Source organism: Amblyomma maculatum, chromosome 1, assembly GCF_055883805.1.
Source record: "Amblyomma maculatum isolate TAMU_Amacu chromosome 1, ASM5588380v1, whole genome shotgun sequence".
In the NCBI taxonomy this organism is placed as follows: Eukaryota; Metazoa; Arthropoda; class Arachnida; order Ixodida; family Ixodidae; genus Amblyomma; species Amblyomma maculatum.
Window position 1 is genome coordinate 67,890,308 of NC_139344.1, and position 144,179 is coordinate 68,034,486.

Consider the following 144,179-nt stretch of genomic DNA (forward strand, 5'->3'; position numbering starts at 1 on the left):
CCATTAATGCTTAACGTCAATAGTAATAGCATGGGATTCATGCCAGGGATAAACGAGGAATGAAGGAGTGTCGGCCGCAACAACTGTTTATATTCACAAACACCCAAGCTGCAACAAAGGGACATGGAGATGACAGGTAGAATGAATGCATGTAATTCTGACAAAGTAAAAAGGAAGATGCATTATTTACAATTCGCGTTTTTCGCAGAACAGGAGGCGCACCACAAGGTTTTCAAACAGCATTAACAGCTACGGCATACTTATTTGGAGAGACATAAAGTCACTGCTTTATGAAACATATCGTAACATATTGTTGAATTGCTGTAACCGCTGAACGAGGGCACCGAGAGAGCTGAATCAGGAACGCGGGCAACAGGAACGGGCGGGCACTTCAACGTCCTCTACTTCGTCCCCTTTCGCTCCTTCTTCTTCTAGCTCTAATGCGCGTGTCAATATGACCAGATTTGTCACCGCAGCATATATTTATGTACACGCATTTTGCCGCTTATTTCCTTTCCTTGTTCCAGCACATCACAGCAGCAATTAGCAATGAAGTTTCAGGTGTTTCGCCCGTTCTCGTTTTTCTGCCTTTTTTTTTAATTAACCCCTTTCACATAGAGGTGCAGTATGTGACTAAATAAAACCTTATTACTTCTTCAGATGGGCCTTCTGCGTGAACGGGGCAACCAACTTCTTTATGCAGTCTATTTCTAACCACTTCCAAAATATCAAGAATACTTTCAGTTGGGGCCGATTCCTGTTGTTACGGGTATATCGGACAGACTTTTTTGTTTTCTTGGGCCCATGAGTTACAGCACCAGTGGGTTTCCTCTTTCTTTGTTGTCTTTCTTTCGGTATCTTTTTTGAAAGATAGGCCGGCAGATTCGACAATAGCGTCGGTGTGGCATCGGGGGATAATGCTGGCTTCCCACGATCCCATGAGGGATGCGGACTTCTTCTCCGTTCACAATATGAACATAGCCCCGTAGAACGAAACGAGGTTCGACATGAAGCTACACAGCTCTTATCCAGCCGCTTGTCCGAGTGACGGAGGTTGATCTCCCACTGCTTCCTTAGGGCGTCATAGAAAACTCTGGGAGTGTTTAAAGATACGGTATGTGTTGTTTTTTTAACTGCTCTTTCACATGGAGTTAATAGGATTTTGAAAAACATCGCTACAAGCGTCCTCTGCATGCCACAGGAGAATTTGCCTAGCAGTGTCTTTAGAACAGCCGGTTTGCCTTTTTTAGACAATCTTTTTAAACAAATTGTAGAACTAAAATATTTTTGGAGCAGTGCATACAGGCACATAAACACGAAACTGGTACCGATGTTTCTCGTTATCTTAAACCGAGAGTCCGCATTCATTACGGTAAAGCAACAAGACGCTATTATGTTCCAGCCATCTTCAACGAACTACCGGACGACGTATTTTCTTTGACCACCCCCAAAACATTGAGAGTCAAGCGTTAGAGAACATATAATATGTACTGATGTTATCAGTGCATTTTTGATGTTGTGCCAAATGTTTCTTTTTTTTTTTTTTTGCCTCTGATGGAGTTCTGATGTGGCGCGAAGATTGCAGCGGCTGCCGGTTGTCGCCGCACAAGCCCGCTTGTGGCTTCGGCGCTTCCGTATGTGTATGTTGTTCTAACTATCCTAAATAAAGATTGCTATTATTATTATTATTAGCAGTTTGTCCCAGTGAAGTAACCGGTTAGTACAGGCCACTTGTCCGCTTACCCCATCATGTGCGAAAGAAAAGCACGAAGAGTTCTGATCTCCAGGCAGAACACGCATACACCGACGCACATGGTGTAGTCAACACTCACTTTCGACGGGAGGTTAAACAAGAGCCTGAACTGGCCTTTACTGAACAAACCCTTGAATTGACCTCTGATAAGCGCTAAAAAACATGCGCACAGCAGAGCAATAACGAAACCACAAATGCACACAACACAGTGACAAATTGAACCGGCTGACAGCGACGGGCGGAGCAAAATCCTACCGTGAAGTCTACCGTGACGCCACCTAGTGCCGGCGCCGCGAAGCAGACGCCTGTCGACGTACGCGGGGCCTCCGCTCCCCGTAGAGCCGCCGCGGAGTGAGCACACTACCCAATATTCTAGTTCACTGTAACCCGGCTCTGCCAGTCGCGTCGAAAACGGAACCTATCCAATCCGGCAGACAAGTTTTGGCGCCATTACAGTGAACTAGAATACTGGGTAGTGTGCTCACTCCGCGGCGGCTCTACGGGGAGCGGAGGCCCCGCGTACGTCGACAGGCGTCTGCTTCGCGGCGCCGGCACTAGGTGGCGTCACGGTAGACTTCACGGTAGGATTTTGCTCCGCCCGTCGCTGTCAGCCGGTTCAATTTGTCACTGTGTTGTGTGCATTTGTGGTTTCGTTATTGCTCTGCTGTGCGCATGTTTTTTAGCGCTTATCAGAGGTCAATTCAAGGGTTTGTTCAGTAAAGGCCAGTTCAGGCTCTTGTTTAACCTCCCGTCGAAAGTGAGTGTTGACTACACCATGTGCGTCGGTGTATGCGTGTTCTGCCTGGAGATCAGAACTCTTCGTGCTTTTCTTTCGCACATGATGGGGTAAGCGGACAAGTGGCCTGTACTAACCGGTTACTTCACTGGGACAAACTGCTAATAATAATAATAATAGCAATCTTTATTTAGGATAGTTAGAACAACATACACATACGGAAGCGCCGAAGCCACAAGCGGGCTTGTGCGGCGACAACCGGCAGCCGCTGCAATCTTCGCGCCACATCAGAACTCCATCAGAGGCAAAAAAAAAAAAGAAACATTTGGCACAACATCAAAAATGCACTGATAACATCAGTACATACTATATGTTCTCTAACGCTTGACTCTCAATGTTTTGGGGGTGGTCAAAGAAAATACGTCGTCCGGTAGTTCGTTGAAGATAGCTGGAACATAATAGCGTCTTGTTGCTTTACCGTAATGAATGCGGACTCTCGGTTTAAGATAACGAGAAACATCGGTACCAGTTTCGTGTTTATGTGCCTGTATGCACTGCTCCAAAAATATTTTAGTTCTACAATTTGTTTAAAAAGATTGTCTAAAAAAGGCAAACCGGCTGTTCTAAAGACACTGCTAGGCAAATTCTCCTGTGGCATGCAGAGGACGCTTGTAGCGATGTTTTTCAAAATCCTATTAACTCCATGTGAAAGAGCAGTTAAAAAAACAACACATACCGTATCTTTAAACACTCCCAGAGTTTTCTATGACGCCCTAAGGAAGCAGTGGGAGATCAACCTCCGTCACTCGGACAAGCGGCTGGATAAGAGCTGTGTAGCTTCATGTCGAACCTCGTTTCGTTCTACGGGGTTATGTTCATATTGTGAACGGAGAAGAAGTCCGCATCCCTCATGGGATCGTGGGAAGCCAGCATTATCCCCCGATGCCACACCGACGCTATTGTCGAATCTGCCGGCCTATCTTTCAAAAAAGATACCGAAAGAAAGACAACAAAGAAAGAGGAAACCCACTGGTGCTGTAACTCATGGGCCCAAGAAAACAAAAAAGTCTGTCCGATATACCCGTAACAACAGGAATCGGCCCCAACTGAAAGTATTCTTGATATTTTGGAAGTGGTTAGAAATAGACTGCATAAAGAAGTTGGTTGCCCCGTTCACGCAGAAGGCCCATCTGAAGAAGTAATAAGGTTTTATTTAGTCACATACTGCACCTCCCCAGACGGCCACTGACGTCCGACGGACAACCGAACTCGGCCGCAACTCGGCGGCCGATTTCGGACGTCCGACGGAATTCCGGCGTACGTACGAAAGCGGATGGTCGAATCCGTTCGCCCAGCGGACAGCCGCCGTACGTCCGCCACTGGATTTGCTTTTACACAGCTATGATATAGTTTGTAGTCGTCGTGCTCGTCTGAACTGCGTATAAATCAGTAATGCCGTCAAGTCTGCATTATATGATGCCAGAGCGAATCGATGCGATAGAAAGCGTTTCCATTAAACAGTTTTTTTATTTTCCCCATGTTTCATCGTTGAATTCTTCCATCAAAAATTTTTGATTAAAAGTTAAATGACCATTAAACATGTTTCTATCATGATGCTTCGGTGAAATTTTAATCAGTGGCTGAATAGACGCAGCAAGCAGCAAGCTCAAGAAGAACGAAACCGAACCTATCCTCAAAAAAATCTGAAATGAGCCAATCCAATCCATCTGACAAGTTGAAGTTTAGTCATGGAAGATGGCTTCACGTTTCCGTGTTCTGCATTTTCTGCGCAGTTACAAATACCTACGGCTGTAATGCACTGCTAGCATTGTTTTTGCTGTGGCTTGGTGCGGCTGGCACACTTTGTTCACCCGCTGATTCCAAAGTAAGTATTTCACCGAACTTTTGTTTCTTTAGTTGAACTTTTCGATGCACCGATAGTGGTGAGCTTTTGCGTAAGGAAACAGCTCCAGCCGAACGGTCGAGTGTTTTAGGCGAGACTGACAGGATGGCTCCGCGCCGACTAACTAAAGTGCAGCCTCAAGTCTGAGGGCCATCTTTTCGGCATTACTGGACGCTGCGCCAGTAAGCAGCGCAACTTCCCTGTCTCTGATAAAGGAGTGCCTGCCCGAGCTTTAAAGGAGTTAATTTGTTAACCATGCGCAACGTGCTGAGTTGTAAAAACTATACGAGAAAACTTTCGCACTCCTCGAGCCTATCGTGCGACATGCCTACACTTGTGAAAACGTCGAGAGTTTTTTTTAATGGACAGCCGCTGATCTTACTCTCTCGAGCTTTACGGCAACTACAGTTTCTAGAAGGAACGGCTGTAGCTACTAAATAACTAAATGTTTAGTACTCTCCTTCAGCTTTGACAAACGGACAACACCTTGCGCATGTTGGTTATGCATGTGGGACCGAACCGCGCAGAACAACCGGACAAGGAGAGGAGAGAAAAAAAAAAAAGAAAAAAGTCAGCACTTGTCTTTTTCTTGACCCGTTGTTCTGCGCTGTTCTGGCACGAATTTGACATACCGCCGCCGCGATACAGTTGGGCTGTGAGCTCAGGCCATGCAAGCCGCGGGCTCAAAAAAAAAAAAAAAAAAAAGAGTTGAGCAAAAGTGAGATGAAAACAAAATTGTTGTTGCTTTGTCCTTACAGATATTCAAAGGCTCCTCAGAACTTCACTATTATTGACAGCGAGATAATGCCAAAGCTACACTAGAGCCATGCAGCACCTTATAGTGCATGATACTGAGCTTATGTCTCGCACTGAAAGCTCTTACCATGTTCTTAGATTATCATATTAAAGTAGGTTTAAACCCATGCTTGTTAATACAGTGATAGCCATAAATTGAATCTAGGGCATCATGCTCACATACAAGGCTTCTGATAACCGCTGGTCATATGATGTGGGCTATAGCAGAAACCTGTACATGGTCATCTTACAAGCATTTGTGCAATTGAAGCTTTTAATGTGTTGTAAAAGATTTTGTGTTCTGTTTCTGTATGGGAATGCTTTCCTTATTGAAGACTAACATTTGGCTTGCTACAGCAAAACCTCTACCTAGTCATCCTAAAAACAGCACCGCAGTTGGTGCTTTTAGTGTATTGTAAAAGTATTTGTGTTCTGCTTCTGTATGGGAATGCTTTTCTCGTTGAAGACTAGCATGAGGCTTCCAAAAATTTTTCAGATGCCATTTGCTGTAGCCGATTTCGTAGGCCAACAGGAAGCAGCACTTTGAACATGGAAAACTGTCATCCACGGGGGAAAAACAGCAACATCCCTTTGCATTCTCATTTCTTTGGTATGGCTAAAAGTGAGTATTGTATCATTATCTATATTATTAATATTGAATCATGATTGTCAGTGTTGAAGTTGTTTGAGTGTGATGATTTTAAACACATAGGACATCCCTTCGACATTAAGGTTTTAGCTTGTTTACATGTAGGATGTAGAACTGGTTTCAACAAACTTAATGCAGCAAATTCTTTTTACATTGTCCACCATGTTACTTTTTGTCATTGGACACAGTCGTCCACTCTTAGCTTGAATGGGAATGTGTGGCATGCAGTTTGCAAAATAGCAATGCATCCGTCACAGCCATGCATCAAGGCTAAGTGGCTTGTGCGTAGAGGGATCACCCGCTCCAGCTTCACGTCATCTGCCTCTTTGCTCTGGTGTGCAGACATGCATTGAGGCAAAGTGGTTTATGTGTAGAGAAACCAGGAGCTTCTTTGTTACATCTGGCTGTTTGTTACGGTGTGCAGATGCGCATTGAGGCAAAATGGCTGATGTGTAGAGGGACCAGGAGCTGCTGCTTAACGTCCTTCGCCTCTTTACTACAGTGCACAGCCGTGCATTGATGCTAAGTGGCTTGTGCATGGAGGGCCCAGGAGCTGCAGCTTTACGTCTGCCTCTTCGCTCAGGTACGCAGGTGCGTATTGAGGCAAAATGGCTTATGCATAGAGGGACCAGGAGCAGCTGTGTGGCGTAGTGTGTATATTTGCTATGGTGCGTATCGAAGTACAATGGGGGGCTCATATGTAAACGTACCATGAGCTGCTGCGTCATGTTGTCTGCCTCTTTACTATGGTGCGCAGGCATGCATCAAGGCAAAGTGGCTTATGCATAGAAGGACCAGGAGCTGTTGCTTCACATCTGCTATGATGCGCAGCTGCGTATTGTGGGTGGTGGTGGAAAACATTGCCATCAGATACAAATACAGGAGGTTACTAGCTGACCCTGAGGGGGCCTGTCCTGACAAAAACAAGGGGTCCCTAGTTTGGGACCCCAGTGGTGGTAGAGGGACTAGAGGCTGGTACTTCACGCTGTCTGCCTCTTCGCTACGGTGTGCAGCTGCGATGGATGCAGTGGCATCTCAAAAAGTGCATGCCACGCACTCGCATGTTCAGCCTGAGTGGACGACTGTGTACCTGCTATAGCTTTGTTATTCATAGAATAAACCTAGGCCAAGTTGGATAAATTATAGCTCACCTCATATGTGGTCAGCAAAGAAAAGCCACTCCAGAAAATCTGATGCATTTACTGTCATAGGGTTCTTATTCATATACATGCTACTGACAAGTCAGATTCTTCACCCTCAGAAATGCCAGAAAAATAACCAAGGGTGCGTCTGCAATAGTCTAGCTTGCTCTTTCTCTGCAGACTTGAGTCAGATGTGTGTTCCATTGCTGTGGGTGGGACAGGTGTGAATCTTTGATTTTAAGCTTGCAACAAGTATGTTATTGTAGTTTAAAGGCAGAACGGTACTAATAATCGTAGCCCCCCGTGGCCTTTATCCCCTTTTAATAGTGTTTCTGGACACTGAATTATTAGTTTACTCTGCACTGTTTTTGTCTAGTTAATGTGCGGAGATGTACATATATTTATATGACTTGGAGTTGTCGACTTTGTACTTAGAAACATTGTAGCGTTATCTGATGTGTTGCTTTCATTTCTTTAATGATTTCTGTAAGGGATCAGTGGGTATGCTAGGCACCATTATTAGTCTGCTCTTTTTGGGTCACCTGTTCAATGCCCAGCTGCGGCCGTCTCCCACTTGCCCTCGGACAGGAGGCGGAGAGACGCGCACAGAGAGGCAGCTACAGCAGCTACAGTGCTTAACGGAAACGTAGGCAGAGAGGGAAAGAAGTCCCCTCTTCCGAGGACTTTGCTGTCGCACTCGAAGACGCGGGGACAGGCAGTTTGTTCTCGTTGCTGTGTCATGTAGGGGGCTCATTTTTATTTAAGGAGCTTTACGAACAGTATACAACTAAGGGGTCCTTAGTACTAAGCGTACTAAGGGATCCTTAGTACGCTGACTGGACCCATTACCCGGAGGCAGCACAGCTTTGAAACGAGCACGTCTTTTGGAAGAACTGCTTATCGTTCAAAGAAAAAACACTGTCAGGTTGAAGGGTGTAAGGCCCTCTTCCTTGTTGGGGAGCCCATAAAAGTGACAATTATTCAGTGCAGGCGCGCTGAGTGGGGTCTCGTTGAGGATTCCAACCCTGGATGTCAACAATGGTGGGAGATAGCGGCGTTGAAAAAGGGCAAGTGTGTAACAGTGACGGTGTGATGTGGGTTGGCTCTTCTGATGTGGTCCGCAATGGTGCTGACTCGGACGCCAATAGTTGCAATAATTGCCCTGTAAAAGGAGCCGCCAAGGATGCAAGCTTTGGGCAATGGTTGCGCATGTGGGACACCGTTTTGATGGGTTCTAATTATTTATTTTCTTTTTTTTTTCCTAGGGGAGAGAGTTTGGCATGTGACCTAGTGAGCCAATCATTTCGAGGTCCATTCTCTAAATTCCGTTGTGAAACGAATTTGTTGTCCCTTTTGCATTGCTTGTATTAGGGAGAGGGTGAAGAACTTATGAAAGTGGAAAGACATGCCAAAATGTTTGTTAGCCAGTCATATGTGAGTTCGTTGTCATCGGGGAGAAGAAATGTGGGCGGAGTCCTGAAGTTAATGAAACGGCCCCGCGGCCTGGAGAACTCGTTCTGAGCTAGATTTTGATCTCTTTACTCTTCGGCATATATCATGGTCATTGTTTCACCTGTTGTAAATACGTACATTCATGTATAAAATTTTCAGTTCATCTTCCTCTCCGTGTGCAAGTTGTTGTGGCCAGATGCAGTAAATTCACTATTTTCATTTCTATATAACGTGCCTTTCTGAAGATGGTGAGCTCTTTTGTCCAATCCTGTAAGAAAGCTGCAAAGCGCTCCCAAGTCTTCCACAAAACTGTGTGATATCTTTAATACTAACTGCGGCTTGGTGTCACTCAAGACATGTAATTAAGGTAGATTTCTTCCCCCCCCCCCCCCCTCTTTTTGTTTGTTCAAATGAGGATCAGCGGACACTAACTCTTGCTTTTGTAATACCCTAGGCCCCGCCTTAAGGTAGTACTCCAATGTCAATACCATTTTTATAGCTATGGCTGTCCAACAGCACTAATGTCTTTTATACACTTCTTTTACTAATCTCTTACCCAAGTGGTAGCTTATACTGCGGGGGCGAAAGTCTGGACAGTATGTCTGTAGATTTTGGACTAGAATCGCGATGTAAACGAATTGTGACCTTATTTCTCTTGCACACATGAAAGACCTAACGTTCAACTTTCACATCGACAAGTATGGTCCGAGTTTCCTGGTCGATGTGAAAGTTATGTGCTTTGATTGCAGTTTGTGTAGTCCACACACTTGTCCCCGATATTACATAGGGGCAAATTAGGCGCCTTTACAGGGACAGTTTCTTTGGCGCCCACTACCTTCCCCATAAAAAAGCTACAGTGTTTCTTGTGAACAGCTGGCTGCATTTATAAATACTATTATTTTTTTTGTAATTTGTTGTGCGTAGTTGAGAAATCCATGACATACATGCACAGCTGGTTGCCAGAATTATGCAACCATATTTCAGTAACTAACATCCATGCTGCATGCTGCCGGTAATACATCAGGAGCTTGTGGTTGTCAGCTTTTTGTTTCGTGTAACTATAAGCCTTGCTATTGTAATGTCACATATAGCGCTGTGGGTAAACAAATAACTTTACTTTTAACTCTTGTAGAAGCATGAACACTGCGCAATCACTGCGGCGGGCTATGCTTCCACATTGGGCTTTAGCCACATGTCAAATGTCTATCTTTATTCTGCTGCAGCAGCTTGCATGTTATCAGATAAGTTACTTCGTCGTAGCTGCTCTAAGGAGACGCTTTCTAGACACTTGTAGCCTAGATGTTGATGTCGATATACCCCCGACACGCCCAGGGAATGTCTTCAGTAGAGGGTACATGGAAACCAGCGAAATGTGCAGTTTACAGAACAAAAAGGTAACAATTTTAAATGATGTTATTATTGATCACTTCTTTTCAGAGCAGGAACAATGACTTTAGAAATCTGCCTGTTAAACCGCTCAAAATGCAGGTTTCTGCCGCCAATGCGTACCTGTGTAATACTGCAATGCTCTGGCTGTGCTTTATGTTCATATACAGCATCCTTTATGCTTAGTTTCTCTGCATGTGCACTCCATGTCTTGGGCATTGCTGAGGGCGCATAGCAGCAAGCATAACATGCCATGTTTGTTCAGAGTGGCATGTTCAAAGAGACGACATAAAAACATTAAAATACTGAATGCCAGGTTCTGTTCAAACTACGTTTGTATCTTTTGTTATTCTGCATGGGTTTTGCTGCAGTTATATGACCTTTCTATATAGTATGTGACAGTTCTGAATGGAGATGCATGCGTACAGTGCCATCTGGAAAAAGCAATTGAGAGAAACTGGCAGTTGCCCTTGGAGATGTGTAATCAAAGTTCAGCACAGATAACTTGAATTTCATTTTCCCTTCTATTGCAGGAGGAGCCCAGCCTGCTCTTTCCATCTTAGGCCTGAAAGACTAGCAACAGCTGATCGAGCAAATGCACAGGATAGTAACTGCTCCTGGAATCCCGGCCTGCGGAGGCCGCCCACACAGAACTCGATCATCTCGCTAATTCCGAAATATTAGGTTTCAATAAATACCTTTTCCGCCACCACCTCCCCAAGGGAAGAGCTGTCACGGCCAAGGATAATTTAAAAAAATGATTCAAGTAGATTCTTAATACTCCAGTTGGCCTGCATTTTACCATGCCATTCCTTAACATCGATATTTTTTTAGTGTAGACTATTTATGCATGCAGTTTTTGCAATAAAGCCAAAAAAATGCTTTTTTACAACCTCTTATGCTGGTATGCCTATGCACTTCGCATGTTTTCAGGAATGGTGCATTTGTGTAAAGCTCAGCTAGCATATGTGCCTCTTTGATGGAAGTTTTAATTGCGCACTACTGTTCAGTGCTTTGTGTGTGAAAGTAAAGCAGACAACAGGAAACTTGAACCTGTTGCATATTCTATTGTCTGCTTTACTCTCACGACAAAGGCATTGAGCACTAGTATGTGACTGAAATTTCCATGGCACATGCTTGCTGAGCTTTACACGAATGTTATTGGCAAGTTTTTACACGAATAGCGGGCCCTGCAAGCATGTTCCGGGAAACGTCCGAATGTCCGCCTCCGGCTGCCCGTCGGACGTCCGTGCGACGCGATCCGGATCCACGAACGATAGTCCGACGGACGTCCGCTCTACGTATATCGAACATAACCGGACTTCCGTCGGATGTCCGAACGTCCGAGAACGGACGTCCGTCGGTCGACCGTCGGACGTCTATGGCCGTCTGGGTCTATGTGAAAGGGGTTAATTAAAAAAAAAGGCAGAAAAACGAGAACGGGCGAAACACCTGAAACTTCATTGCTAATTGCTGCTGTGATGTGCTGGAACAAGGAAAGGAAATAAGCGGCAAAATGCGTGAACATAAATATATGCTGCGGTGACAAATCTGGTCATATTGACACGCGCATTAGAGCTAGAAGAAGAAGGAGCGAAAGGGGACGAAGTAGAGGACGTTGAAGTGCCCGCCCGTTCCTGTTGCCCGCGTTCCTGATTCAGCTCTCTCGGTGCCCTCGTTCAGCGGTTACAGCAATTCAACAATATGTTACGATATGTTTCATAAAGCAGTGACTTTATGTCTCTCCAAATAAGTATGCCGTAGCTGTTAATGCTGTTTGAAAACCTTGTGGTGCGCCTCCTGTTCTGCGAAAAACGCGAATTGTAAATAATGCATCTTCCTTTTTACTTTGTCAGAATTACATGCATTCATTCTACGAAGTGTCTAAAGGTACGTCCGACGTATCCATTCGATTCTCGTAAAGATACGGCGGACGTCGATATACAGGCTCATGGCTATATGCACGTCGAACGCGGCCACATTCCGCTTGCTACGCGTGAATGGATCTCATCCTCTATGATATCAGCTAGCCGCGACTGTCGATGAGGTGCTACGAAGAGTGCATCCGTTCTAACATAGATCACGGTCTTCACTTAGGGTTGTGTACGGCAAACATCGCTGTCAAGCACATAGCCGCAGGCGATATGCTACGTACTGCACCAGCTCCACCAGCTGGCATCGAGATACGCACATTCACGAGCAGCTTTCGCTTCGCACTAAACTATCACCTCGATCTGCCCGTAATGCGAGCGAGCTATTCCTAGCATTTACGCTGTCTTAGGTCCTGCATCGACCTCCGAAGATCTAGCGCCGGCACAACACACACACACCTCGCCGTGCAACTGAACATTCGGCAGTCCAAAGTATGTAGGTATGTATGTGAAATGGCATTATGCTCGTTCCTCACATGCAGACCGAGGAAACAGGATGTTTTTAGCTAAATTCTTCGTTTAAATTCTACCTCAGAGCCGTGACAGAAGACATGCCGAATCTACTAGAGGCCTGCACATCGACTCGTCGAGGCGAAGACCTACTGCACCGCACCGCAAGAGTGCACAACCGGAAAGCCGGAAGCGTGAATGATCCGAATTCCATGTGAACAGCAATGTTCTTTGGTATATTGGGGAAGACTAGACTAAAGTGCTTAGGCTGCATCTTTTTCTTGTCGTTGAAGTTTGCGTACATGTAGTTTAAACCCCCGCATGCTCGAGGTTAGCGTGACCCGACTGAACGGCCGCGCAGCTTTGAAACGATCGGGATCGATATGCATGCATCGCCGGACTTAGGTACGCGGTAGAAAATGTGCGCTGCACATTTCGTTGCAGAAGCTGACTCTTGGAATTTTGCAGAGTGTGCCATGCAAGTGATCGTTGCTACAACCACGCATCCATGTTCCCACGGCTGGCCTACCCCGAGGCGCATAAATGTTCAACCGTGGGCGTATCAATGATCGAAGAGAGGACAGATTTTCACAATATTGGGCGTGAAATCGATAGCTACCAGTGCTCAGTGTTAGATAAATTCTGCCTTGATCATGCGCAATTCAGTGTTTCAGGTGTGGTCAGTAGCTATATAAGTTTGAACAGTTCGCCTTTCAAGTCAGCGGCGCCAGCGATGGATCGGCGGAGCGATTTTCCACGCTACACCGCTGTCTTGCTAGAAAGCCTACCTAGGCGGCGTTTGACATTCACCTGCTTTTTGTTGGCCCCGTAATTGAAAGCAACGCCTTCAGAAACGCGTTAAATGTTCAAAAATGTATTCTCTTCAACAGTTTCACTCCAAGCTGTCAAAGCAGGCGGACGTTGATAAAACAGTTGAGCACTCCAGTCTTTAGAAATCTGTACAATCACCTTCAGTTTGTAAAATTATTGGAATAGGTCACTTTCCGATCGCTACGACATAGACCCTCATGACAGCGCTGTCACGTGAATAAGGACCACACCAGGCCGAAAGCTTGTCTCATATAACATAGCTAACCAAGGTATACCTTACAGCATTGTGTTGATTTTTATGGTGCATAAGCCACTAATGCTGCCATGCACCAAGAACAAGGTTTAATGTATTTATTTTGTGTGTAATGACATATGTTCTTTAGGATGTAGCTTGTTTAGGAACATTTTAGGAAACCAAAAATGCAGGAAATTTGCACGTCTCTCCTAGGATCATGCTGGGATGGAAAGGGATCTGTTGCAAATTGTAAAAAAATGTTTCCTCTTTTCTCGACTCTGGCGCACGTGTAAGATATGGTTTATTGTTAGTTCATCTCCACACTCCTTGCATATTGGTTTGTCCTCTTTCATAAATATGAAGCTGTGTGTGAGGTTTGGGTATGTGTTTTGTGAAGATGACCTAAAATGTCCTCCATATTGTGTTTTTGATTACTGCATGATTTCCATTCCTTAATGACAGGTTTGACAAGTATAGTTTGTAGTTTATTTCAATGTTTCAAAAATCCTGCCATTTCACTCTCACTTTTCTTTGTACAAGCTTCTTGGTATCTTCATGCAGCATATTCACCCTCTGTAATTTAGCATTGCGTCAAGGTAACCTGGTTATTTCTTTTCATCACCTTTCAAGACTACTGTCCCGATTTCATAAAGTTTCTGACGACAGGAACTCCTTGGAAGTCATAGAAATAAATGAGATCCACAATCATGAGCTATCTAGGGTATGCATATACATGTCCATCGCTCAGTGGAATGGCGTCAGTATGCTGTTAGAACAGGTCTTGAGATAACAACAACCATTGTCTGAGGTGGTCCTTTAATGGGCATTGAAATGCTATGTAACTACAGGTACTGATAGAACTCTTGACCATGTTATGTGATGATGCGATCCTTGCATGAATATAGGTATACATTTCAGAATCTGCAGTGCACCACTTGACCATTTGCCACCAGTTTGTGCGAAAATGTATTTTTCATGCATGTTAACCAGTATTTAACAGATGACCCCTGTGCACAAGCCAAAAGTGCCACGAGCCAAATGTCACGAGGCCACACGACATGGCAGGAGCTGTTAAGCCAAGCTTACAAAGTTATATTTGAAATATTTCAGCTTCAACGTTTCAGCTCCAATTAAGAAAGGTTGAGGCTTACAGAGGTCTATGCCAGGTTGTCTATCACCTAACAGGGCAGCCTACGACCGTATGCTAATGAGTATATCTGAGATAACAGAGACATGAATTAAGGAATTAGTAATAATGTTTGTAGCAAAGGGCATGTAAATTAACGAGAATCCACAGTAGGATCTGCAGACAAGAACCATTAACGCTGGCACACCATACCCTTACAGGTGGAGATTAGGCATCTCCCTAATTTTTTGTCTGCTCAAAGCTTGTCATTTCCTTCGTTCTTCCAGATGAGGAAGATGTGAAAATGATAGCATCCAAAGTGCCAGAGACCATCGTTAACAAGGATGCTGATCCCAACAGCGTAAAAAGGAATTTCAGAAAAGATGGGTGACTAGTAATGCTGGCAACAGTTGAAACTAAGTGGAAAGGCATGAAATTGAAATGCAACATATGCAGAGATATGTTGCGAGACGACCAGTCTGTGGTGTGCGACATCTGTCTCCGTTAGTTTCATCAAGTGATTGGCCAAAGCAGATGGGGCTTGTGGTTTTGTGATAAGTGCAGTGTAGTAGCATAGATACAACCTTGCCCATTAATAATTCGAGTGAAGTAAGTGCATTGTTTTGTTTTGTTCATGGTTTCCATGAAAACATTATGAGAAATTTTTTCCTAGAGAATGTTTGCTGAAATGTGAATATAATGTGCAATAAAACTAGTGTTTTCTTGCTGTTTACTTTTCCTTGTATACATTAGTTCTGTGAAGAAAACCACAGGCTAGAAAGAAATGTAATGGCATAAATTTTGATACTTGGCCCCGTTGTGCTGGCTCAGTAGTTAGAGTGCTTGGCTGCTGAACCCAAAGATGCAGATTTGGTTCCAGCCACAGCAGGGGCATTTCAATAGAGGCGAAACAATAGGCCGTCATGCACCGTGAGGTGTCAGTGCATGTAAAAGGACCCCGGATGGTCGAAATTATACCGGAGCCCTCAACTATTGTGTTCCTCATAGCCGTAGTTATTTTGGTATGTTAAACCAGATATATATCACATCATACTCTGAGTAAGATGCTATTCATGGTCAGTTAATCATACACTAAATGATCAATTTTTTTCTGCATGGTACAGCAGCTGTTGTACAATTTTACTTTAGCCTTCATGAAGAATATCACACTGGCTCCACATGGCCTTCTGTTGACCCTTGATATGCGTCACAATCACACACCCGAGTATGTATTTGTCTAAAGGCACCTATGCATGCAAGGAGGGGACCGTTACTTTCCACTTATCAGAACTGAATTGCATGATCCACATCATTTCTGTAATTCAACTACTTGCTATCTGAACTGTCCAGCATTGATGCAAGTTTCAAAGAACTGCAATTAGCAAATTAATCTAAGCAGCAAACCATGCCAAGAACTGCTTCGGTTTCATCTTTAGCAACTGTTTGGGAACTAAAATTAGCCAAATGTTGCAAAACATAGATGAGAGGTTACAAAATCTAAAAAACAATGCAGCCTACCTGTGGCATGTAGGGTTTCACATCCTAAAGTGACATATGTAGCTATGAAGAATACCGTAGTGGAGAGCTCCAGACTAATTTGACTGCCCGGGCTTTGTACTTTGCATTGACATCTTGCAGAAAACAGAAGCATTTGCTAAAATGGCGAGAATTGGGCCTAGTTGGTTATTCATGTTGGTTTCACCGTGCTAACACATTGAACGACAGAAAAGACCAGTCGCGCTCCGTGGTGTTTGTCTTTTCTGTCGTTCAATGTGTTAGCGCAAACCAACAAGAAGCATTTGCATTTCACCTGCACCAAAGTGCGACTGCCATCACTGGTATTAAACATCACGACCTTGGGGCAAGTAGCGGAACGTGCCACTAAGATGTCGCAGCGTCTACGTGCATGCTATACACGTCAACCTTTCTAGCATTAAAGCTGTCACATGCATGGCAGATATTCATGTTCAGCTTTGGACTGACAAGTTTAAAAGTGTACTATTTGTGTTTGTCTAGCATGAAAAACAAAGGAAACTAAGGAAAAACGAAAAAAAAAATGAACATAATATGTTGAAAAAGCACTAGTCATTAACACATAAAGCATATTCGTTCCTTTATTAATGATAAAGTGACCTTCAACAATAGTACAAAGCCTGAACATTTAGAAAGGTGCTGTGCCAGGCAGCTATTTTACAGAAACCTGAACCATTTCACCTGTAGTAATGCGCATCCCGGCGGTGTGGGCTGGGACTTATTTTTCGGTCCACTCCAACATGCGAAAACTGCATCATGTGCATTCCCATTTTCCGAGTTTTGAGCTCTGTAGTACAGGCTAACAAATTGTCGATGACTTATTTTCGTCTGATTGTTGCACAGCGCGTGTAAATAAATTACCACTGCACCTAATAAACACTGACATGCACGTGCAACATCGCCGATCATAAACGGACACACTGATGTCCGTCCGGACATCGGCGCATTCATCACAGCACTCTTCGTAGTCTCACACAGCAGTCTAGTAGGACGTAATCCGTAATCACAGCATCTCACGGTAAGCACAAACCACACCTCCAGTTGTACAACAAACACGAATGACGCGATGCTTGGGCTAGAGACACGCCGGCGGTGCCCAGCTTTTTCAGCGCCGCTTGTACTACGTAGAACTTGCAGCACCAAACCTCAATGCGAGCAGAAAGCGATGCGTTACGTGACGCATCTCATCACAGATGGAAGTGAGGAAACTTTGAAGAATCAAAACTACATAATTACTTAGCGACCGTCGAAGACGTTAATCCACATAATAACGAGGACCAAATGAGCGGGCGTGCGGGCCGCGGGCTGGCCGTCAACACCGCGATTACATGCGCTTGCGCTCTGGTCGTGCTTGCCACCCTGCCGCGGTCCAACTCACGTAAACCTATCATCATGCCATCACGTAGTATATCACCCATTCTAGGCACTATTCTTGCCACTGTACTATTCTTTGTAATTTCACATTTCACGCATGCAGTATGTAGTACATACTTCTTGCACCTCGCACGTACACACCTCATACCAACTCCGATTTGGCTACATATGGCTACCATGTTGTTGCTACAACCACATCTGGGGATCTCGGATCCGTCCGGCTTTCCCGACGGATCCCAAGGCCCATATCGGAGAAAAATGCGTTGGGTCCGTCGGAAGATCCCTACCGATCGGGTCCGTCCGCCGTACCTCTGAAAAATATTTCCCGGATCCGTCGGACGGATCCCGAAGAAAAACGCACCGGGTCCGTCGGACGTACCTTTAAGACCATTGATCGGGTCCGTCGGACGTACCTTTAGCCACAGCCTTCATTCTACCTGTCATCTCCATGTCCCTTTGTTGCAGCTTGGGTGTTTGTGAATATAAACAGTTGTTGCGGCCGACACTCCTTCATTCCTCGTTTATCCCTGGCATGAATCCCATGCTATTACTATTGACGTTAAGCATTAATGGAAAGAGCTGTATAACCCCCGAATATGCAGTGCATTATGACTTCTTTCCAGTGAAACAATGCAGGCACGAGTCACATACACTACGTGAACGTCCCAACGAGCCAAGCTCATTGATTAACGTTGTTTGAACATGTGCACAGCGCAGATGTAAAGTTCAATTCAAGGTCCGCTTAGCCATTTCAGCAAAACTCACGCAAATGTCGCGGTAATAGTTCAATTTGTCGGCGCGGCTACTGCGACGCCGGCCGAGCGCGGCACTGGCTTTTACCCGTGGAGCGCGCGCGCTTCGAGGCACCTACCGTGGAGACGCGCGCAGCGCCACCGCGCACCGCCGCTCCCCGTCGACACCGGCGGGGACACCTCGAGCGGCGCCTGTGAGCACACTACCCAATATTCTAGTTCACTGTAGCGCCATTTGTGGTGGCTGTGGTGGGTTTGTCGTTGTTCCGTGGTGCTTCTTTGGAATTTCGTTTTCCGAGCTCATTTTGTGCTGTTTGTTTATTGTGCGGTTATTTGACTGTGCTATTAAAGCTATGTGCCACTTATGCGCTAGTCGAGACCTTCTTTTGACTCTGAAGCTTTCGTTAAGAGCCAAAGTGTCGTTCTGCAACTGACTTCGCCGGGACACTGGTGCTTTGTTGCTTTGGATGACAGGAGCGGCTGGTCGCTCCCGAATGTAAGTAGGCTGTGGCTAAAGGTATGTCGGACGGACCCGATCAATGGTCTTAAAGGTGCGTCCGACGGACCCGGTGCGTTTTCCTTCGGGATACGTCGGACGGATCCGGGAAGTATTTTTCAGAGGTAGGGCGGACGGACCCGATCTGTTCACATCTAAAGTACACGATGCGTATTTCCCCGGGATATCAGCAAGGTGTAGCAAGGTAGATATCGCGCCTTGGGATACGTCGGGGAAGCCGGACGGATCCGAGATCCCCGGATGTGTGGTTGTAGTTGTAGCAACAACTTGGTAGCAATTATAGTGAACTAGAATACTATAGTAGCGATAGCCACATGTAGCCAAATCAAATTTGGTACGAGGTGTGCGAGGCGCAAGAAGTATGTACTGCATACGTGAAATGTGAAATTACGTATAATAGTACAGTGGCAAAAATAGTGCCTGGAATGGCATTTTGGCACCAGCATTTTGGTTCATGGCCCCTTTTCCCAAGCATTTCACCCCAGAAGAGCCGAGCACCAGGCCGAGGGAAATCTTGTACCCCCCATTGGAAACCGGTGGGTACCCGGCGGCACTGGGGATCGAACCCCGTACCTCCCGAATGCGAGGCGGATGCTCTACCACAAGATGATGGCATGGCATGATAATAGGTTTACGTGAGTTGGACCGCGGCAGTGTGGCAAGCACGACCAGAGCGCAAGCGCATGTAATCGCGACGGTGTTAACGGCCGGCCCGCACGCTCGCACATTTGGTCCTCGTTATCATGTAGATTAACGTCTACGACGGTCGTTATGTAGTTATGTAGTTTCGATTATTCAAAGTTTTCTCACTTCCGTAACGCATCGCTTTCTGCTCGTATTGAAGTTTGACGCTGCAAGTTCTACATACATACAAGCGGCGCTGAAAAAGCTGGGTACCGCCGGCGTGTCTCCAGCCCAAGCATCGTGTCATTCGTCTTTGTTGTACAACTGGAGGTGTGGTTTGTGCTTACCATGAGATGCTGTGATGTCCGGATTACGTCCCACGAGAGTGCTGTGTGAGACTACGAGAGTGCTGTGATAAGTGCGCCGATGTCCGGACGGAGATCAGTGTGTCCGTTTATGATCGGCGATGTTCCACGTGCATGTCAGTGTTTATTAGGTGCAGTAGTAAGTCCAAAAACGTCGCGTAAAGAGAGCGTCGCGGGAATTTATTCACACGCGCTGTGCAACAGTCAGACGAAAATAAGTCATCGACAATTTGTTGTCAGATTGCACTACAGAGCCCAAAAACTCGTAAAATGGGAATGCACATGATACAGTTTTCGCATGTTGGAGTGGACAGAAAAATAAGTGCCCAGCCCACACCGCCGAGATGTGCATTACTACAGGTGAAATGGTTCAGGCTTCTGTCAAATAGCTACCTGGCACAGGACCTTCCTAAATGTTCAGGGTAAATGTTGGAGGCCACTTTATCATTAATAAATGAATGAATATGCTTTATGTGTTATTGACTAGTGCTTTTTCAATATAGTATGTTCATTTTTGTTTTTCCTTAGTTTCTTTTGTTCTTCATGCTAGACAAACACAAATGGTACACTTTTAAACTTGTCAGTCCAAAGCTGAACATGAATATCTGCCATGCATGTGACAGCTTTAATGCTGTAAAGGTTGACGGGTATAGTATGTATGTACACACTGCGACATCTCAGCGGCGCGTTTGACTACTTGCCCTAAGCACCAAGGTCGTGATGTTTAATGGCAGTCTCACTTTGGTGCAGGTGAAATGTAAATGCATCTGTTTCCTGCGCGATGTCAACGCAAGGTACAAAGCCCAGGCAGTCAAATTAGTCTGAAGCTCTCCACTACAGTATTCTTCATAGCTACATATGTCACTTTAGGATGTGAAACCCAACAAGCCACAGGTAGGATGTGTTGTTTTTTAGATTTTGTAACTTCTCATCTATGCTGTGAAACATTTGGAATTTTAGTTCTCAAACAGTTGTTGAAACCGAAGCAGTTCTTGACATGGTTTCCTTCTTGGATTAATTTGCTAATTGCAGTTCTTTGGAACTTGCATTAATGATGGAGAGTTCAAATAGCAGGCAGTGGCATGATGTGGATCACGTATTTCAGTTCTGACAAATAGAAAGCAACGGTCCCCTCAATGCATGCACAGGTGCCCTTAGACAAATACATACTCAGGTGTGTGCTTGTGACACATATCAAGGGTCGACAGAAGGCCATGTGGAGCCAGTGTGATATTCTTCATGAGGGCTAAAATAAAATTGTACAACAGCAACTGTGCCATGCAGAAAAAAATTGGTTATTTTGTGTATGATTAACTGACCATGAATAGCATCTTACTCAGAGTATGATGTGATATACAACATCTGGTTTAGCATCCCAGAACAACTATGGCTGTGAGGAACACAATAGTTGAGAGTTCCGGTTAATTTCGACCACCTGAGGTTCTTTTACATGCATTGACACTGTGCGGTGCATGACAGCCTATTGTTTTGTCTCTATTGAAATGCCCCTGCTGTGGCTGGAATAAAATCTGCATCCATAGGTTGAGCAGCCAAGCACTCAACTACTGAGCCAGCACAACGGGGTCAAGTAACAAAATGCATGTCATTACATTTCCTTCTAATCTGTGGTTTCCTACACAGGACTAATGTTTACAAGGAAAAGTAAATAGCAAGAAAACGCTAGTTTTATTGCACATTATATTCACATTTCAGCAAACATTCTCTGGGAAGAAATTTCTCATAATGTTTGCATGGAAACCATGAACATCTTACAAAGACAAAACAATGCAATTACTGCACTCCAATTGTTAATGGGCAAGGTTGCATCAATGCTACTACACTGCACTTATCACAAAACCACAAACCCCATCTGCTTTGGCCAATCACTTGATGAAGCTAACGGAGACCGATGTTGCACACCACAGACTGGTCGTCTCGCAACATATCTCTTCATACGTTGCATTTCAATTTCATGCATTTCCACTTAGCTTCAACTGTTGCCAGCATTCCATCTTTTCTGAAATTTCGTTTTATGCTGTTGGGATCAGCATCTTTTGTTAACGATGGTCTCTGGCATTCTCGTTGCTATCATTTTCACATCTTCCTCACCTGGAAGAACAAAGAAAATAGCAAGCGAGCAGACAAAAAATTAGAAAGACTCCTAATCTCCACATGTAAGGGTATGATGCGCCAGCATTAACGGCTCTTGTCTTGAGATCCCATTGTGGATTCTCGTTAATTTACATGCCCTTTGCTACAAACTTAATTACTAATTCCTTAATTCATGTCTGTTATCTCAGACATACTCATTAGCATATGGCCGTAGGCTGCCCTGTTATGTGGAAGACAATCTGGCATAGACCTCTGTAAGCCTTGCGTTAACTTAACTGCACAAACATGCCTCCATGGCCTAGGAGTAACCTTTCTTACTCGGAGCTGAAACGTCCTGGAACATATTTCAAATATAAGTTTGTAAGCTTGAGTTAACAGCTCCTGCCATGTCGTGTGGCTTCGTGACATTTGGCTTGTGGCACTTTTGGCTTGCGCACAGGCCCATCTGTTAATCATACTGGTTAACATGCATGAAAAATACATATATTCACACAAACTGGTGGCAAATGGTCAAGTGGTGCACTGCAGATTCTGAAATGTATACCTATATGCATGCAAGGGGGGCATTATCACATAACATGATCAAGAGTTCTGTCAGTACCTGCATTTAATGGCACTTCAATGCCCATTAAAGGGCCACCTCAGACAATGGTTGTTGTTACCACAAGACTAGTTCTAACAGCATGCTGACACCATTCCAATGAGCGATGGACATGTATACGCATACCTTAGATAGCTCATGATTGTGGATCTCATTTATTTCTATGACTTCCAAGGAGTTCCTGTTGTCAGAAACCCTACACTTAATGAAATTGGGACAGCTGTCTTGAAAGGATGAAAAGAAATAACCAGGTTACCTTGCCATAATGCTAAATTACAGAGGGTTAATATGCTTAATATGCTGCATGAAGATACCAAGAAGCTTTTACAAAGAAAATTGAGAGTGAAATGGCAGGATTTTTGAAACATTGAAATAAACAACAAAGTACACTTTGTCAAACCTGTCATCGAAGAATGGAAATCATGCAGTCATCAAAAACACAACATGGAGGATATTTTAGGTCATCTTCACAAAAGACACACCCACACCTGACACACAGCTTCATACTTATGAAAAGGACAAATCAATATGCAAGGAGTGTGGAGATGAATAATAAACCATATCTTACTTACGCGTGTGCCAGACTCGAGAAAATAAGAGGAAAACATTTTATACAATTTTGCAACAGATCCCTTTCCATCCCAGCATGACCCTAGGAGAGACGTGCAAATCCCTTGCATTTTTGGTTTCCTAAAATGTTCCTAAACAAGCTACACCCTAAAGAACATTTTAGTCATTACACACAAAATAAATACATTAAACCTTGTTCCTGGTGCATGGCAGCATTAGTCGCTTATGCACCATAAAAATCAACACAATTCGCTAATAAGGTTTCGGTCTGGTGTGGTCCTTATCCATGTGACAGTGCTGTCATGAGGGTTTATGTCCCATTGATCAAAAAGTGACCTATTCCAATAATTTTAAAAACTGAAGGCGATCCTACAGATCTCTAAAGATGCGCGGGTGTTTGGTTTCAACTGGAGTGCTCAACTGTTTTATCAACGTCCGCCTGTTTTGACAGCCTGGAGTGAAACTGCTAAAGAGAATACAGTTTTGAACATATAAAGCTTTTCTGAAGGCGTTGCTTTCAATTAAGGGGCCACCCACAAAAAGCAGCTGAATGTCAAACGCTGCTTAGGTAGGCTTTCTAGCAAGACAGCGGTGTAGCATGGAAAATCACTCGCCGGTCCATCGCTGGTGCCGCTGACTTGAAAGGCAAACTGTTCAAACTTATAGCTACTGACCACACCTGAAACACTGAATTGTGCATGGTGAAGGCAGAATTTCTTTAACACTGAGTACTGGTAGCTATCGATTTCGTGCCCAATATTATGAAAATCCGTCCTCTCTTCGATCATACGTACATGGTTAAACATTTATGCGCCTCGTGGGTAAGCCAGTTGTGGGAACATGGATGCGTGGTTGTAGCAACAATCACTTGCATGGCACACTCTGCCAAATTCCAAGAGTCAGCTTCTGCAACGAAATGTGCAGAGCACATTTTCTACCGCGTACCTAAGTCCGGCGATGCATGCATATCTCCCGCTCTTTTCAAAGCTACGGCCGTTCATTCGGGTCACGCTAACCTCGAGTATGCATGGGTTTAAACTACATGTGCACAAAATTCAACGATAAGAAAAAGATGCAGGCTGAGCACTTGTGTAGTCTTCCCCTAAATACCAAACAACATTGCTGTTCATAGGGAATACGGATCATTCGTGCTTCTGGCTTTCCGGTTGTGCACTCATGTATTGCGGTGCAGCCCGTCTTCGCCTCGACGAGTCGACGTGCAGCTTGCCGCAGTAGCAGCGTAGGCATCTATCGGCATGTCCTTTACCACGGCTTTGAGGTAGAATTTAAACGAAGAATTTAACTAGAAACATCCTCTTTCCTTCGTCTGCATGTGAGGAACGAGCATAATGCCTTTTCACATACAGCATATATATATACTTTGTACGGCGGAATGTTCTGCACGGTGAGGTGTTTGTGTTGTGCCGGCGCTCAATCTTTGGAAATCGATGCAGGACCTAAGACAGCGTAAATGCTAGGAATAGCTCGCTTGCATTACGGGCACATCGAGGTGATAGTTTACTGCAAAGCGAAAGCTGCTCGTGAATGTGCATATCTCGTTACCAGCTGGTGGAGCTGGTGCAGTGCGTCACATTGCCTGCAGCTATGTGCGTGACAAGCGATGCTTTCCGTACACAATCCTGAGTGACGAGCGTGATCTATGTTAGAATGGATGAACTCTTCATAGCACCTCATCGGGAGTCACGGCTAACTGATATCATAGCGTAGCAAGCGGAATGCGAACATGACGTGCATATAGGTTGTATTCACTGCCGGCTGCCACGCGGGGGACAATGGGAAAAATGAAGCCTTCCCGTTTCCGGTCCGCCATAGCCTTGGTCATCGTCGTTTGTTGAGGTTTCGTTTGGGTAGTTCGGAAGATCCAAGGCGCTGTGAGCTCTGTAATTTGCTACAATAATGGCCAATTGCGCTGTCTACGGAGCCGGCAATAGGTCTTGTAGGTGTAAAAACTCCGAGGACAGCACAGCTGTCGACATTTTGGAGTAGACGCTTGCTGTGGTGGGTCTTGCACTGTTGCTTCTGCTGTGTCGTTTTGATAAGCATTGCCGTGCTGACTGTCTCGCTGGATGTGATATAAATGCGGTTGTGTGTGCAAGTGATCGTGCTTACTCAATGACAACTTCATAAACATGCTACTTTCAACCCTTGGAGAAGAACCTTTCGGACTGCTGCCCTTCTGCTCCCAGTACGTGTATGCTGCGTAACTGCAAGCGCGCTAAAGCTCTAGAGGAAAGCGAGGAATACTTTCAAGCCGTTGCACGTTACTAATTAGCTCTTGCAAGCTTTTCCCTGTGACTCTGAATACCAGACCAGGCGCTGATCAGACATACCGCTGCGCTCACTACAAGCGTTGGGCTAAGATTATCGGGATACAGAACAGTGAAACGCCAATTCATGCCTGCTTTGCGGCTGTACTAGTCAGTCCCTCAAAGCCCGCTTTTCTCCGGCGTTTTAGTAGAATACATGTTACGCTGTACGTGCTTAGGCGCCAGGGTGTGGCTGGAATGCTCTCCGCTACAAAATATAAAAGCAACAGGAAAGTGTCGTTTGTGCATGAATCCGGAGGCAAACTATGAAAATGCTGCTTGCGGATGGAAGCAAAGCGATGGAAATCGCTGACTTAAGGGCCACGTTTATATGCTAGAATATTCTAGCTCACTATAGTCACGCAATGCCAGATCGCGATTAGTGCTTCACGATTTTGTCCGCCGTGTGACTCCACCACACGTCAACTTTGGTATGCGGCGACCGAGCAGCGTCGCTCACGTGACCAAAAAAATGGCGGACGGCGCTCGTGCGATGACGTCATGTGAAATGAACCTATAGCCATGAGCTTGTATATCGACGTCCGCCATATCTTTACGAGAATCGAATGGGTACGTCGGACGTACCCTTAGACTCTTCGATGTAAGTAACAGTGCGTGAACATTGCTTTTCGGATGGTATTGCTGGATGGATGAAGTGCTCTAACACAGTTGCAACCTACTGCGCACTTTGTTCGCTCTGGCATGAAGTTATGAGTGTGAGGCGATATCTGTCACTAGACATGCCTGTACCACAAAGCTCCGGAAACGAGTGCCACGTGCCACCATACTGTACCACCGTACTCGTGCCTCTCTCTCGAGGCCAGTGTTGCCAAATGTCGGTGAGCAAAAGTAGATAGATGGCAGCTTGAAAGTAGCTAAATGTAGCAAAAAAATCCAGCAAGGAGCTAAAAGTAGCTAGATTTTTTTCCAAAAATTTTTATTTTATATTTTGTATATATAACATATATATTGGCAGCTGCATTATCGTAAACATTAAACACAGCCATCAAGACATGGTTTCCGGCAGGCAACTATGCATATAACAAGTGCTAACGAATGATAAATGCGCTCAGGTTTTGATTCCGATAATTTAGGCAGGCATAGTTTCCGCAAAGGGTCAAGGCTTGTGCGCTAAGAAAAGACGAGCTGCGAATGCATCACTTCTCTGTAAACATGTAAAGAATGGACTTTTATTATACTTTTTGCACGTATACAGAGGCCTATGAACGGATAGTTATGAAAGGTTTAATGACTGTGCCTCTCGGCCTAATTCATTCACTCGGCGCTGACTGTGCGTGATCCACAGAGAGAGCCGAACCAGACAGTCGATGCCAGACGCCTTATGCGGAATGCCGACATATGCATACACACATGCACAATAGTGTACCTCGAACACGAATTCAGTGCTCATCGGAGCCCCCGCACTGCGCGATAGGCGACACCAGTCAGAAGCTGCGCCACCACATCGCCTCTCTTTACTTTGCGAGCTATTTTTTTTGCCCCACTGAGGCAAGGGCGGCGAGGCATACCAATACCGCCCAGAGCTCCTCAATACTACCAGTTGTGAAACTATCCATAGAGCCCATGCATCAAAAAATGGCGGTTTTGATAGGTCAAATTTCGGATGTTTACGAATGGTGGTGGCACCCGCGGCCATTAAAGGAAACTGCGTGTAAATTCCAAACTTTCCGATTGTTGATAAATTCACAATCATTATGGAAAATAAAATTAGTAAAAAGACTTGCAGCGGTAAAAATGATTAAGATAACAGCCAAATAGTTAATCAAGATGGAAAATAGGAGAGAAAAACTTGATTTTTAAAGGGCAGTGGCAGCAATAGCAAAAATCTTGTATTGAGCACTAGATGGCGCAACAATTCATAGACACCCAAAAAATGCACACAAAATTCGGTCACTTTTTGAAGCGGTGTTTCACAACTGGTATGATCCAAAAGCTCTGACACCGCCTGAGTGGCGCTGGGCATACCCATTCTTTGTCTGGTTTGCATCTTGTTTAAAAACATCTTGATGGTGCTATGTTCCTGACGTCAGTTCCATGAGTTCCATCATGCGTTGCGTCTGTGGGAACTGTTTTTTTTTCACACCAGAAGAGTGATTTTTCCAAAATGTAGCCAGATTTAATCTAGATTTCGTCACAATAGCTAATTAGTAGATATATTTTGAAGAAAGGAGCTAAAACAGCTACTCGTAGCTAAACTAAGCTTTTTGGTGGCTAGTCGAGTCCAAAACTAGCTAAATTGGCAACACTCTCACCTCTATTTGTGTTTCTTACTATGAGCGTTTGGTAGCGTTTTAGAGGAAACCCTCAAGGCAATGTGGAGTTTTGGAATGACTGAACAATTATTACGTCCACCCGTACCCGTGCACAGCTGCACGGCGACAAGGGAAAGCTCATAAAAATTTCGTAGTTAAAGAAAGATTTGATGTTAGGTGTGAATCGTAAATGATATGTAGGTTCATAGTTGTAATTAAGCGGAAGGCGCCTAAAGCATGATATCAATACGATCAGGGCTTTGCAGTGGTGCGTGACTGTGCTATCTATTTAATTGATTTTTTGTTTTTTTTGTATGGATGTGTCGTGCCCGTGTAGCGGATTGATGCCAAAATATTGCTATAGCTACGTCATGGCGTGAACAGGTAGGCTGAAAGTGCAATGAAAATACTACTTTCGCATGATATTGACTTGTTTCCTTTGGGTTGCAGAGTGACTAAACCTGTACTGCGCAGTATATTGCACTGTACAGTAGAATTTTACCAGAAAGTCTAAAGGTTCTGTTAGATTTTCTGCCTTCACTCATATTCTCCACTTAAATCTTTATCTTTTGGCGTAGAACATATTGAGAAGATGCCATGCGTTGGTGCAGCCTTGACAAACATGTTACAGCCTACAGGGCTCAATGCTGAGCCATATAGGAGGGCCTTACGGCACCATTGTAGGTACAGGTCCCTGGATTGTGAGCAGACCACTCTTCCTTACTTTTTTGGAGCTCTGGTTTTTCAGATATGCTGTCTGTGCCCTGCTGCACGATTTGTCAATGAACACAGGAACAATGGTGCAAGAACTGTTGTACAAAGAGAGAGAGAACTCGCAAGCACATACTATCAGCTATTATTATAAAAACAAGGAGCCATACCTCTTCCTTCATGCTTAAGCAGATGACACGTCGCTATCTCGCAAAACCCTTCTATCACCCGTGCATAAGGGTGATAAGGATTTTTTTCCTTTCCAAGAATTGAACATATACTAAATAAACCAAAAGCAGTGCCCGCCCAACATTTATGAAATAGCGCATTAAATTTTAGCACAACTTTTAGATAAAAAAAAAAGCAGATGTATCAGCGACACTTCACTAGCTATGCACAGAAATAAAATATCTTGGAGCATTTTAGTGTCATGTTGTGAGGGTTGTGTGGCAACTGTTTTACTTTGCGTTTAGGTATGTGTGATTTGTGGCTGCTTCTGGTCGCAATGTGCGATTGTGCTTTTGCTGTGTTTGTTTGGCTTTGTTTCTTTGGGTGGACACTGCTTTGGCTAAGAATTTGCTATCTTTTTTTTTTTTTTTTTTCAGAAAGGTAAAAATTTTATTGTTGATTAGCTGTACACATAGGTGATCTAAAAATTTTACTACATTGCAGTGTGTCATGAGCTTGGGTGGGAAGTAACATGTTTGGCTCCCTGTTTTCATAACAACAGTTGGTAGTATGCACTTGTGTTATTTCTCTCTTTGTGCTGTCACCGTTGCGCTGCTTTTCTTGTGTATAATCACTTCCAGCAGAGCGTAGCAGGACGAGTACAGAGCACAGAGGAATATACAGGACAAAGGAGCTCTGAACCAGACTAATAAAACAAAAATATAATATAAAGTGAGGGCATGTAAAAGGTGCAAGGATCAAATCAGGTAAAGCCAGAGATGAAAAGAACCATCTTGCATGAAAGGAAAATGGAGGCTGTGCTCACGCATTCATCCTTGAGGATTCCGATCATGGTGGCTTACATTATTTAACGTGTGAGCTTGTTTTGGGCACTTTTTCAGAAGGGTGGTTTGTTCAAAGACGGCTGAAAATTTTGCATTGCTGTCACATTTGCAACTGTTCACTGCATATTTCTCGACAGTGAACATTTAATATCATTTCTGTGCTTCATTAGTCTCTTATTGATAGACACGACAAGAAGAAACACTGGTATTAGATAATATAAGAATCCAGTTATAGCATGCACAGAAGTCGTCATATACTCCATTCCACTATCTTCTGACAAGGCATACATTGGCAAAACTGGCAGATCTATTAATAAAAGACTAATTTATAGAATGTAGCAATGATATTAAAGTTCCATCAGTGTTTAAAGTTTCACAAATGTGACAGTAATGGAAAATGTTCCCCAGTTTTTGAACTAACACTATTCTGAACAAATCTCATAATAAGCTGAACTGCAAAATAGTGGCAGCAGCAGTTCAGTTTGCGGACTTCTTCCAGAAGCGAACTGTTCATCGCGGGTCCACTGTCATGGGGGAGATACGAGGGAGTGGCCAAGGTCAAGGGGCAGCTAGACGTGGGCTTATTTATGGCGGTCGTGCAGGCGGCTGCTCTTCAGAAGTGGTATTCGAACACATAGGAACAGGCAACGCCGCCATACAGTCTGTTTCAATTCTCGCAAAGGTCGCGCTTCGACCGTGCCACGAAAGAGGCAAAACAGAGCAGTTAGAAAGCACAGCGTAAGCGGAGGGGTTGTGGGTTCAGTGCTAACTGCTCTATCTCTCGGTTTGAGGGGAAAGGGAACGCATGGTCATAAATCCTCGAAATGCGGCGAGACACAAGCTGGGGAGAATGCGCGGCAGAGGGAGCTGCTGTCGGTGTTTTCTCGGGAAGACGCCTGAACATACGTAACTTTGAAACTGCTGCCCGCGCGCAACTGACCAAGGGCAGCGATCGGAATGTTTGGGCCGGAGGTTTGCGTGTATGTGTTTATAGTTGTGTGTTTTGGAAGTGCAACTGTCTGCGCTGTTTGTCTTTGCGACTGCTTGGTGCCTCTTGCATGAACTGAGGGACGATTTCGGGAGAGAGTGCAAATCGCGGATGTGTGTGTTTGCGTGCCCAACCACTCGCTGCTTTATGCATGATTTGTGTTTGTTATGCTGTAACGTGCTTAGGAGAGGGGCATATGTGGCACAGCGATTGGTCAGCCCATTTTAAAGCTTTGCAAGCTATTGGCCACATAGTTGCCTGTCGATGATTGGCTTATGGACCAGGCTGGTTTTTGGAAACGTGAAAGGAGCGAGCAGGCTTAGGCAGGCTCGGAGTAAAGTTGGGTTCGGACGAGAGTCGAGGGCTGACTAGTTGTCCAAGGAGGGAGGCTAGGCTGATGGAGATCTCAAGGAAATCAGGCCTAAAGTGTAGCAGAAGGCAAAGGCCTGATTCTGCTAGCCTCTGACCGCTGATCGTGCAACCATTTGCAGTCTAGTCGAGGGCAAATGGGCTGTCCGAGGAAGGAGGCTAGGCTGACGGAGGTCTCAAGAGACTCCGGCCTGAAGTGTAGTAGAAGGCCAAGGCCTGATTCTGCTAGCCTCTGACCTCCGATCGTTCACCCATTTGTGTTTAGCCCTTTTGATGTTTTAATGTAAATAAGTTGTAAATAAATGTTTACAGTCTAGAAGGGAAGTTCTCATCTTCATACCGCAATGTGTCGCTGAGCCACGGACACAGCGGTGGTCACCGTTATACTCTGTACGATCAAAGACAGAAGAAAGGAGGAAGAATACCTGCCTTACAGGGAAGCCCATTCCTCCCACACGTTCGTTCGAGTTGTTTAACTGGCGCAGTCGAGACAGGATCGGCCCAGCGACTTCCTTCGGAGTGGTGAGAGATCGACGCCCATGACTGATGTACACTGAAAGTGGCACTCTACCTTGGTGAGCCAAGGCTTACCAGGAAGAAAACTCAAGTTGAGGCGCCCCGTGGATCGACACTACCGACCACAGAGAACCAGCGACAGTGAGGCGGCATCCCAGCGAGAGGCCTCAGGAGCCAAGGCTTCATAACAGCGCCGACAACTGGGTGAGTTACTTTTCCCAGCGTGGTGCGCATGAATCGCAGGGTTAATGTAAAGCAAAGCATAATGGCTGCATTTTGTTGTTATAGTGATTATGACTGCATACGACGCTTGGTATGTACCGATGTTAAAGGCTGAGCGAGCTAAGGAAAAAGGGGAAAAGGAGAGAAGCGAAGCGCATATCCGTGATCTCCTACGGCGCATAGTCATAGCCAAGGAAGAGCTAAGAGAAGAAATTAAAAGGTTTGAGGAGGAGTGCTTACAGAGTGCAGTGCGTAAACTACCGCAACTGGTGCAGATTCAGGTGTACACTGACGCAGATGGCTCTGATGAAACGATGATCGAAGTAGTCAGTGAGGTGAGCAGAAGCGGCGGCATTGAGTTCGTTCTTGCAGAGAACATAAAAGAGGAATCCTGGTTTCCTGCGGAGAGTGCTGTTGTAGCTTGCACTGATGCGGAGAGAGAAGTCGTAGTGTGCGCTGAGGAGACTCGAGTTGTGGAACCAACCATAGGTGTTGACTGTCATTGATTGAAATGCGCAGGTCGATCTTGTGAAACAGCAGAAAGTGCTCACGATCTAATGACGCCAATCAAAACAAAGACTCAAATTGCTTGGCTGGCACGAGCGCTGAACTTGTGTTCCCAACCAAAGTGACTGTGTGTCAGGCAGAATGTGTTGAGACCAACACAGTAAAGACAGTGATCGCGACACCCAAAGAGTCAGCTGCACAGCTGGATAGACGAGGTGATCCCGACCCAGAAAACACGGGTTCATGTGAAGATGTAGATGAGCGGAGTCTGAGGCATGTTCTGAGCGATGACGGCGGAAATTGCGTCCCTCGCATTGAAAACAGCAAAGTAATATCGCCATAAGTAGCGATGGGCAACGGCCAACGTTGGGACCTCGGTGCGCACCTGCGTAAAGGACGGATTGCTAGGGCGGAGCCTTCTGAGAATGAGCCTTTTGAGACAGGCACGATAGTCTCAGAGGCACCTTTTGAGTGCATTCTTGTTCGGGCTTCCGAGGAAGCGTGTGTGCTGTGCACGAAGGCATCTAGCGTTTTGTGCGATGCAGGACAGCAGCACAGCCAAGAAGCAGGACACGTGCGATTATCTTGCACGCTGCGGCTCGTCTGTGCCATGAGAGCAGTCCAGCCGTTTGATCCCGGTGATAAGCGCTGAGCAATGTTCAATCTTTTCCCACTCTGCCACTGCCAGTTGTGACAGGCGTAAAGATACCCTGTGACTCGACCGCACGCTGAGGCAGTAAACGAGAGTGGGGGAACGGTGACTATGGATCAAGAGACTGAACAGGGAGTGGACCGTCATTCCTGTGCGGGGTCTTGTGTGAATATTTGCTGTTTGTGATTTATCATGCTGTGTTTATTGCTTTGTGTGGCATTGTGTATGCCAAGCTCTGTAGCCTTGTATGGCGTATGGATTATTTACTGTTTGCAAACGCACACCCGGAGTATTTTCGTTCAGGGCACACACGTTTCTGTACGAAATGCATTGCTGTTTTGCATGCTGGGGTTTTTGTTTGTTTGGTGTGCGAGACACTACGATGCCCCCTTCCCCCCATTGCAGGAGTTTTATGTTGAGCATACAGCAAGTGTACGCACAACATTCTCAATGGGGAGGAGTTAAGTTTGCTCGCTTCTCCCAGAAACGAAGTGTTCACCACGGGTCCACTGTCATGGGGGAGATTCCGAGGGAGCAGCCAAGGTCAAGGGGCAGCTTGACGTGGGCTTATTTATGGAAGTGGTACTCGAATACATAGGAACGGGCGACGCCACCATACGATTCGTTTCGATTCTCTGAAAGGTCGCGCTTCGACCGTGCCATGAAGGAGGCAAAACAGAGCAGTTAGAAAGCACAGCTTAAGTGCAGTGGTTGTGGGTTCGGTGCTAACTGCTCTGTCTCTTGGTTTGAGGAGAAAGGCCGTGCACGATCATAAATCCTCGAAACGCGGCGAGACACGGACTGGGGAAAATGCGCGGCAGAGGGAGCCGCTGCCGGTGTCTTCTCGGGAAGACGCCTGGACATACATCCCTTTGAAACCTCCGCCCGCGCACAACCGACCAAGGGCAGCGATCGAAATGTTTGGGCCAGAGGTTTGCGTGTATGTGCTTATAGTTGTGTGTTTTGGAAGTGCAACTGTCGACGCTGTTTGTCTTTGCAACTGCTTGGCGCCTCAAGATTTCGGGAGAGAGTTCAAATCGCAGATGTGTGTGTTTGCGTGCCCAACCACTCGCTGCTTTATGCATGGCTTGTGCTTGTTTTGTAGGAGAGGGGCATATGTGGCACAGCGATTGGCCAGCCCATTTTAAACCATTGCATGCTATTGGCCACATAGTTGCCTGTCGATGATTGGTTTACTTACCAGACTGGTTTTTGGAAACGTGAAAGAAGCGAGCGGGTTTAGACAATTTGGCTCGAAGGAGAGTCGAGGGCTGGCGGGTTGTCCGAGGCTGACGGAGGTCGCAAGGGACTCCGGCCTAAAGTGTAGCAGAAGGCCAAGGCAAGATTCTGCTAGCCTCTGACCTCCGATCGTTCACCCATTTGCGTTTAGCCCTTTTGATGTTTTGATGTCGCATCTGACGACGTTAATCTAAGTTGTAAATAAATGTGTGCAGTCTAGAAGGGAAGTTCTCATCTCCGCACTGCAATGTGTCGCTGAGCCTTGGACACAGCGGTGGTCACCATCACACTCTGTATGAGCGAAGACAGAAAAAAGGAGGAAGAAATACCTGCCGTACAGGGAAGCCCATTCCTCCCATGCGTTCGCTCGAATTGTTTAACTGCAATCATGATCGTGAAGCTCAAGGATGAATGGGCCAGCACAGCCTGTTTTTCTCAAGAACAGATTGCATTCATCTGTGGTTATATCTGATTCTATCCTTGATTTCATTGACACCCTTTGCATGGCCTCATTTTAATACCTTTTCTTTTTAAGTCTGGTTCAGTGCTTTTTGTCCTGTGTGTTTCTCCATTCTCTGTCCTCGTCCTGTTATCTGCTGCTGAAACTGATGGAAAACCAAACAGCCTGACAGCTTGTCTTCTGTGTATTGTGCACCAATGAGCCACATAATCTGTTATTCATCAATGAACCTTTCATACTGAGTAATTCTGACAAAGGCCATGTTTTGTGGCATAATGACATCTGCTAGTATGCTGCATAGGTGTGTTATATAAGTTGCTTTCTCTCACTTCATTCCTTTACCATGTGTTGTGGAGGTGACTGACCTGTGCTAGCATGCAGCAGAGTAAAGTTAAGTTTGAACTATAATGCAGGCTTCTTTCTCTCGTATAATCAACACTTTGTTTTTACTTTCTGCAGTAGGCAGTTAGATGAATGTCCAGCTTAGTGCAGTGTACTCGTACCTACTGCCTAGGTACTGAGTCACAGATAACTTGCAACTGTCTGGCAAGAAATGGGCTGAATTTGTCAGTTTTATTAGGCTCTGAGAGTGCTCATACCTATAGCATCTGCGTTGCATAATGCAAAAATTTTTACTCTAAGGTATGTGTTCACAGTGTGTTTGGAGAACAAATATATTCTATTTGTTTTGCCGCAGCGGTGCAGTGGTTAGGGCGCTCGACTGCTGTACTTAAGTATGTGAGATCAAATTTCGACTATAGTGGTTGCTTTTCTATGGAGAAAAAAAGCAAGGTGCCTGTGTGTTGCACAATGTCGGTGCATGTTAAAGGACCCCAGGAGGTCGAAACTTTTGGAGACTTCCACTATGGCGTCTCTCATAGCCCGAGTCACCTTGGGATGTTAAACCCCATAAACCAAAGCTATATTGCACTTCAAGGAATAATCTTCTGTTGCTTATGGGTTATGAATTGCGGAAAATGTATATGCGTGCTTTTTCAGCTACATATGCTAAACTTTGAGTTGTAGGTTCGGATCCTACTGGCAGCATGTGACCATTTTTTTTTTTGCTTTTTAATCAGTCAAGTTTCAGCCATAAAATAATTAATATTCTTTCCCCATTGATCAACACTGCAAATTAGAAAGTATGAATACTTATTGTTTTTTTGGTTTTATTGACGGTTGGCTTTCTTCATGTCTATAACTTTGTACTAATTTTTCTGGCAGCCATTAATGAAATGAATGTGTGATCCATGGGACGTTGCAATCTTTGCACACCTACCTGTCACATCTGGATACATGAACAGTGGGAAGAGTGCAGTGTGAAATGTTCCTTTATGTTCCACTAATTCTATACTTCCTCTCGAAGCAGGGCGACCTGGCCCAATCCTGACACCTCTCACCTCTGTGCACTATAACAGATATGTGTGCTCCTACTGTTGACCCCACCAATTGGGGAGGAGGGGGGGGGGGGGGGGGGGGCGAAAGGCATGTAGGAGCGCAATTTTCTATTATAATGCATAGGATCTAAATGGCTCAGGTCACCGTTGCCTTTCACAGGGCTGCAGACAGCTTCTAAAAGGGAGCATCAGTTTCTGAGCGCAACATTTTGCTTGATACGGGCTACAGAGTAAAACTGCCATTTTGAAACCATTCAGCCTTACAACCCGTTACCGCCAATCATGTGCTAGTTGTTTTTTCTTGTACCTTTAGAAGAGTTTCCCTTATTTCATACTGTCTGGCAGGCACTGCTTTATAAGAGAGAGGAGGTACACACACAGCACAATCTATGCTCTTGCCTTGTAAGCCCTGTGATGACAGGCTATAATTTAAGGCAAGCCCAAATTTGTGGCCTGCTTTTTTTTTAAGATTCAGCTTTTCAAAATCTGAATCAGACTTTGATTTATTATTATAGCATTTTATTATATTGTTATTATAGAATTTTGGCATTATAGAGAAACATCCCATGTCAGACTAAAAGCTCAACAGTGAGAATATTGCCTCCACACAGTAACCAGCCCGCTGGATGGAGCTTGTGCTGGAGCTTGTACAATCTTTAAGACTGAAAGGAAGACTTAATATGCCACGAATCAAATTATTTGAATCGCCTTTGTAGTCACTAGTTTCATCACGGTATGCATCTGACATAGTTGGGTATGTCCGAATTTGAGCATCCCACAGGCTTTTATACAAGCCTATGGCCCCAGCCTGGTTTATTATTAGGCTGCAGTCATCATGCCTCGGTTTTTTTAGATATGCATAATCACATGTATGCTAAATTATTGCAATTTGTGGGCTTATAGTGAGCTCATAGTATATTACCAGATATTGGCTGTAATCATTGAGGCCTGCTTATGAATGCACAGAAAGTTTTATATGCATATATCCTCTATATGTCTGCTGGGATATCCGACACTGATGTCTCTGGGAGATCTAAACAGGTTCATTTGGAAATTTGTCGGACACCCATGGTAGATCCATCAGAGGTCGGCGGATCTCTCACGGACATCCGTATATCCGAGAATGGATATACATTGAATGTCCACTGGACGTACGGTGGTTTACTGAGCGTGTAATGAATATAAGATCTCTTCAGAGCATCCACAAATAAGTAAAAACAATAATGTTAGTATATCTCGATTGAGCAGTATGGCATGAGAAACAGCTCGTCATTCGAGGTTCAGCAACTCAGTAGACATCAAAATATCATTATAACACAAATAAATGAATAAAGTGCATGAAATGGCAGAGGGGGGGCTTTACGAATTACATCTACAGGGAGGGCAGAGCGGGCATGGTACTTCGACATCAGATGCCGCTTCTCGGTACTTGATAGACATGCGTGTCTGCAAGTCGCTCACATGAGTTTCCTCTGTGGTGGAGAAGTCATGGCGAACTTTGTGGCGTGCTGGTGTCGCCTATAGGTTGCTAAAAAAAGTGCCGCAAGCTCCTCATGCATATGGTCCGACAATGACACAAGGACAGGCGCGCTAGCATGTTGGGATCCGAAATATGGCTGGGAGGTCCACAGCGGACAACCATCTGGGCTAAGAAAACTGACAGGGCAGGCAAGGATGCAGTTAAAAGTGCAGACTTAATTTAGTAGAGGAGGGGGAAACAAAGGATGACGAGAAAAAAAAGTCAGGCTGGGGGAAGGACAAAGGAAACTGCCCAGGAGGAGAAAGAAAGCAGCGGCATAAGCTTGGAAGGAAAGGGTGTGGAGGAAAAAATGAACGAGCTGTGAGGGAGGAAAACATTTTGAAAGAAAGCAAAAAAACATTGCCAAGGCAAATTCGTAAAACTATAGCGGAAGATATATAGTGAATGCACAATTAAATTCCCATTGATTACTCTGCATTGTACTGGTGCTCATGTAAGCTAGCGTAGACAGGGAAATTAGACCACAGGACCGCTTCAATAAAAATTATGCAATTATCAACAGCATCCACGAGCGCGGCCCACTGGGCGCGCACGGCGGTCCCAGTAGATGTGCGTCTATGAATTGCCCAGTTTCTTTTAATAATTTTTTTTACAAGTTGAAAAAGGCTGCTAACGCAGGTGAAGGTAGTGTGTTCTCTTTCAGGAAGAATACTTCGCTGAAAATATGGACGCGGCAAGTCTGGTCATGATTCAGCTCACTGCTCGTTGGATGGCAGCAAACCAAATAAGTCATCACTTCGTTTCGTAAAGCTTATTCGGGGATGTGAAAATTATTTTATCAGGCAAATGAAAATGTGTGCAACCCAATGACTGCAACCTAGCAATTCATTTATGGCCATAGATGCCGCGAAGAGAAAGAACAAACAGTGAAGGCGACCCACGCACAGATCTGCTGCGCGGCCGGGCGCACGGGCCTCCACGGCTACTAAAGTGCCTAGAATATATTGGCTAGTGTGCTTGAAGTATATATACTGTGGTAGCGAAGGCTCTATAGACGCCCATACGTACAAAACATGGCGGCTCATGGGCTCCAGCGACCAATGAAAATTGGGGGGCCATGACGTCAAATGACGTCATGCATACGTTCACTTTGGCGCTAATTACTATAAACAAGTTTTTAAAAAAACGCCGCATTGCATTGACGAGCCTGCATTTTCGAAGGTTGGTACCTTTCAGCGTGCGCCAACCTTTGCCTTCTAAAAGAACTCGAGTTTCTGTTGTTTATGCCCTTATTTATAAGCAGTTGCTCCAGCACAATGAAAGTGGTTGGCAAAGGTGGCGGCATAGAAAGGCAGCAACACTTCCAAGCATGCAAATTCTTAATGCAAATACTGCTGCAAGTCATGCAAGTACTTTGGACATGTACTTTGTCCCTCAGCACAGTAAGGTGCGGTCCAGAAATACTGGTGCAACTGGGCAGTCATGCCCAGTTCGCAACGGAGTGTACCAAGTGAACAATTATGGTTTTCATATTCATGGTTTATTGCATCAACCAAGCAAATACAGCAATAAACCACAACCATAAAAATGCATGGCACAGACAGCACAAACAGTAGCGCAAAGAGAAATGGGCTATTTCTCTATAGGAGAAATAGATATAGATAAAAAAATTGATATGAAAAAAATAGGAGAAATAGGCTGTAGGCTAAAATAGGAATGACAGCTACTGACACCAGGACCCGAATGGAACTCTGCTGTTTTTAAGTATCGGTGACTAGAAGTAGCAGGAGTTCATCATGTACACCCTTGCGCAAAAGTGGAGAGACCACGTGTTGTGACAAAACTGCACACCAGCTTTTTCTTAAGCTGGCTTATCATCCGAATGATCACAGCCAAAGCAAGGAAGAAGGCTTGATGTACCTGCCACAAAACATCACCAGTAAGAAGCATGCACGTACAGAAAACAAAGCTATGACAGCTGCAGTTGAAATAAAATTGTCATGAAAGTAGGAGTATAGAGCACTGGGATTACTCTTCACGTTTAACTTCGGCTGAAAGAATACAGCAGTTTTCAAGGCAATTTCAAGGCTGCACCAGTCCAGATAGCTTTATCATCAACAAACGTGCTTATCACAGGAGCATTAGAGCATACATTGAGTCCGTGTGCAACCTCCAGATCTGCTCACCGGTGAAATTCAGCCGGGAAGCATTGTAATAAGACACCGACAGTTGAGTCCATGTTGCCGTAATGTGCCACAGAACATCGCTTCCTCGAGTTGTGCAGGCTCATCTTGTGATAAAGCACTAAGCGTTTCAAATGAAGACCAAGAAGCGCAACACAATGCTGCAAAAAGACTTCGCACTGGCCGCACATCGAAGAGGACGAAGCCAAAAAAACATGGCTGTAGGGGGATATTAAATCTCGCCAAACGGCAGCAGAGCAGCGACCAGCATGGACATTGAAATCTTCGCAAAAGGGGCACTTTCAGACTTGCGAACTAAATTTATACGCTTTCCAGGGCGCACCAAGGCCCTCATCACAGCAGACAGCGATAAGAAACCACTTCATGCTTCATCAGCGTCGTTATCTCCGTTGCCTTGGTTACCTCTGTTTGCCTACTTCGCAAGAACCTAACAAAACCTGAAAAGTTTCATCAAGACCGATGCATCATCAAGGGGGTGCGATAACAGTGTTGCAAGATTAAAAAAAAAAATTAAGAATGTCTTAATAAAATACCTGACCTCATTCACAAGCAAAGTTATCAAAATGTATTCTTCGTATGTTGATTGATACTTTTTAATTTGTAGTATGATTTCTTAATCTGAATGATTGGCCCCCCCGACCTGTGGTTATGCTGAGGTACCGCTAAATCGCTTTTGGTCCCAGCCTTCGTCACCACTCTACTTCTGCCATGGTGTGCCGACTGAGGGAGCACTGAGAGCAGTGACTGCCAGCAGCTGCCGTCAGGGGCGCTGCTGACAGCAGGTGTGCGGAGAGGAGAGGGCTGCGCATCTGCCAGACCGGCGTGCGGCCGAGCACACTGTGCGCCATCCTAGCAGAAAATGCAGCCGCGGATGTGTGTGTGCTTTTTTTAGCATGCGCACGCTGAATACTCCCCCCCCCCCCCCCCCCCCCATTTGCTATATTCACAGCATTTACACGGGTTTAAGCATTTTATTACTTTTTATGTCCAGCAGTAATTACTTAGGTGGATAGGCTGCACAAGATACCAGCGTGCAAGATGATGCAGGCTTTTTTTTTTATTTATATGTACTACATAACAAAAACAGTTATCTTTGTTTTCTCCTTCACTGTTCATTGGATTCTTTACCTTGAGGAGATTGTTCCTTTTTCTTTTCCATATAAAGGCAGGGGTTTCAAAGGTTTTATTTGGCAACCAAAAGTGAAACGGTAAATTTATTATAGTGTAACATAACATAAATACTTGCCTACGTAATATATACATACATATATATACAATCTATCAACCTTGTTACAAGGCATCACAGTGCATAAACTGCAGAACGGAAGGCAAGAATGACCACAACTAGTTTAATTCTAACACACAAAATAGGGAGGATATCAACCTACTGGCAGTGCCTTAACTTCAAGAGCATCAAGTTCTGCCTCTGCACTTCAAGGTCTTTGTTAAGGCCCTTTGCAAGGAACCTGAATCTAAGCAAAACATAAAACTTAATGGTGTCCCCCAAATTTCTCTTTCCATGCTCACTGCAAGCAATCGGGGGCAGCATCAAGTTTGGCAGACTGCTTACAAATTCAAATAAACTTTCCTCATGCAACCGATTTGTGCTGCTGAACACGGTAAAAGCATCCTCTAGGAGTTTAGTTCTGTTGTACAGTCTTTGGCTAGGATATACAAGGCCTCCTTTGTCAAAATGTAATGTAAATTAGGAATTTAAATCTGCCCTTTATTCATTTTGTGCGACACACATATACTCTGCACAAACAGGACAGCCATTTTTGACAATCGCTTTCCTTGCCACATACCCTGGGACGTAGTAGACTAAGGCACTGTTGCTTTTATTTTCAAGGTCCCAGAGTGATCATTTTCAAGACTGGCCTCAGTGTCTTCATCATTATCGATTTGCCCTTTATCAAGATATCATATACAGCATCTAAAAGGTGCTGCTTCTGCATAGACTCAGAAGTGTCAGCGGGGCTCAGCAAAGCACTTATGATGTCTGGTAAACAGTTTCCTACCTTCGGTGATTGTGCTAGATTATAGAATGACAAGTTGACACTCACAAGAAACTGTGACACAGTGGAATGATCATCACTTCATGAAGATTGCCATATTATCCCAAACAAATTTTCAAGTTTATTTTGGCTGAGACGAGATGTCATTAGATATTTGAACCCTAAAATAGAGCTCAAGTATGACAGCAAGTCAAGAGTGCTCTTTATCGTAACCCTTAATCCAGCAGCCACGTCAGCTAAGAAACTTCCTCCCGCTAATTTTGCATGTTCTTCCCACTCATTTAGAAATTCGAGGAACTGATCCAAAAATTCTGCATTCGCATTAATTGTCCTGGAAGTCGTTATGCAAATTAGGTTGTTGAATTTCTTAATGAAATCCTCTGTGGGCTGCACATTGCTGTATATAGCCACTTTTTGTTCCCTGTAAAGAAACGGCCCTTTGACTACGTCATCACCAAAAATCTGAAACGTGAGGTCCACTCATTTTTTCAAAGGAATTTGGTTTCATGTGTGCACTCGTAATTTTATGCATTGCTTTAAGTGTGACATTCTCACGGTCGACATCCCAAGCAGCCTCAACAATAGCAGAATGTGCATGCCTAGAGGGAGTAAGGAAACCTTTTGAGACAAATCCATTCCTCACATTTGATCAAGTGGAGAAAATCAGACACAAAAAACAGTTGCCTCCTGGATTCCACAGTGTGCTTTGCACTGTTTCTTACATTGCAGCAATTACCTAATGAAAAAAAAAGTCGGAAGAATTAGATTGATATGTTCATTCAGAAATGATTACAAGCTCATGTTTGTTTCCTTCTCGGAAATACAATTCACTTAAAAGACAAAAAGCTTGCCGTGTATTCCAAAATGTCGCCACATGCTCCGGTACCAACTGGAACCATCACAAGTTATTGTGTCCGCAAATAAGCCAGCTTGTTCGGCAAGAACGACAGTCTCTACAACAATTTTGGACAATTAAGGTATCTCCCTTGACATTGCCTTTTTGCCTTTTGAAGCAAATACACCAAGTATCTGCATTCACTTCCCTGAAAAAGGCAAGTATTATGCAGTGATTAAGTATAGTTTGAATGTTAAATCTCATATATTGGCAGAGAGCAGCATACCGGTGGATGGCTGAAAGAGAACCATTCCATGGTCTGCTAGCATGCCTTTCTGCTCATCAGGTGTATGACTGGAGAGGTTGACAAAGCCTTCAGTGCCTCTTGAGGAAAAAAAAAAAAATATCGCAGACAATTTAAATCTAACAAGTACATATGAGGAATTATTACAATGGTATTTTCTAGTTTATTACCTGGACGAATAAGTTTAGCAGAAATATTTTTGGAGTCTGTGAGACAGTGCAATATAACAAATCACAATTTCCCAAATACAGTACTGCAACTCAGCAGCTGATTTCACGTTGAGGTGTTGCGACAATTTGATCTCATCTAGAAGCAGTCCTCTATGGCAGCTGTATTTGAACCGTGATTTTGAGTAATTACTCCCTTATTACAAATTTACTCCACCTTGGGGGTTTCCCCTAAAATATTCGATCAACACCATTCCCACTTCGAGTTATCGATCAATTCGCTCTCGCCCTACCGTCTGTTCTGCTGACCGTCCTGGTTAGCTCAGTAGGTAGGGCGACTGCCCCGGAAAGGCGGTGGTGCCGGGTTCGATTCCTGGATCAGGACGAATTTTTCTTTCACTACGAAGTTTCTGAGGAAGCTGTATAGCTTTTCTTTGTAGCCGTATGGCTGTGCCTGGGTGGATGCCAATGAGTAATTACTCCCTTATTACAAATTTACTCCACCTTCGGGGTTTCCCCTAAAATATTCGATCAAAACATTTCTCTGTAAGACTTATAGCTCCCTGAAGCGGGCTTCATCCCTACACCTTCTCAGTTTCAACAATCAACAGCTCTGCCTCCCTTCGAGTTTTAAGTACTTGTTTGTATCTCTCTTTTTCCCGTGCATATACGGTTGCTACGATGGAGCCCCTCTCAGGAAAAGGTATTCCAAACCTTGCCATTTTTTCAACGAAAAGTTCGGAAAAGTTATTTGCTTCCACTTCATAGAAAGGTCAGAGCATCAACTGATAACGCGGGTACTTTCATCCATGTGTCGCCGGAATGATGATCCCCTCGAATGGGTGCCGATCTTCGCAGGTTGAAGCAGCAGCGTCTGGAGCTTGAATACTGGTGATGTGTGTTGATCCTCCAGTCCAGAACATGCTCTATCTGCTGTATGATTAGGAAATTGGGTATCTTGGTTTTCAGATGCACCATTGTTGATCGTGCTCACAATGCACGCATATGATCTTTTTTCTCTTTTTTGTTGCTCTCGGAAGCACAAGGTTCTTCGAGCAGACATCAAATATTGTAGGCACCGCGTCATGCTTCAGGCGAGCTCTCTCATGGGGAATCTCGTTAACGACGCTATTCATGGTTACCTGGAATGTGCGTTCAATGCAGCTGCTTTCGAAATGTTTTTCGCAGACTACCACTTTTCCACTTGTCTTGGCGGCTCATGTGTTATACAGTGATACAAATGCGAAGAAATGCATTTACGGTACAAGTTGACATGTGATAAATTAAAGAAGTTTTGATATGTTGGAAGATGTGTTTCATGTTCCACTTATATGCACACAATACGATTGCACGTAAACTAATTAAGACTTGAGAGAGCACTGTTTGGCATGCTTTTGCTTGGCAGTTTAGCATAGAGAAAGCAGCAAAGAGACGTCAGCACACGTAAACGTCTGTATAGGTGGTGAACATTACTATTCTGTAGCCTTCTACTACAGTACCTCTTTAACTCCGACCTTTGCTGTAGTATAAAACATTTATTTGAGTAAAATGATCTAAGGGTCAGGTGGGGTTGGTCAGGTCCTCAGCCCAGGAGTCAATTGGCTAAAGCCACTGTCCAAGCTCTCACAACCAAGGTCCTTTGTACCGTGAAATTGGAACTGGACAGGGCTACCTCCGGTCTACCCAAGTTTGGTTTCCTTGGCAAGCCCATTATATGAAAGGTCTGCACTGCAAATTGTGCATTCAGCGGAGAAGGAATTCAGGCTAATTGCGTGCAGTCTACCTTGTTCCTTTCCCATATAGCGTGGCTCAGTTGTCCAGCGAAACTGTAAGATACTTTGGCTTTCCCTTCCCTATAAACCTCCAATTTATGCAGGGTCTGCAAGGTGCCTACGAACTGTGCAGTTAGTGCACGTTAAAGAACCCCAGGTAGTTAAAATTTCCGGAACCCTCCATGAAAAACAATGATGCTGTGCAACGAGGCTTGCAAAATGCATGCAGTGTCACTTCTCAGTGCTGTACACATCTTTGCTTATGAGTGGGATAGTACTAAACTGTTGCAGATGATTGTAAACTGTTTTCAGCACTGCTTCCTTACGCAGCTGAGGCAGTGTGCATTCATGACGAACGTGCCATTCTTGGATGTGCTGATAAGGATGTGCTGATAACTTTCACAGACCACATCAATTAGTGTGTGGCCGTATAGCTGGCTCATAAACAGAACAAAATCGTTGAATGCGCACGCTGTACATGAAACTGTATGCGAGGAGCTTCCATAGGTATCGTGCCACACTGCAAGAGGGGCCGCAGAGGCTCTTGCCATTCTGGAACAGTCGTCTTAATATTCCCAATAGTATGCACACAATGCAGTATTTAGCAGAACTATGAAATATCGCTTGCACAGAGTTTTCAAGTCAAAAATAGAAGACTATTTCTCAGCTTTTCTTCAGATAAATTTGCGGAGGTTTTTCACTGTATTTTAGGGGTTATTCAATAATTCGAACATTTTCCCGGTCCCTAGAAGTTCGAATACTAACGCAATTTGGCCGTACAACTAAAGATGTTCCTACAGACTATTGAAATCTCTAATTTGACCCATGGTGGTGACAGTTCCATAGGTGACAAACAAGAACAGCATGGTACTGAAATGGAATCTTTATTGGACTGACTTGCACCCACAAATTAAACTCTGCAATAACAGCAACAAGCACACACTGTGGTCACCGAACAAAATGGCCGCTGTTCTTGGCTGTGCTAAACTTAAAGCAAACAAACTTTTGAAATATACTGCAATCATTGTACATAATCTCTAGCAGACATTTTCACATACCCACAAACATTCCAGATAAATCTGATAGTATATCCCATTCAGAAACAAAGTAATACAAGCATAAAGGTGCTAATGAATGAAATAGACCTTTGTGGCAATATCCTATTCCACAAGATTTGTGGCGCTTCCACTTTAAAACTAATCAGACAGTGCAATGAAATACCAAAAATATATTTCACTGAAGTACATATTACTGTCAACACGCCATAAATCAAGTGTAGAGGAGCAAATCACCCAGGTCTTTCTTCCAGTGAGTTGGCAGCTTGACATGTATGATCACATATATATCATAGATTGCACCCTCCACAGAATGGGGCTAAAATAGCACTTTGCCTAGCAGCCCACCACCTCCGAATGTGAGGACACAAATTGTCTCCAGACTCAGTGCAGCCAAAAAACTGAAGTTTCTGTATAGATGTATGGGATATTTGACCTTCATGCTAGTGTTCGACTCATTAAAGAGTAAACTTTCACTGTAAAATTAATTGCACACCACCACTTCACCATAATGCATAAACGCAACAAAGTACTGCCTACACAAATCCAGCCACAATCCAACGTACAGCTAGAATCAGTATGAAAGGGAACACGGGAGCACGTGGCCTCCGCGCTTCGCAAAGCTCTACCACCAACACAAGACCAGAATGGTTGGCACCAAGGGTATGTTCGGAAAGAAGAGCCTACCAAACTTACTTTGGATGCTTTTTTACCACTGGTTCTTATCACCTGTCAGTGACGGCACATTTGTGAAATGTGGGCCATGTGCTCCAGTGTTCCCTCTCATATTGCTTCTAGCTGTACATAACATAAACCAGATCACTGTTCCAAAGCACACAAGTTAGTGACAAACCTGCCGCACATCAAACTTCTTCTTTAGGACCATCAGAAGCTGAACATACACTACGTACACCTACAAGCTCATTATGGTGGCGCAAGATTCTTTAGTAGGGACAAACTACCATGTCAAGTAATCACATAGCAATGTACAGTCGTACTTCTGGAATGCCCATGCATGTGCGGGCACTAAGTCATGTTTGCTTAAGCACTCAACCCTAGCACTCATGACTAAGCGAGGCCAGTCAGTTGTGAACTTACACAGCTGTTTATTGTGTATTTTTTTTCTCAGAACAACACCAAGCACACACAGCTTGTGACATACATTTCACTTTACCGAAGAATCTGCGCATTCCCTATGGCAAGGCCCAGCCTTACTGTACGCTTTAAAGGGCCGCTGTCCAGGGTATGACATTTTAAGCAAAGGAGTCCAATGCTTCGATCAGGTACTGGAGATAGTCTGTGCAAAATTTTACAGCGATATGCACGTCACAAAGCAGCAAAAATGCAAATCAAAGCTCTCTCAGCCTCCCCTTCAGAAAACTAGCTTCCCCATTCTCTATGCTGGCCCGTCAAGCCGCAAGGCTGGCGCCAGACTAGAGACGTCCATCGGTCAGTCTCGCTGACTGACGGGTGAAGGATGGGCATACACCACTATTTGTGTCCACCGCTCGCTGCTGCGCGCTTTTCCCTCGCCACGGCCGAACTGAATATAATGAATGCATTGGCGCATGCTCCCACGTCCGTTTTGTTTTAGCGCACGCAGAGTGCCACACCCCACCTCCCACCAAACACGGAGGAGGAATGGGATTTTGGCTTGCAGAGGCTAGACGATCGGGCAGGAGAGTGAAAAATCTTTGTGAGGGAACAGGAGGAGAGAAACACGACGGAATCGGGTGATTGCGGGGGCTGTAACTGCGTTATTAGTTGCACTTTTCAAAAACATTTTTTTTCGGCGTTGCGTTCTAGGGGCGAAGTCTCATAATCACGGGGGAAGAAAATATTTTCGACCGGAGGGTGGACAAATGGTGGAGAAACCCACTCCTCTGGGCTGCGATGTTGTGAAAACGAGCCGCTTTTGGGCACCTGAACCGGAATCCTAAGGGCCCCTCGGGGGTGGGGGGCTTTTCGTCGGTTGGCATAAAACCTTCCCCGAGAGGAACGGTGTCCGCGGCCTTTTCTTCGCTCTTCTGGCAACTTCGCGGGCTACGCTCTGCGAGAAGCGTGTTTTAGTAGCTGGTTGTGGTGTGGTGGGGTGCTCCTTTGCTGTGACAGAACTTATTGTGACGTACCAAGAAACATTCTTTTCCATTTTCACTGGCTGAGGAGTACCCACTATGTCGATCGATATGTCAGTCGAGATGTGGAGTGCAATAAAGCAGTCTCGAATATGCGTGGAAGATCATAGTTAAGTGGACGGTCGTACACCACCCTCTCCGTTTGTGGGACGAATAATTAGTATAGAGTGTTCGTAGTAAATTAAAATAAAACAGCTGGCATCCATCGTCGCCTCAAGCAGTCTTCCAACAACAATGAAAATTCTAATATACAGCGTTTTCCATTAACTACTTATTATGTACAGCCCTCGGGTCTGCAATGCGATTACCAAACCAAATTATTGCTAACATGTCGTCACATGTGCACACTGATGCGTACTTCATAATTTATCATCAGGTCAGCGACTTTATACACTGATAATTTTACGCATGTATAAAACTGCTCTTTGGCAATATTGACTGTATGCTTAAAATGCTCCATTTAATTTGGTACATGCCTGCTTATCCAGTGCAAGACCACAACTTTTGGTCTTACCACTCTGATGCACCACTAATTATACGCAATCATTGTGCTGCAACTTTCGGAAGCAACTGAACATTCTTGCGAAACTTAGCATGACCATAGAAAAACATGCAAAATAATTAGCTGTGGTGGCTCACGTTCGATGTTACGTTTTTCTAAACATTTTCGAGTCTTTTGTTTCACACTGTTCATGTAACATTTTTTTCTTGCCAAGTTCAGTGTCTATGATGCGTAAAATACTACTGACATATGCGGTATGTAATTATTTTGTTCTAATACATTGCTTTTTGTGTACAAACTAGAAATCTCATACTGCCTCCCCAAATGCTCAAGCCCGGTTGCCGTTTGAAGAATAGATACTGGGAGTTTTTGTCGTGCGCTGTAGTAATAATGGAAAAAAGAATGAGTATGTGCATTCTAGTCTATTCCCATCGTGGCTCTGCTGCCTGTCTTATTTCTATGCTCTTATTTTGAAATTGAACTGATGTGATATTTTATATAAAATATCCTCGCTACTTGATCGTAAACCTGTCTCCGGCTTCCTCGTGCCTTCTCCGCCCCATCCACACTAGCAGAATTCAAAATTTCAACAGTGCACATTGAACCTGGCTGCGGCAAAGGAGCGAGGCAGGCAGCGCAGGTACCGCTCTCCTTGACGCTCGCTGAGCCTCTGTCATCTGGCAACAGTGACACCCCTCTCGTGCTTCATCGCCGTGTGAATGTCGGACGTTGCCCCCACTCCCCCTTCCCGAAAGGCTTCCCGTGTGAATGTCCCTTAAGGCACATGTCAAAGGGATTGCGCGAGCGCGTCTAGTTCGTTGTCATCGCCAGCTGAGGAGGAGGCGAAACAAACACTGGCGAAAGGGGCACTGGAGGGTGGAGGGGGAGATGTTGGCACAACACACTTGTGGCCCATCAAATGCCACCTATTCTCAAGGCAATTGTGTACCTCAAGGTAATGTACACAAAAAACACTTTAAAAACGCCCTCACGAGGTGGGTTTAACAAGACTAGGGTTGGGCAGAGGACAGGGAAAACGACTCATTCTTAAACTTTTGCTGTACAGTGCTGATAGGAGGCAATCAACGAATGAAAATCACGCACACACGAGATGAGCAAGCCGCGACGAAAGAGAAGCACTCCCAGAAAGTGCGCTTTACACAGTGGTGGCTTCTTGTAGCAGCTTTTGTAGCAGAAAAAAATCGCAGATTGTAGCAAAAATTTGAAGTTTTATAGAAAGCAAAATGGCATTTTGTAGCAAATATTTGAGCTTTTGTAGCAGAAAAAAAGTTTTGTGGCAAAATTTAAAATCTCGAGATGCTTAAAGGCTTGTTTTATTTCTGGAACCCAATTGCTATGCAAAAACAAGCTTTAAGCTCAATGCAGTCTAAAGTGCTGTTTTTTCCTTAAAAAGACCCAATTAAGCAAACAGGAGGTCTTGCTAGAAAAGCCGCTTTTATTCAGAAGGAAGGCATAACAGGATGTGCAACTACACTATAAGCACTGCAGCCGTGGAAGAAGGTAGCTAGATGTCTTAATATAAAAACTCTCTAGAAATTCAGAACTGTCGCTTCTTAAAACTGCAACTTTAAGGCACTATTTCTTCTCATGCCATGATAACTCTAGCTTGTACAGTGCCGATGCGAGCCATTCCTGTCGATTCTTCAAAGGGCTTGTCCACTCTCAATGCCTGCAAAATTTTAGACTCGATGTCTGAGAAAAGCAGCTCAGCATTGGTGCTCATATTAATTGCCAGCCTGATCTCTTCCTGTACATCTTCCCGATTCTGACCTCTCTTCTGGGTGTCCTTATCCTGTACATCAGGGTAACGTCGAGGTGCCCTTATCCTTCAAGACCCGTGCCGATTGGAGGGAAAGGGGAAGAATATTTTTGCAGGTCCTAGGTGGAGGTTTTTAATTTTTTTTCTTGAGAGAGGCGGGCTGCTGGCATGGCTCAGTCAAAAGGCCCGATGCACGGTTCGATTCAGGTGCACTTTCTGCACCAGTTCTGTCAATTTCGGCAGCACTGGTAGCTTCCTAAAAGAATGGTAGAGTGCAGGCCGGTTCGCCTGCTAGCCTCGGTGTTGCCAAGAAGCTGCAGCCTGTGTGCAACTCGTGTCAACCGACGCTAACCTCCCAGTTAATGATGAATTTTCAAATAGCACATGACATAGTAAACACACGAATGCGGTGGGATGCATGCTGGTCAGTCATGACCAATGTGCATTTCGATCTGCTGCCACAATTAATGTACACATACATACACTTGCACAACGCATACTTACTGCGATCTGCTATTTGCAAATCTTCATATGTTCGGGATGATTACCGCCATTGATCTGAGCTGCTGTATACACAGCCGATAAGATTCATTCATTCGGGAATTCGGTGCACAAAGCCAACAGCATTCATGTGGTAGGCTAGATGTGAATAATGCTGCTCGCATCAACTGGCGCTAACATGCCAAATAAGATGACGAATTGTAGAGTAGCACATCACAATGAAGCATTAACACGCCAGCCTCGAGGTCAATGCATGTGCACCTGATCACGATTGAAGTCAGTGTGTAATGCATGCACGTGCTTACTTGTTATATATGCATAGTTTGAAATAAGCGTCATTTTTTTAGCGAACACTGGCATCGCCATTCTCATTGACGATTATAACACATGCAAGCCATCATCGCGCTAGCTGCCTGCTTTCATGCGCCAACTGCAGCTGCACCATATCGGCACTGACCTCTGAGGTGATGCATAGTTTTGCTGAAGTTTGTGGGGATTCACAATCCGCTTCCTCCATTATAACACCCGTGTGTAATTAACACGCATGATTACGCGCGCTGGTAGAGAGGCTGGCTGAGGAGAGGGCACGCTGGCCACCCGTCGGTCTCCTGACGACGCTGCCGCGGGCTTCCCTCTTTCCTGCCGGCTTAACCGGGAGACCTCCTTTCCCGTTGCGTGTCGAGGAGCGCGACTGTAGTAACTCACTTGGGGTTCTTCGGCGGTTGGGCGATGCGCGCGGTTCATGATTTCCGCCGAGGAGACCACCGCCGTCACAGAGAATCGCCCACACACCGTAGGCACTTACCGCAACGGGATGCGAGCGCGAAGTCATGTCAGGTGAGAAGACGCTTCCTCTCACCTCCTTGACGCGCTTCCCTATAAGGTTTTTATTTCACCCCCGTATGCGGCGTTCGCTCGCTACACAGCGGTTGTATTTTTGTGCTGTTGATTTGCCGTGTATAATTACTCTGACAGATTAAAGCTCGTTCGAGTGCGCAACTTGTGTTTGTCTTCTCTGGACCAAACCTGCTGCAGTGGCGATTTCTCGCACTGCGGGTTGGGGGTCACAGCTCTGTCTGCTAGGGCTGGCACGTCGGGCCTGGAAGGCAACTGTAGCGTCTAGCCCCCCGTGGTGCATTCTTTCGAGAATAAGCCCCATATTCTTGGCGCCCAACGTGGGGCCAGAGGCGTTGACAAATCGAGTGTCTGTGTGTGTACGACGCTGACACACAGACTAGCCATGGCAGTGAGCAGGACTGACTTCTCAGCCTCTTCTAATACTGCAGTGGTGATTTCACAATGGCAACAAAGCAAAACCACCATAACCTTTTATTACAGCGAGAGCTCAGGAGCTGACGCTAGCATCTGTGATCTTGGTAATTTTCTGTGAGAGCAGGAGGTCACACGCCTCCACCGCTCTGCATCAGAATGACGTGCGGACGCTGGTGTGATGGGCATTCTCTCGTAGTGTGACTTACCATGCTCTAGGGAGAACAGAAAACCTTGTAGCGTATGCATTTTTGCACGAGCACGTTGATGGCATGAGAAGTGTTATTACTATCCTTTCTGCCGCACCCGTTAGCCAGTTCGTCACGATAGCTCGCAGCCTCAGAGGAGGGGCAGCCTACCCGGCTTTTCCGAGTTTAAGTGGTGACCGTTTTAATTGCATCAGTGCAGTGGGGAGCCTAGTCAGCCTCAAGGGAGCTTTAGGAAAGTTGTAGAATCCTGTTTCTTATTTTATTTTGTCGGCCAGTGTTCGACGGGCTCTGGGAGCCGAGTGGCGCGGCCGCGGCGCACCTAAGGGCACGCTGGTATTGCTGCCTATGCGGGCGCTACACAGCTTGTATTGCTGTGACCGCGTTGGATCCCTGCAATCTATACTCCTGTAGCCCCTGGCGCAATCCTTTCCCCACGCGAAGGATACTCGTGAGTCCTTCGAGGTTGGTCACGCCACGCTGAGAAGAGCTATATCGCACATGTGCATCGCTGAGCATGCGAGCGGCCCTAAGACTTTTCTTCAAGTTGTGTCATTTCGCTGCCTAGTGATATGCATGATGACGTTGTCGAATGGGTAGAACTTGCTCTATAAGTTCGCAACAACGCCACGGTTGCTGCGTTGGGCACACGCCGATGCACGACAGAGCTGCAAGTAAAGATGGCGGAGCTAGACTTTACAGAAAGTGTACCGCAATTCGAGCCCCGCTGCGTGGCCCGAGGAGGACGCACTCCCCCACCAGCAGGCAGCTGCAGCGAGAGGCAAGGCTTGGGATTTCGAGCATCGCACCTCGTTACGACTTGCGCCCATGGCAGACGTAATTCTGACCAACGCGCAGGGAGTAATTTCTTGTGCTGAATGTAGATGGGACGCTCTTTCGATATTCAGCGCATATTACTTCCAGAGCAAGCACACGCTTTCTCTTGGAAAAGATCGAGTGGGGGTAGATTTGAAAAAGAAAAAAGTAACTAGCGAAAAGGCAGCATTGCAGTCAGCAAGGAGGGGAGCCGCCGGAGGCCACGACGACTGTTGCAGCATCGCAGGGGCAAGCCGTCCAAGGAGTGGCTGCGTTCCTGCATCCAGAGCCTGCTGTCACCGTCAGCCAGGCCATCAAGAAAAACGGTTTCCGGTCGGAGCGAGCGGGCCAGAGTTCGTGAAGCGGGCCCCTGCGTCTGCCACAGCGAAACCTGCAGCAAATAGGCCGCCTTGCATACGCCTTGGCGCCACTCAATACCCTCCGTCACAGCTTCACCAGAGGGAGTAGCCTGACCCCCCACTGCGCTCATCTTCGGCTGCGTCGGCAACATCAGGGATAAGAGGTGAACCAAGAGCGAGTGGTCGGCCCGCTGACGGGAGGCCTGGATGACACAGTGCTGCCCGCACCCCTCGCCCCTCCGGCAGACTGCCCCGGCCGACTCAAGGCCGACTGACGGTGAAGAAGCAGGACCTGCGGTTGCTGTGGTGTGCCCCGGGCTCCAAGGTCGTCTCCTGTGGTCGTCGGCCTTGCCTCCCCCTCCGACACCTGTGGCTGTGAGCTGTCTGCAACTTTTTATATATTGGCACTTTGGGTTTAAGCGGTTTTCTTTGCGTTTGAAAGTTAAACGGCGTCTAGCCGGCCTCACTCTGTATACCCCTCGGTGAACGCAGCTACTTTTAGCCGTACGACGGTTTTAAGGAGGGGGGAATGTGGGGATTCACAATCCCCTTCCTCCATTATAACGCCCACGCGTAATTAACATGCGTGATTACGCGCACTGGCAGAGAGGTTGGCGGAGGAGAGGGCATGTTGGCCACCCCCCGCCCCCTCCCAGGCCCTGCGGCGATGCTGCTGCGGGCTTCCCTCTTTCCTGCCCGCGTAACCGGGAGACCTCTCCCGTTGCGTGTCGAGGAGCGCGACTGTAGCAACTCGCTCGGGGTTCTTCGGCGGTTGGGTGCGCACGAGCGCAGTTCATGATTTCCACCGAGGAGACCACCGCCATCACCGAGAATCGCCCACTGACCGTAGGCACTTACCGCAACGGGATGTGAGCGCAAAGCCGTGTCAGGTGAGAAGACTTCTTCTCACCTCCTTGGCACGCTTTCCTGTTAGGTGGTTTTTATTTCACCCCCGTACGCGGCGTTCACTCGCTACACGGCGGTTGTATTTTAGTGCTGCTGATTTGCCGTGTATAATTACTCGGACAGATTAAAGCTTGTTCGAGTGCGCAACTCGTGTTCATCCCCTCTGGCCCGAATCCGCCGCAGTGGCGATGTCTCGCACCGCGGGTTGCGGATCAAAGCTCTGTCTGCTAGGGCTGGCACTTCAGGGCTAGAAAGCGACTGCAGGGTCTAGCCCCCCCGTGGCGCATTCTTATTGCGAGAAATAACCCCCATAACTTTCCATATTACGTCTGCACTTTTTGAAGCGAACGGCGTTGTGCAGAAGGTGCCATGATGCATCACTGAATCGAATGGCGAAGTGCAGCACCACATGAACCAGTTCACGTAGTGCAGGTGAATCGAACGGACCGAGTGCTGATTCCATGTGTTCGTAATCTTTGCTTTCGTTCTTTTTCTTTCGGTGGTTTGGCGGGTGAGTCTGCTTCTTAGCGGCGCACTGCAGAGATTGTGTGTATGTTTTCCTTATTTTAATGAAAACGTCCAAGGGTATTTACTGACTGTATGCGGGACTGCAAATAGATTAAGCACCTGCATGCATCTTTAGCGCTCCTTCCGCTGCTACTCAGGCCATCGTAGCCCATACCTCACTGGCACGAAAAAAAAAAAAAGAGCTTGCATACTGCTCCAGCTGTGCTTTGCTGAGTTCATGTACAAACCGTCGCTCATTTGAAACCGCGTCATCTGTGTTGGCCAGCCTGCTCGCATATCCAAGCACACACGCACGCACGCAAATTAAGCGAGCGCCCAGGACAGCTCAAAGCCGTCACGCGTTTGAACGTGCTTCGAACCTTCGATGGCCAGCCTGCCAGCCATGCTGCCAGCCTCTCCTTTCACCCTTCCCGCACATTAGACTTGAGAGATATGCAGCCCCCTCTCACTCCATCCCAGTAGATAAAAAAAAGAACACCGGCAGGAGACGCAGAAGTGACGTTGACAAACATCAATTTTGTGTCACGTGATTGTCCGCCCAGGACCTGTTCTTCTGCCTTGCACAGTGTAGCCAGCAGATGTCAGTTTTGGTTTCGGGACAGTTCGGTTTCGCTCTCGGCAGAATTATTCAGCAACGTCTGGCGCAGGCGTGGCACAGAACTAAGCAAAAAAAAGAATTTGTAGCAGCATGTCGCAGGATTTGATGTGGCGCAGTTTGGCGCAATTGGCGCAACAGTTCCACCACTGGCTGTACAGCAAACGCAGCTGCCCTTGCCCAACACAGGCAAGTTAAGGCAGACAAAATTTTATGATGAAAAGAAAGAAAAAAAAAAAGAACCGGAAACAAGCGAGAAAATAAAAAACAATTAAGACTAGAACAGTACAAAGCACACTGAAAAAAAAAAAGTGCCATGGTTGCGAGCAGCCATACGAGCAGGAGTTGTGGCACACAGAGGCGGTGGCTCTTCTGGAGCTGCAGTCTACGTTGCCCACGTCCTCCATTCAGTGCTTGTCTGTAGTTAAGGGGAGGAAGGGAGAGAGCAAAGCGGTTATTTCAGAGTTTACTTCCCATCTCAGTTAAACGCATTTCATCTAGGAACTTGCACATCTTGCATTACTAAACTGGATGATACGTGTGCGATATTTCTGTGCCACTACCTTTGTGTGGTAAATGACCAGTTGCCCCTGCCAATGCCCTATGCAACATATAAAATGAACTGCAGTGGTCTGAAAACATCAAAAGCATCAAAGTACTAGTAAGTAACTGTGCAGGCTTTCACTGCAATGCCAGTATACCTTTTTTTTTCGACTTCTCGATTTGGGGGGGTCGAATTACATTCGAGTCAACTTACAACCATGTAAATATGTAGATAGGTTTAAAATCAATTTTTATTATTAATATTGAAAACAGCTTCCTGGTCTGGCAACCAATGGCCGCTGGCGTCACAACCAACGTTACTAGAACAAACTCAAAGATTAAAAAATCCTCGTGGTGGCGCTAATGCTACCACATTCTAATAATCCAAGTTTCACAGCTCCCCATACTACCCAGCGGAGGACAATGTCCCAAGTGGCAGTCGCGAGAACTAGCGGCGCTGAAGTCAACTCTTGCTCCTTGCCATTGTCTGCTACACGCGGCGCGAAAGCATGGAGCGGCCAGCACGCACGTAGCTTTTGCGTGCTGCCGTTCCACTGTACATGGCTGCAGTGTAATTATAACTACATTACACCGACTTTGGCTTCGAAGCGACGCATTACCTTGGAGAACTAGTTTGTGTTATGCTAAATTCATTTGTTAATGCTATTCAACAAGTGTGAGCGCCGTCAGCTTTTTCACGAGCAGCTGTTTCTTGCGTTACTCCCTGGCCTGTGTTTTGTAGTATGTTCTTTCAGGGCATATATCCTGTCATGTAAACCAATTAGCCAACTTTTCAGTGCATAGGAGCACTCTAACCTCAGAAGGTAACGCAGTGGGTGTCAAGTTTACTACTGCACTGCGCAGATTGCCTCAATTGCACGCAGAAATCTGCTAGCCTCGGCAGCCTGTTCATGCAGTGCATGAAGTCTAGCTACTCCCGTCAAAAGATATAGTGAAAACAGATTATGCATAAACGGCCTCCGTCGTCGCCTAGTCAGAAGCGCTTTTCTTAATGTCTCACTTTCGAGGTATGGCGTAGAACATAGCTCAGGATCAGCACTCTCGCACTCCCGTATATAGCAATATAAAAAATTATTTCTTTATCGTCTAAAACAACCTCAGATGTGTATTTTATGAGTTTACTAAAAGAGAAATGAATCAGTGAGAATGGGCGTGTGCACTGCGAAAGGAAATGACTGAACAAGCGCATGAGTCTATTAAAAAAAACGTATATTGCGAGTAATCAAGTCGCGCCCTTTGTATATTCCCCTCCTCCTTCACACAGACACACACGCACACACACACACACACATGGAAAAAAACACATAATTTTATTGCTTGTAGGGGAAGTTAATGTAATTTCAAATTAGCATTGGACTGCAGTTTTAAAACGTACAATTTTCAAGGTATCTACAGCATCGGAAAGGGCATTAGAAGTCAATTGCATGAACATAAGTTATTTATTAGTGCAACAAGAAAAAATGCAATATTGTCAACAACACTAATGTTGAATGCTAATGAAATTCAGCAAACAACCAGGACTTGACTTTATCAACATAGACAGACATTGCAAGGTCATACGCAATTAAGAGGAGAACATTATACTTTTGGGAAATATTTGAGTGGGCAGCAGAATCCTTTTTTTGTGTGTCTATAGTTGGAAATGAGCGTTAGCATTTCCATGCTTCCCCAGACCATTTTTTTAGCATGTGATTTTGTATTCCTTCAACAGCAAAAACCATATTTGCAGCAAATTCACTTCAATGCATGCATTAAGGAGTTCATAAGGTTGGTTGGCAGCATATCTTGAGCTCATTCAGAAGCTTATAAGCTTTTGCACTTGCCCGTCTCACAAATATGCAGTTACGAAGCTGTTAGGCATATCATACCTCAGTTCAGGCAGGATCTTGACGTACCAGCCATTGTAATTGTCTGGAAGACCTAGCTAATTGTAGATGAACTAGATCATCTTCTGAGCTTTTTAGGTGCTTACCTTTTAACAATGAGAAACAGCTTGAAGAACCGTAAAAAAACGATAAGCTACACTCCCATCCCTCCTAACTCCCTAATTATCCCAACAGCGGCCGAGAGACATCCCTTCAATCAAATAAAAGCTTAATTTATTCATTATTTTTTTCTTGTCAGCTGCCGTTTTCTACGCCGCATGCTCAGTTATTTCGAAGATGTTTTAATTTTTGTGATCATCTTGCTTGTGAAATTGCTCTGCAGTTCTCATGATGTCTCCTCTCTTCACATTAACTCTGAGTTAGAAAACCCCGTGCACTATTTCGCTTCACTGACATGCTTCAGAAAAGCTGCAATCAACGCTCAATTTACGTGATATGAGAATTTTATGCGGAACATATCATTGCCGTGACTATATTAACCGCTCAATGACAAAAGTCTTCTCAAGAAGCAAAATTCTTCGCCCTCATGGCTCGTCTATTTCCTCGTCGCGAAAATACTCAAATTTCCTTCGAATTGCTGGTACTGTGACGAACTCAAAATGATCCAAATCAAAATCCGTTTGTGCAGCTCAGCTGTCCGATTTGCGCTATATACACTGATAGGCTCCTGGAATTTTGCTACTGGCATTGCTGTCAAAATACACGGGGCAGAGCGATTATTAGGGTGCTTTCTCTTCGATGTATATGGCTTTTGCGTTCGAAATATGTGCCAGCAAGAAAATAAAGAGCATTGCTACACAAACTATCACGACAGTATTTGAATATAGTTCCTTTTCTAAATGCAGATCACAGGTTGTTCACTTTGAAGTAAGTTATATCTTTTATGTGCAGAGCTTGTGTCCACGTTTTAATCTCGAGGAAGTCATGACATGAACAAATGACCGACTTCCAGTTCATTTCAATAGGCTTCGCTGCCCACGGTGCAAAGCATGCAGGCCAGCATGAAGAGGCCTTATGTTAAAACATATATATAGCAGAAAGCTTCGTCTCAAGAGAGGACGCGATAGCACCTTTAACGCCGTCTCCTCTTTCGGCCAATTTTAGGCATCTAAAGGCTGGTACGTAGTTGGCAAGACGTAAGTCTATTTGCTTTTGATTTTAGGCTAAAGATGCAGCATCGTCTCTGCGAACACCCTACGTTTACAGTGAACGGCAAAGAATTAGAGGCACACATGTCCGCTGCTTGAATCCCTGTCACAGATTGGACTGAAGCTGGAAAAGAAGGTGTATGCTAAATAAGGAGCGAAAAATTGCATGGCAGCACGCTGAACGCCGCGCAATAAGCAGCTACGTCATATTTTTTTACGTAACGACTTGTGCCTCACCATATCGCGTAACAAAAAGAAATGAAATCGAAGAGCAGAACCTTACTAGAACGCTGGTTCTGATGAGTAAGTCAACAACGCTGTCACAGTTGTTTCACGGCATTAAATTTTGCATCACATAAAAGCGTTCATTGAGGTAATGTATGTCTTCAAAGCCAAAACTGTCATAATGTAGTCATAACTGCGATGCAGCCGTGTAGAATGCAACAGCAGCACACAACAGCTACGGGTATCCTGGGCACTCCATGCTTCTGCGCCGCGAGTAGCAGACGACGCGCCCGGCAAGGAGCAAGAGTCAACTGCAGCGCCGCTAGTTCACATGACCGCCACCAGAGACACCTCTCCGGGCGGAGCTGTGAAACTGAGTTTGTTCTAGTAACGTTGGTCACAACAAGATATCATCCCCATGTCGTCTGTTATTCACCGTGCTGGCTGCACTCTTGCATGCACGCGGTTTTTGTTTCTTCAGCAAAAATATTTTATTCTATATTCTCCTTTTTCTTGGAGAAGCTTTCATTAATATGTGACCTTAGTGATCTTCGGACTTGTTTTAGGCTTCGTCTAGAGATTGTCGAGGAGGCCGAAATTGATGCGCTCAGGCTGTATTATTTAAGCATACAATCAGGAGCATATTGTTTTTACATTATGAGAGTCAGCTTGTTTAGCAACAAGCGGTCCTGCGTATAAAAAGGTACATGTCCAAAGTTTCCTTCTGCCTTGTGCACAGTGAAAGGGGGGATGTGTTAGCGTTGTGCTGCTCATTTCCTAGCTATTACCCGTCACTTTTTCCGTGCAAAAACTAAGAGGAAATCCTAAACAAGCACATATTTATGCGAGAGCATACCTTGCGACATCAGAGGAGCAGACAAAACTTTTGGACGAAGTGGTACCTCTTGACTTGCTAATATATGCGCGTGTCAAACTTATTTTTGGCTGGTAAAGCATTTTTGCAAAGAAATGTTCAGTCTGGCCACGGCCAGCACGAAAGCATGCGCCGCTTCAGTCCCGTCATCGCAATACCCAACAGGATTCGAATGCGCCTTACTGCCCGCACCAAACAAAAGCCTCCCATCCGCCGTCTTCATCTCGCCTCCCCCGCAGCCACGCGCGCGACTGCGACAAACTTCCAAGCCTAACCTTGCGTTTTTCTGGTGCTTGTCCAGCACGTGACTCATGACTGCTTCAGCGTAAATGTACACCATTTGGTATTTAAAGTGTGAGCCCTAAACTCCTGCAGGAATTCGCCGATTCGTGAATTGCGTCTGCACCACCAGTGTGTTTGTTTACATAGCTTTTGTAATGACTGGATGTATGCTGCTCATTCGCACGGCATAAAATGTAAGCTGAGCTAGCAATACCAAATATATCCACTTGTTTTTGCACTGGTTGCACTCTTGTTTGTTCACAAATTATAACTGCGCTGCAAGAAGCCCCATGGATGCTACATACCCTGCCTGCGCCTGGTACTCACAAGGGACACCGACAGCTGCCGGCTTGCGCTTGCCAGACAGAGTCACATACTCTTCCTGCTCAATGTGCACGCGCTTTGTGATGTTAGCAGTCGTCGATTTGGGGTTGCTACTGCCAGAACTGCACTCGATGGCTGCATACAACCGCTAAACTTGTGAATGTGTGCTCCTTAATCGCCAAAGCTCTAGACCCGAACCCCACTACTCGTGATAGGCCTAGTCGTCATGGAACGGGCTGGCAGTTCAGGCCATTAACTCATCGGGTGAAGTTCTCACTGCCTTCGATCCAACCAAAACAGTTTGAGCGGTCATCCGCTGTTCAGTTCTATTGGCGTCGCGGGGCCAAAAACATCACACTATGGTGATAGGCGACCATTGGTTGTGCTGGTGTGGTGTTGTCATAGGTGTAATGCATCAATAAGGTAAGGAACGTAATGACCTTTTATCCTTATCCATATCGCTTTTGTGCGGTAACATCTTCATCAAGCACTTCTGCATGAGGGACGACCACTGTCAATTGTCCACAAAAGAAAAAAAGCCATGTCCTTTGATACTGCAGCCTGCATTGCAGACAACACTCCCTCATGTATTTTCTTTCGATGCCACACGAGCATTTCAAAATGTCGGTCTCTCATGGTGGGAGGAGCTTCCAGATTCCAATTTCTATCTTTTGTAATATGCGCTGGGGGAAAAGGGGGGGGGGGGGGGCATGCTAGGCACTAATGCGAGTAGAATCACAGACCTGCATACTCTTCACAGAAGTATAAAACTGCAATACCTCGAACAACCCTGTCATCACCCCTTTAAGTCAATAAAATATCAATGGACTCCAACTACTTATCACCAGACAAGTTGGGTGGATAGATAAGAACATATCAAGATAGATAGGAATAGACAGACAGACACTACTACTGTCTGCAACTACTGTCTGGTGCTGGGGCAGAAATTAAGAGGTCGGTTTCAGCGGGACATTGGCATAATGAAATAGCACATGGGGAAACCTGCAGCCTATCAACCAGACGAATGGTTACTGTGGAAGTTTAAGGACGGTGGACTGTGGCCACTTACTGCGCGTGGTGGTAGGCTTCATGTGGCTGATCACCAGGGCCACAATGGAGTTAAAAGTCATTTGGGAGAACCCACCCCGTGAGCGGCGCACAGCGTCCACATGCCTGCGGATCTCTTGCCTGCATGTGCACAGAAACACAACACTGACATTGAGCAGCAGCTGGGCTCAGACAGTGCGCACTACTTTCCACTGCGGTAATTTCCACACTTGAGAACACCACACAACACCAGTAAACACGACACCGAATATATGCAGTCTCTTGCCAAAATATGAAGTCTAAGAGTAGTACTTGGACTTCCTCTACTGCTCCAAACCTTTAGACAGAGGAAAACCAAAAACAAAACCACATGAGCATGCAAAGCCCACAATCAAGTTCAAAACAAAAGCCTACTTCACAAATCCGACATGAAACGATAAAATACATCATCTGTTATCCTCCGAAATCCCCCACGTGTAGAGACACTTTCGAGAACAGCTGTGGCGGCGACACCTGTATTTCAATACTCTTTTTTACCTTGATACTTTAGCACCTTGCAGGAACTATGAAGGCAAAAAACCTGAAATACCCCCATAACTCTGTCACCATCTCTCTGTGCAATTTTCAATACTTGTTTACAATTTCTGGAAGTACTTCCTCATGACTGCAATGTGGCTACGGATATAATTTTGATTTCTTGTGAATACCAGAGCCTTGGATGAACATGGTGCCATTCTGCTCTTTCTCTCATTGAAGAAGCAATAGATCAACAGATGAAAATTGAGCGAGACAGTCAAGCGGGCCATTGCTTTTTGCCATTGCTGCCTCATACTTCGCACTTCAAAGTGCTGAGGTTGTTTGCTCGTTTCTTCCCTTCCCTACTTCTCGCAGCAATTTTACTCTCGTTTACTTTCTCCACGAACCACGCAGCCTTCTTTCCACGTTCGTAGCCAGCTTTAGTTTTTTCCCTATGCACTGCAGCTTTCCATTATGTTGCTAAGGCATATGCAACATTAACTCCTCCTCAGCTGGCGAACCAAATAAATACACGCCAAATAGTAAAATACACGCAGTATGATTATTTTATTCAAAAAATGCCTCTAGATTCTAGGTAGTGCGCATGTGATGATGTCATTTAGTAGGAAGTACATTGCCGCGACCAGACACACTTTACTATAAAGGGGAAAACTTACAGCTGTCTGTGAAAGACGAACTGGGACTTCATTTACTCTTTCCTACTATATTTGAGATTTTATTATATCAGTGTTCACTATAGTGGGATTCTACTGTATTATGCTACTGCAATGACAAATCTGGCTTGATTCAAGTCATTTCAGCCCATCAACAACACCGCTAACAAAGAGCTACAGAACAGAAGATCCCCCTCCCCCCCCCCCCCCCCCCCCCCCCCCCAAAAAAAAAAAGAAGCTCACTCTGTATAGTTGGGCTGCTGTTTCTTCACCATGTGCACTATTTTTTCTATCTGCTTCTCATTCTGTAAAAAAAAATGAAACGTGGCAGAAATATTTCAGTGCAATACATAAGCTTGCTCAAATTGCACAAATGAATGCAATTAGCCCACACTCGCTTTAACTGCATCACTGCGAATGAAAATTTGAATCAACAGCTGCGTGTTGTGAGTGGTCATTTTGTTTTACCGATAGCACTACCGAAAGAGCACAGCTGTATAAGTACAGAGTGGTGATTAAATGCCCTAATTTCTAGCCTGCAGCCTACGCCTGGTGTACAGTCCACTAGGGCTCACTTCTCAAAACGTTACTAGAGCGCTAGCTCTAGGATTCTTCACCGCTAAAAAGACTGACTGTATGACTGCCCCCCTGAACTTGAAAGGAAATAAACATGGCTATGACAGTTCTGATCACGCAGCAGCACTAATAGACCACTTTCACTGGCCCCTGCACACACCGTAAGAGCACTATGCTACTGCTGCAACTAATAAATCATACCCTCGTGTTTAATTACCACTCTCTCGTGCTGTGCGCTGAAACCAATGGTCAAGGGCGTGCATTTTAGAGCCAGCTCACAGAACTTATTTCTGTATAGACAAAAGAAGCTCCACCAAAACAGACAGTTTATCCACACAAGTCAAACAAAACAGGCTAAATGCCCACCCTGCTTTTAGTTGGCGAAGCTGCACAGCTAGAATAAATGGCTTCCTTCTCCATGCTCCAGTGTAGGGCATAGAAATCTGGAACCCGCTGCCGGGCCGCTGCAATACAAGGCACGCGTAACGGGCAGCTTAGGAGGAGGCATCTGCGACAATGTCATTGGTAATAACAGCCATAAAATCACACATGCAAGACCACACATGCAAGAAGTCTCCTCCTTAAACTCAAACCCAAAAACCTGCAGCAAGAGAGGCCCAATAAACAATTTTTGTTTGTGGCACAAAGGATCAACAATTGGCAACTAGTACCGGGTGGGATAGCTTGCTGTCTGCCTCCAGTACCTTGTGGTTTCTAAGTTCCATGTGACGGCATGATATCAAGCAAGCTTATGAGGGTGCTCGTTATAATACATGAAGGAAAGAAGCCAACAGTCGGTGAGGCCAAGGAAAGCGCTGGGGATGGTACTTTATGTCTTTTTTTTTTTAATGTTTACTTGGATAATCACAGAAATTAGTAATGTAATCTGTTTAAGGGAAATATAATTAAACACAAAGTAGAAGAAAAAACGTGCCGATGGTGGGAACCGAACCCACGACCTCCGAATATAGCGTCCGGTGCTCTTCCAACTGAGCTACATTGGCCGCTGTCCCCCCTGCTACTTGCTTGGGTATTTATGTTGTCTGTATACGAACCTTGAGAGTGTTTACCAGCGCCACCCTCAACCATAGCGACGGACGTGGAATGTCCTTTGTTACCGCCAGCGTCACGTAGAATGTGATCAAGAGCGAGGGCAAAAGCTGTGCTAGAACCCTCTTACGCTACCTATAGCCTCAAGACTGCCAGAACCGAGACCCCTGTAAGCTATAAGCAGATCAATTAAGGGGAAATGAGGGTGCTCGTTATAATACATGAAGGAAAGAAGCCAACAGTCGGCGACGACAAGGAAAGCGCTGGGGATGGTGCTCTTCCAACTGAGCTACATCGGCCGCTGTCCCCCCTGCTACTTGCTTGGGTATTTATGTTGTCTGTATACGAACCTTGAGAGTGTTCACCAGCGCCACCCTCAACCATAGCGGCGGACGTGGAACGTCCTTTGTTACCGCCAGTGTCACGTAGAACATGATCAAGAGCGAGGGCGAAAGCTGTGCTAGAACAACATAAATACCCAAGCAAGTAGCAGGGGGGACAACGGCCGATGTAGCTCAGTTGGAAGAGCACCGGACGCGATATTCAGAGGTCGTGGGTTCGGTTCCCACCATCGGCACGTTGTTTTTTCTTCTACTTTGTGTTTAATTATCTTTCCCTTAAACAGCTTACATTACTAATTTCTGTGATTATCCAAGTAAACGTTAAAAAAAAAAAGTACCATCCCCAGCGCTTTCCTTGGCCTCGCCGACTGTTGGCTTCTTTCCTTCATGTATTATAACGAGCACCCTCATTCCCCCTTAATTGATCTGCTTGTAGCTTGCGGGGGTCTCGGTTCTGGCAGTCTTGAGGCCATAGGTAGCGTAAGAGGGTTCTTGTCCGGTGACAAGAATTATATCGGCCAGACCGGAAGACGCATAAATGACAGGATTAGATACAATCTCTACGATATTGGATAAGTCCGGGACTAACCTTACGATACACTGCAAGGACTGCACTCTTTGTGAAAAAGGAATGTCTTCAACAGAACTTAATAAAGCAGCAGTTTTGAGGAAGAACAAGGACAGATTAACGAGAGAGATTTTGGAAGCTTGGGAGATATCTTTAGCTGGTGAAGACTGCGTTAGCATGCCTTCTGTTCTCCTGTCAAAGAAAGAGAAAGACCTTTTAGATCATTGGGAGGACTGTCAAAGAAGAAGTGGTGTGTGTCCTTAGAAGTAGAGAAGGAAGAGGATATTGGTGTTAGATTGAATCAATTTTCAGTGCAGCACTGTCCTTGTTTATGTGTATGTGTGTATTGTGTGCCTCTCCTGTGTTTCGTCGCCTACTCTGCTGCGTGGTGCATCATGCTATATAACCACAGTTTGTCAAAATTTAGAACATAGCAACCAGGAAATCGTGTAATCGGGGAACATATTAACCGGTAGGAAAAATATTGTATTTCACAGCCCGCGATTTTGAACGTATGAAATGGAAAATCATATGAGCTGGGAAGGTATCAACGAGGTTCTACTGTATCTCCTAGAAAAATTTCAGGCTTGAGATTTTCTTTACAAAATTTCGTACGCTATTAAGGCATTTAAATTTTTTAATGTGCAAAAGCTCTTTTAATCAGCTGCAATTTGTTACAGATTGTACCAAGATAAGATAGTGCAAAAACTTCATATTAAGGATGATTTGTAACACCAAATAAAATTGCCTTTTTTTTCTGCAGTCCCGAAAAGGTTAACTGAGAGTTCACCTTAGCAGATTTTGCCTCAAGGGTTGTCCAAGAAGAAAGTCTAAATCTGACATACCCAGGATAGACTATAAAAATTAAAAAAAAAAAACAAAGCAAGTACAATTTCCAAAATTTATTTCACATGTTATGGGAACCAAGCTCAGTATTATTGAATTCAAGGACTTCCACAAGGTTATATTTATGCTTTTAAATGTAATATTTACAATATACAGCTAGATGAGCTGTACCTGTTGGCAACAAAATATTAGCCAATCCAAATGAAAAATATACAGAATACCACTTGAACGAATGTCTCTTAAAGGAAATATTCACTTGTACGAACTTTATTAAATTCCCTCACCGAAGCTCCATTGGACGCTATGCAGACACCCTTCATTTTAACGAATTTCAGTATTGCTCATTTCAGTTTTATGAACATTTTCTGTGGTGTCGTCCTGTGCCATCCGCGCCATACTGAGCACTTCAGCAAGCACAAGCCACACTTTTTGTTGAATATTGGTACGATGAGAACCACATTTTATTACCGCGTGATGCAAACTGGGAGCTATTTAGCTTTAAACTGAACTGGTTATCTAAACAAGATTGTAGCCAGCGGAATCCATAGCTAGCTTTGCACACTTGATCAGTTCCACAGTCATAGCCAGCCATAGCCATAGCTTCAGCCATACTAAGCATTTTAGCACCAAGAATGGTGTACGTATGCATGTTGGGTAGCCATGACCTGCGGAAGCAATGACCTGCTTGAAGGAAATGATGGCCCACGTTTGAGCCGGACAAGGGTCACGGGGACATGTACACTGTGACAGAGTTTAGGACCAATGCAATCCTAAGTTGAAAAGTCCTGCGAAAGGTTACCGCATTCTTGGCTTCGAAATGAGCGCAGGGACAAATTGAAATTGGGTTGGGATACGATTTGAACGCCGGATGTTTCTTGGACCTAATAGAAGCAAGCTTACACGCACTTATTTCAGTTACTTTAACAAACCTTTTGCTAAGGTGCCTTGAATTTCATTCAAGTGAAGTTTCACTATACTAGGAGTGTGCAAATACTCGAAATTTAGAATATGAATAAAATGTGTTTGTTATTTGATTCGTATTTGAAAAACTGATACCTTTAGAATATTTGAACATTACCGAATAGGCCGCAGTTTCCTCACACTGCGTGCTTCACCGCAGTGCTCGATAGTGTGGGCTGCGCAGTGAAGCTTTCTCAAAACGCGATGGAAGTTTTGTGAAGATGGACCTTCCCGAGAGTGTGTGCAAAGTTAAGCCCTAAACTCAACTGGTAAAAACATTTTTACTTAATGCAGACATTCATCATACAGCTGGTCATCAGATAAAGCTTGGACCCTTGAAGGCCAAATAGACCGCTTTCATAAATGTTAAGTCAGCTTCACCTCTATGCTGCATTCCCCTCTAATGGAGGAACAGCAATGTATTGAAACATTATATTATGGCCATAATTCATATCATTTATGCATCGGAACATATTCGCATAATTGCTCTATTACCACTACATGCATCTGTGTAGAAGCAACATGCGATTTCAGGTCTATATCGCCGTTTTTCTGGCGGCCAGTGACGCCATGTTTGGTGAAAGAAGCAGCGTGGGAAACGATTTTTGCAAGGGGTCCATTACTTACAGTACCCAGCAGAGAGATATCTGCTGTACCAAGTTTCATGTGTGTCCTTCCTGTACAAAAAACTGGTATACAGGATGTTGTATAAAATTTATACTCAATTTCTTCAGCAGGGTATACACTTCCACGCAATTCTAATTTAATTTTATTTGCAAATACCATGCGAATTCTGAAATTAGCAAACAAAGTTTGTCTTGTTTTTCTTCGATGTTCTATTTCTTTTCGCTGATCAGACATTTGATATTGGATTAGACATTCGAAGGCAATATTTTATTTCCTATATTTGTATTAGAAAATTTCAGTATCCGTGCAACTCTAAAATTTACACCCTGTGGGCAAGCAGATTTTTACAACCTTCCCAAGGCAGCTACGTTCATGTTTATTTTGAAGCTAGACGGAAACCTGAATGCCACGTCACAATACTGTCACAATAGAGACTGGAGCCCACCTGGCCTCCCAATCATGCTAGCCGAGCGTGGCTTCAGCTTCGGCCAGACAGACACAGCGTGCTGTTTCACATCTTCAGGTTCAGCATGAACTGACGGAGATTTCCGACACAGCAGCGGCGATGAGGGTGGCGGCCGAGCGGGTGACAGCTGGCACTGGCCTTCCCCCACATTTCCAAAGTGTTCCGCCTCCTTAAAACTTTCCTGTCCGCGGAAAAAATGATGGTTTTAGGGTGGTGTCATTAACATTTTTTTTTTCTTTAACAAAACTTGCTTAGTATCAAATTATAGAGGAAATTCCTCTTCACAAAAGTATTAGTGACAACCAACATATTTATTGAAGAAGTGATGAAAAAAAAGCTATCTGCAAAACATCAGTTTATTGATACAAATAAAACGAAAAAATTTCAAAATATGTTTTTACAACAGGGACTAACGCAAAATTGCAGCAAATACTAGTTTTCTGTGTACAGTATTTGCTGAGTTGGGAAAGAAAACAGTAGTCGAGGTCGACCCCTGGCTGTCCTCTAGCGGAAAACACGACTCCCTGCACTGCTGGCGGCAAGCAATACTACCCAAAAAAGGTAGGCGAAGTAGCCGAATGTCAACCGCAAGGGCACGAGAGGTCTCACGTGAAGTTATCTGGCACGTGTCGACTTACAAGCCGTCGACGTTTCGTCACGTGAAGCCTGTGCAGAGCCCGCCAACTGGCCTTATTTACAACACCGGCACTCCGGGCGCACGTATGGGCCACATCGTTTGCGTTCGGCCGGCGATGGCGATGTTTAGACAGTGCGCCCCGTGGCTGCAGCAGCTTGCGTTCGAGCTCGAACGAAACTCTCGAACGGGGCGGCCGAGGAGATGCCAGTGCACTCTGACCTCTCCTCCCGCCATCTGAAATTTGGAGCATGCCAGTTCAACCCTGGCTGGAGAAGAACTCGGCCCGTGTAAATATGCAGGTTGGCGTGATTCCTGTACATGAGCTCTGCAAGGTGCCTGGTGCATGGAGGGACGAGCCTACTGCCCTGATTTACGATCTGCGCGGAGTCGGCGTGACCGTGGGGCAAGCAGCGCACTGTGGGCATACCGGCAGCCCAACAGGTGGTGGGCCAGGGTACTTTGCTCCCTTGTCTTCCCTCGTGACAGCGGCGGCGGGGATTTCAGCAGAACAAGTTAGATGTGCGGCCTGCACGCGGAGCCAGCCCAACGTGAGGGTGGCTGTCCTCACTTTGGCCGCGGCGCCAGAGGCAGAGCTTACCAACCCGAGTCCCAACTCGTGTCCTGCGACATGGGTCTGCTGAGGGATCAGCCGTGCAGCTTCAAAGGGGAAAATGGCGCCCAGGTAGAGGTCACGATTAAGGGAGGAAGGGTGTGGGAATTCCACACTCCCCTCGCCCGCAGAAAGCAGCGTACACCCTCTGTCTCTCCTTCACAGGGACCCCTCATCTTATCCCTCCTAGCCTGCTTCCCTCAGGGCTGTTGTGGAGAGGGCCGGAGTGAGAGAACTGGCGTAGCACGCTGGGTGGCCCCTCCTTCCCCTCTCATCTAGGCGGACAGCATCTGCACCAGAGAGACGACGCCGCATCACCGGAGTGCACGGATGCTGCTGTGACCGAGGATGGAAACTGGGCACTCCCAATAAACGGCTTGGCCCACTGGCTGTGCCTCGGTGTGTCGTTCTTCACGGCCATGACTGTGGCCCGAGCTAGCGGTGTGGCTCTCGGCTATGAGAGGGGTGCCCGAGCCCTGTGAGAACATGCACACTATATGACCTCAGATTAGTAAGCTACATTTTAAACATAAGCACCAGAGCCAGCAAATGACTTAGTTAAAGGAAGCCTAGCAGATCAGATGACAAGCAGATTGCCTACTCCCAAGATGACAAAAAGATTAGAATGGAAGAGGGAAGAAACAAGACTGACCTCATTTTGTAGTGGTGACTGTGTTACTAGTGGCTTGTTTCTCAGCTTCTTAATCAGCTGCTTCATCTCGCGGCTGCAAAGGAAAAAAAAATATCCATCAGTGACGCCCTGGAAGCCAAGCCAAACTCTTTGCCGTGTCCCACCGGTGGTTAATGAACATTTTCGGACAACCAGAAGCTTCTTATGTTGCCGCAGTGACTGATATCACTTTCATGCTAAATACATACTGCGAAAGTATCAAACAAAACAGTTTAGCGTATGTTTACTAACCAAACTTTTCAGCATATCTTTACGTTTCTTTAGCAGTTCACTTTTCGAGCCCACTCCTATATCCACTCCTCGACCCATCATTCGATTAGTTGTCCAGGCTATCAACATTCTTGGCCAATAATTAATAATTTATGGCCAAATAAATGTCTTCTATTACTACTATTATTACTACTACAGCTTGATGGTTCGGTTTGATTTATGGTGTTTATTGCCCCAAAGCCACTCAGGCTATGGGAGACGCCACAGTGCAGGGCTCCAGAAATTTTGACCATCCGGGGTTCCTAAACGTGCACCGACATCACACAGCACACGGGTGCGTTGCTTTTCGCCTCCATCGAAAAGAAGTTGCCACGGTCGAGATTCGATATCGCATCCTTGGACACAGCAGTCCTTAACCACTGTGCCAACACGGCGGGTATTATAGCTGGAAGAGTTTGAGGGAAATTCGTACGAAAAGATCACAGTGGCATCTGTTTAGGTGGCATTTTATACCACTTTCATTAAGCTATGAAAGCTACTACACTAAACTACTACTGGTATTACACTGAAGGGTTTTGGTAGTGAAAACAACACCATACTATTCAAGCAAAGGTGGGAAAATTGCAATGGAACTATTCAGCACGCTGAATGGACACTCACACATGATCTTCCTGCTGAGCCACCAGTCTTTCTTGGAGCTCAAAGATTTTATCGTTCTTCTCCTTCAGCGTCAGTTTCAGATCGTTTCTCTCCTTCAGTGTCAGTTCCATCAGGGCAAGCTGCACGAGAAGAAATGATTGCAAAAGAACCCAGTCAGTGACTAAAAAAAGTTATTGAAGGATACCAGAGGAGAATTTTCACTAACTGAACAGCTTTGGATGACAATATACTAACAGATATTTCACCGACAGTTGCACTATGCCACAGCCAGTGAAATGCATTCTGGTAATCGAGGCCGTGTAGGCACAGTGTACAGTCCCGCATTGCCACGAGATGCTTCTTTCCATGAATGAGGAATTTGTGGTACAAGTCAGTCACATGTTTCGACACCTGCGTGTCAGGACCCTGAACACTTTGTTTTTGCAAGGAAAAAAAAAAAAGCAGATAAGAAAATTATGTTCATCACATTTAGCTCTTGTGTCCCCAGAGAGTATGGTAAACATCCAAAGTCTTAAGGCCCGAAATATCTTTTCTGCACCATTAAGCTTAGAGGGAAGCGCTTAAACTGCTGCCAAAGAGGCAGTTGAATTCAACTTTGTACCGCTTTTTCAGGCTGCCTTTTTGGTGATTTCTGGCCGTGTAAAGTTGTGGGTAAATGCTTTCATATTTAAGAGCCCACATGGGTGCGTGTGCTTGGCATGCCTGTTCACTTCACATACAACAATGCTGCCACAGTAGCATAGTAGGATCAGTAGCCATAGTATTTCAGAGAGAAAGTGTGGCTATAAATTAACCCTGAATATGCGCAAGCAGAACCTCAATAATTCGAAATTCTGAACAATTCGAAGAACTTCTGCAGTCTCGTATGTAAATTTTACCAAAGATTCTAGAGCGGTAGCCTGGGCCACCCCGATTAATACGAGAATTTGAGGTGTGCATAACAATGGCCAATCCCAGTTTTGCCGCAAACCAATGAAGCAATGACCCAGTGGAGCCTCAAAAAGTTATGCTCATCCCTGGCTTGACATGCCACAGCGCTCCAGCCCCAAACTTGCAGCAGAAAAAGACTTGTGAACCGCCGAAGCGTGCACCTGCAGAGAAGGGCTTCACTGCAATGCAGCCATGGATGCCACTCCCTCGGCGCTTAGACAAGGCAGAGCCAGACCAGAGATACCAGTTCGCACACTCTTCACACCTCTCCAGCCCATCCATGGTCAAGAAGTGTGTGGCGGAGGCACCGACATCGAAGCGACAAAAGCAATTGCACACCATCTCGCAAGGTATTGTGTGCTCATAACGTTATCAAATTTATCCTGCACATTCTCTTATAAAAGCTTGTAAATGTAATGCGTGTCCGCCCATTCGATTAGTAAACTCAGCACATCCACCTTTTTTTTTTTTCAGATTCTACTAACGTGACCACATGACCACCTTGAAATCCAAAAGGCATGAATCGATACCTCCCCACCAAAATTAAACCAGTTTTTGTTACAAGTTCATTACTTTGCTTTGGTTGCAAGTTTCATGCTTGAGGAAACTCAGCCACTGAAAATTAGCCTCAGGTCAAAATTTAACGCTTTTAAATGTCTGAAACATAAGCCAGGATACAAACCAATATGCTATGCCAACTGGAATAAGCTCAAGCACATTGCACTTGTCCGGATGAAAGCTCATCTAGGCTACAGAAAAGCCTCGCTGCACAATATTAATATGAGCACACTTTCGCTGCACTGATCCAGTTACCTGGGCAGAGTCCCAAATATGGGTCTGGGCCGCGGCATCGCATGTCAGCTGCACGGCCTGCATGGCTCGCGACAGGCAGCGAGGTCGGGATGGTGTCTGGCTGCAGCCATCTTTGAGACTGACCCCCTTTGCCTCGACGTCATCCTCCACAGCAGACTCGTACGAGGTGCTGCTGCACGAGCTGGCACGCGCACCACGGGGTCCGCCATCACCTGCCACTGCGGGCTGCTCCGGCTCCTGGTCAATCTTCCCGGCACACCAGTGCACTACCGTCAGACTGCACCCGAACTATGAAGCCCCCCAACCACTACAATAATAGTTTGGTTTGGTTTAGGAGTGTCAACATCCCAAAATGACTCGGGTTATGAGAGGCTCGCCATAGTAGCGGGCTCCAGAAATTTCGACTATCTGGCGTTCTTTAACGTGCACTGACATCGCACAGAAATGGGTGCCTCGCCTCCATCGAAAAGCGGCCACCATGGCCAGGATTCGATTCCACATCCAGGGCACAGCAGTTGAGCACTCTAACCACTGCTGCAAGGTGGTGCATCACATTACGCAGAAGAAATTATGCGCACATGAAACAACTTTTTTTTTGTGTGTGTATGTGTGACACTATCTTTTTCTAATTACCAGCCACCAAATTGAGGGTGTGGCCCTTGCATAAGGGCAACATTTGATTTCCATGCCATGTCACGTCTCGTAGCCACGTGTACGTATCTGTCACAGTTATTTCTGCGGATTAATACCTCCCTGCCAAAATTAATCCAGTTTCAGTTACAGGTTCGGTATTTTGCTTTGGTTACAAGAACCTTCCTGAGAAATTTAGCGTTAGTCCAGTAAATGTGGCCTCTTTATTGAATTTATACGGCCAAGTTGACAGCCATTTCCCGGTAGTGTGGATGGGAGGATGGACAAAAGTTGAAAATGATGTTCTAAAATGCATGTAATTCTGTTTAGATGCAAGATTACCGACAAGAAAATGACGTAAAAATGACACAGCCAAAAGCTTAGCTCCACCCTAGCCACTACCTCGTAGTGATTAGTGCATAGTCACTACTGTGTTGTCTGCTTCCAACCAATCACAGTGTGTCCCAAACTGAACAGAAACTGAACAAGTTCTGTCATACTAAGTCGGCTGCAGGTTCTGCACAGACTTTTTTTGCAAAATCTGTTTCTACGTGGGCAAAAAGACTTTTCGAACCAAGGTCCTCATGTGCCTATCACTTAGCACTAATTTATGACATCCTGACAACTCCATCACCCAGACCCAGCAAGAACACATGCACACACACCTTGCAGGCAGATGATTTTAGCCCGCTGTAAGCGCCCCCTGGGGCAACAGTGGGGGTGGAGTAGTCATCTTCGTCGTCCTCGGGGTCCTGGTAGTAAAGGAAGGAGAGGAGTTCCTCGTGCAGTTGCCGGAAGCCTGGATGCCGGTCCACAAAGTTGGTCAGCGTGTTGTATTCTGACAGCACCTGCCGCGCCTCTTGGGGGCTTAGGACCTTCAACAAGTCGTCCTCCTGGGACGGCCCAGTTTCCTTCAGGAAGTCCCGCAGCCGCCTGCAGCAGCAATATGAAACCGCATACGGTCAGGCTGCGTACTTGTAATGCGCTCGTATACTACACAGCAAGCCCATGCCAACTCGTATTTGAGTGACATAGCTGCCGTGTGCTCACACCTAAAGACTCTATAAATGAGCGATCGGCAGTTTGCAACGTCCATTGGTCAAAACAACATACAATGAGCAAATCTACATGAAGACACTGCAATACATGACCCCTGTTACAGCTTCAATTCATGCAACTCTATATGCTACCACTGTTGCCAGTCACAAAACTTGCAAGCTCCCCAGTAGAGACATGGCGGAGTTCATGCAGTTGCAGAAGGGACTTGTGAAACGCATAGTGGATGCCTTTAGCCCATGCACCCTCCATGCTTGCTTATTTCTTTTGGTTGTTTCTTTGTTCCTTCCCAGAACGCATTAGCAGGTAAAAGAGGATGGCCACATTTTGAACTGCAGTCAACAGAAGCCACAGAACATGACTAACCTTGTCAAGGTCCCTGCGATGAAAAGACAAGCCGATTGAGCAGAGTATCCAGTCTTACCTGATAATATCAGCCACATCCGCATCGGTTAGAGCCGGAAACTCTGGCTCCTGATCTACTGCTGGTACACCTCGCACACTGCAAGAAAGACTGTGCCTTTTAACACAACTCCAGGCACTTCAGCAAGCAACGAAGCACTAAGAACAAGAACTCATCTTTATAACCCACTTTCTGGCCTGTATTGGAAAAACTAGGCTTGACGCCCCACTGTGCTGTTTACGACATTACGTGCGAGTAGTCCTTGAACATTGCAATGCCATTCTGAACAGCAAATTTTTCAATGTTCGCAAGGCACACACCGAGAACAAAGGATAAAGTTCCCTTAACGTGTACAGATATTCCACGCTATGTAATTTTACATCAATAATGAGCCACTGCATAAAAAATCAACCTATTCAATAAACAGCCACAACCTATTCTCGGAGCTTGAACCTTACGAATATTGAATACTTCAAATACCAATCAAATATGTTTGTTGTTCGATTCATATTTGTAGTAAAAAAACTGATACTCGTAATCTTCGAATTACCACACTGTTTCACTCAACAGTACGAAGCCTTACTGCAATACCTGACCGCGTTGACTGTGCAGCTATGCATCCTCAAAATGTGACAGTGCAGTTTTGTGAAGAGGGACCTTACGAAGGCCTCCCAAAAAATGCATGCAAAACAAAGCACTCGATAAAACCAGGAAAAAACGTCATTCTCACTGAAATTTCACCTCAAGCGCAAAAACCATTCATCACACAAAGTTAGTTTTGCAAATGGCTTTCAGCTGTTCTTTTTTAGACCCATTCGATAATTTGACATTTCGGTTAATTAAGGCATTATTCCTGGTCCCTTGGAGGAAGTAACGAGAGTTCACTGTATCCAGCAGCAATATGAAAGCTTCACCCGGTTTCATGCTTGTCCATACTAAAAGAAACAATAACAAATCCTGTAAAACGCGTATGCAGGATTTTTCAGTACGCCATATGCTTCTGTGCAAATCTAGTTTAACTTTATTTGTGAATACTAATGTGAACTATGATATAAAGAAGACAAGCAATGTTTGCTATTTTCATTCATCAGATATTAATTTTCGTTCATCAGATATTCGATTCGATGATCGAAGGAATTTTTTTCCCCCATATCTGTACTCAATTCGTACAGCTGAACCCCGTTATAAGAGACATGGATGTAACAGACAATCGGCTATAAGAGACACCATTCACCCAAATGGTTGGCCACCCTATGAGTTTCATTAATTGGACCTCCTTTGTAACAGACATTGGATGTAGAAGACAACTGGCTATAAAGGACAAATTAGCCTTAAAGTTTGGTTTTCAGTCTCGCTTATAACAGACATTTTAACAATATATGCGGCACCATCCATCACCAGGTTCAGTAGCTGCTACGGTGAAAATAAAAGAGAGACACACCTGTGCCGTTATTATTAATTATAACTTCAGAAAACAAAGAACAGGTCAGTCAGCTATGAAATGACTAAAAGAAGCCCCTGCAGTGGGAATGCAACATAAAGAAGCTCTTCAGGCTTGCCACGAAGAGCATAAGTGCGACTGCATATGCTAGCATTGGGAGTGCGCGTTGGGTTCTCCAATTTGTAGAGCTTCGTATCATGAATTATCATAGGTGTTGTGTCCACTAGTCTGAAGAATATAGCGAAAATTGTCTATTATGTTGCATTTCAGTATGAGTGACAAATCTATCTAGTAAATGCAAAGAAAGTGCTCAGCTGATGGCACTGACATAAACAAGTCATTGTATCTAGAAAGCGAGACATAGCTAAGCCAAGATCAAAACAAATGACATAAAAACACAAGTGGTTCTGCTCTGGTGAGGACAAACTGCTCGGCTTGCTGTTCAACCAGTTTCAACTCCAAATGCCTCGTTTGCTTTTCATTTATTTTTCATCTCAATTGCGACACTCGCAGCCACTGTTGTTACCCTTAGCTTTGGATGTTTTATAGCTTTGGCTGCTTGTAAAACCTTGGTGGTAAGCTAATTAGTTTTACGATTTTGTGGCTTTTTTTTTTACTTGAATTCTTGTAGTGCTACCAGACACATAACTTAGTTACGAATCACTAGTTGCGGTGCCAAGTCACATCACGATCGCACTTTGCAATCGCTGCAAACATAGTTTGCAAATCGGCCATGAGGCTCTTGGCCCGAGTTTCAAGCTGTGTTGAACAGCATCAATGCAGCCATGAAGCAGATGATTTACAACTATTTCAGCAGTAAATAAATGTAAGAAAGTTGCAAGGTGTAGTCAGTGTGGTGGTCCACCAAGCAAATGCAATATTTAAATGAAAGCTATAATAACGCTTTTGCGACAGGATGTATCGTTCTCTTTTGCGTATTTTAGCCGCAAGATGTCTGCACCGAAATAAGGTCTTGTTAAAAAGTGTAAACGTGGTACCCTGCTTATAAGGGACCTCTTATATAAGAGACAAAAAATGTTTCCCAGTGCATGTCCCTTATAAAGGGGTTTAACTGTATTCGAAAATTCCAATATTTGCACGCCCCTTCCTACCTACACCAAAACTCCATAAATGCCTTGGTGTTCAGGAATACGAGCAATAGTATAAAGCCTGAAATCCAGCATGTCATCCCTTTTTTTCATCAACACACTGCTCATACACTGCACTGAATTGCAGTTTGTCCAACACACGCCAACAAACCTATGCATGCCTACATACTTCACCAAATCTAACCATATTTACAAATAAGCTTGGAATAGAAAGCACTAAAATATTATAGGGTTTAATGATTAAATATGAGAGGTGCCATTGTGGAGGGCTCCAGGCTGATTATGTGATAATGCAGCTTGTTGGCTAAAATGCTGCGTCGCTACGTCCAACTAATGTGACGTCACACATGAGCATATATGGATGCCTGCACTGCATAAAGCAGTTTACTCCCTTGCATGACTTGCTGTTGACGAGGATGGGACAAGCGGACGGCTGGTTGAGCGAGTAACCGAGCGGTGCCTTCGTTCAGCGTTACAGGAAAAAAGAACAAAGTAGTACGTGCTCTCGAGGTACGACTACCGCCTTGTGGAAAACCAGTTGTTTCCCTCTCCGCCGCAGCCGATCACCACCACCACAGCGAGCGCCTTGGCAGCGCCGGCTGGGAGAGGAGGTAAATACCTTGCCTTGGAGGAAGGAGACTGGCGATAGTTGCGTCACCAAGACGTCTATGCGGGTTCCTGCGAGAAGACGACAGAGCTTCCGGATCTAGCCGGTAATGCGAGCGGTCTTCTCTCTCCGCCTCTTGCGGCGAATGCCAGGGAATAGTAGGCACAGAGTATGCAGCGCACATGGAAGAACCCGTCGTACACGACCGCTCGTCTTCTGGTTCCCAACGACGAAGTGACCAGTAAATACCGCACGCTCTCGCCGCTTCCCGCGGCAACCGCCGTGGTATGGCTTTGTTCGAAGAATGCGGCGCGCACGGTAGATCCAGGCCGCCACATTCACAGCGCGTGCAAATGTCCGCCGCCAAAGTCGCACCCCCATTCCCCAGCCGGTAAGTCAGAAGTCCTTCTTACATTGCCTTGCCCTTCCAAGGAAAACCTTGTTGATGTATAGCTAGCCGGCATGCTCTGCATTATTTGCAAGTGCAATAAATGGCATTGGAGTATTAACATTGTGTCGTACCCTTCCTTGGCCTTTTGTTCCCTTTGCGGGTCGCTAGCGAGGACGCTGCACTCGCGGAGTGGCAGCGGGGTGGAAGACCGTCCCCCTTCATAATACACCACAGCTTGTTGACGCTCACAGATACAAGCATCGCCTTGACCTTCGTTCAGCGTTTCAGAGGACAGCATCGCTCAAAGCAGCCACAAGGAATGCCAACAGCAGTCTCGGGAGAAAACAGATGAGTAATGAACTTCTGTGTTTCTTCAAAGATGCCGTCAGTGAGGAAGATATCGGCGCTTTGAGCATTTTTTTTAATGGCAAATGAGATAGCCAACGAAAAGCGTCTCTCAGTCTTCGTGACAGTAGTTGAACACTTAGCCAGGAAGTGCGACTACGGCGACTTCTTACAAGATGCCCTCCGAGACAGGCTGGCTGCCGGCATACGTGAGGAGACTCGGCGTGAGGAGACTCGGCGGGAAATGGAGCAAGACTTGACATTTCAAAGCGCATGCCAAATCGCCCTTGACAGAAAGCTAGCGGTGCGAGACAGTATGCAGATGCGGTCAAGAGAACACGAGCATCAGTGCATGTAGTGAAAGGTCAACAGCATCCTGAGCCGAGGCAAGCTAAGCCCAAGAGAAGACAAGGTCGCAAGAGCGAGAAGTGTGATAGGTGCGGCAGGGGAGCATGTCATGAGTGTTCAGAAGTAGGCAACTTGAAAAAAAATGTGCCAGAGTGTTAGGGCAAAATCTAAAAGCACGCACTTGTTGAATATTCCGATAAAGACTCTGAGCATAAACTGTATCATTTGATTAACTCAACCCGATCACGTTACGAAGTGGGCGTTAACACTGAGGGGCATGCCCTCAATATGCAAGTTGACACGGAAACAGCCGTCACAATCATTCCAGAGCAAGTGTACCAGTCCCACTTTTTGCACGCAAAATGCGAACTATGCAAAATGTCGCTTCGCACTTGTACTGGGGAACAAATACAACTTAAAGAGCAGTGTGACATGGCTGTTCAGTACAAGGGTCAGAGCATGGCGCTAAATGTCGTTGTTAAGGACAACAGAAAGAGGTTACCAGCGCTATTTGGCCGAAATTGGCTGGAACGTCTCAAACTTGACTGGCTGGAAATTGGACAGGTGGCACTCGAAGACAGTTCTCAAACGGAAGTACCCTTCAGTGTTCTGTGAGAAATTGGAACAATACAGAAGTTCCAAGCAAAAATTGTACTGAAACCTGGTACAGTTCCTGTATTCTGCCGCGCTAGACCTGTACCTTTTGCATTTCAGAAAAGGGTTGAGCAAAAACTGTTGGAGCAAGTCGAAACAGGCATGCTGCAGCCAGTAATGCGCAGCGACTGGGCCACACCGTTAGTCTTAAAAGAAGATGGCAGTGTCAGGTTATATGGGGACTATAAGATAACCGTAAACCCCTCATTGAAAACAGATCATTACCCACTACCCAGACCCGAGGATATGTACACTGCTTTCGTGATCGTGACTGGGTAAGATATAGCAGACTGCCAAAAGACACTGGAGCGTGTCTTACAGCGCGTGAATGAATATAATATCACACTCAGTCTGGCTAAATGCCACTTCTTTCAGAAGTCAGTCATGTACTTGAGTCACAGGGTAGCTGAAGAAGGTTTACCCTATGGAAGCAAAGAAAAATGCCATCCTGGAAGCACCGGAGCCGACCACCGTCACAGAGCTTAAAGTATTTGGGCATGTGGGATTTTTATTCCAAATTTCTGAAGAACGCCTCAACTGTAGCAGAGCTGCTTTATCGTTTTTCAAGAAAGATAAGAAATGGTCATTGACGAAAGAATGCAGCGAAGTGCTTAAGGAGACGAAAACACTGTTGAGCAGCAGCAAGGTGCTGGCATTTTATGATGTCAAAAAACCGCTCACAATGCTTTGCGAAGCATCATCATATGGCTTAGGAGAAGTTATCTTTCGCGGGGCAGCTGAGGGTGACGAGAAGCCAATCGCATTTGCGTCGCGTACGCTTACAGAAGAAGAGAAAAAGTATGCCCAGTGTGAGCGTGAGGCTTTGGCCTTAAATTTTGGACTAAAGAAATTTCACAGATAACTGTACAGCCAAGAATTCACCGTATACACAGATCGCCAGCCAATGTTTGGTACCTTAGGGCACGATAGACGCATTCACACTCTGGCAGCTGCACATATGCAGCACTGGGCTCTAATGCAGCTTATACGCACAAGCTGAGGTTTAAGAAGGGAAAGGATACAGAAGTGGCAGATGCGTTGCCAAGGTTGCCCCGGCCGGTACCACGAAAGAAGAGGCATCCGAATGCCTGTCAGTATTTCACTGCCTTCCACTCACAGCTGAAGAGATTTCAAGGGCCTCAAAGCGAAGAACACTTAGCCGGGTGGCCGACTTCACATTGAATGGGCAGCCTAGACAGCATGCAGATGATTTCAAAAGCATACTATCTTCACCATGACGAGTTATCGCTGGAATAGGGCTGCGTGCCGTAGGGTGTGAGAGTTGTAATCCCAAACAGCTGAGGAAATGCGTGCTGACTATGCTACACGAGGAGCACCCGGGTGCCAGTCGCATGAAAATGCTCGCGAGAAGTTTTGTCTGGTGGCCCGGGATAGATACGGCAATTGAACAGTACATGCAGAGATGCAAAATCTGCCATGCAGTTCAGCCCGCCTCCCGGCCGGTTCCTCTTCACCCATGGCTATACCCAAAGCACTGTTGGTCACGCTTGCATGTGGACTTTGCACAGAAAGAAAAGACTGTGTACCTCATACTCGTAGACTCATTCCCAAAGCGGATTGAAGTGTGGCCAATGTTGTCAACCTCGGCAGGAAAAACCATTGAGAAACTTAGGGGTGCTTTTGCCGCTTACGACTTCCCTGATGTATTGGTGAGTGACAACTTGCCCCAGTTTACCTCGACCGAGTTCGCTGACTTTCTGAGCACCGATGGCGTAAGGCACCTTCGTACCCTCCTCTTATCACGCAGCGTCCAACGGAGCTGCAGAACGAATGGTGCACACTGTGAAAAAGGCCGTAATGAAGCAGGTGCTTGAAAGTGAGGCGTCCGATGAGAAGTTGACGGTGAAAGAAAGAATTGATAGCTTCCTCGTGGCCTATCGTAATACACCTAGCAGTGTGACAGCCAAGTCACCCATAGAATTTTTTAAAGCGCCAACCGCTCATAAAAATTTCTACTGAGGCCGCATTTCGCAAAGGCCATGCAGCAGAAACAGGAGCAATTGAAGACACAGTGCAACTTAGTTCGTGGGCAAGAGCACTTGTTTGTGGTGGGCAACTGTGTTTTTGTGAAAACTGTGCGGAGTGAGTGCGTCGCCTGGGAAGAAGGTGTGTTCCAGGTTGTGAGTACCGTGACATACATGTTGAAAGTGCATGATGAACTTCACTTCACACATGCCAATCACCTGTGTCCTCTGCACACTGACCCCAACGCGACTCCACAGCACTCGGATGTGGGTGTCAAGCCAACCCAACAGGAAGAAGTGTCTCACCATCCCGACATGACCTGAACCCATCGTCACAGTCTCCATTGGAGCCAACGAGTGGCGCAGCCCTAGCGCCTGACATCGTAACCCAGCCGGAGCCTGCACCACAGGATTTGGAGGCGTCCTTGTCCAACGCACCAATGCTGTCCAGACAGGAGGAGCAGCCAGCGCTACGTAGAAGTGCTCGCGTGCGCAGGCAGCCAGACTGGTTTCGACACGAGAACTTTGAGTGACGGCATGTTAATTGAGCGGGAAGGAGTGTGATAACGCAGCACGTCAGCAAAAACGCGCGCATGTATAGATGTAGCGACGATCGCTGCACCCAACTAATGTGATGTCACATGAGTATATATGGATGCCAGCACTGAATAAAGCAGTTCACTCCCTAGAATGACTCGCTGTTGACGTTATAACAATCTAGACCACCCAGGGCTCTTCAACTTGCACTGACATACAAAGCGCCGTCAATTAGTAAAGCTCAGGAGAGAATGGAATACACACCTACTGTGATTTACACTACCGCGATTTAAAAAAGGAATGTATCAGGCAAAGCAAAAAATCTCACCAAATAAAACCGGTGTCATCTTCATGAATCCCAAAGTTATTGACTGGAGATTTCTTCCTGCAATTCACACAAATGAAACCTTGGTAAGCTTGCACAATCCAAACAACATTGAACAAATGAGCCAACCATTCCTGTGTCGCTCGGGTGTAGCGTGCCTGACTTGGCATCCAAGAGCACTGGAAGGCTGGTTCTTATTCTACCGCCCCAACTCAAAAACCAACAGCCAGAGTTGGTAAGTCACACAAACCATAAATGAATCAGTGCTTGGCCGTGTCGGGTGCCGGCTAACACCTGCTAGCGCCACGGCTGTGATTTCTCGCTCACAACGCCGATGCCAGATCTGCTGGGTAATGAGGCCTTCAACACTCTCGCAATAAAAAACAAAAATAAGGGGCTCGCCCATCCAAAAGTTTGGCGCTGTCCGGTGAAGACCGGGCACTGTAGATGCCCGGTCCAGGCTCAGAATACATTGAAAGGCTGTCCTTCCTGCAGACAATTACAAAGAAGTTTCGTACAGCATGCACAAAACATCTCCAACCAATCACTGCTGACATGTTTTCAAAAGATTTTTACTGCATTAATATGAGGACCCTATCATCCTATGCACCATCCCCTTATCACATATTTTAGATAAAAAGAAATAAGCATTGAATGGAAGCTCATTTTGAAGGAACGCAGTAGGGAAAAAGTGCCTTGCTGGTCTCATTGAAGGTTAACTACGGTGGTTTTGAGCATTCGGAGTTTGTGATCCTGTCGCATTCCTTAAAATCCCCTCTTTCCAGTATAAAAAACAGTCAAAATACCAAGTATAACTACCTTAAAATAGCAAAAACAATGAAACTGAAAGTATGTTTCAGCAAACCTATGGCTTCACGACATACCGAGCTATGACGTCGCGGGTATGAGATGGGAAAACACTCGTGAATGCGTTAATTAGCTCAACTGGCAATTAACAGCTGGGGATCAGTATTTGTCAGACATGACCAAAAAAGAAGCTCAAAATTTTTATCCTGCAGCCAAAGCAGAGCATCCAGTTATGCCAGACACCCAACATTGCTCTTAGAAATCTAGATTGATGCCATGCATTCGAAACTTTTTTCGAAGTTTATCTATGTTGCAAAGAAACAGTAGCGCTGCGAAATTTGCTATAAATGATGACCAAAGCTCTAAGAAAGTATTGGGAGAGCTTCAGTAAAATATGGGGAGGTTGAAAAAATGCCGGAGTTGCCCTTGAAATGTCCACTTAACAGCTCTTCACTAGAGATTGCAAGAATGCTACACATTCCAGCCCTTACAGGCTCTTGTGCCTGGAAGGGCTGCCTGGAGCACATGCTTGGCACAGAGAAACACTCACCTAGAGTTCTTTTGAGCAGACGATCCTGCGGTATTGCTGTCACTTAACTCGTTTGCCTGAGCTTGCTGCCTAAGGAGCATAAAGAGAAAGTGAATCAGAGCTACACTTGGCTTAGGCGCAGTGTAAAATCAGTCCACATAACAGACAGCCATAATTCACCATAATTTACGCATTATACTAACCACTAACTCCTTTTAAAAAATGGCACGGAAGAAAAATTATAATGAAGCAAAAAGATAAGCTAAGTTAAACGAGAACAATGGCTCAGAGTTCCTTTCTTCCAAGAACCTTTATTTTGTTTTTTTTTTTTGTTCTAAAAGTTGGTGAAAAAATGATCGAAATTCATTATTTTCTTCCCAATACACTGCAAGGAATTAATTTTCACGCTTAACACCACCTGCCCACATCCCCTTGGGATGATGATGATGAGGGGGGGGGGGGGGGGAATGACTTTGCTACTCAACTTAAGGTGGAGTGAGATTTCTGTTAAAATTCGATTTTTATAGTTTCATAAAGAATTTCATTCCCTTTCAGAAAATATATTACACCTAGGTATTTGAGATTTCAAAACTTTTTTTTTTCCCTTTTTCTTTGTCATTGTAGTTCTGTACTCAAGACTCCATGGAAGGACCAAGAATGTAAATGATGCACTAAAAGACAATTTGGTGAGGTGATCCAAGACCACATTTGCCAACCTCAAAACACTTGAAACATCTGGTGACAGTAAAATTACTACAGGCTGGGAAATTTTTAAAGAACAAAACTGTTTTCAGACACCATTGCTTTCTTTAAATACATTTTTTTGGAGGCTCCTGTACCTTTCTGTAGGGAACTATATATAATTTTCCACAATGGTAATTAATCGCATTTGCGTAACTCAAACTAGAATCAATAGCCTAAGTGCATTTGCATTTTTTTTTGACTAAAAGAAAATATTCATGTGCAGCAGTTTTACAGCGTCTAAAAATAAAAATCTAGCTTTTATTAGAAGCACTTAATTTTAATTCCACTCGTGTAAACTGTATATTGCCATTTTCATACAAAATTTACAAATAGATACAAACACTAGATTTGAATAATAAATTATATTAAGCTAGTTGAGCTGTAATGTAAGCTGCATCTGTCTTCAATATTTTTTAAAATCTTTTATAACCATACCTTTTAACACAACTGCTGAGCAGCCCAACTTGTGATTCTCATTTCCAAAGTCTCATCCCACCTCGATTATTAACCATATATAATTGTGCATCTATCGTCTCCCACATATGAAGTTAAAATGCTCGGCCTCTCGAAGGAGAGAAAAGCTGCCACATTCACGACGGCTGCCTGAATAAAACAAGTCTAGCATGTCGTATTCTACCTATGACTCGTCAGTGTCGTCTCTTCAAAATTGACATGTCCGTTGCAGAAGTTTCTAGACATGAAGGCACTGATAACCTCAAGGCGAACTGCTTCAAAGTCTTAGCATTAGGAGTTACTTCACCACACCTGCGGTTATTCGAGGTACTGTGCAAGAGCTCACAAGTCAAAGCACTGTACAGCAGGCACTTTGAGCAGTATTTGATTGTATGTTGGAGCCGAATGCATGCAAGAACTGCTTTTGTCGTGATTTTGGGCGGCAGATGCCCAGCCACACCAGGGTTTTTCGGCACTAAGAAATATTTAAAGATTAAATTGCATACAGTCTGCGCCAATATGTAGTTTACACCACTGAAAGTTCAGCTTTGAAACACATATAAGCCTATAGACATATAGAAAAATACGACACTTTCCCAGCTTATATCATGCCTTTCATCTTGCTAAAAGTGAAACTGGCTGCTGCTGAATACTGGTATGCCCCTAGACTGACTTAAATGGGTAGGCCACGAAATTTTCTATGCGTGTCCTTTCCTCAAAATATGACAAACAGCAAACGTAGGCCACCACTCAGAATTTACCCGAGCTTTGGAAAAAAAAGAAATGTAGCCAAAAATAAGTTTTTGACGCCTCCTGTTCTACGGGTTTTACTGTGTAGCCATGAGGCTGTTCATAAAAACCAAGTCTTTTCCAGTCATCCTCCAGTGTCTTATAACTAGGCAGAATATTTCAGATTAAAGATAACAGCACACCGAACATTTACTCTCTCACATGTGCAGGTTTACCTCGGCTATTTTCAAATAGCATTGACAAATTCTTGCACATGCATGTGCACGCAAGGAGGATCAGTGATGAAAAAGTTAACAAAGAGCGAGGAGACATGCAAAGTGAACAGAAAAATTTTTAAAAAGTGCCTATTCTTCATCAAAAGTTTGTAAGCATGCAACATCGCTTTTCAGCAGCTTCTAGACTGCTTTTCAACACTGCATCCCTTTTCCTCTCTTCTGCACAGCTGTTTTCACTGTTATAAGCAGTGAGGTAGATACAGAGTATAGGAAGCTAGTCAGTGCACTATAAATACAGATTCATTAGCTAAGATTACTTATGTTTTCAGTAGGGGAGTTAAGCATCATATGAACTTCAGGGGAGCTAACGAAAGCCTGAAAACTGAAACCAGCCAGCAATGGCTCACTTCAAGGAATATATGCTAAAACCGAGCATTCAAGTTGTTCACGAGGGCGTTTATGTCGTGGAACTGAAGCAGTTCATAACACTCAAGCATGCAAGGCACTTACAATAAAATTCTGACAACATATCCACAACTTCTACTACCATAAACTTGGCAAGTTTCCCTTTGCTGTCATGCTGTTCTTGGTATGCTACAAACAATATTTACCTCGGCAGATAATGGTTCTTCTCCTGCCCTAAATATAGTGCCATTTTTGTTTCTCAATTTTCTTTATGCAGCACATGCTTCTACTGCTATTCAAGATAAGGTAATACAAGCAGACGTCAACACTGTTGCTGAAATGTAAGCAGACTGTGTAGGCATATCAAACAATAATACTATCTTATCAATATACAGATAGAAATATGGTACTGACGAGTTTCCCAAGCTGCTACAAACATTGCTGCATATCCGCAAAAATGATTCATTGCGACCCAGATACGGTATGTTATATTGCTTTCCACTTCTATGTGGCAGTATATGACTCAAATACAGGAGCGAGATATTGTGATGTATTCAACAGTGATTGTCATTCTTCATTACTTCTACTTGAACAACATGTCCTTCGAGCTTACATAACTGAAAATAATGCTCGGTAGTTTTCTCGCAACAAGAATGAGAGCATGCTTGGAACAAAACCACTAGAAATACAACACTACAACAATATGCAAGTGCTGGGATGGTGAACACTCACTAGGACGTGCGCAAGCAGCTCACCAACACTACTGAAGGAATGAAGTGCTTTGGAAATTGCCATTTTCAATTTCAAGGAACGAGTAATTGCCCATTCCTCTATCACCTTCCTTATTTGCCTCATGTAATACTTCTCCAAAGATTTTTAGAATAATGGCGAACAGCAGGGTGGTTTATGGCCTTATAAAAACAGTTGAAGTGAGCTGCGGTAATCACACATATAGTGCAGATCACGAGGACAACTTTTTCATAAGCAGCAATGCAGTAGCCGTGGCCAGGCAGCAATTGCATTATATGTCCAAAATTCTGGTCAAGTTCTCTGTGCCTCTTTCAGAACACAATTAAATAAAACAGAGCATGCAGGTAAAAGAAAAAAAAAAAGACAGAATAAAAGACAGCCATCGCACTACTTACTGCATCTTAAGAATTGCAAAGAGGTCTTGGAAGTTTGCCTCCATGTTGCTGCAATGCCACAAAAAAGAGCATTTCGAAAACACAAGCAAGCACAAAGAAAACCAAACCAAAGTGCAGCTAAGTTATTAGTAAACTAAAATAATTTGACACAATTAGCATAAGCACTAACTACTATAAGCATGGCAAATGATGTGCAGGGTAGGTAACGGTGCTTCCAAAAAAGTGCAAAAAAAAATGCCACACACACCTCATTAGCAAAAAAAAAGGGGAACGTGCGAGCTAAGTGCCGTTCTCCCACATGCAGTGTATGCAAACTATAAATGTACAAGGCTCGAAAATTGCACATATATTAGAAAGAACAAACCAAGAGCAACCCATTGCTGACTCCATACCCAAAACAACTTCTTCCTACCAATCAAATATTGCCAAGGAGGATAAGGCACATCCTTGCAATTTAAGTCCTGTAAGGAACAATTCATGAAAATGAGTTACTCAGAACCATTCATACAAGCAGAAGTAAGCATGTTGCACAAATGCTCCTCTTCCATATCTAATGATAGAGATCCAGGAAACAACCACTACATACAGCTAGACTATCTCTTTCACTCTGAAGCTTCGCTAGAACATCCGATCCAGCAGTTTTCACTGTTCTCAAAAGTGGAAAGACAGCAATACCAGCATCGCTCTGTGCAAATAATGACAGAATATGCAGCATTTACATCAAATCTGCAAATGTCAATGCCACATAATTGCCTTCTACTTATACTACAGTTATTCATGGTTTCTCTAGCTTTGTTAAGGAATTTTTTTTATGATTGGCTCAGGCATCAAGATGGCCCCTATAGTTTTAATAAACTAACCTCGGCTATATATATACATATATATAATATATAAGGCAGCATGTGGACAGCACCAAAGACAAACAACTGCGATAAACAAATCAAACACTTGAGTGCAGAACAAAGTGAAACACTCCTGCCAGGTTAACGAAACACCAGGATAAATACAAACAGGTTTCTCAACCTGCATATATCTCTCCAAGTTCAGCAGTAGAATAACTAAATAAATCGGAATTATGAGACTTATTTTAGTTTAAAAGTAACGGCACAGAATAACACAAACCCTCGTTGCCAGAATTCAGGCATAACATATAGTGACTTTCCAGTTTTCTCAGACTAGTAGCATTGTAAGGCTCATTCTTCTCTTAAACCATAGTAATGTTTCAAATTAACTTTGTCACAAAAAATGCAAGGCAGTTAGCTAGCAGAAAACATCCAGCATTTTCATTTAGCATTTATTAACTGTAGCTAATTTAAACCTTGACCACGATCACTAATAACAAGGGTATTGAAGGGGCAAAAAATTTCTTAAATGCAATTCTACTCTGGAATTATGCGTAAGACATTGGTAATATGAATCACTGAAATTTGCCTGCAGTCTGCAAATAATTTCGAATTAAATACCTTCTGCCACAGTTTCAGTTTGCTCAATGATGGCTGCGATGTCAAGGGTGTAGTGAGTGTAAGATCAAATGAAGTTTGCAAAAACTGAAATACAATAGCTTTTTCTTTGTCCCTTTGTTGTTCAGACCTTTTGTATGAGTCACATTATCTAATACACAATTGTGACATTCGAACCTATTTGAAAACCTGAAACCTATAGAACAAACAATTTCAACTGAATTATTGAGTGCTGGCAGATTTTATGTAGTGATCCATGTTTGATAATGTCACAGGCACATTTCCAAAGCAAATTTACATCAAGACACTCTTTAAGCAGTCGGGGTATGTTACCTGTTAATTCAGTTTATTTTAATTTTTTTTCTTTGTGATATCCCCCCCTCCCCCAAGCAATGAGTGTCAGCATAAAGCAATCATTTCATCTAAGCAAAGTCAGACAAATTAAAATCAGTCGAATGATAATCACAGGGTTTGCCCATACAGCTTAAAGCAAAATTTAATATATTTCTACGATCGATACCCAGCATGCAAACATAATAGCTTATTGTGCCTCAACCACAACAACCTCAGTGCTGAGGAACCAACACCGAGTTGAAAGGTTGTGCATTATTTCTCTTTACCACTGCTTGCTCAGACATGCAGTTCCAAAGCAACATACCATGCAAGTCACTCAAACTGTTCAGGCTATCACTCAAACAGCTGTTCACAATAAGTTAATGTTTGAGCCTTAGAATCTTTAATTAAATTGAAGTCAGTTAATACGTCATTCATGGCCGGAATTGCAGTGAAAATAGTTCAGACCGTCTGAGTCACGGTTCACAGTGGGCTTATGCTCCTGCTGCAGTCCACCATATATACAGCTCTAAACTCCTTTGGATGTTTAAAGCAATGTGCTGTCGAACCAAAGGCAGAGCAGTACAATCCTCAAGATACAAAGTCCACAAGTGGCCACCATAAGTCAATGGCAATGGGAGCTATACAACCGTCATAAGGTGTGCGTTAGCTAGCAAATGACTCTTGTCTTTTACTGAAATTATACGAATAATGCAGCCTGCAGTAATGTTTTTACATGCAACGGAAATAACGACACTGGTGGCGGAGGCGACGAACTTAGGGGCGGAAGCTTGAGCATTTTTATCAAACGAGTTTACGAAAGCGGCCAGCTGCATGCTGAAACCGAGCCCAATTATAAGAGGTATGCACGTGACGTCATCCGCTAGGGGTGCTAGCAGCCGGCGCAGCATTCACCATATGCGTGGTCATGTGTACGGACGCCGCACCCATCCGCAATATTCAACTCGTTGTGATCCATGGGGTACGCCTTTCGCGTCTTAACGGAATTTCTGCTTTCACCAGCGAAAACCACGCGAGCAAGTAAATACACCCGTGGACTTTGTGGAACAAGAAAAACGACAGTCTCTACAAAATGTCCGGCTTTATGAAAACATCGGCTTATACGACTGCTGTAACTTTGTCGAGGTATGCCGCATACTGCAAGACCACTGCTTCGCGTTGCATTCTTCGACATCGATGCCTGCCTTGCGAAATGCGGTCCTAAGTTCTGCGACAGGTGAAAAAATTAAAACATACTAAGCCGTGAAAGTGTTTTCATTTTTGGCAAGCGAGCGAGGCCAAGAGCCACACGTGCATGAGGATGTCGATGACCGGTGTGCCATTTTTAGAGGTGAGCAAATTGCGACGTGTCCGTTCGCTTAGCTAGCACTGTCACCTCCTCAGACTTGCAAGTGGCATGTTATAACTGTATCAAGCGTTATCGCTGCACATTGCATTGTTGCGAACCTAGGTTCCGTGAGTTATGTGCATTTCAAGCAGAGCTACGTTGCCAATACTAAATTTGTAAAACATGCTCTCTGGGTGTGCCGTTTATGCTGCGAGCGCGTGACAGTATTTTTTTTTTGCTCGACCTTCTGTCACCTAAATTAGGCAATTGCATTGATTGGCTTTACTGCTGGAACAGTGGCTGTGCAAGCTTCCATCGGCAGTTTGCAGACTACCGCCACTAGAAATGTGCATTTCGCGGCCGTGCCATGCTGTCTCTTCAAGATGTGTTCTGCCTTAGTGGCAGCTAACAACGGGTTTAACGAGCTGCAAGTCGTTTTGCGTGCAACGGGCAGCGGGCCACTTTTGCTATCAAGCTGTTGCATGGGTGAATGCCTAGTTGAAAAACAAACAGGTAGTGTTATTTCCCAGAGCATTAAAATATTGCTGCAGACTCCATGCACATAAAGGGCACCACAAAGAAAAGTGGATGTGGACGTATATAACAGCTTGATAAAACTTTACGGATCACTTCCAATATACGGCGGGCACCTGACAGCGAACCCGATACTGCGCAAGACGAAGCGTGCCGATGCCACCGGCTACCTATGATACCATAGGCGACCTTTTACATGGCGGACGAGGCGGGACGATGCTCACGCCATCTGGTAGTATGGCCTCGGTGAATACCTCCTATAGACAAGCGTTAGCCCGTGACGTCAGTGGAGATGCGGCGGTGCTAGCAACAGCAGTGACGTCTGTGGTGTAGGCAAAAGCTCAGGTCGTCTGCATTGGATGCGCGGCGCTTGCTGTGTTTTCGGGCATAATTCCCAATATTCCTGCAAGCTGTGCTGTGGTTGGTTGCGCCACTAGGCAAAGGTTGGTTGGTTGGTTTGTGGGGTTTAACGTCCCAAAGCAACTCAGGCTATGAGAGACGCCGTAGTGGAGGACTCCGGAAATTTCGACCACCTGGGGTTCTTTAACGTGCACTGACATCGCACAGCACACGGACGCCTTGCTTTTCGCCTCCAACGAAAAGCTGCCGCCGAGGCCGGGATTCGATCCCGCGTCCTTGGGAACAGTAGTCGAGCGTCGTAACCACTGCGCCACCCCGGCGGGGTACTAGGCAAAGGAAAATAGCACCTGTTTTCACATGTTTCTTGCGGTCGGACAAATATGAGAGCAATGGGCAGCAGTGTTGCGCGCCAAGTAGACCCTTCGGCGACGGATTGCCTTCGCGGCTAGCGTGCGTTGCACAATTCTGCACTGAAACCTAATCAGTTCGTTTGCAACTCTCAATTGTCGTGACTGCTTTTCGGCCGCAAGACGAATGGCGCAATAACAAATGCCTGCAGCTCATGCACATTTTGTTGTATATAATATATCAAGTTAAGATGCCACCCTGTGAGTAATTCTATTCACTTGTGCCCGTGCATATATTCGTACAGAAAAGGACACAACAGCTGCTGCAAGGGTAACTGCTGTTAGTTTGACCGGTCACTCCAGCGCGATATTGCCGAAACAGACCTGAACTAGTGAAGCAGCTTTTCTCTGATATCACTTTCGCGAATTTCAACAAGTGACTCTTCAAGCATTGTTAGGATCCGAGTAAAGTCACGCAGCGTCATTTCTCAAAACTTTCTTTTTGAATGTCATTAAGATATTTACGAACAAATTAAATATCCACGTACAACGTACCTCTGATCAAGCAGAAAATATTTAAGTATGGTATATATGGTACATGCAATTAAATGTCCCAAAGAGTAATTGGCTATGAGGAGTGCAAAATAAGCAGATAAGATGACGCATTTTTGAATAAACAGTTTCAGAGTATATTTTTTGCTTAACAGATCGTGCAAATTTCGCTACAAGCAATCATGGAGAATGTTGCATTTCTTTTCGTGCACCTCTACTAAAGAAAAAAAAAGAACGTTCTAACGGGCCTTCATGTATCTATTAACCTGTGAATGACCTTGGCTACGTCTGTACGATGAAACAGACGTGAAACGCCTTTTTATCGAGCGGGATAAAACATTGGCAGCGCGCACTATAGGCGAATATGTTAAAAAGAACTAAGAGATTGAGTTCTTATTCAGTGAAATTCTAACTTAAGTTGCCGGTACACTGAACTAGAAATATGATTTCTAGTTCGCTATAGTTGTCGGTAATATATTGTTCTTTAGAGTGAAGGTGCTTGGAGCATCAGAAAGCCCCTTAAGAGTTGTCATATAAAAAACACACTTCCACTCAGGGTCATTCATTCGTCGTCCTTGCATGCGTAGCCACGGGAGTTGAACAATGTTGGCTGTTAGTTTTTCATATACATTGCGCTTTCTAGTTTTAATTTAACTCAGTCACTACAGCCGCCCACCGTAGCCGCGCGCTGCTGAGGCCACGGAGAAGGAAGCCAATTCAGCGCTCTTCGCCAGGTAATTCAATAAGTAATCGGCTGATAAACTGCTGAACTACTCTCCAGGCATAAACAAAACTATTTCTACGCACACGCGAGCTAGTTTCGAAGGCAGCGGCGCTTGGCGTTGTAAAGGCACGCTACGTTTTTGCCTACACCCCATGTCGCTGCCGATCGCAGCGCCACCTTTGTTTACAAACATGACGCTGCGGTGAATTGTGGGTAACGGAGCCGTAGTGAGCCATTTTTGTGTCCACCGAACGAACAGGGCGAACGTGCTACGTATCAAGTACTGTCGTGCGGTTCCACAAGTGGTGGCATCCGCAGCTATGGTTTATTGAGCTATCGTAAACAGTAGTAGCCGTGCACAGTGCAAGCAACGGAAGCTGAAGAGCTGCGCGAACGACCTAGGTTCCGAAAGTACAGATGAACTACTCCGCCCGAACGAAAAAACTCACCGAGATGCGACGTCACGTATGGCTGGCACGGCTCAACCGCGCAGGCAGTATCACGAAAAATGCGAAATATATGTCGAAAATCGACTGGGCTGGGACCTTTCGGAAGCGAGCTGTTGCAACGATCCGGGCATGGCTGCTCTTCCCGCACTCGCAAGCCATATTCCAGATAAAAAAGCAGCACACCAACATGACAACGTGCATCACCATGTTCAGCCCGGCGCACGCAATGCGCCGCCAACACCTACCTCCTCGTCATGTTTTCCGACAATCAAGGCCTTCGGAGGGCTCGACAAACTCTGCATACCCGACTCATTTGATCAGAAGTCGGACGGTCGCATCGTCTGTGTCGTCTGCGAAGCAATATTCGCTGAAGGAGCGTAGCCTGGCAGAGTTGTTTTGCGGAAGATTTAAAGAGCTTTATAAAATTATTTAGAAATAATAACAAGCGCAACTTTGTTGGGCAAGAAACAGCGCGGTACTTGAAGAGTTTTGCTGCAAACAATCATTTCGAGTCTGCAACGCAACGAGGTGGCGCCACCGGGGCCATCGCTGTGGGCCCTGCCGGGGTGGTGCAGTGGTAAGACGCCCGACTACTGTGCCGGAGTACCCGGGTTCGATCCCGACTTCGGCGGCTGCGTTTCGATGGAGGCGAAACGAAGAGGCGTCCGTGTGCTGTGCAATGTCAGCGCACGTTAAAGATCCCCAGGTGGTCCAAATTACTCTGTAGCCCTCCACTACGGCTCCTCTTTCTATCCACTTTCACTCCCACCTTCCTCCCTTCCCTTACGGTGCGGTTCAGATGTCCACAGCTACAAGTGTGACAGATACTGCGCCTTTCCCTTCCTGTGAACCATTATTATTATTATTATTATTATTATTATTATTATCGCTGTGGCAGGGGTTTCATTTGCTTCGTTACCGCCACAGACGATGCAAACATCCGACTTCTGATCGAATGAGGCAGGTACACGAAACAAGTACCGTACAAAAAACACTGACTATAAAATGCCATCTCTGTGCTAAATTTGAGCTAGAAGGACTCAGCGGTTTAGCTGGGATAAGCATTGTACGGCAGCGCGAGTTCGTCTGCTTAAACCGCGGCTCTTTAACCAGCCGCTTGTAACGTAGTTGTGTTCTTCGAGTGGTGTGTAGCCTTTCAGTTGGTTTCTTGTGACGAAGCTCGTCCGTATAGCGCAATGAACTTATGAATGTCGCACATATTTATGCGTGGCCGCCGGTCGACGCTTACCGTGCAGTTGCGCACATCGACTGCAAACGAGTCTGTGCCGATTTTTTTTTTTTTTACAGCTCTCTGTCCGCATCGCGCAGTCTACAGATAATTCGAACTGTCACTCATGATGCCGAGTGAGTTTTGATTACAGTGGTGCTGGCATAAGGTAGAGCGGCACAGCAAACGGATGCGCACCAGCTAACCTAAGCCGCCGACCATACTATAATAGTCGTAGACCATACTAGTCGGAACAGGACGCAAAGATGGCGTCGACTGCATGCTGACGTTAGCTGTGACGTCACGTGAATACTCCCGATCTGTGACGTAAGCACGATGCGGTGGCGCTTTTATCGCCAGCGTGGTCCGACTGGGGGTGAAAAATAGGCTTAGCGCCCATAGGAATACATGAAAGCGAAGTATTCCAAAGCAGTTTTCTAATTTCACGGGTCATCTGTGATGTCGTTATTCGGTGCAGAGCAATCATGAACGCCCTGGAACAGATCGTGAAAGTGTGAAATCTCATTACCGAGGCGAAGTATTTTTAAAACACCGCGAAACGCGTGAGGGTGCGAGTTGAGAGGGCGATCCCATAGAAACATATGTAAACACAACTTACCAACATTTTGCTCGGTTCAGCAGTGTTGAACCCTTCTCAATTTTTGGTGAACGTCTTGTACGGCACCCCGACGTCATGTTGCATGACATACTACATTCTCTTGCAAGTAATTCAAGTCTGACGACTTGCGGGACCACTCCCAGCACGATAAACTGTGCGCACAGTTGCAGACGGCAATATGGGCAATACGCCACCGGCGCTGCCGCTAGCAGACGCTCCGGAGCTGGAGGCGGCCGCGGTGTATCGCCAGCTACGCTGTCGTCTGCTGCTATGCGCGAATCTCGTTCGGTTCATATTGTCTTATGGCGTTTGACAACTGCTTTTTAAATGTAACTCTGTCTAGGACGTATCACTGGAGCGACAGTATTATCAAGCTTATTTACCCTACGCGGCAGCATATCAGATTAAGCAAAACTGCGCGGTTCGCTACACCCAGCTTGCCTTTTGGCGGTGTCTGGATTCATAACATAGGTTATTCGGGGAGTTTTAAAAGTAGTCTGCTTCCGTAATGACGCACCATACTTTATCACACACTTCTTCAAAGCGCTGGTCAACGTTTAACGACCGGCCACCATTTCTGATGATCTGCGAAATGAGAAAAATGTCCCGGTAAGTTGTGTTTACATGTATTTCTACGGGTTGCCCTCCCAACTCGCATCCCAGCATGTTTCGCGGTGTTTTAGAAATACTTCGCCTCGGTAATGAGATTTCATATTTTGACGATCTGTTTTAGGATGTTCATAGTTGCTTTGTACCGAATAACGACATCACAAGTGCCCCGTGAAATAAGAAAACTTAGAAATATTTCGGTTCCATGTATTCCTATGGGCGCTAACCCTATTTTTCACCCCCAGTCGGCTGCGACGCCGCGAGCGCCCCCTTTGTTTGTAAAAACGGTGTTGGTCTATATTTGTCACCTTTTTCCCCATCTTTTCAAACGACGGCAGCACGTCTTTTGACGAATAGGGTGAACGATAAATTGGCAAGGAGTATAAAATCTACACGCTATCTCGCATGCTCTCTGTAAACAAACGACAGCATGCGAAGTAACGGCATCTCCTAACTCGAGTGTAGTAACGTTAGGGAAAACTGCCAGAACGCTCGGCCGGCCATACTCACTACGGCAGGCTGCTGCGGGCACTGCTGGACGAGCCGAACGAAAACCTGGGCTTCATCTTCTTTTTTTTGTCACGCTTCGCCGCAGCGGTAGACATGGCGTGCTGCATTCGCCACTGCAACGTCAGCTCAGAGCAAACCGAAACAATGAGCGGAATGCTGGTCTCTTCGATTTGGCTGCACCACCTGCACTAGTTCAATGGTGCAGCACTGTCGTCCTCGTTTTTGCAGTGACGCGCGCCCTCTGCACTCTTCTCGTTTTGTCAAGGTGCAAGCCTAGTTCCGCACGAGTTCTCGGACACCTTGCACTTGTACGGAAGGTAGTGCTGAGATTAGTGCAGCATGGCTGGCGTGGCGCGCGTTCCACCCAGCGCGGAGCAGACGACGCTCCATGTTCATGTTAACGGCATGAGAAAAGAAGTTCGCCTGCTTTTTGGACCCAACGGGTCAGCCATGACCGATGAAAATGGGTACATTTACGAAGCAATAGGTAAGTAATGCTGCATGATGGCGTTAAGCACGTGGCTGGCGAATTTATTGATTGGAAAGGCAGATAGAGGTTGGCCTGCTACTCTCCACTCGGGAAGTGAACGTTCAGGAGAAGATAATCATGATAGGTGACGATGTGGGGAGAAGACATACAAATAGACACATATGCATGGCAACTTGCATGACAAGCGCGAGCCTAGTCCCGTCTTTTGTCAGTCGCGGCCGCAAGTAGCCGTGGGTGCTTTAGAGCAGAGTTTTTCTTCTTTGGCATCGCGCTATGCTGTGCAAATATTTTAAGTAACCGTCTTTGCCTCTGCAGACGGTCAGCGTGTGTCGGTGCGGTTCGAGGACCCCGGCAAGCCGTGCCCCCTCCTACCCCTCCGGTACCATCGCCGCCGCCGGCTCCCGCCAACGTCGATGATGCAGCTGGCGATACAGGCAGTGCAGACTTTTATGCCATCCCTGATCTGGAAAAGGCACTCGCTTCTGTAGACGAAGCAGCAGAGCTCTGGGGTGCCTGGAAGACTAAATTTTTTATTTCGAAGTATTCCGAAATGAAAGATTTAGTGGGCAAAACAAGAGCACTCCGGTACGTTGTCTTTGTCTCTGAAGTGTTGTGCGTCATAACTTGACATATTTTATGTATATTAAGTTTTTTCTTTTTTTTTTTTACTGCAGCACGCTGTAATACGAACAGGTATTATGAACATGCATTCACACCTTAGCTGCCATGCATCTGAAGCAAACTGTATGGGCTTAAATCTGATGTAATATTCAGTATAAGTGCACACTGCGAGGGATTGTTTGGAACAATACTGGAACTGTAAACCACAGAGACAATATATATATATATATAATATAGAATCCCTCGCAGTGTGCACGTATACTGAATATTACATCAGATTTAAGCCCATACACTTTGCTTCAAATGCACGGCAGCTAAGGTGTGAATGCATGCTCTAGTAAATAATACCTGTGTGTATTACAGTGTACTATATACATATAAGTATACTGTCTTTGTGGTTTATAGTTCCAGTAATGTTCCAAAGAATCCCTCGCAGTGTGCACTTATACTGAATATTACATCAGATTTAAGCCCATACAGTTTGCTTCAAATGCATGGCAGCAAAGGTGTGAATGCATGCTCTAGTAATAATACCTATGTGTATTACAGTGTACTATATACATATAAATATATTGTCTTTGTGGTTTATAGTTCCAGTAATGTTTCAAAGCATCCCTCGCAGTGTGCACTATACTGAACATTACCTCAGATTTAAGCCCATACAGTTTGCTTCAAATGCATGGCAGCTAAGGTGTGAATGCATGCTCTAGTAAATAATGCCTATGTGTATTACAGTGTACTATATACATATAAATATATTGTCTTTGTGGTTTATAGTTCCAGTAATGTTTCAAAGCATCCCTCGCAGTGTGCACTATACTGAACATTACCTCAGATTTAAGCCCATACAGTTTGCTTCAAATGCATGGCAGCAAAGGTGTGAATTCATGCTCTAGTAAATAATACCTATGTGTATTACAGTGTACTATATACATATAAATATATTGTCTTTGTGGTTTATAGTTCCAGTAATGTTTCAAAGCATCCCTCGCAGTGTGCACTATACTGAACATTACCTCAGATTTAAGCCCATACAGTTTGCTTCAAATGCATGGCAGCTAAGGTGTGAATGCATGTTCTAATAAATAATACCTATTTGTATTAGTGTGCTGTAAGAAAAAAACAACTTTGCAACGGCTGCATGCAAGGTATTTCAGGTGCTCTTCTGGAAAAAAAAGTAATTACATGACACACTGTAATGTTGCTATTATCTATTTTGTTTAGCACAAGAAAGCTGCTGTGGCAGAAGCTAACAGAACTCATAAATACTGAGTTCCAATGTTCACTAACGCCAGTTCAAGTAGAGAACAAATGAAAGTCTCTTGACCGAGCATATAAAAAAACAGAAAAACAATGGCTCTTCCGGGCGCCATCGGGCAACCTGCAAGCATGAAGGGTAAGTTGCTGTTGTTCCTGGAGCTGTGCAGTGGTACTGATCAATTAGTCAAGGGTTCGACGAAGGTTTCGTCTGGTCAGGCATGGTAGTTGAGTAAAAAGAGTTGCAGTCACTGACCAAGTCAACATGAAAAAAGACGTTTCGGAACCCTTACGGGTTCCTTGATCACAATGAGGCGGACAAGGCGAGGGAATGGAAATTTAAAGGCGAAGCTGGTGACGTAATGATTGTGAATAGATTAATGGCATGTTTCCTGTTGTGCGATTCACGACTCTGGTTGTCGTCTGGATGCAAGATGACTCAAGCAGCTACCGCGTTGTCAGATTCTTTTCTTTAGCTAAGATTGTAGCATCATCCCAGGCAATTGTATATCACGCAGAGAACTCGCTGCAGTTCTCGAGAAAGAACATAGTGTGAACCCGAGGTTGCTCCTCGAACCCGGGAGAGTAATTCTGCCCAGTGGAAGTGCAGAGTAAGTGAAAATTACACATTTTCTACAAAACGTTAACTGATGTGGCCTTTTTATGTGCATGCTTTATAGGACAAGCACTGCAGAAGCACCTGTCGAAAAAGAAAACGTGCCAGTACCAGTAGAGAATGATGCCACACCAAAGCGAAAACGGCGCAGCAAGTCGCAACTGACACCCCTCTTGGATGCTCTACAACAACTTCAGCAAAAAAAGGACCGTCGAGAAGAGTCAAGAAAGGAAGAATTGAAAGCGAGGGAGAAGTGGGAGCAAGCCAAACAGGAAAGGCACAATGATCGGATGGAGTGGTTTGACCGCCTCATGAATATCCTCGAAAAACAAGGAAACAAATAAAACTATTTTATAAGCACAGCATGTTGCATTTATTTTCAGTGAAACCATGGCTTCTGTGTGGAGCACTAGTGTGCATTCACAGGGCCAAGGTATGCTTCTAACACTGCTCCTTGGCGATGAATTCTCGCAGGCTCTGGCTGTAACCTGGAGCATTCCTGCCAAAAGCACCTTCACTGTTGTCGTTACCCACATCTTCTTGTTGCAAAGACGTCAAGTCGGGCAGAATACCCGTTCATCATTACACAGGTTGTGCAGCATGCACGCACCCATAACTATGTAGCAGCACTGGAACACTTTTTGCATAAACAAGGTACAGCCGCCTGAAGCGCTGTTTGTGCAGTCCAAAAGTGTTTTCAATTGCCACTCTTTGCTGACTGTGTCTCTTGTTAAAGTTCTTTTTCCAAACAGGAAAAGTGCTTTCGTTATCCCTGAACGGGGTCATGAGCCATGGCATCAAGGGGTACGCGCTGTCCCCGAGTATGTAATTGTCCTCGCAATCCAAAGCTCCACGTGTGAAGAATGGGCTCTCTCTCAAGGCGCGGGCGTCGTGCACCGATCCGGGAAATCCGATGAATACGCTTAGGAACTTGTTCCTGTCATCGCATATTCCTTGCAGAATGATTGACGGCCACTTTTTTCTGTTGAAGTAGGACTGTGCCGATTCACTTGGGGTATCTGTATATGCGACCCGTCTATGCATCCGATAGCATTCCTTGGACCCTTGCCACCGCTCTTCGCGAGGAAACCAGCCTTGATACGAGTCATTTCTGCGTTACTAGGCCAGCATATGACTTCTCCGCTAATCGCATGCAGAAAGTAGTCACACAAGCATGCACCGACGATTCGGCGACATCAAACTTGTCTCCAATAGCGTACATAGAGATCTGCGAGCCGATGTACGCTAGTGCAATTAAGCATGCCTTTTCGGCAGATATCTGACAACGCCATTGAACCGCTTTTGGATGGAAGGCTGAAGCTTTGAATCTACTACTCAACCAGTCAAATGTCTCTCTGGACAGTCTGAACAATCTCTTAAATTCGTACTCGTGGTACCTCCTTACCACATTCTCATATCCAGGAATACGATTGGCATTTTCACGCACCAGTGCGCAGGTAATCAAGATGCACACGTCGTCCAGTTCTTCCTCTGAGTCACTGAAATCGAAGTCATCGTCACTTTCAGAGTCCAACAGCTTGCCGTTGTCAGATAGGAAGGGGACTTGGCACCCGAGGGTGCCGCGTCCCAGGATCGCACATAATCCATCAGCCCATCATCATTCATCCGACGCCCCCGGCAAGGCCCCCTCCCCCTCCAAGAATGGGGGGGAGAGTTTTTTGTTTTGGGGCGAAGGTCCTACCCGGACAAGGGCCGCAACGCGCCAGGAAGGCGGTTACGGTCACGGGGCATCTGCCCCCTCCTCTGACGAGGAGCTCAGTTCCACACAGTCGCATTGGCCTGGAAAGGCCCCACCACATAACACGCATGGCGCAACAATCACGCCTTCGGTCGCGTACAACAGCTCCATTGCAGCTTCGTAGAGTGCCATTGCACGGTCATGTAGCGCAGAACACTCAATGGGCGCGCCGACTCGCCGAGCTAGGCGGCTGCTAGGCCTGCACTTGCGTCCTCGTTTTGCCAGTCGTCAGTGCGCGCTAGTGTCCGGGCTGTATCTGCACTAGCTGAACTGGCGCTACATGTCACATGACCACTTGGCACCGCTGCAGCACGTTTCGGAACTAGTGCCATAGAGAAAGAGATTCTAGTGCAGCCAGTGCAAGCCAAATCGAAGAGACCTCATTCCACCGCGGTAGCAAAGACTTAAATACGAGCTTGAGGCGCTCATGCACGGCTCTCGTCCAATAAAGTATGTATCAGACGACAAAGGCAGCCACAGGCGAGAGCAGCAAGGAAGCAGGGCCCTGGCTAGGCGGCCAAGCGGTTTTCTTTGCTTTCCGAATGCGCCGCTCAGCGCGGCCACGTTTCATAACACTCCGGAGGGAAAGCACAAGCTTGGCGGATGAATGGGAAATAACTCACCCGGTCCTAGGGGTCGATGGCAGAAATCGGGCTTTCTCGAAGTAGAAGAACGGTGACTAGGTTCTGAAAGCCTACGTAGAACAAGGTCTCGAGAGGTCCGGTCGCGCGGTCACGCGGTCAACAATGCCGTTACTAGCCGCGGCGCACGCGTCTTATGAATGGACACCACGTGACCACGCAGCCTATCAAGCGCCGCTAAGTGCGCTAAGCGGCAGCCGACCAATCATATGACGCGTTGAAGCGAAGAAAGCCGTAGGCTCGCGTCGCGCCCTCACTCCTTCGTCTTCGTTTCTTCGTCAGCCTTCTCTGTCCAACGTGGTTGGTAGCATATCTTGAGCTCATTCAGAAGCTTATAAGCTTTTGCGCTTGCCCGCTTCACACAAATGCAGTCACGAAGCCGCTTTCATACCTCAGTCCAGGCAGGAGCTTTACCTACCAGCCATTGCAAGTCTGGAAGGCCTAGCTTTTAGAAGCCGATCTAGATCCTCTTCTGAGCTTTTTAGATGCTTATCTTTTAACAACGAGAAACAGCTTGAAGAACCGTGAAGAAGTGATAAGCTACACTCCCATCCCTCCTAACTCCCTAATTACCCCAAAGCGGCCGAGAATCATCCCTTCAATCAAATAAAGGCACAATTCATTCATCTTTTTTCTTGTCAGCTGCCGCAGCTCGCTGCGTTTTCTACACCGCATACTTATAGTTATTTTTGAAGATGCTTAAATTTTTGTGATCATCTTGCTTGTCGAATTTCTCTGCACTTCGTATGTCTCTTCTATTCGTATTATCTCTGAGTTGAAAGCGTGCATGCATAATTTCCCTTCATTGCCATGCTTGACCAAGTCGGCTAAGAATTGATCTTTCAACACCAAAATTTGCCTTAAATTGGCTGTCAAATTTTCTGCGAAACTAAATTTCCACAACACCTACGGGGCCAATTTTTCGCCGACTTGGCCGAGCATCGTTCAGTCTTCGTTGCCGTTGGCCTTGTCTTTCGTGAGTGAGAAGACTTCATTTACGCCGACATGGAGTTCGGGGCAGGGGATCAGCCAGGGGGAGGGTCTCCTTGCCAGCTCTCCTGCGCCGTGGCCGCAGAGGTTTTGGAGTAAGCCTCCACCGACAGGCGTAGGACGATCTTTTGTTCATCCACATTTGGGCTGCGGATGTAGGACTTCCAGGTAATTTGATCAAGGGGATCAGTTTCTTTAGCTCCCGGAGAATCGGGGCATTGACAGATTAGGTGATTTTGACTCAGAGGTACGTTGCAGAGATTGCAAGCCTCAGGGTCCCCTGTCAACTCATTATACAGAGTAACGCGAGTAAAGAAAAGATTGGCCTGAATATTTCGCCAGGCCCTGCATTCTGAGGGTATTAGGGACCTATCTGGTGGTGGATAGATCCTTCTGTTAAGTCTGGGAGTCTCAGAGAGCTCCTTGTAGGTGATGAGGGGGTTGTTACGTTTCGAGTAGCTGGTGGCTGTGAACACTCGAATACTTGAACATTGTGCTGTGAGCGCGCCAGCAGACCCTCCGCGCCACGGGGTGCCAGCGAGGGCGCGGTGCTCTCATTAGGAAGGAAAGCGTCCTGCTCGGACTTGACATGTTTATGAGGGTCGCGAAGAGCGACCGTCACCTTCCCTTCTCCCCGCATTGGAACTCTGGGGTGGCCCCGGCTCGGCCACCCACGGACCATCGCTTCCGGGAACCGCGGCTGGGTCACGTGACCACGTTGTGCGGAGTGCGGCCAGCAGCAGACGAGAACGGCTGCTCGGGGAGCCCGCTACCTTTTAAGGGCCCGGGGCCCTCTTAGTTTCTTTGGGTCGCTTTTATTTAAATAAAGACCCGTTTAAAACCTTTACGGAGTCCGCAGCCCGTACCTCGCAATAGGGTCTTTGTCTCCGGGTGTCTTCGAGAAGAAAACAAAATCGAAATCCGCGCTAAGCATGCGTCACAGTGACGTCATGCGAATCATTCGTACAGGGCGTGGCGGTTAAAAAAAAAGACTCGTGCCTCACTCCCTCCATGCCAAAGTGCACTGCACCATGGGGTCTATGGAAGTTTCGCCACCATGAATTTCACAGCTCCCCATACCTCCCAGCCGAGGAGTGTGTCCCAGGTGGCGGTCGCAAGAACTAGCGGCGCTGTAGTCAACTCTTGCTTAAAATCCCTTGATTATCAAGGGTACAGTGCTCTAAGATTCTAGAGCACTGTATCAAGGGGCTTTACCTAGGAGGTTATATAGAAGTTCTATATAACCTCCTTGGGCTTTACGCTTGCTCCTTGCCGGGCGCGTCGTCTGCTACACGCGGCTTGAAAGCATGGAGCAACCCCCACACACGTAGCTTCTACGTGCTACCATTGCACTGTACATGGCTGCAGTATGATTATAACTACATTACTACAGCTTTGGCTTCGAAGCGACGCATTACCTTGGAGAACGCGTTTGTGTCATGCGAAATTCACTTGTTGGTGTTGTGAAACAAGTGTGAGCGTCGTCGGCTTGCTCACAAGCACTGTTTCTTGCTTTACTCCCTGGCCTGTGTTTTGAAATATGTTCTTTGAGGGCAAAGCTAGATCCTGTCATGCAAACAAATTAGTCAAATTTTCAGTGCATAGGAGCACTCTAACCTTAGAAGGTAACGCAGTGGGTGTCATGTTTACTACTGCGCGGCGCAGATTGCCTCCATTACACGCAGAAATCTGCTAACCTGGGCAGCCTGTTCATGCAGTGCATGAAGTCTGGCTACTAGCGTCAAACGATATAGTGAACACAGATTACGAATAAACCACCTCCACTGTCGCCTAATCAGAAGCGCTTTTCTTAATGTCTCACTTTCGAGGTATGACGTGGAGCATAGCTCCGGATCGGTACTCTCGTATATATAGCAATGTATATATATATATATATATATATATATATATATATATATATATATATATATTGTAGTGTGGTAATCTTCATCGTTATAACCACTGACATGCGTCGCGTGCTGCCGCTCTCAAGGACGAAGAAGTTGGTCGCTTCCTTGCTCTTTCGTCACGCCTGACGCTCCGCTGCGAGTTCCTCCTGAGCGGCTGGATCCATCTGGGTTTACTGAATAAACACACCCCTACAATATATATTCCTTTGTTGGCTGAAAGAACGACAGCTGTGAAGAGTTATTTGATGAGTTTACTAAAAGAGGAATGGGCGTGTGCCCTGCGAAAGGGAACGACTGAACAAGAGCATTAGTCTATTAAAAAAACTTATATTGCGAGTAACCAAGTCGCGCCCTTGAGATTCTCCTCCTCACACTCGCCAAAAAAGAAAAGCGACATAATTTTACTGCTTGTACGGGAAGGTAATGTAATTTCAAACTAGCACTGGAGTGCAGTTTTAAAACACAATATTCAAGGTATCTAGCTCCGGAAATGGCATTAGAAGTGAATTGCATGAGCCTAATTGTTATTTATTAGCGCAACAAGAAAAAATGAGCAAAAATGCAGTATTGTCAACAACACTAATGTCTAATGCTAATGAAATGCAGCAAACAACCAGAACTTGACTTCATCAATATAGAGAAACATTGCAAGGTTACAAGTAATTAAGAGAACATTATACTTCTTTTGGGAAATATTTGAGTGGGTTGCATAATTCTTTTTTTGTCTCTAAATGGGCGTTAGCGTTCCTAACTTCCCCTGGCCACCTTATTATTATTTTTTTTTTGCATGTGATTTGCAGCGAATTCACTTCAATGCATGCATTAAGGAGCTCATGTGCTTGGCTGGTAGCATATCTTGAGCTCATTCAGAAGCGTATAAGCTTTTGCGCTTGCCCGCTTCACACAAATGCAGTCACGAAGTCGCTTTCATACCTCAGTCCAGGCAGGAGCTTGACCTACAGCTACTGCAAGTCTGGAAGGTCTTACTTGTAGAAACCGAACTAGATCCTCTTCGGAGCTTTTTAGATGCTTATCCTTTAACAACGAGAAACAGCTTGAAGAACCGTGAAGAAGCGATAAGCTACACTCCCATCCCTCCTAACTCCCTAATTACCCCAAAGCGGCCGAGAATCATCCCTTCAATCAAATAAAGGCACAATTCATTTATTATCTTTTTCCTTTTTCTTGTCAGCTGCTGCGGCTCGCTGCGTTTTGTATGCCGCATGCTGAGTTATTTTGAAGATATTTTAATTTTTGTGATCATCTTGCTTGTCGAATTTCTCTGCAGTTCTTATGACGTCTCCTCTCTTCGCATTAGCTCTTAGTTGGAAGCCCCGTCCACAATTTCGCTTCACTGACATGCCTCAGAAGAGCTGTAATCAACGCTCAATTCACATGATATGAGAACTTTATGCGCAACATATCGTTTCCGTGACAATTAACCGCTCAATGACAAGTCTTCTCAACAAGCAAAATTCCTCGCCCTCATGGCTCGTCTATTTCCTCGTCGTGAAAATACTCAAATTTTCTTCGAATTTCTGGTATTGCGACGAACTCAAAATGATCCAAATCAAAATTCGTTTGGGCAGCTCAGCTGTCCGATTCGCGCTATGTACACTGATAGGCTCCTGCTTGGAATCTTGCATGTTCTCTACTGGCACTGCTGTCGGAACACACGGGGCAGCGCGATTATTAGAGTGCTTTCTATTTGGTATATAATGCCTTTTGCGTTCGAAATATGTGCCAGCAAGAAAATAAAGAGCCTTGCTACACGAACTATCACGAGAGTACTTGAATATAGTTCCTTTTCTAAATTGTGGGCGATTTCTCTGCCCGAGAGATGCGCACGACAAACACACAGTGGGCCGTATGACAAACATCTTTAATCTCACTGGGATCGTCGAAGTCGGTGCTAGGTCGTCGTCCGGGCGGCTGCAGCCTGCCGCTTCCGTGGAGAGCGCCAGGAGCGAAGCAGGAACGAGGAGGCAGGGACCAAGAGAGAGCGACGCCGGCGCGAGGCTTCCTTTATAGCCCCCTCGCGCGGGACCGGTTATTCCCGAACGAGCGGGGAGAGGGAAACAGGCACCGCGCAGGGGGCATTGGGATAGTGGCGCGGCCTTCGAATGCGCGGCGCGCACGGGCCTTACGGATACGTGGTGCAGGGCCCCACAAAATGCAGATCAGAAATTGTTCACTTCAAAGTAATTTACCTCTTATGTGCAGAGCTTGTGCCCACCATTTAATTTCGAGGAAGTCCATCAGTGACACGAACAAATGACGGACTTCCAAATAATCGTTTCAATAGTCTTCGTTGCCCCCCGGTGCAAATCATGCAGGCCAGCATGAAGAGGTCTGATATGTTAAAAAGCAATATAGCAGAAAGCTTTGTCTTAAGAGAGGACACGATAGCGCCTTTAACGCCGTCTCTTCATTCCGCCACTTTTAGGCATCTATATATAGAGGCTGGTACGTAATTGGCAAAGCGTATGTCTACTTGTTTTTGATATTAGGGTAAAGACGCAGTATCTTCTCGGCCTACAACCTACGTTTACAGTGAACGGCACAGAACTGAAGGCACATATGTCGGCGGCTTGAATCCCTGTCACAAATTGGACTGAAACTGAAACAGAAGGTGGATGCTAAATAAGAAGCGAAAAATTACGACAAAACGCTGAACGCTGCGCAGTGAACGGCTACGTCATAATTTAATACGAAATGACTTGCGCGCCACGATATCGCGTAATAAAAAGTAAAGGCTGAATCGCATGCACGCGAAAACTCACGCGAACGCGACGGCGGCACGCGTCGCGCGAAGACTTCGCGCGAACAGAAATACATGTGTCGCTTGGCTCGTCGCTCGGATCTGCCGAAATAGAAAATTTCGCTCGTTCGCCCGGAAATGTATCCGCGTTCAGCCAATAGCATGAACGCTCAGCGTACGTCACTGCCGGTCTTTTCCCGCGTTTTTTTCTTTCTTTGAAGTATAACATTGTGATCGCCGCGTATTCGTGCTTCGTTAAAACGATGGCCAAACAAAACTTCAATGAGCGCCTCATTGACGCCGTAGAGTGCGAGCCCATTCTTTGGGACCTACAACACGCACAGTACAAACATCGTGGCCATTCCGACGCGGCTTGGCGCCGAGTAGCAGACGCCGTAGGTGCACCAGGTGAGCAGTTTTGTAAACAATTTCATTGAGTTGGTTTCATTGACTGCTAACTGCTTCCGTACGCAGACTGGATGCTTACGAAGTGAAAGTGCTCATTTATGTTTCATGCATGTGGTGTTAGCTGTCGTCGAGCGATCGTTATCGTTCGCTAGAGAATGCGCGCTGCCGCGTAGCAGATCTGCCTGACAAGGAAAGCATGCATGCCGAACTAGAATTATACTATTCACAGAAATACGGTACAGGTTTTTTTCTTGTGGCGGGTTTAAACATGTGCTCTTTATGCCTTCGCAGTTCCCGAAGTAAAGGCAAGGTGGAAGAACCTACGGGACACCTTCCGCCGTGTTTTTAAAGCACGCATCCGTGCACGGAAAAGTGGATCGGGAGTGGACGACGTCCAGGAAGACACCACTTGGCCGTACTTTGAGCGGTTGCGCTTCTGCGGGACACAATGCTCGGCAGGCCGTAAGTCAATTTCTCATGATTTCAGCAGATTTTTTTCACTTTAACAGCACAAAAATATACCAATGGTATTTGCAGTCTGCCAATGCTAAAAATTGTACCAAACGAATTCTATTTGTGTTTACTATCTTAAATAAATCAGACTGTCCATGGTATTGAAGTGCATTTAAACTTGCAAAGGCATCATTTACCTGTTTGCAAGTGGAGTTTACACTCATCTTTTACATCACGTACTGCAGAACCTCAGGCAACTTGGATCCCCTACCCTTCAATGTAGGGGCCGAGGACGCAGAGAATGACCCTGAACCGTCGCAAAATGCTCAGCAGATTTTTGCTGATATGTATGGGGGGGGAAATTTTGTGTCTATTTCAAGCCCTGGACCAAGCTCAACTCCAGGAATGAGTGCAGGAGTTGAGCTTCTGCCTGAAGCACCCAGCTGCATTGAGCCCCACAAAAAAAAAGCAAAAAAGATAAATATGATGACCAAATCGACAAACTTGGTGACATTCTAAAAAATAATCCGGATGAATTAGACCATTTCGGCTCTTTTCTTGTGGCAAAAATGAGAACAGTGCCAAAAAGGTTGTGGAGCGAGATGCAGCTGGTGGTCTTTCAGACGGTAGCTGGTTATATCCAAGATGAATGAGTTAGTAATTTATCCTGTGCTCCACAGGATGAATAATTAACTCATTCATCTTGGATATAACCAGGTGGTGCAGGGACTTCTCACTTTTTTGTGTAAAGGGGGCAAGACTTCCTGTATTTTTTTTTGTGGGTATGAAATAATATTGCCCGTATTTTTTCTTGATTTTAACTTTTCATTATATGAGTGGTATCACTCGAATCTTCGTGCAATAATCATGACATTATTTTTTTTTTAAATGCGTTATAGCCAACTATACCACTACTATATACATACACCTGTTACACGAACACTTTGATCCTCATTGAACTCAATCTGCATTCAACTCAATGCAGATTGAGTTCAGTGAGGATCAGAAATGTTCGTGCGACAGAGGTATAACTCCTGTGATATATTTGTACTCAAACATTTATGCTTCTGCACAATTCTCAGTGTTTCATACCATGCATTTTGAGGTCATTATTTAAATGTTTACATTTCTGTGCATGATCAAACCACCAGTGCTTTAACTCTTCACAGAAGCAGCCATACTTGTGAGCAATAGTCAGTGTTTCATGTTATCTATTTTAAAATAGCCATCTGTGCCGCTGTGATAACTGCATGCTGCTGCCATATTTGCAATTTTTTTGCCAATAATCAAAGTTCCTATCATTATAATTTTAATTTAGTCAACATTGTCACTTAGAGTCACAGTGATGATTTTGAATTCATGCATCTGTATTTCTGGGCAGTACAAGGTGTGAAATTGTCATCCCCTTTAACATCTGTGTTGCTGTGATAACTGCATGCAGCTGCAATATTTGTAATTTTCTTGCCTATAGTCTAAGCTCCTATATTTATGCATTTTAATTTTCAGTCAATGTTGTCACAGTGATGATTTTGAACTCGTGCATCTGTATTTCTGGGCAGTACAAGGTGTGAAATTGTCATCCCCTTTAACATCTGTGTTGCTGTGATAACTGCATGCAGCTGCAATATTTGCAATTTTCTTGCCTATAATCTAAGTTCCTATATTTATGCATTTTAATTTTCAGTCAATGTTGTCACAGAGATGATTTTGAACTCGTGCATCTGTATTTCTGGGGCAGTACAAGGTGTGAAATTGGCATCCCCTTTAACATCTGTGTTGCTGTGATAACTGCATGCAGCTGCAATATTTGCAATTTTCTTGCCTATAATCTAAGTTCCTATATTTATGCATTTTAATTTTCAGTCAATGTTGTCACACTTGGAGTCACAGTGATGATTTTGAGCTCAGACATCTCTTGTGCAATAAAAGATGTACTTACAGTTTCCTTATTTTATTAATGTGGATATAGTGACTGGTGTTGTAGTAACAAACACAAGCAACAGGTCTGCTTAAAAATTCATTTAATTCTTTTCATTATAGGGAACTGGTGGGACAGAAGAGCTGCAGCAGCTTGGCTAGTCCTCACCTCCTACAAAGTGACGACAGTGGATATTTTTAGAACTTGAATACATGACATGGCAGTGCCAAAAAATGAGAAACAAAAGAGCTTGCACAACACAAAAAGGACACACACTGGTAAGCATGTACACTGCATACCCGGGCTCACATGCAAAATAAAAATAAATTCAAGGAAAAAAAAAAGAATCCTCTTAAAGCTTCATGTGCACAAGCTGTTCAATTATCTATACCTATTCAGGTGCCAGGTACACATTCTTGTAGGTTTCCATGAACCTTGCAATGGACTCACGGAAGTAATGGTGTGCCGGCCGTGCATCAACATCGCGTGTCATGCAGCCATGCAGGCCTTCCATATGCAGTGCAATTCCATCAACATCACAGTCGAAAGGATAAAACTTGAATGGAGGAAAAGGGACTGTACATTCCCTGTGGTGTTCATTGCTTTTTATGCAGGAAGCCCGAAACCGTCACGTCTTCTTGGGGTGTTTAGGCGGAGTAATGGGACATACAGCGAAGAACACTGAAAAAAAGACCTGCCACTAGATCTCCAAAGAATTTGTTTCCTACCCATAGAAAATCATGTCATCATGTCAGTATCACTAATTGCAGCTTCATTGTCATCACTACTATCATCTTCAAGGTAGACAAGGAGAATTATGACATGCATTTCATGATCCCGGGTGTGGCGCAGTTTGTTAAAGTGCTCAGCTGGGGATCCAAGGGATGGAGGTTCGATTCCTTGTAGACAAGAATTATTATGTGCGTTTCAGTTGACAACATCACTTGATTGAAAGCTGTAGTGGGACAGAACGCCGTGACTATAGGCGATTAAAGGCTTTCGCCTTAAAAATTTGTTGTGCCCCGCCGTTGTGGTGCACTCGACTGATGTGGCCAAGGATGTGGGATCGAATCCTGGCCATGGTGGCCGCTTTTCTATGGAGGCAATAAGCAAGGCATCCATGTGCTGTGTGATGTCAGTGCACATTAAAGAACAACGGGTGGCCGAAATTTTCGTACTCCTCCGCTAAGGCGTCTCTCATAGCCTGAGTCGCTTTGGGGCGTTAAACCCCACAAACCAAACCAAAAATTTGTGGTCATGATGGAACAACAGCGCAGCGAACATAGAGAAAAGACTGAGACAAGACAAGCACTGACTGCAACTCAGCTGTAGGCAATGCTTGTCTTATCTCAGTCTTCCCTCACCCTGTGTTTCAGGATGCCATAAGTGCAAACACTTATGGCTTCCTCACACCAGGCAGGCGCCACTGCCATTGCGTTTGACCCTCATTACAAAAAAAATTGATGAATTTGTTGCGCACAACAGTGGCACTTTGTACACAGTTCCGTGCCCTCGTACGCTGCAGCTCGAACATCGCTGACTTTGCTTCTTCCCTCCAGGAACCTTCGTGGATGTTCCCGAAGGGGTCAGAGCTGTCAGCGTAGCCAGGAGGGCAGTAATGGCTGCTGGTAATGTTCTCCAAACGGAGAAAATTGTGCAGTACGCATGTGGCTTTCACTATGTTGTCCACATTTTCGGGTTCCAAGTTTATGCGCCTCTCAAATATGCGCCACCGGGAAGCCAGGATCCCGAAGGTGTTTTCTGCACACCTTCTGTGCGTGGGGGGAGGGGGGGGGGGAGGAGAAGGAAAAAAAAAACTTGCTTGCAAATGTAAACCTTTTAACAATAACAAGCAAAACCATTCTGTGCCTCAATACGGTTGTTCTAACAATTTGAAAATATTGTAAGCCAGCATGTCTGTAATAACTGGCAATAAAATGAAGCCAAAACAGCACCAGCTGAGTTTCCTATTATGTTCTCACTTGACCAAAGTTAAGAAAGAATACCACCACACTGCATAAAAAGCCCGTTAAAAGTAGTGAAATTGTACATACCTTGCACGGCTGAGGCGATAGTTGTACACCACTTCTTCAGTATCTGTGCGGCTCCCTGGCAGTGGCCGCATGAAATCTGGGCGCAACTGGAAGGCCTCATCGCCAACGAATACATGAGGGCAGACCTTTTCTGACTCTGGCAGCTGGGCTGCATGAGGCAGGTCAAGCTTGCCCTCATGTAGCCGTTGGCCAATGGGGGAGTCTTTAAAAATGCCCCCATCACTGAACCTCCCAGGTGCACCCACATCAACAAGCCGGAATAGGTATTGGCTGTCCACAACTGCCATGAGAACAATGGAATGGGTGCCCTGGAAACAAGTAGAAATATGAACAGTGAAGGCTTGGATCCAGAAGTGTCGCTACCACAGGAGTGAACAGTTTGCATAGGATGACCTTTGCGTGCATTTTCCTCAGGATAAATGAACATTCTCCAGTAAACCTTTTTATGATCCTGAGAAATCAGTCCGACTGGGTGGTTTAGGTGAGGAGCAATTGTCACTTTTTCCTATGCTATGAGCATAGCCCACTGCCCAATATGGCAGCACTGTTCACTGCTTTGTGAAATTGTGTGCAGGTGGAATGATGTCTTTCTTGGTTTTATGGAGACTACGGCTTTATAAATAGACTTGCCATAACAAGACCCTTATTTTTATCTGCTCAAGCACTTTGCATTCATTCCACATATATATAAAAATTTTTAAATAGCTGTTAGAGTCTCACACTTTCTTGCACTAGTTCTGTGCGAGATTGTTTTGCAGACATAAATGACCCTTTCTACAATGCTCATCAATTTGGGCCTTGACAGCACCACTGCAAATAGGCTATAACCTTTAAATGCTACATATCATCTAAATATTTTTGCTTTCATACCTTGTAGTTGAAATACAGGCTGCCTGCATTCTTGGGGCATTTAATCTCAACATGCTTCCCATCCACTGCTCCCAGGCAGTTGGGGAATTGCCACCGACTCCAATAGCCTGAAGAAATTTGGAGCCACTCCGTTTGCGTTGGAGGCTGCAATATAAAGACCAGTGCTTAATCAAAAATAAAATACATGTATCATATCTGACCTATGGTCGAGGGTAGAGTTTGCATACCTTCATATATATTTGGGTCAGCACCTGCCAGAGCACCTTGCATGTCAGGTGTATAGCCTCTCTGGCTGTAGTGATCCCCACCCTGAACGCCATTGCAACATCTTTTATCAGCATTCCTGATGACAGGTATCTGAAAATATGGACAGTCACAAGCATTTCAGCAAGTTTAAACACATGTACACTCACACGTTTTGTTCTGATTGCTGGGCGTCATCCAAGCAGTCTGTGAAGCCACTAACTTTCCTTTGTAATGAAACGTATGGCTTTTTTTGTAAATTTGTAAAACGCATTTTGTAAATCAGATAACTAATTAGAGTATTCTGCCTCTAACCTGGCGTCCACCGTAGTCCTCGATACAACTTCAGGTCTAAAGTATTAATTTAAGCATGCCTTCTTTATATAAAAATATTTTGGAACCTCTAAAAAAAATAAACTGATATAGGCACACTATTGGCCCTACTCAGGGAAAATAAGCCGCAGTGGAAGATCGTAAACAAAGTTCCCGCACGAGATCTCCTGTACAAGATCCGCTCGTCGGGCACTGAAATTCTTAAAAGCAGTTCACAGAGTACCTTTTGAAACTATACGTACCGCAGCGTCAGGGCGAGGCGCTCGCCAGACGATATGGGCTCTCTGCAGAGCCACTCTTTTGTCAAGCGACTCTTTACCAGCTCGTGAATAAAGTCGAATGCCTCCGGTGACATCCGGTAGAACTTTTGAAACAGCGACGGATCTCCGTTTTTCATCACCTTCATCTGCAAGGACGTTTTGAAGTATTTAGTTGCGCTGCGCTCACCTCTTCGCCAGAAACAACTTACCGCCGTGAAAAACTCGCTTTCTTCGGCGCGCCGCTGCCAGACTGGCCGCACCCAGCATTTCCTCTCAAAAGCCTTCTTTCTTTGCATGATCAAGAGCAACCGCAGTGCTGCGAGCTTCCTGCGTCTGTCCATTTTGCGCGGGCAAAAGATCGCGAATGCGCGCGCGCTTTTTCAAGGCAAAAACGAAAACGCAACCAAAAAAACAATGTCACGTGACTACTTGTTAGTGCACAGTTACCGCGTGTCAAACATATCAAAGCCAATGAAGTATGTTGTAAATGCATTTTATTTTGTATTTCGTCGCAAAAATACTTAAATTCTTGCAGTTTGTTTTTACTGTTGTTACGTTTGCGAATACATTTGCGGTGTGCTATGCCAGCAACACTGAGCGCTGTCGCCGTTTCGCGTTGCAGCGTTGCCGTCGGTTTCGCGCTGTCGCGTGCATGCGTCTTCCCCAGTAGGCGACGGAGCGAACCAAGATCGCTTTCGCCGCGCCGCCTTGTCGCGTCGCTCACTTTTTCGCTCACATGCGTTTCCCGCTTAATGAAACCGAAGAGCGCACAGCGTTTCTAGAACGCAGGTTCTGGTGAAGTAGTCGACAACGCTGTCACACTTATTTCGCGGCATTAAATTTCACATCACACAAACGCGTTCTCTGAGGTGATGCATGTCTTCGAAGCCAAAACTGTCATAATGTAGTGTTAATTGCACTGCAGCCGTGTAGAGTGCAACGGCAGCACGTAACAGCGCCTCTCAATGCTTCCGCGCCGTGTGTAGCATATGACGCGCCCGACAAGAAGCAAGAGTCAACTGCAGCTACGGCCGGTCTCGAGGGAGTGCGCAGAAGCGCGCTCTCCCTCGAGACCGGCCGTGCTGCAGCGCCGTTAGTTTACGCGACCGCCACCGGGGACACCTCTCCGGGCGGAGCTGTGAGATTGAGTTTGTTCTAGTAACGGTGGGCAAAAGAATGGTCAGCAGTAATGCCAACTCTAGAGGTTTATCCCTAGATCTGGAGGGGGGGGGGGGGAAGGGGGGTAGGGATCTAGCGTCGTTTTTGTGAAACCTAGGAATTTTAAAACGGCCACGGTCGTGAAAAGGGCGTGGAATCGCCAAGGCCCATCGCATGGTCGCGCAACTTGGAACAAAACGGGGACAGGGTTAGCCAAGTCGGGCCATTAGCAACAGCGACGCTGTTGCTATGACAACTCGGGCCACTAGCAACAGCGTTGCTAAGAGCCCTAGGTACGTGAGCGTCGCGGATAAAAAAAATGCGGAGTGTAAAGGAGGAGTATAGACGTTGCAGCGTCCGTTCGTGGCGTGGTCGCGCCGGCTTCAAAAAAATGACGTCAGAGCTTCTCCTAAGTTCTTTCCTTCCTCCATGTCCCTTTGTAACGGGTGGACACCAGATTGGTGTCCCAGCTAAAAAAAAAAAAAAAAAGTGAAAACACACGCACACACACAATTGTCGAAAGACACATCAACTAAGAAATTCACACGCAGCACTTCACCTGGTCACACCCCACGACCGCGCCTACCCACACACACGCACCCACACCCGGCCCAAACTTCATCACAGCTGGCGAACTGCACCCCACCATTCGGCGAGCCTTCTCTTCGTCGCCGCAGCTGCTAGCGCAGATGGTACCTATAGCATTGGAAGTGACCAAAACAATCCACTTTATGAACAGAAATGAGCGGAAAGTAAGTATCGCCGCACCTAGCGGGCTTCTATAAAGCTTTGACAAAACCGGATATCACGTCACAACACCCCCATCGCGGCCGGTTGCGCCTGTTCATTTTTCCTTTCCCCCATGGCACTCACAAAACGCAGGGACGGACATCGAAGCTGTATTAATATAAAATATCGCAGGTCGCTAGGAAGAGCCTATGGTCTCTTCATCTCAAACGTGTACAGCACCCCCCAGCAGAGAAAGGTACGTTTCCGCGCCCTCTACCGCAAAGCGATCAAAACGGCAGGAAACAATCCCCTTATAATAGTAGGAGACTTCAATGCCGCCCATCAAGAATGGGGCTACAATAGGCACGACCTCAAGGGTAGGCAACTGTGGGAGGACATACATGAGCTCGGTCTCGCCCTCCTAACAGACCCTAGCTGTCCATCCGGGATGGGAAATAGCATCTGTGTAGACACCACCCCGAACCTATACCCTTGGGAAAAACACAGCTCAAAATTTTGGCAGCGATCACTTTGTTCTGGCTCTCACCCTCAGCAAGGGCGTCAAAACGCATCTCTTCGAAAAGCCCAAAATTACGAATTGAGACAGGTTTAGGCAAATCAGGGAAAACAGCGAATCGGGAGACGAAATCCGAAACATAAACAAATGGGCGGAGACGCTTAAGAAACAGGTAGAGAAAGCAACTACTACCCTACGAGAGGACGATGCGTCAGTGATGGTTGACAGCAAACTTCTTCATATGTGGGAAGCGAAATGCGGCATGGAGAGGCGTCTCCAGTCGCAAAGATGGAACAGGAACCTTAGGCGAATGATAGCAAGATATAACGAAGAGATTGAAGATTACGTACTAAAACTGCAAACAAAACTGGTTTAGTAGGTGCGACGAGATGGAAGGGAACATGAGCCTTGCCAATACGTGGAGCCTACTCAGACACCTACTCGATCCTGACAATTCGAAAACCTAATCGGGCATAAGACTGACGGAAGCCAGACACGCGTTCGAGGGCACGGACGAGGAACTCATGGCAAAACTAATTAACGTGTACATAGGCGACACAAAAACCTTCCCCCTGCCGGATTACGAAGGACCCTCAAACGAGGCCCTAGACGCGCCGATCACGGAGGTTCGCGCCGAAATATTAGGCCTAAAAACAAAATCGGCTCCCGGCCCAGACGGAATCACAAACAAGGTTCTCTGAAATTTGGACGATAACTCCGTCCGCACGCTCACAAAATACATGAGCGTCGTATGGGACAGAGCCGCCTCCCACAACAGTAGAAGACAACAAACGTAATTTTGATACCGAAGCCAGGCAAACCCCCGAAACTAGAGAACTTACGACCAATCTCTCTAAGATCATGTATAGGGAAATTGATGGAACGTGTAGTCCAAACACGCGTTTTATGGAGCTTAACAACCTCTGGTCGCACGAAATGGTTAAGTTCCGGCCCGGCCTGTGCACACAGGACGTAATGCTCCGCTTGAAACACGACATCATAGAAAGCGAAACCAGGAAACGAGGGTACTACTAGGTCTCATGACAAAGGCGTTCTATAACGTTAAACACGAGGCGATTCTTTCTGGCCTCCAAGAATCGGCGGGCCGGACTACGTAAAAGACTTCCTGTCGGGTAGAAGAGAGGGCATGCTGTTAACTGAGGTCACTAAATTTAAGTATCTGGGTGTGACGCTAACGAACAACTGGAAGTGGAATTCCATATTAGCGACATCTGCTCATCCGCGTTTCGCAGGCTTTGTGTACTGCGACATAAGCTTAAAGATGTCCCTTCACAGATTAAAAAACTAGCTTATACAGCTTTAATAAGATCCAAACTCGAGTACGCATGCGTCATCTGGGACCCACATACAAAGTTAAAATATAGATGCGCTTGAAAACATTCAGCGAAGATCTGTTCGTTTTGGGGGGGGGGGGGGGGGGGGAAGGGGGGGGTCTTCTCAAAGTACAGTCGCACTGACTCTGTTTCAAAACTTATGCATGGGGATGGTATCAGAACTCTGCAATCCAGACGCAAGTTTGTGCGTCTTAAAATTTTATTTTTATTAATAAACCGCAAACTTACTCTTGATCCTAACCCGTATCTGTCTCCTCTTGCAACGCGCATAACCCGCCGTACCTATTCCCTTTCTCTTACACCATATTTTGCTAGGACAAACTTACTCAAATTTTCGCTCTTTCCCCGGACTGTTCATGACTGGAATGATTTACCTGAGTATTGCCTTCACTCGCTTGAATCCATTGACAGTGTGCTGCATATCAAATGATGGATGTTATCCTTATGTCTTTTGTTTTTGTAGCACCGCATCAGTTCATCATTTTTTTTTTTTACTTTTGTGCCCTGATCATGTACCATTGCTCCAGTTTATGTATCTTGTGCTTGTATTTCATCATACTCTACGTCTTGTATGCCCTTCCTGCCTGGGTCTTTCGCCTGCAGTATCTTATAAATAAATAAATAGAACGATAAAGTTTCAGGACATTGAATCCTCCACCGTCAAACTAGGAAGCAGGGGTACGCCGCAAGGTTCGGTGCTGTCCCCGTTCCTCTTTAATGTTGCCATGCGAAACCTCCCGGCAGAACTGAGGAAGGTGAAAAACTTGAAACTCAGCGTATACGCGGTCGACGTCAACCTGTGGGTCGCCCAAGGGAGTGACGCGAGCATCGAGGAGCGCTTGCAGGCGGCGGCGTACACCGTAGTGTCCTACGTGGTCGAAAGGGGCCTCTCGTGCTCTCCCCAAAAATCGGAACTGTTTATCTACAACCACAAGGCGCTCAGGTGCAAACGCCAGATAAACATCAGCATAACAGTATACGGCCGAACAGTGCCGAAAGTAAAACAAATTATAGGATCCTGGGGCTGTTTCTACAAGCAGATGGGTACAACGATACAACGGTAAAGAAACTGAAAGAAAGTCACGGGTCTATTCAGGAGAATCGCACTCAAGGGTCGGGACCTTAAGGAACGAAGCCTCATGAAACTAATGCAGGCTTACATCACTAGCCGCATATGTTACGCCTCACCATTCCTAAACATCAGATCAGACGAAAAGCAGAGAATAGACGCACTCATCAGACGATGCGCGAAGAGGGCTCTGGGACTAACCATCTCGACCTCGACTGAACGCCTCCTTGAAATGGGGGTGCACAACAATTGGACGGAACTAGCGGAGGCTGTGCGCATGGCGCAACTAGAAAGATTGAGCAGAACCACCACGGGCAGAACCATCCTCGGCTGGGTGGGACTGCAGTCAGATAGAGGAACAAGCCACAAAGTAGACATTCCACGAAAGTGTCGCGAATATATATAATAGTGCCCCCCCCCCCCCCCCCCCCCCCCCCCCACCTAAAAACATGCACCCTACGTACAACAAGGAGAGGAGACAAAAGAGGGCCGAGACGCTCGCAAAGAAAGCAGGGAAAGTGAAGTCGGGGGCAGCGGTGGCTGCGGTCGTCAATGGCCGCGGCGTACCCACCGCCGCTGCGCCCGTTAGAAGCCGAAATGCAAACACGGTTGAAGAAGTTGCGATAGCGCTCGCTTGCGTTGGAACGGAAGCCAGCATAGTTACTAGTGACAGCAAAACGACTATCTGGAACTTTGGAAAAGGGGTAATCTCGAAGAGACAGCCAAAATTTTAATGCTCACCACCCTCAGTGGGGTAGTGCAATAATGAGCAATAGAGGAAGAGACCTGGCAGACTTTATGGATACGCAAGATCTCGTCAATATAAACGACGGCTCACCGACGTTTCTACGCGGAACAACCTACAGCAGCTGCTTGGATGTGGTGTTTGTTTCCAGAAGCCTCCATCCCTCCGTTTCTTGGTGTAGTGATGTAGAAACACATGGGAGTGATCACATACCAACGTACATATGCATCAAGTGGTTTGCACCTACCACTTCACCTCGTGTGCAATACACAGACTGGCCCGCCTTTAGGGCAGCGGTGGAGACTTCCAGCGTGGACCTCCAGTCACCATCTCAAATAGAGAGACTCATTACTTCCTCTCTCAGTGAGAACACTCGCTATGTTAGTGTGCCGGTGTCAGTGTCCAGCATCGACGTGGAATTCGAGCGGCTTCGCGCGATCCGTCGGCGGGCTGAAAGGAAATACAGAAGAACGAAATCCGCGCAAGATCTCGCACTTTCTCGCCGAGCTAAACGACAAGTTTTGCGTCACCTGGAGAGGTTAGGACGACAACGTTGGAGACAGTTCTGCTCATCACTGGATCCCCGTAAGCCCCTGTCGCGTATCTGGCATGTTGCGAGAAGCTTGCGCACACCTCCGCGAGAAAGGCACCCTTTTCGTGGCCTGGCCCTTTACCAATGCCGCAATGAAGTTGACGTAGCTGAAGATTTTTGTAAAATGGTTGTGGGCACAAACCAGGCACAGTTACCAATTTCAGAGGTTTTTGCACCACCTTCGCCGAATGATCAATATGACGTGCCCTTTACAATAGCTGAATTAGACGCCGCTCTTGCTTCTTGTCGGCATTCATCTGCACCTGGTCCTGACGGGATTACTTATTCAACCTTATCGAACCTAGGCAAGGATGGTAGAACTGCACTACTTATTTATTTCAATGATATATGGGCTTCTAGTACTGTTCCTGAGCACTGGAAAATTAGCCGCCTGGTTGCTCTTTTGAAGCCTGGAAAGCCTCCTCTCGAACTTACCTCATACCGGCCAGTTGCCCTAGCTGCTGTGTTGGAAAAGTTATGGAGGGCATGGTGCTGGCAAGACTTGAGTGGTATCTAGAGAGTAATGATGACTGGATTTCGCCGCGGACGCTCTTCCATTGACAGCGTCATCGACCTTGTGGCGACAGTAGAACACGAAAAGCGTCACCGTCGACTAGCTACTGCATTTTTAGATATAAAGGGAGCTTACGACAACGTCCTCCATGAAGCTATTCTTGATGGACTTGACGACGTGGGAGTTGGTGGCCGGCTGTACTTGTGGATTGTAAGCTATCTCAGCGGCCGCTCTGTTTACATGACTATACGCCTGAAGGAGATACTACGCACTTTCAGGTCGGTCGTGGAGTTCCACAGGGAGGAGTTCTCAGCCCAACTTTATTTAACGTTGCGCTAATTGGCCTGGTGAGTGAACTGCCAACTAACATCCACATAAGTGCATATGCTGACGACATCTGCATCCGGGCCTCTGGTTCGACGCGCCCACAACTACGTGCGAGACTGCAACAAGCTGTGTCATCAACATCGATGTACTTACGGCGTCAAGGTTTATTTTTAGCGGCAGAAAAGTGTGCAGTGATCGCGTTTACGGGAAAATGTGTCAGCCGCTACCTGATTACCCTTCATGGAGTCGTAATACCATACGTCTCCAGGCACAGATTCTTGGGAGTAATTATTGACCACCGACTATCTTGGTCGAAACATATTGCTATGGTGAAGAAGAGGCTATTTAATTTTTGCCATGTACTTCGTTACATAGCTGGCATTAAATGGGGTCCAACTGAGCGCTCCTTAATACGGCCTTACGAGGCTCTGTTTGTTGGCTACATCCGGTACAGTCTCCCAGTACTCTCTAGTATGAGCATTTCCTGCTTGCGGACTTTAGAGAGCGTGTAAGCGCAGGCACTGAAAATATGCCTTGGACTGCCCAGATGCACCTCTAACAAAGGCACAGTTGAAGAGGCACACGCTCGCCTGATTTCCATATACTTGTCACAGGAACCACTTCGTGTATATTTACGAGCACTTACAAGACACCGTTTTCACCCACTCAGCAAGATTCTGGATGAGAGGCCGGACTGCAGTTTTACAAGTGCACTCCGCTGCCATCAGTCACAAGTACCGACAGGATATGCCCTCCCATATCGTCTCACCCAACCACCATGGCCAATGGATAAACCTTTGGTGCACCTTCGTGTTCCCGGAATACTAAAGAAATCAATGGTACCAATTAGTGGACTCAAACAACTTACTCTGGCACACATTTGGTCAGAATATCCCAGTTATATTCACGTATACACCGATGGATCTGTATCAGCACAGGCATCCGCTGCAGCTGTGGTCATACCAGCTCAGAAAACGACTCTGCATTTCCTTTTGGGACATACCTCTACATCAACCGCTGCCGAACTTGTAGCCATTCGGGAATCTATTCGCTATATATGTGGGGAACCACCTCAAAAATGGTGTATATTCACGGACTCGAAGACTGCATTACAAATTTTGGAAAACTTCTTACGCCACACTGCCTATCAGTCCCTGGCACTAAACATTATGGAGCTCATCACATCTGCCCAGCTGCAAGGCCACATGATAATGTTTCAATGGATTCCTGCCCACTGCGGCCTCCATGGGAATGAGCAGGCCGATGTTGAAGCGAAAAGCGCACTCATCAGTGGCTTCCAAACAGCTGTGCCTTTTTCAAGAGCGGATACGACGTGTCTTCTAAAGAGCTATATGAATATTGCTACAGCAGCTTACTGGGCTCAACCAGACGCCCGACACATCCGTCTAAGAAGGCTCGATCGAACATTTAAATTTATTGTTCCGCGTGATATTCCGCGTCATCAGACATGCTTGATACATCGACTTCGTTTAAACGTGGCTTTCACGCGCAAGTACTTACATTTAATTGGACAGATGGACTCACCGGAATGTTCAACTTGTGGCATCCCAGAGACTGTGGACCATGTATTATTGGTGTGCCCAGAGTATGCTAACGAAAGAAATGTGCTAGCTGCTTCCTTGAAGCGTTTAGACATGAGGCCTCTGTCGGAGGAACTGCTGCTGGGCGCTTGGCAGGACAAGGGGAAGGGCGTCCAGGCAGTGCGCGCTCTTTGCCGTTATTTGAGCGCCAGCGGACTTGATTCACGTTTGTAAAGCAAGCTGCTGTGTCTGTATATATATTTCATATGCCTTCTCCCACATCGTCACCCATTATGACCTTCTGTCTTCTCTCCTTCCTTTCCCCAGTGCAGAGTAGCAGGCCAGATTTGAATTATTCGGGCCAACCTCTCTGCCTTTTCCTTTCAATAAATCCATCTATCTATCTATTAGAGAAAGGAAAACTTGAAAGAAGGATTCGAATTATTTGGACCCCCGGGCACGAATCTGCCCCCGGCAACGAGGCGGCGCACGAGCTAGCCCGAGATCTCTACTTCCGGACAGCCGTAGATCCGTCTGATTGCGATGGGATGCACGAGAGGCTGCAGACGTATAATGAAATCTTAGAACATTACAGATTGAGCAAAAGGTCCCTGGCACCACCGGACCGAACGCTAAATAACAAGAAGGCCGTCGCTTGGCGGCGCCTGCAAGCTGGAAATCTCCCAAGTCCCGTCTGGCTTTTCCACGCGCAAGTGAAGGAAAAGGCGGACGATAAATGCGATATCTGCGGGGACAGGGGCATTCTGGATCATTTAATCTGGAAATGCCTTGATTCCCCTGGCGCCAAGGAAAACATAAATAGTAGAGAAGCCTGGGAACTGCTACTGCGGCGCGAGTCCCCCGCCAACCAGCAGCAAGCTATCCGCCTGGCGGCTGATTAAGCCGCGAAGAAACACTGTCGCTTCGCATGCAGTTTTGCAATTGCAGAAAAGAAAACTGTCAAGGTTGAGAACAGCTAGCTTCCAAGGGCGCGTAAATGTTGACGTTTGGAATTAAGCTGTGAAATTATATATATATATATATATATATATATATATATATATATATATATATATATATATATATATATATATATATATATATATATATATATATATATGTTGCTCAGCATGAACCACGGCCAGTCTCGAGGGAAAGCGCGCTCTCCGAGACCAGCCGTGCATGGACAGAATTTTTGGTCTCTACTTGTTTCCCATAAGAGGCGCAATCCAAGATGCAAAAACATCCCATTGAGAACTGCGCGCGTACAGAAGCAGTCAAATCTTGAGCTACCTTAGCTGCCGCTCAGGCCAAATCGGCCCTTACCTAACTGCTAGGGAAAAAAATAAACGATAGGACTGCTCTGTGTTTTGCCGAGGGCAGCTCCAAGCCGTCACTGGTTTGAAACTGCGCTGTCTACGTTGGCTAGCCTGCCCGCTTCTCCTTTCATCCTTTCAGAAAGCGTGCGTGCGTGCTGCTGTGTGCTTTGCTCGCAGGACCCTAGGCGCTCCCCATCCTCCAGCTCGAAGCCCCGCTCCGATGACCAAGCGCCTCCTTGCATCCTTCCCACGCATTGGACTTTACAGCTTGCAGCCACCCTCTCATTCCCTCCAGTAAAAGGGAAAAACAAATGAACACCCATAGGGCGCGCAGGAGGGACGTAACCCTACGTCACATTTGTGTCACGTGATTGCGCACTCAGGATCCGATGTTTTTGCATGTCGTCGATGTGCAATCACGTGACATATGAGGTCCGTTCGTTTCACCTGCACTACATGAACTGGTTCACGTGATGCTGCACTTCGCCATTCGTTTAAGCGATGCAACGTGGCACCCTCTGCACCATGCCGTTCGTTTCAAAAAGTGCAGACGTCGTGCAGGTCGAGTTCACGAAAAGTTCTGCAAAACTGTGCACCTCCTCAGAGGTCAGTGCCGAAATGGTGCAGCTGCAGCCGCCGCATGAAAGCAGATGACAGCTTGCGCAACGATGGCTTGCGTGTTGGGATAAACAGTGAAGCGACCCTAGTTATTCCACTCGTCAACGAGAACGGTGCCCGTGTTTGACGACGCGTACTTCAAACCATGTCTAACAAGTAAGCACGTGCATACGTTATGGTTCATGCTGACTTCAATCGTGATCAAAGTTGTTTTGCGCTTCTTGTCAGCTGCCGCATGGTGCACATCATCCAGGCTGGTTCGTGTCAACGCTTCATTGCGAAGTGCTATTTGAAAATTGGTATTGTATCGGCATGTTGGCGACGGTTGATGTGGGAGCAATGAATGCGGTCGGCTTTTGTACATATATGCATCGCATATTCATGAATGAATGAATCCTATAGCATATGCCGCTGAGATCAACGGCGCTAATCATCCCAACCATGAATATTTTCAAGTAGCACATCGCATTAAGTACGTGTTAATTAAATTGTGCAACGTACATGCACCTTTTACGGCAGCGCGATATCGAAGCGCACGTGGTCATACCAACCTTGAGAGTGTTGGTATACAGACAACATAAATACCCAAGCAAGTAGCAGGAGGGACAGCGGCCGATGTAGCTCAGTTGGAAGAGCACCGGACGCGATATTCGGAGGTCGTGGGTTCGGTTCCCACCATTGGCACGTTGTTTTTTCTTCTACTTTGTGTTTAATTATCTTTCCCCTAAACAGATTACATTACTAATTTCTGTGATTATCGAAGTAAACATTAACAAAAAAAAAGACAAAGTACCATCCCCAACGCTTTCCTTGGCCTCGCCGACTGTTGGCTTCTTTCCTTCATGTATTATAACGAGCACCCTCATTTCCCCTAATTGATTGATATATATATATATATATATATATATATATATATATATATATATATATATATATATATATATATATATATATATATATATATATATATATATATATATATATAGGATGTTACGCAACTTTCCCGATTAGGTCCACCGTCCGAAACTGATGGAATAAAATAGGGATTCTCACGGGGCTCCGGCTCCGCTCTGAGAAGTGAGGCCACACCGCTAGCTCTGACCACAGCAGTGGCCGTGAAGAACGTCACACCGAGGCAAACATAGCCAGCGGGCCAAGTTGTTTATTGGGAACGCCCAGTGTTCTTCCTCGGTGTCATAGCAGCATCCGCGTGCTACGGGCGCTACGGCGTCGCGGCATCGTCTCTCGATGCTGTCCGCTGAGATGAGAGGGGAAAGAAGGGGCTGTTCTCTCACCCCCGCCCTCTCCGCCACAGCGCCGGGGGAAGGAAGCCAGGAGGGGAAAGATGAGGGCTCCCCGAGAGAAAGAGAGGGCGTTGGCTGCGTCGTGCGGGCGAGGGAAAATGGGGAAATGTTGAATTCCCACATCCTTCCTCCCTTAATCGTGACCTCCACCTGGCCGCCGTTTTCCCCTTTGAAGCTGCACGGCTGATCCTTCAGCAGGTCCATGCCGCAGGACAGGTGGCCAAAGCAGGACGGCCGCCCTTGCGTCGGGCTGGCCCTGCAGGCCGCACAAATCCCTGCTGCTGCCGTCACGGGGATGCAGAGGGGGCGAAGTCCGCTGACCCGCCATCCGGTCGCGGGCCGCCGGCAAGCCCGCAGTGCGCTGATTGCCTACGACCACGCCGACTCCCCGCAAGTCGTAAATCAGGGCAGCAGGCTCCGTCCCTCCATGCACCAGGCGTCTTGCAAGTGGTGGTGGTGGAAACGTTTATTGGTTAATTGGAGTTTGGGAGCCACAGAGTGAGCTCCGTGTGCAGCAACCACTCCGGCCTGCGTATCTACACGGGCCGAGTTCTCCAATCCGAGCTCGAATGCGAGCTGCTCCATGAACGAGCTCGAGCTTTTTCAGGGACCACGTACTGCAGTGTATGCCTGCGCAGCCATTGGGCTGGTAGACTAAACATCACCTTCGCCGCTCCCCGCCGCCTGAATGCAGACAGCGTGGCCCATGCGCCAGGAGTGCCGGTTTCATAAATAAGGCCATCGGCGGGCTAGGTCCCTCTGAACGTGTTCAGCACGGGCTTCGCGTACAGGAACACTACCGGCTTGTGTATCGACACGTGCCGGATAACTTCACCCGAGACCGCTCATGCCCTTGCGGTTGACATTAGGCGATTGCACCTACCTTCCGCACTGTATCATATGGCGTTTGTCCGTCGTCAGCTCAAGCTGCAGCCGACGGCGCTGCTTTGCGTGCATAAGCCCCTCAATGACGGCGTGACCTCACGCTCGGAGCACTCCCCATTCTTTCAGCGATCGCGCTGACTGAGGGTGTTGTATCGATGCCCGCGGAGTAGCTGTGCGCGTCTCACATGCGCAGCATTTGACAATCCTTCTGCGATTTCGCTGGCTGTGGGTGCTAATGAGCCGCTACTTGATTGATTGCACTTGCGCGGCATTTTCCCCTTGTCGCAGCGACTGCGCTGGATTCGGGTTTTGCAGCGGTGCCCGTAGAGACCGCTCTCGGGATCGCTTGCCTGCGCGCTGTTATGCGCATGCAGGGTCCGCTTCTACAGTTACTTTCAAAGGAAGTTCTGGTTGGCATGGGTCCGTCGATTCCGCCCGACCTTGGGCCTTTCAGCTTGCAGCCGCGAAACAATCTCAGCAACGGTCCCACCCATCTGGGCGCTCGACTCGTCGCGATCTCGTGTCACGTCGCTGAGTGCGTAAGCATAGCTAGCCATCGGACTTGCAATGTTCTTACCGCGGCTGCGGTTCGCCTTCCCATTGGTATTGGCCGTAATCTCGCGCAATCGCTTTGCGTAGTCGTCGACATTGGTCTCGACCTTTGCGTTCATGCGCAGAGCTAAGGAAATGGCGAGCCAGTGCTCATTCCGGTAGTTATGCGATTTCGCATATTCACCCTAGAGCGGCTCTATATTCCGATATCGGCGCTCGTTCTTTTACGAATAACAGCTTTTCTGCCCTCATCTGAGGCGTCATTGCCTAGCACGTATGTAGCGAAGCTTAATCATAGGCCAGCAGGGAGTCTCCAACTCATTCGTAGCGATACCAGCTACACTAAAGTTAACTAACGCCAACCACAGTACAAATGGCTTCACAGCGCAATTTGGCCTGATTCGTCGCGGGTTCTGTCTCTTCAATAAAACTAGCGACCCTCTTACGACAAAAAAAATAAATAAATAAATGAGCCCTCCTACTAACCCCTGACAGCTCTTAACTGCTGAACACAAGCTCAAGTGGGCATCCCCACGAGGTGGGCAAATGCCCTCATTTTGGCCTTTCCTCCCTCGTCCTCAATTTCCAATCGGCAGCCCTCCCTCACCCTCACTTAAAAATATTTCTTCGCCCTCCCTCGCCCTCATCCTCACTTAAAAAATATTGCTGGTCCTCACTCACCCTCATCTCATTTGCCCTCCCTCACCCTCAACCTCATGCCCAGCAGTTTTAATATTGGTTATTTTTCTTATTTTCGATCTATGCCAACATTACAGTGAGTCAAGGTAGGCGCAAACTATTCTGTGCGTCTGTTTTCGGGAGTGTCAAGCCGCGTTGATTATTTAGCAATCCGAATTTCTCTAAGGTAACAATGGACTTAAATGAATGACGGGGCTGCGTTCATGCTGTAGCGTATCACTGGCATGAGCCATCTGGTACTTGTTCCGACAGTTGCTGAGAATAAGATGTGCACTGCACATGGAAACCAGAGGCTGTGAAAAGTGCAAACAACAATTCTGGCAGTGCCCTAAGCACTGCCAGAATTGTTGCCAGAACTTCGAGGAGGAAGGAAAATAACCACTGCCATAGTTAGCAGGCAAACCTGCCCACCGCGGTTCACACGCCATGTGTTTGAAGGAGATGGAGTGATGAAATGCGTTTACACCGCGCATGAAGAAGGAGGAGGTTCTAACTTCTAACCAGCCGCAGACAGAAGGCATGAGGAGTATAAGACATATCAGACAACAGAATAATGTAATCTAATTAAAGTAACAGAGAAACGCTATCACACAGAAGCGTAAATTTCGAGGGAGTCGGGGGGTCATGACCCTCGATCGCTTCGCAGAGGGGGTGGGATGGAGGGACATAGCATGAGAGCCCGGGGTCGTGCTCGACAATTTCAGTCATGTACAGTCGTGAGCAAAAGTGGAGAGACCATGCGCTTTGAGAAAATACCCGCCAGCTTTTTCTGACAGTGAAACAGTTATTTCTGAGAAATGCATTAGGTGTCATACATAATATACTTGCCTTCTTGCCCAAGCAATTTTCTCTGGCACATCTTTTTATACATCAAAAACGCAATCTTAGCAGTTAGCGTGGTCTCTCCACTTTTGCTCAAGACTGTACATGTAGTGTCATTTGGGAAACGCCGCGTAAAATGTGGTTGTTAGGACACGGTGCCGCAGGTGCCACCGACGATGTGTCCCGATCGCATCCTGCCTGTCTCCAAGAACAAACCGAAAACGGAAAGTGAAACACGTAACTCTTTTGTGCTTCTGGTGTTCACGAACGCCGCTTCAGTGTTGCGTAAAATCGTTTTTTTTTTTTTTTCAGTTTTTATTAAAGTTATAGGATAAAAGGACGAGGCAGCGCCTAACTAGAGCGGTACGATGTGCAAAGTGAACAGGCCAGAATTTCATGCATAAGGTTCGATTATGCTTCCTGAATAGTGTGCTTATACCTAGGATCACTTATGAAAAAAGCAGTGAACGGGAGCAGAAGAGCAACACATATGCGCCAACTAGCCGGAATCAGCACTCTGCATCAGTTCGTCTAAGTTCACATCTCTTGGCTGATCTGCTTCATTCCGGACAGAACCCGCATATCAAAAGCCGGAAACCGGATTGTCAGCGCTGTGAAGGCAAGAGCGGCAAAATAATGAGACTCACCTGGAACCTGCATGACGTCGTACACACCTTTCACTTGGACCGCGCATTTCCCAATAATATCCGAGGACACTGCCACAATTCAAACTTATTCGCGCACATAGTATACGGACGTCCTTGAGCATATAGAATTTGCAACAGCGCACCAAAGTGTTGTTTCAACAAGAGTCAACAACTTGAGTGGTCCGATCGAAAGGACACAGCAACACAAACTTCCGGAACGGCTTCCCCAGCCGTTCCTGCCGTTCGCTGCTTCCTTCCTTTTTTTTTTTTTTTTTTTTTTTTTGGGGGGGGGGGGGACTGGGCTGAAGAAAGACCCTTTCTTTGGACAGAGAGAGCGGGAAAGGAACGCATGGTGGTGGACGCGTGTGTATCCTTCCGAGAGCAATGCTGCCACTTCCATCCATGTCTCCACCCGGTGCCTCAGGGAGATCTGATAAGTGCGTGGTCTACCCACTGCTCGTATATATACATTTTTTCTTTTTTGAACAGCTTTCCTAATGACAGCTGCCCTCGCTGTGGGGGGAGTCTAGCGCCTGTCGTCGGCGCTAAAGTCCCTAGATGTTAAAAAACGGATCTAGGGACTTTAGTCGGCGCATTGCCACAGGGTGCAAAGCCAGGCGCACACTGATTGTTTTGTGCGTTATCTGTCGCCCTCCCAAGCGGCCTTCAAACGAAGCGCCGCCAACCAAAGGACCAAAGCTCTCGGGCGTGCAGGCTGAGGTGCGCCCCGGCTAACAACGTTCCGGCTTACAGCATTCTAAAACACTGTAGCCCGACGAATGGAACGTCTTCCTGCGGCCTAGTATGAGTGGTGGCGTTCGTTGCTTCGTTTTTAGTTTGCTTAGCAACACATGCGTGTGTTTAGCACAAGACAGAAAAAGTAGCAGACATTTCGTTGACCATTCCACTGCTTCACATGAGAAGCGATCAACCGCTTGCACTACAACACGGGAAATCCACGGAAGAAAGGAGGCCTCTTTCCTTCCACAGAAATGGCTAAGCACAAACAGGTATACAAAAATCAGTGCTGTCATAGTTTCAACCTGACAGCTGGAGATCTTAGGACATACCATGACTACGCGGAATTGGGTTTAATTTTATCTCAGTTGTCTACTTTATTAATATTGATTCCGTCTTAGAGTGAATGTGGGGCGCTGAAGCTGGGGAGGTAGTGTTGCGCGTTCGAGGGCAGGTATCACGCAAACACTCGAAGCCTTATCCCCCAAGTCTTCCTCTTCTTCAGACCTGGCAGACGTTTTAACAGTATGCGAGACAGGTGCTCTCTGGCGCGACTCTAGCCTTAGCGGCATGCATAAAGGTACTTCATCTCAGCTGGTCATCTTTATGTTAAGAAAATGTAGGGACACTTATTAAAACGTTCTCATAAAGTCCGAAGCTACAATTACAGCCCGTTTTAATCAAACCCAACAAATGTGCCTGCGTGGCTTTGAAGCAGCGGGTCTTACTCGAGGTCTAAGCGTCCTGGAGGGCTGGACTTCGACGTCACCCTCTCATCTCATAGGTCAAAAACACTCAGTACGGACCTCTATACCGAATGTGAATTGATGTTTTGTAGCTTTCCTCGAATCTAAACCCTACTTTGCGTCAGATAAAGATTCCAGTTCAGCGGTTGCCCTATTCTGCAGCATTGAACCTACACCACTTTTCCGCTTTATATCGTGACGTACCAAGTACCGGAAACCATGCTTTGGATAAGAAGCTGTTGAAAGCCGACATAAACGTGGTACACCCCTACAGTGAAGCTGATCTTGGCAAATTAAGTAATGACAAAATAAGAACACTGGCATGTTGCCGTACTACTTAAGTTATCGGATAAGGCGACGGAGCACAAGTGGTGAATTCCATCTCAATGTAGTATGCTTCGTATACTTTTCTGTTGAGTTCGAACGCAAACTTCTTCAAGATTGTCGTTTCACGGAATCGAGGCGCACGCCTTTGGAACAGAACCACGACACTGACGACATAGACGGCCAGTTCCCCACCACCCCACCAGTGCGTCTACTCCTGCGTGGAGCTCTGAAGTGTGGCGTTTCTGCAACATCCAATTTGTTCTGTGTAGCTTCTGACTCGGGACATCGATATATTGTAAACGACGGCACTATCCTTCGGGATGAACCTGCCTAAGTGTTTGATACTGCATACTTAGCTGCTTGTGCTTTCCTTGCACCATATTGCACAAGCCAGCCAGTTTTTCGGGTACAGTGATGGCTGCCAGGACGTCACCTTTCTGAGCCACGTTATTTAAGTGGTGGGAGATTTGATAGTAATATATGGAATGACAACGGATCTTGTACCTTGCGCTTCTTCAGCGCAGCGGTGTATTCTTGGCAAGGACCTTTAAAACAGAGGTGACCACCTCAAAGGGAAATCCTACACTGGTCAGTGTTTGCAGCCAGACATCCACGCTATACATGTCCATGGCCGCTCGTGACACGTCATTTCATATAAGCAGGATTTGTCAAGAGCGGCACGCAGGAAGTTTCTAGCAGTGCTCTTCTTAGGAACCTTGGAATGAGCTAACTGGTGGCTTAAAATACCTTCTTTTTTTATAGCGAGGCTGATACCTCCAGCACGCTTTGATTTTGCAAACAGCAACACATTATCTAAGAACTGCAAGCACCCTTGTGCACCCAACCCGAAAGCGCATTCGGCAAAGAATTAAACCCGGTTCAGCATTGTCATACCCCCCCCCCCCCCCCCTCATGCGTGAGTCTGTGACAACATACGGCGCCTTACGATCGTCGGGCATTTCGATGCATTAAACTTATTCAGAATACAGAACAGATGCTAAAATCAAAGAATATTAAAGAACCTTACTCTGGTACAGAACTTCAACAGGTTAACACGAAATGAGAACACTCTATAGACTTTGGATACTGGAAATAAAACAACTCTTTTGCTGTACACTCATACGCTGTAGTTATTACAATCGTGACTCGTTAATATGTACACTTTGGTTTCCGATCAAAACTGTCCATAAAGCGGGTCATCCATAATAACGAGTCATGAATAAAAACAAAAAGGATTTTATTGAGAAAAGAGAATTGTAATTAACGACTGCTTTTGTACATAACGGTGCGCACTGGACTCAAAATTTCACAGAACACCGGCAATTTTGAGTGCATTATCCTTGCCATTGTCGTCTTCGAAAAATTGTAGTGCAGTCTGAAGCGACTCGCTTACCATGACACCCGTGATGTTGGGCTTTGTGTTGGTCGAACTTTCGAGCACGAACTCCTCACTGGCCGTTCAATCAGCGCTTGATTCTCTACTCACCGCCACTTCCAAAATGGCCTCTTCACTGAGCAAAGTAGCCGGTAAGTAGCTGCTTGAGATTCTCCTGAGGCGAGGAAACAGCTGAGCTGTCGATACTAGTCCCTCGCAGCTTGGATTGACTGAGATGGCTTTTGCCGCTGATATTCACAGATTTCTTCGCGCCTGCGTTCAGTTCTATTCTTTTGCGTTTACCTCCCGCGATGCCAAAAGCCAGACTCAAGTTGAGGGTTACAGGCTCCTGATGCTGTGCACTTTTTTGCCTAGTCAACCTTTCTGCCTTTTCGTTCTTCGGATTCTTTCTTTTTTTTGCCTTGTACTGTTTCTGTAAGGAAGCAAGGGAGTCAAGTTAGCAAGCTGCTATGCAGAGGGTTATCGAACATCCCATATTCTTGGCGCCGTTTTTATGTGTTCTCATAAAACAAACACTGCAAGCTGAAGTATAGTTTAGAACGACGGCTAGCCGACTACGAAGAGCTTAGACCTTGTCAAGGCCGCATCGTTGACTCAAAGCGAAGCCGACATATGGACCGCCTAGTGTGCATAGTTTGGCAGTTCGGCAGCGCAACAGGGACGAAAACCAGGAGCATGAGAGGGAAGCGCGTCCAGGACGGGACGCCCGGTCCCGGTTGCGTGTTCGTACGTCACCTTTCTTTTGTCGCTCTACTTTGTGAGTGTGTCTTAACTCTCACCGAAAAGCGTTAACGGCTTCATGGAACACACATTGCGCTTTGGGAAAGAAAACTTCAGTTCCCACCGCCACTGTAGGCACTTGTCTTTCTTCCTGTCATTTCTTTCTTACGCTTTTACCGGCCTCTCTGTTCACGTTCAGCAGAATTTATTGCAACCACATTTTGCTGTTTTCCAGACTGCGGTGGCACTTCCGCTGCACCCAGAAACCTACTGGTTCCCCCCTTTCGGGGTTTTTCTTACGCTGACCCTCGGTTTGCTGTGTACGTTCTTCTCTGCTCTTGCGCTCCCCCTCCATTAGAACGGCGACACGCTTGCTTTGGTTCTTTGCAACCCCACAGGGCTCGTTCAGGCATCCCGCCGTATCGGCTGTCGCGTAGGTTCGCGGGCGGCGCGCCCTTCTTTAACTTGCGTTCAGACTCCTCTGCTTTTTTTTCAAGCACTGTCCATATAAACGAGACAAAAATACATGGGCCCAAGTGGGGCGCGTGCATTCTTCCCCTGTCCATTGTCCGGACAGCGAGTTTCCATATTAACGAGGCATAAATACATTGAAAAGGTTTCGTCCCCAGAAAAACTGTCCATAATTCGGGTCGTCCATATTAACGGGGGTCATATTAACGGGGCACGACTGTACTTTCAAATCGATGTTATGTTAAAACCCATCTGAAGAAAACTGTCTTAAGAAAATATAAAAAGTAAAACTTAATGCTGTAAAAATTGCAGAAAAAACAATGTGATGTAATTACAAGCCGCACATATTAATGCACGATTTGACAATTTTGCTAATTCACAACAAAGCGAGAAATGGTGAAAGAAGTAAGAAAATACTTGTCTCTACAAACACATGACAAAGAGTGCAACGGATATTGAACTGCGGTTTATTTTCTTGCAGCTATTATTAGCACAAATTCACTGCTGTTTGTTCATTTTCCTTTGGTTTTGTTGCGAATTGTAATTTACACAACTTATGAAAGTTTTATGTAAAACCTTGCTAACCAAACAGTCAAGTAACACTGTCAAGAAACACTTCGCATGCGTCGGCTACTCATATGCAAGCTATCCGGACGGAAAAAAAAAAAAAAAAAGAAAAAAAAAAAAAAAAAAAAAACGTGGCATGGTCCCAGCAGATAAGATCACCCTAACTTGGTCTTTTATGTTCGTTTTTCTGCGCGTCCCCTCCATTTTGGACGCGCTTTTTTTTTTTTTTTTCTGGGCGTGTTCTCCCCTAAATGGCACAGAAACGTTAGCAGTTAGAAACGGTGGTCCTGTGTACTTTGCCGGTCCCGTCGTGTTTTGTGAGGCTGAAAACAGCGACATCGCTCTCGGTGACTCCTTTAAGCTTCCTAGGGTCGTTTTTACTTTTCTTCACCACGAGCGCCGGGGCAATTTTGTGGCTTTCGTTCCTCATTACATCTGTTTTCTATACAACACATGCCCAGTGGAGGAAAACGTGCGTTGTCGCTCATGCCTTTCGGGTTGCCGCGTGTTTTTTCTTACTGCATAAACTGCGCCTTTCGTGGAACAGTTGCCCTCGCCCCTCAAACTCTGTATCTTTCCCTCCCCCACCCTCCCCTCACTGCCTCTGCCCTCCCTCACCCTCACGAATATTTCAGCGCTGATTCTTCCTCGCCCTCACCTCACCGAGTCAGATCCTCACGAGGTGAGGGTGAGGACGCCCTCATGAGGATGCCCATGTCTTCTTACGAGATGCACGTGCACTGGAGGTTTCCGCAACAGGGCGCTTCCCGATGCGACCTCCTTCCGCAAATTTGGTGTACCACGGCTCCTAGTGACATCGCACAGGCGACTATAATTCACGCTCCCTTTCCGAACGGCATTTGACTGCTCGTGATGTGACCTGCCGAATGCGAGTGACCTCACCGCATATCCATGCGACGCCGCTCCAGTAAACTTAGCTCTCGACTCTCCTGAGCCGGTGAACTTTGCACCTGTGCTCGGCGCGCTTCAGCAGCGCTTTCACCCGCATTCTCCGCCGTACAGTTGGCTCCGCCGTTGGCTTTGAGCCAACGGACACAACGGACTTACCGCATCGGCGGTTCTGGGCGGAGGTAGGCAAATGGGCACTTATCGTGAGCTGGACCAACGGGCCGGCTTTCCCGAGCGGGTGTAAGAGAGTAGCGTAGGCAACTAGCAGCAGCTTGACGAGTAGCTCAGGATCTCTTGAGAATGACTCGTTCGGCGGACCACACCTGCGATTTCACTGGAGGCGTATCGCAATAGCGGTTAAGCCCCTGCTGTCGGGCTAGGATTCGCATACCGGCCAGGATAGCCCAGTCGACTTCGGACGACTTACTGCGTGGAATTCCACCATTCTTCGTGAGCTAGCCTCCCCAACTCGACTGCCAGTGGGGCCCCACGTTGGTGCGCTATTTTGTGGGGATTCTCACGGGGCTCCGCTCTGAGAAGCGAGGCTGGCCACACCGCTAGCTCTGACCACAGCAGTGGCCGTGAAGAACGTCACACCGAGGCAAACATAGCCAGCGGGCCAAGCCGTTTGTTGGGAACGCCGAATGTTCTTCCTCGGTGTCATAGTAGCATCCGCGCGCTACGGCGTCGCGGCGTTGTCTCTCGATGCTGTCCGCTGAGATGAGAGGGGAGGGGAAAGGAGGGGCTGTTCTCTCACCCCCACAATATATATATATATATATATATATATATATATATATATATATATATATATTGTTACGCACGAAGGAGGAAGAAGAGGGCAGTGGCGCGGCCAGGAGCGTGCGGGCCTGCACACAGACTCATTAAACGTCATCTTACGACCATCGAGCATCTTCTCTCTGTCCTCTGTTCTCCTTTGTCATCGCTTGCCGCCACATAACATTTGGTGGAGGTGCGGGATGCGTCATCCCCATCCCCATCCTCGCCATCTGTAAGCCGGGATCATCGACTGAGGGCCCAGGGACATCGCCGAGCAGCTTCGCCCCAGCCCTTCAAGGCCCACTGTCCACCCTCCGGTCGAAAATATTTTCTTCCCCGGTGGCTGTGAGACTTCGCCCCCAGAACGCAAGGCCGCAAAATGTTTTCGAAAAGAGTAGCTAATATCGCAGTTACAGCCACCGCAATCACCTGATTCTGTCGTGCTTCTCTCTTTCCGTTTCCACGCAAAGGTTTTTCACTCTCCTGCCCGGTCGTCTAGCCTCCGCAAGACAAATTCCCTTTCCTCCTCCGCGTTTGGCGGGAGGTGGGACGTGGCACTCCGCGTGCGCGAAAAAGAAAAAAAAAAAAAAACGGGAGCGCGCGCCGCTGGATTCAGTCCAGCCGTGGCGAGGGAAAAGCGCGCAGCAAGCGGTAGACACCCATCCTTCACCCTCAAACAGCGAGACGGACCAATTGATATCGTTTTCGACTACGACGTCATTCTTGCGGCTCGTAGAGAAAGGAGGAAGTTGGTTTCCCGACGGGGAGGATGAGAGAGTTTTGATTTGTATTTTTGCTGCTTTGCGGCGCGCGTATCGCTGTAGCATTTTGTAGAGACTATCTCCGGAACCGGATTGAAACACTGGGCTCCTTTGCTTAAAAGGTCCTTCCCTGGACAATGGCCCTTTCAAGCCCAGACCTGACCAACTACCACCGCCCAGCCCCCAGCCCGGACCTGAAGACAAGGAGAACAGACAGACCAATCAGAACTGAGACGATCAAGGACCCGAAAGACCCGAAGGAACCGATGGACACGTTCACGCAACACCCGCCCCAGCTGCCCGACGTGACCTCGAGCCATCGGTCCCATGGACTCTGGTGACGGATGGTTGACAGCTCTAGGGGAGGCGGATCACCCACGCATCAGACATCTTCTTCTCCCTCGCACCGACATCGTACCGACAATAGAGGATGGATGGATGGATGGATGGAATATAGGAGCGTCCCCTTTGAAACGGGGTGGTAGCAGTAGCTATCATGCTCATTTTTCTCCCTATATCTTAATTACTGATTTAGAATGGTTAACTAAACCATCATACTATTTATTAAATTTTGTTCCTACATTACTAACATTATGTCACTTCTCTGCTTTTAAGCCACCAATCTTCCAGTCGTGTTTTGCTAGTTTCCACCGCCGGTTTATTCACCCGGCCACTGTTATCTCTAAACCCCAGAGCTTCAGGAACAGTGATTGCGCCCGCATCAACTTCCGTATGAATACCATTACATTCGAGTATAATACGGTCAATCGTTTCACTGGAGTTTCCACATACAGCACATGCGTCATCTCCATTGTTAAATTTCTTTTTGTAGCTGCGTGTTCTAAGGCACCCTGATCTAGCTTCAAAAAGTAGGGCGCTGCCTCTTCAGTTATCAAAGAAATCTTCCTTCCTGATCTGCATTTTCCACTTTCGGTATAATTCCACACTCTGTTTCTTTTCCATCGAATTTATCCAATTTTTACCTTCTGTGTTTTTCACCTGTTGCTTAATGCTCTTTATTTCTCCGTCCTTGTTACTAGCATACTTACTAGTTAGTTTCCTAGTTCTTTTCCTCCATTGTGAGTCAACGCTTTTTAGGTACAGGTATTTAAATACTTTAGCTGCCCATCTGTTACTGTCCAATTTCCTCAGGCGTTCCTCATATAATATTTTACTCTGAGCTTCCCGTACTTCGAAAGATGCCCAGCCCATATCTCCCTGTACCGCCTCATTTGTAGTTTTGCCGTGGGCACCTAGTGCTAATCGTCCAACGGATCTCTGATTTGTTTCTAATGTCGACTGTACCTCTGATTTTAGGCACAAAACCGCATTTCCGAAAGTAAGTCCGGGCACCATAATTCCTTTCCAAATACCCCTCAAAACCTCATATCTATTGTATCCCCACAATGCCTTATGCTTCATTATCCCGGCATCCCTTTTCCCTTTGGCCTTAAGTGATTGCTCATGCTTTCCAATGTATGCCAATCCTTCGTTTACCCATACCCCCAGATATTTATATTCTGCTACTCTAGGTATTTCAAGGCCTTGTATTTTAAGACCCTGATCAGTTGAGCCGTTGAAAATCATCAGACCCGACTTAACTGCGCTGAAACTGAAGCCTAGAGCGTCCCCTTCGTCTCCGCAATACTTAACTAGAGTTTGCAATTCTTCCAGACTCTCAGCTAGCAGCACAATATCGTCTGCATACATCAGACCGGGGAGGCGCTGCTCTACCGCCTTTCCACCTAATCTATATGACAGGTTAAAACCTAGGTTACTGTCTTGTATCCTCCGTTCCAGGTTTATCATATAAAGCATGAACAGCACCGGTGATACAGGACAGCCTTGTCTTAATCCTTTGCATACTTTGACATCCTCCGTACTTCTTATCCCTTCCCACGTAATTTCTACTTTGTTATCCCGGTATATTTCCTGTAGGAACTCTATTATCTCATAACCGATACCTTCATCTTTTAATATGTTCCACAGGAGTTCCCTGCTTACGTTGTCGTACGCCCCGTTTATGTCCAGGAAGGCCAAATACAAATGTCTATTTTCCACTCTAGATATTTCGATGCATTGGGTAAGCACGAACAGGCAATCATCTAAGCGCCTACCATTTCTAAAGCCGTTCTGAAGTTCTCCGAGTATCTTGTTACTTTCAACCCATGCTTGCACCTTTAATTTCACCGCCTGCATGGCTAACCTGTACATAACAGATGTTATGGCAATCGGCCTGTAGGATTTTATGTGCATCCTGTCTCCTGTCCCTTTATAAATCAAATTCATTTTACTCTGCCGCCCGCTGTCCGGAATTTGCTTATTCGTTATGACTGTTTCCAGAGCTTTTAACAACGTTTCCTTACTTTTTGGACCGAGTTCATTAATCAGCTTGATCGGAATTCCATCTATTCCTGTAGATGTGTTTTTAGGAATATTTTTTTCTGCCTTTTTCCAGTTTAGATTGGTCAGTTCTAAGCTGCTTTGTATTCTGCTACCTTGTGTTGCTTCCTGATTTGCGGAGATTACCCTATCGTCGCTCTTAAATGACTCGGCTATAACTGATGTAATGTAGTTCACTGCGTTATCTCCCTTTAAACAATTTCCCTCGTTATCTTGAATCCGATCCTGCTTTCTTTGATTCTTCTTCCCTAGCCAGCTTATATGGTTCCAGAATTTTCTTGCTCCGCTTCCAGAGGCATCGTGTATATCAGCCATCCAGCGATCGGTGGACTGTCTTAATTTACTTTGGACGAGGGCCTGCACTTGAAGTTTCTGGTCGATTTTTGGTCGATTTCCTCCTGAGATACCTGTGCTTTCTTTGCCATTCGGTGTTCCCTTGAAGCAGCCCGTCGTTGTTCAATAGCTTCCCTGATTTCCTTATTCCACCAGCTGCGTGGCTTCCTCTTTCCATTCCAGCGGTTTGCTACTTTAACCGCCTGAATTTTCCTCCTTACGAGAAGTTCTATCTGTTCGTAATCCCAGTCTTCCAAGGGGCTTTTCTCTATTGCTTCCTCTATGTCTGCTGCTATCTGCGCTATTTGATCGTCGTTTAATTTTGCGTTTACGTTTTGTTTAAGTTCCATTTCTCTTTTCATCAAGGGCCCCATCTGCAGACTAATGCGTTTATGATCACTTCCCAGACTACACTCCCCTTCTTCGTCTATTTCCATTTTTGTGACTTTGCTATAAATTTCCTGCGACATTAGACAATAGTCAATGGTCGTCTGCCTGTTGCGGAATTCCCACGTGATTTGGCCTTCACATTTTGTTTTTCTATGTACTATAACTAGATCGTGTCGCTCACAGAAATCTAGCATTAGCTTGCCGTTACAATCCGTGTATCCATCCAGATCGTCGATGTGGCCGTTCATGTCCCCCAGTAGAATAATATTGGCCCCGTTTCCAAACTGGCTTATATCGTCACTGAGACATTCAACAAGATCCCTGTTTTCTTGCCTGCATTGATGTCCTGTTCCTAAATAAACTACCCCTAGCCATGTCCTTATGCCGGCAATTGTTCCTGAAACCCAGATATGTTCTTTACAAGATGATTTAATTATTTGCCAATTTGTTCCCTGGTGTATCAACATACCTACCCCTCCACCCTTTCTTTCCGTTCTCGTTCTGTTGCACCCTTCGCAGACGTAGCCTTCTATAAACGGCGGATCTTCTAGATCCCTGAGATGAGTCTCGCAAAGAGCGTACACACCTATTTTATCATCCTTCAACTGCTGTTCTATCTCTAGCCATTTCGCTCTTTTTCTACCTCCTCGCATGTTTATGTAGCTGATCCTAGTGTTAAATTTCTTTTTTGTACTTTTCTTTCTCGACCTACTCTTTGCCATTTTGGGGGGCTCAGCCTCCATTATTACACTTTCTTCTGCTTCACTTCTAACTACCTCTGTGCACGGAGTCCTCGCGGACCCCCTAAAAAAGCTACAGCCCTGCCCGCCAGGCGCCAGCCGATCTCTGCTCCCACCCTTCTGTTAAAATGAATGCCATCTCGCTGAAAAGCCCTACCAAAATCTGCTTTATGTACCTCCCTGTTTACCTCAACCACTTCGAAACGCTTCTCCAGGCTTAACTTTCTTATGTCCTGATTAACTGTCACCACGTCCTTTTCCATCTTTCCGTTCAATCCTAGCACATCTGGTACTGTGCATACAACTATCTGCGTCTGCTGTGCTATCTCCCTGATCTTATCAACTCCCTTAGCTAAACTTTCCACCACTCCTGCAGCGTCGCCATTTAGGACATCGTTTAGCCTCGCGGCTACTATTACCATACTGCGCTCTGCGGAATTCTTCAACAGCCTGTTTTTACTCTCTTTCAGCACTGCCCTCATTGTTCTCCCTGGGAAGGCTCCAATCAACACTCTCTTATCACCCCTTACATGTTCCAAGATATCTCGCTTGCACCTGTTCATGTTAGAATCTCCGGCGATAAGCACCTGGGACTTCTCTCTCCCTCTCCGAACTGTTGGCTCCTGCTTTCGGTTATCTGTGTCCTTATCTCTGGGATTTTCATTCTTCCTTACTTCTTCCTTTTTTTCCGGCTTCTTAGCAGCTGCTTCTAAATAACTCTGTCGGTTCGGACCCGCCTGACCTACTTTGCTTATGCCTTCCATGCCAGTGCTGGCCCCAGCCACGTGGCCCGCATTGGAATGTTCGTCCTCGTTGGTTCCAAGGATAAAGTCGGCCCCCCTTTTTTTTTTTTTTTTTTTTTCAATTTGAGTAAGCTGTCCAAGCAATTTCTGATTTTCCGCTCTTAACAAACGTACTTCGTTTTCTAAATCATCCACACGAGACACTAAACTGCCCCTGTCTTGATCAAATCAATCTAGACGCGCATCGCGAGCCTCGAGGAGCGCTTGCAAGCGGCGGCGGACACCGTGGTGTCCTACGCGGCCGAAAGGGGCCTCTCGTGCTCTCCACAAAAATCGGAACTGTTTATCTGCAACCCGAAGGCGCTCAGGTGTAAACGCCAGATAAACATCAGCGTAACAGTAGACGGCCAAACAGTGCCAAAAGTCGAACAAATTAGGATCCTGGGGCAGTTTCTACAAGCAGATGGCTACGTACGCTACAAAGGTAAAGAAACTGAACGCGTACGCCACGCAAGTCACGGGTCTGTTCAGGAGAATCGCACTCAAGGGTCGGGGCCTTAAGGAACGAAGCCTCCTAAAACTAATGCAGGCTTACATCACTATATAGGCAACCTGCAGTGGCCAGGCGGCGCTAGTGGAGTGCAGCGTTCACCGCCGTCAACGGCGGCGCCGACTAATCTGAGGCGGCCGGCGCGGTCGGGTTGCGTTCGCCGTTGTACGGCGGGAAGCATCTCGGCTCTCATCTTCTGTGGTTTTAAGGCAATCAAATGCCTTCAGAGCTACTTCCGAGACCCAATACTGGCAAAAGGACACCGCCTGTTCGAGAATGGTCATGTTTAGAACGTGAATTGTGTCGACGTCACCGCGAAGTGTGCGCCGCTCGCGGCGGAACACCCGCGCGCACAACTTTGAATTTCGCGTGAGTAGACGGAGATTTTTTTTTTTTTTGTAATGAAATTCATTGCCTTAAGGCATCAGTCGGATATGTGACGATGAATTAAGAAATGAATAAATGAATGAAAACATTGAAAGGGCAGAGAGAACCTGAGAAGAGATTGATCGCCGTTTCTTCTTTTTTTTTTTTTGTTCTTGCTGTTTGATTACAGCAGCATAACAATGTTCTCGCGGTTGCGCTTTACAGTTTAATACCATGACGAACACGTTTGTTCGTGGTGCACCTTTAGACAGTGCCGCGGAGGTTACAGGAGGCATGGTGCCGTACCCGCTACGGATGTCGTGACGATTGCAAGCACTGTGCGGTTGTAGCGTGCGTCATCAACGAAAACTGGCATTTGGTCACCGCGAGGCCCCGGCCTCCATCCCATAGGCCTGCGTGTCGGGGACGGGGAGTAGGGGGCCTCCTACTTCAGTGGAAAAATAAAGTTTTTAACAACAACTGGCATGCATTTTATACCTCCGTACCACAAGCTTGGGGAAAGCTAGCGGGAAATGCTGGTACTCAACGGCAAAGCTTCCGTAAATGAGGTCGTTAGAGTTAGGATTTTTTACTATTGCTACTAATGACGGAATAGTCTATCGTCTGGAAAAAGAAAGTCTTCAGCAGCTTGAGCAGTCGGTGCAAGGAATGTTTGGCGCGGAACGATTTCCATGCTCCGCGTACACAGTATCACGGGCCTCCAAACTCCGCCACTGCGACTTTTTCAGCACCTTAAGAACTATTTTACAGATAAATATGCTTATCCAAATCTGTAATTGGAAGTTTTGAACATATTTTGGCTTTGAGGTTCCTAATAGACACCGCATTAGAAATCCAGTTCACAGATCCACGAGCATTTTTTTTATTTTTTTAAATTTCGCCTTCGATGAAACGCGGCTAGAATTTGATGCTGCGGCTGCGCGACTTTGTTGCTTTTCTGGACGTTACGTCCTTTAAAATGACAATGTCACTCGATCTTGCACAGCATATACTAGTACACGCCAGATTTTACAGCACGGAGCGCGTACTGAGAGTGCCCCAATCAGCACTGCGACTCCCGAGTCAGAAGTTTATAGCGTTTCTTCCGCTCAACGGGCAATCGTCTTATTTTAGCTCCTTGGCGTCCGTACGCCATTGGCCCCATAACAAAACGAATTTCAGTTGCATTACTCTCTCACAGCCACTATCCCCTTCTTTCATCATATTCTCTCCAGGTTCTCCCAGCAAGTGGGACGCTTGGGTTTCCTTCGTGATTGTGGCAGTCTTTCTTGTCGCCCCTGCGCTTATATTTATTCTTGTTCACATCCGTAGTACTCGAAGCATCACACGAGACCACTGAAGTCACTAAATGAGTAAATCACACTCACTAGGATAACAAAACGCGAACGCAGAAGGAACACAGCGGCCGCAACATACACGGCGGCAGCTTCTGCGCCGCCTCAGTATTAGCTCCCGTCGGCCGCCAGGTGGCGCCACATGTCTCAGCATACCATTCCTAAACATCAGATCAGACGAAAAGCAGAGAATAGACGCACTCATCAGACGATGCGCGAAGAGGGCTCTGGGACTACCCATCTCGACCTCGACTGAACGCCTCCTCGAAATGGGGGTGCACAACAATTGGACGGAACTAGCGGAGGCTGTGCGCATAGCGCAACTAGAAAGATTTAGCAGAACCACCACGGGCAGAACCATCCTCGGCTGGGTGGGACTGCAGTCAGATAAAGGAACAAGCCACAAAGTAGACATTCTACGAAAGTGTCGCGAATATATAATTATAGTCCCCCCCCCCCCCTACCTAAAAACATGCACCCTACGTACAAC

At 46.0% G+C, this 144,179-nt stretch overlaps 2 protein-coding genes, 2 long non-coding RNA genes and 1 pseudogene across 12 annotated transcripts; 4 read left to right on the forward strand and 1 right to left on the reverse strand.

The window, feature by feature from the left end:
- The first annotated feature begins 4,235 nt into the window (after nt 1-4,235).
- LOC146202720 (uncharacterized) lies at nt 4,236-10,708 on the forward strand. Its single transcript, XR_014703733.1, has 3 exons — nt 4,236-4,374; nt 5,684-5,809; nt 10,350-10,708. It is a non-coding gene; the product is annotated as an uncharacterized LOC146202720 (long non-coding RNA).
- A 7,570-nt stretch (nt 10,709-18,278) lies between these two features.
- LOC146202721 (uncharacterized) lies at nt 18,279-72,320 on the forward strand. 4 transcript variants are annotated; one of them, XR_014703734.1, is made up of 3 exons: nt 18,279-18,544; nt 71,758-72,002; nt 72,127-72,320. It is a non-coding gene; the product is annotated as an uncharacterized LOC146202721 (long non-coding RNA). The 4 variants fall into 4 exon arrangements; XR_014703737.1 differs by lacking the exons at nt 71,758-72,002; nt 72,127-72,320 and adding exons at nt 20,305-20,448; nt 69,327-69,549; XR_014703735.1 differs by lacking the exons at nt 71,758-72,002; nt 72,127-72,320 and adding exons at nt 68,851-69,233; nt 69,327-69,549.
- LOC146202722 (uncharacterized) lies at nt 51,920-101,914 on the reverse strand. 5 transcript variants are annotated; one of them, XM_084588273.1, is made up of 15 exons: nt 101,784-101,914; nt 96,418-96,518; nt 87,345-87,392; nt 83,654-83,722; nt 82,300-82,356; nt 74,576-74,653; nt 73,761-74,028; nt 72,466-72,711; nt 70,723-70,841; nt 69,814-69,886; nt 67,894-68,095; nt 63,423-63,520; nt 62,724-62,785; nt 61,313-61,431; nt 51,920-55,358 (listed from the first exon to the last, which is right to left on the reverse strand). In XM_084588273.1, the coding sequence occupies exons 2-15, from the start codon at nt 96,510-96,512 to the stop codon at nt 55,348-55,350; spliced, it is 1,545 nt and encodes a 514-aa protein (XP_084444399.1). In that variant the 5' UTR covers nt 96,513-96,518; nt 101,784-101,914; the 3' UTR covers nt 51,920-55,347. The 5 variants fall into 5 exon arrangements, with proteins under 5 accessions (XP_084444399.1, XP_084444401.1, XP_084444398.1 ...); XM_084588275.1 differs by lacking the exons at nt 51,920-55,358; nt 96,418-96,518 and adding an exon at nt 87,757-87,805 and having other exon boundaries at nt 61,269-61,431; XM_084588272.1 differs by lacking the exon at nt 51,920-55,358 and having other exon boundaries at nt 61,269-61,431.
- Nucleotides 96,757-99,756, forward strand: LOC146202723 (uncharacterized; annotated as a pseudogene).
- Nucleotides 101,915-107,469: 5,555 nt separating the features above from the next.
- LOC146202724 (transcription factor Adf-1-like) lies at nt 107,470-110,246 on the forward strand. Of its 2 annotated transcripts, XM_084584965.1 has the most exons (3): nt 107,470-107,870; nt 108,162-108,332; nt 108,569-110,246. In XM_084584965.1, the coding sequence occupies exons 1-3, from the start codon at nt 107,726-107,728 to the stop codon at nt 108,604-108,606; spliced, it is 354 nt and encodes a 117-aa protein (XP_084441091.1). In that variant the 5' UTR covers nt 107,470-107,725; the 3' UTR covers nt 108,607-110,246. The 2 variants fall into 2 exon arrangements, with proteins under 2 accessions (XP_084441091.1, XP_084441086.1); XM_084584960.1 differs by having other exon boundaries at nt 108,162-110,246.
- The last annotated feature ends 33,933 nt before the right edge of the window (nt 110,247-144,179 follow it).

What these genes read in the sequence shown, in the direction of transcription:
- LOC146202722 (XM_084588272.1), bottom strand. Translation starts at nt 96,512, where the DNA reads ATGTCTACCGCTGCGGCGAAGCGTGACAAAAAAAAGAAGATGAAGCCC. An exon ending in TTTGCAATTCTTAAGATGCA is followed by an intron (nt 83,723 to 87,344) that starts GTAAGTAGTGCG and finishes TATGCTCCTTAG; the next exon opens with GCAGCAAGCTCAGGCAAACG. An exon ending in CTTCGCCAACTAAAAGCAGG is followed by an intron (nt 62,786 to 63,422) that starts GTGGGCATTTAG and finishes TTTTTTTTACAG; the next exon opens with AATGAGAAGCAGATAGAAAA.
- LOC146202724 (XM_084584960.1), top strand. Translation starts at nt 107,726, where the DNA reads ATGGCCAAACAAAACTTCAATGAGCGCCTCATTGACGCCGTAGAGTGC. An exon ending in AGACGCCGTAGGTGCACCAG is followed by an intron (nt 107,871 to 108,161) that starts GTGAGCAGTTTT and finishes ATGCCTTCGCAG; the next exon opens with TTCCCGAAGTAAAGGCAAGG.